Source organism: Somniosus microcephalus, chromosome 31, assembly GCF_052327205.1.
Source record: "Somniosus microcephalus isolate GS21.2 chromosome 31, FLI_Smic_1.0, whole genome shotgun sequence".
Lineage (NCBI taxonomy): Eukaryota > Metazoa > Chordata > Chondrichthyes > Squaliformes > Somniosidae > Somniosus > Somniosus microcephalus.
In genome coordinates, this window is record NC_141017.1 from 9,937,856 (window position 1) to 10,080,644 (window position 142,789).

The following is a 142,789-nucleotide window of genomic DNA, read 5'->3' on the forward strand; positions in this document are numbered from 1 at the left end:
CGAAAAGAGGGAGAGAGAGACGCGCAGAAACCCGCAAGGCACCGCCATTGCCACAAGGACCGCCGAGAGCGGTGTTGGCAGCAGCGCAGGAGAAGCGCGCGAAACCTACAGGGCGCCGCCATTGCCATGAGAACTGCCGGGAGCAGTGTTGGCAGCAGCGGGGGAGGAAGGAAAGACCGGGAGATGCCATTTTAAGCCATTGGGAGATGCCATTTTAAACCACACCCAAAATGCCGAAGAGTGGCAGTATCACCGCATTTGACAATGAAGTCGAAGATTGGACTACATATGTCGAATGAATAGAGGTATACTGCCAGGCAAATGAGGTGTCAGATGACAAGAAAGCGTCGGTATTGTTAAATTTAATGGGTGCAAAGACGTATGGGTTTTTACAAAATCTAGTAACCCCAACGAAGGCAATGGAAAAGAGTTTTGAAGACATAGCAATGATACTACAGGAACATTTAAACCCCACACCGCTGCTGATAGCAGAAAGATTCAAGTTTCACAAACGGAACCAGCATAAGGATGAAAGCAATGCTGATTATTTAACAGAACTGCGCAAACTATCGAAACACTGTCAGTTTGGAGCGGGACTGGCAGAAACCTTAAGGGACAAGTTTGTATGTGGGCTTCAAAGTGAAGGAACCCAGAAACGGCTTTTATCTGAAAAGGACCTTACGCTGGAAAAGGCTTTCAGCATTGCGGTATCATATGAAGCAGCAGCACGGGGCGCTGCAGAGATACAACAGAGACCGCAAGAATATGGCACAAACGAAATGTCATATAGAACAGAGCAGTGCTATCGCTGTGGTAGAACAACACATGACCAGAATGATTGCTGGTTCAAAGACAAAGTGTGCAGACAGTGTGGAAAATTAGGACACATAGCACGATTCTGCAGGTCGGGAAAGAAAACCAGCAATAAGAAACCTACTAAAGGAAAGTACAAGAAGGTACATAAGATGACGGAGAATAGTTCAGATGAACAAAAAGGTGATAATGACTCCGAAAGCAGGGAACTGAGTTGTCTGAAACTACATAATGTGATCACAACGGAGGATCACCGAACCATTTGGGTCACTCTCAAGATAGCAGGACTCCAGGTAAAGATGGAATTGGACACAGGATCAGCCCTAACAGTCATAAACCGATGGGACGACGAGTGGCTATTCTCACACATACCCTTGAGAGACACAAAAATTATTTTGAAGACGTACACGGGGCAAAAAGTCTACCCCAAAGGAAAAATAAGGGTGACCGTTATATATAACGGTAAGGAAACACCAAAACTAGACCTGTATGTATTGCAAGATGGAGGACCACCATTACTGGGACGTGAATGGATCCGGAAAATACAACTGGATTGGCATTCCATACAGGCACTGACTGTGGCTGACAAAAAGGATGACGACGTCACACCTGGGCGACTGTCAAAGATCCTAACTGACACGAAAGAAGTGTTCCAGCAAGGACTCGGAACACTAAAAGGCATGACAGCGATGATTAAAATTGAAGAAAACGCAAGCCCAAAATTTTTTAAGGCCAGACCGGTACCTTTTGCGATACGCCCAGCCATCGAAGCAGAGCTGGAGAGTCTGGAACGTTCAGGTGTACTGTCCAAGGTAGACTGGAGCGAGTGGGCTACACCCATCGTCCCTGTGATGAAAAAGTCGTTGAGCAGCACGCCTGGGGAACCAAGGAAGGTTCGCATCTGTGGGGACTTTAAGGTAATAGTCAACCCGGTCCTTCACACCGTACAATATCCACTTCCGCGGATTGAAGATATTTTCGCCTCGCTATCTGGAGGGAAACGCTTCACGAAGATTGATCTGGCCCAGGCGTATCTGCAAATGGAAGTAGAAGAAGCATCAAAAAAATACCTCACAATCAACACCCATAAAGGTCTCTACCAATACAAGCGGCTGGTATTCGGGGTAGCATCAGCTCCAGGTATTTGGCAGAGGGCAATGGAACAAGTCCTGCAAGGGATCCCAGGGACCCAGTGTTATTTGGACGACATCCTTGTCATGGGCGAAAATGACAGTGATCACCTTGCCAACCTGGAGCAGGTGCTCACTAGGTTGCAGGAATATGGGCTCCGAGCTAACCGCCCCAATTGCGAGTTTTTTAGAAAACAGATCTCGTATTGTGGCCACGTTATCGATAAAGAGGGGTTACATAAGTCCCCAGAGAAGATTGAGGCAGTAGTCAAGGCTCCAGCACTGGGAAATTTGTCACAACTGAGGTCGTTCCTCGGGCTGGTAAACTACTACCATAAGTTGTTGCCAAATTTGTCTACAATACTACACCCACTGAACACCCTACTGCAAACTGGGGTTCCATGGAAGTGGAGTGGCAAATGTAGACGAGCTTTCCAGAAGAGCAAAACACTAATCACATCGAAAGAGGTATTGGCCCATTACAACCCAGCATTACCAATTCGGTTGGCATGTGATGCGTCACCCTACGGCATTGGAGCGGTGCTGTCGCACAAATTCTCAGACAGCTCAGAGAGGCCAATAGCCTTTGCGTCACGATCACTAACCTCAGCCGAGCGTAACTACGCCCAGATTGACAGGGAGGCCCTCAGCCTAGTGTGGGGATTGAAAAAGTTCAATCACTATCTGCACGGGCAGAAATTCACCTTGCTGACTGATCACCAGCCTCTTGTCTTCATTTTTAATCCGAAGAAGGGCGTTCCGGTGATGACTGCGCAACGACTACAAAGATGGTCACTCTTTCTAGGGGTGCACCACTATGAGATTGAATATAAGGGCACAAAACAGCATGGAAATGCTGATGGGCTATCACGCCTGCCACTGCCTACAGCGGAGGAAGCACCAGCAGTGGATCCTGTCGAAATATTCCATTCGACTACTAAGTGTCACAAAACATATTTGAAAGTTCTTTATCTGAATGCACGTAGCATTCGTAACAAAATGAATGAGTTAACGGCACAAATAACTACATATGGGTATGATCTTGTGGCCATTACAGAAACATGGCTGCAGGGTGACCATGACTGGGAATTAAACATACCAGGTTATTTAACAATCAGGAAGGACAGGCAGGAAGGGAGGGGAGGTGGGGTGGCTATGTTAATAAAGGAAGGAATCACTATAATACAGAGAAATGATATTGGGTCAAAGGAGCAGGATAGTGAAACATTTTGGGTAGAGATAAGGAATAATAAGGGGAAAAAAACACTAGTGGGCGTAGTCTATAGGCCTCCGAACAGTTGCAACTCTGTTGGACGGTGTATTAATCAGGATATAGTTGAGGCTTGTAATAAGGGAACAGCTATAATTATGGGGGATTTTAACTATCATATTAACTGGACAAATCAAACTGGGCAGAGCAGCCTTGAGGATGAGTTCATTGAGTGTATTAGGGATGGGTTTCTTGAGCAGTATGTAACTGAACCGACCAGGGGGCAAGCAACCTTAGATTTGGTCCTGTGTAATGAGACAGGATTAATTAAAAATGTCCTAGTAAAGGATCCCCTTGGAATGAGTGACCATACATGGTTGAATTCCATATTCAAGTAAAGGGTGAGAAGGTTGGATCTCAAACAAGCGTGCTGAGCTTGAATAAAGGAGATTGTGAAGGTATGAGAGCGGAATTGATTAGAGTGGACTGGGAAAATAGATTAAAGGGTAAGACGGTACATGATCAGTGGTGTACATTTAAGGAGTTATTTTACAACTTCCAAAAAAAATATATTCCACTGAGGAAAAAAGGGTGTAAAAGAAAAGATAGCCATCCGTGGCTAAGTAAAGTAATTAAGGATAGTATCCGACTAAAAACAAGGGCATATAAGGTAGCCAAATCTAGTGAGAAGATAGAAGATTGGGAAGTCTTTAAAAGACAGCAAAAAATAACTAAAAGATTGATTAAGAAAGAGAAGATAGATTATGAAAGTAAATTAGCAAAAAATATAAAAACGGATAGCAAAAGTTTCTATAGTTATATAAAAAGAAAAAGGGGGGCTACAGTAAATGTTGGTCCCTTAGAGGATGAGACTGGGAAATTAATGGTGGGAAACATGGAGATGGCAATAATGCTGAACAAATATTTTGTATCAGTCGTTACGGTAGAGGACACTAAGAATATCCCAACACTGGACAAACAGGGGGCTCCAGGGGGAGAGGAGCTAAATATGATTGAAATCACTAAGGAAGTGGTACTTGGTAAAATAATGGGATTTAAGCCGGATAAATCCCCTGGACCTGATGGCTTACACCCTAGGGTCTTGAGGGAAGTGGCGGTAGGGATTGTGGATGCATTGGTAATAATTTTCCAAAACTCCCTGGACTCAGCAAAGGTCCCGGCAGATTGGAAAACTGCTAATGTAACACCCTTATTTAAAAAGGGTAGTAGGCAGAAGGCTGGAAACTATAGACCTGTTAGCCTAACATCTGTGGTTGGTAAAATGTTAGAGTCCATTATTAAGGAGACAGTAACGGGACATTTGGATAAACATAATTTAATAGGACAAACTCAGCATGGTTTCATGAAGGGGAAGTCATGTTTGACAAATTTGCTTGAGTTCTTTGAGGAAGTAACATACAGGATGGATAAAGGAGAACCAGTGGACGTAGTGTATTTAGACTTCCAAAAGGCATTTGACAAGGTGCCACACAAAAGGTTATTGCTCAAGATAAAAAATCACAGGATTGGGGGTAATATTCTGGCGTGGGTGGAGAATTGGCTCTCTAACAGAAAGCAGAGAGTTGGGATAAATGGTTCATTCTCAGACTGGCAATCAGTAACTAGTGGTGTTCCACAGGGGTCAGTGCTGGGTCCCCAACTCTTTACAATCTATATTAACGATTTGGAGGAGGGGACCGAGTGTAACATATCAAAGTTTGCAGATGATACAAAGATGGGAGGGAAAGTAGTGAGTGAGGAGGACATAAAAAACCTGCAAAGTGACACAGACAGGCTAAGTAAGTGGGCAGAGATTTGGCAGATGGAATACAATACTGGAAAGTGTGAGGTTATGCACTTTGGCAGGAAAAATCATAGAGCAAGTTATTATCTTAATGGCAAGAAACTGGAAAGTACTGTAGTACAAAGGGATCTGGGGGTCCTGGTGCACGAAACTCAAAAAGTTAGTATGTAGGTGCAGCAAATGATCAAGAAGGGCAATGGAATGTTGGCTTTTATTGCTAGGGGTATAGAATATAAAAACAGGGAGGTATTGGTGAGACCACACCTGGAATACTGCATACAGTTTTGGTGTCCATACTTAAGAAAAGACATATTTGCTCTCGAGTCAGTACAAAGAAGGTTCACTCGGTTAATCCCGGGGATGAGGGGGTGGTCATATGAGGAGAGGTTGAGTAGATTGGGACTCTACTCATTGGAGTTCAGAAGAATGAGAGGCGATCGTATTGAAACATATAAGATTGTGAAGGGGCTTGATCGGGTGGATGCGGTGAGGATGTTCCCAATGATGGGTGAAACTAGAACTAGGGGGCATAATCTTAAAATAAGGGGCTGCTCTTTCAAAACTGAGATGAGGAGAAACTTCTTCACTCAGAGGGTGGTAGGTTTGTGGAATTTGCTGCCCCAGAAAGCTGTGGAAGCTGCATCATTAAATAAATTTAAAACAGAAATAGGTAGTTTCCTAGAAGTAAAGGGAATTAAGGGTTACGGGGAGCGGGCAGGAAATTGGACATGAGTCTAGGTTCGGAATGGTCATGGCCCTGTGGGTAGTGGAGCGGGCCCAGGGGCCGTGTAGCCTGGTTCTGTTCCTACTTCTTGTGTTCTAATTCTGTGTTAGATTTCAGGAGATGGTTTTATTCCTGTTCCTGGCTGGGGTGGAGATCGCCTTTACAGAAGGTAAGTACTGTAGAAAATATAGGGACAGAGTGATCTCCTGGAAGAGTTTCGATCGCCTGGATGGGTCAGAGAGGAATTTCCCAGATTTTTTCTCCCAAATTGGCCATTGGGTTTTTTATCTGGTTTTTTGCCTCTCCCGGGAGATCACTTGGGTTCGGGTGGGATGGAGAGTGATAGAAGATTTGAGGTTAGGATCAGGTCAGCCATGATCTTATTGAATGGTGGAGCAGGCTCGAGGGGCCGATTGGCCTACTCCTGCTCCTATTTCTTATGTTCTTATGTTCTTATCCTCCCTCTCCTCTCCTTTCCTCCCATCCCTTCCCCTCTCCTCCCTCCCCTCCCCTCTACTCCCCTCTCCGCCCCTCTCCTCTCCTCTCCTCTCCACCCTTCCGCTCTCCTGCCTCCCCTCCCTAACGTCTCTTCCCTCCGCTCCCCTCCACTCTCCTCCCCTCCCCTCTCCACTCCTCCCTTCCCCTCTCCACCCTCCCTTCTCCACCCCTCATCTCCCCTCTCCGCTCCGCCTTTCCACTCTCCTCCCCTTTCCTCTCCTCCACTCCTCTCTCCTCCCCTCCCTCCCCTCTCCACCCCCTCCACCCCTCATCTCCCCTCTCTGCTACTCCCTTCCCCTCTCCTCCCCTCCCTCCCCCTCGCTTCCCTTCCCCTCTGCTGCCCTCGCTCTGCCTTCCTCCCTTCCCCTCTCCTCCCCTCCCTCGCTTTCCCTCCCCACCCCCTCTCCTCCCCTCCCTTCATCTCCCTCTCCTCCCCCCTCCTCCCTCCTCTCCTGCCCTCCCCTCTCCTCCCCTCCCCTATCCTTCCTCTCCTCTCCTCCTCTCCCTTCCCCCCTCCTCTCCTCCCTTCCACTCTCCTCCCTACCCTCTCTTCCCTCCTCTCCTGTCCTCCCCTCCCCTATCCTCCCTCTCCTCTCCGCCCCTCCCTTCCTCTCTCCTCTCCTCCCTTCTGCTCTCCTCCCTCCCCTCCCTACCCTCTCCTCCCTCCCTTCCCCTCTACTCCCCTCTCCGCCCCTCACCTCCCCTCCCCCTCCTCCCCTGCCCTCTCCACTCCCCCCTTCCCCTCTCCTCCCTCTCCTCTCCTCTCCTCCCTTCCCCTCTCCTCCCCTCCCCTCCCCTCTTTTTGGTGCCTCTATCTCATTTCCCTTCCCATGAGATCAATGGTTGACTGACTGCCGACCATATCAGAATCTACTGCCGGTTCCTGACAAACTCTCCTGGTGTTAAATTGCCATGGACGGCCCAAAGCAGCTGAGATAAGGCCGACCAAGCAGCCAGTTCTCCGTTGCTCTTTGGTGGCTCTTGGGCCAGCTGCCTCTCTCCGGTAGGAATTCTCTGCCATCCCATGAACATGGTGACAGTCTGTGGTTCCTCCAACTCCACTTATTGCCGAGAGGCTTCCTGGGAAACCGTCCAGGCAGAAGGACCCTGTTCTTGCTTGACTCTCCTCCTTTGCCTGCCTGCTTCAAGGCTTCTTCCCATTGTCTCCTTACTGTGGACCTCTTCTCTTACGGGGTGTGTCCCGCGGTACGTTGGCCTCCCTGGGACCGACTCGAGTGGTCAAAGACCCGGTGCTGACAACTACCAAACTTGGGCTTTAGACATTGTGGAACCAATTAGGATTCCGCACCAGCAGTATTCAACATGCACAGAGTACCGTAACCCCTGCAGAACTGTTACTTGAACTTTTAGACTCGATCCTCATTCTGTAGATATATCGTCAAACCCTCAGTGAACGGAAAACTCTGCAAATCTTCTGCAAGACAGAGTCTGTTGGCAAACTATCTGGAAATCATTGTCCCGGGCATGTTATCTGTTTAGTGGGCATTTAGACCCCCTGGGTGTAAGGTCAGGACCCCCCTGGCTGAGGTCAGGACCTGCTGGGTGTGAGGTCAGGACCCCCCTGTGTGTGAAGTCAGGACCCACCGGGTGTGAGGTCAGGGCCCCCCCCGGGTGTGAGGTCAGGACCCCTGGGTGTAAGGTCAGGACACCCTATCTGTATCACTGCCTGTCCCTCTATCTCTGTCTGTCTCTCTCTCTTTGCCTGTCTCTCTATCTCTGCCTATCTCTCTCACTCTGCCTGTCTCTCTCGTTGCCTGTCTCTCTCTCTCTGCCTATCTCTCTCACTCTGCCTGTCATGCACTCTCACTCTGCCTGTCTCTCCCTGTCTCACTCTGCCTGTCTCACCCTGTCTCACTCTGCCTGTCTCTCTATCTCTGTCTGTCTCTATCTCTGTCTCTCTGGCCTAGAAATTCGCTATCGCCGCGCCAGGTCTTTAGCGCCCGAAAGTTAGCGCACGCCCGGATTCCCGTAGCGCCTGCCTGAAATTCAGTTGCAGCGCCCCAAGACGGAGGCGTGCGCTATTGCAGGGTTTGGCCGCCTCCGCTTGGGCCGCTGAAAGTCAATTTCAGGCGTCCAGCTGCCGCAGCGCCACCCGATGCGGTGCGGCAGGCTGGGGTACTGCAGGCCTCCTCCTTCTCTTAAGGAGGAGCTGCCTGCAGCCGTGAGATCGCCGCTGGATTCCCCCGGCAAATGAGCCCGGCACCACGGAGAAGTGCCGGGCTCGCGGGGGTCAGAGACCAATGCCGCGGGGGGGGTGGTGTGGGAGTCCGGGGAGGAAGGAGCGGCCAAGCGGCCGCCGGGAAAGCGGCCGGCCGCACCTCCACCTTTACGCCCCGGCCTCTCGGAGCTGCAAGGCCCCGTTTTACAAACGCTCTTTGCGCCCGCTACGGGTGAGGCGGCGGCAACTGAATTTGGGCGTCAGGCCGGCATCGCGTTGGAACCGGGGCGCTGCGCACACCGATGACGTCATCGGTGCCGGCGCAGCGCTACCGGCTAACGCCACCATTTGCGCTACACTGAATTCCAGGCTACCAACAGCGCCGGCGCAAAAGACCTCTTTAGGCGCTAAGTGGGCGCTAACACCACTGAATTTCTAGGCCTCTATCTCTGCCTGTCTATCTATCTCTGCCAGTCTCTCTATCTCTGTGTGTCACTCTATCTCTGCCTGCCTTTTTATCTCTGCCTGTCTCCATCTCTGTCCATCTATCTCTGCCTGTCCGTCTATCTCTGTCTGTCCCTCTATCTGTCCTGTCCCTCTATCTCTGCCTGTCTGTCTTTGCCTATCTCTTTCACTTTGCCTGTCTCTCTCTCTTTGACTGTCCCTCTCTCTCTGCCTGTCCGTCACACTTTGTCTGTCTCTCGCTGCCTCACTCTGCCTGCCCCTCTCTCTCTCTGCCTCTCTCTCTCACTTTGCCTGTCTCTCACTGTCTCACTCTGCCTGTCCCTCTCTCTATGCCTGTCCCTCACCCTGTGCCTGTCTATCTATCTCTGACTGTCTCTATCTCTGTCTGTCGCTCTATTTCTCTCTCTTTCTCTATTTCTGTCTGTCCCACTATCTCTGCCTGTCTCTCTGTCTCTGCATGTCCCTCTATCTCTGCCTGTTCCTCTATCTCTGTCTGTCCCACTATCTCTGCCTGTCTCTCTGTCTCTGCATGTCCCTCTATCTCTGCCTGTCTCTCTATCTCTGCCTGTCTCTCTGTCTCTGCATGCCCCTCTATCTCTGTCTGTCCCTCTATCTCTGCCTGTCCCTCTATCTCTGCCGATCCGTCTATCTCTGCCTGTTTCTCTTTGCCAGTCTCTCTCTCTTTGCCTGTCCCTCTTTCTCTGTCTGTCCCTCTCACTCTGCCTTTCACATGCTGTCTCACTCTGCCTGTCTATCTATCTCTGCCTTACTGTCTATCACTATCTGTCCCTTTATCTCTACCTGTCCCTCTATCTCTGCATGTCTCTCTATCCCTGGCGCTCTCTCTCTATCTCTGCCTTTCCCTCTATCTCTGCCTGACCCTCTATCTCTGCTCACCCCCCTATCTCTGCCTGTCTCTCTCTCCTTGCCTTTCTCTCTCTCTTTGCCTGTCCCTCATTTGTTGCCTGTTCCTCTCTCTCTCTGCCTGTCCCTCTCACTCTGACTGTCTCTCGCTGTCTCTCTCTGCCTGTCCCTCTATCTCTGCCTGTCACTCTATCTCTGCCTGTCTCCCTCTCTCTCTGTGTCTCTCTATCTCTGTCTCTCTATTTCTGCCTATCCTATCTCTGTCTGTCTCTCTATTTCTGCCTGTCTCACTATATCTGCCTGTCCCTCAATCTCTGTCCTCTCCCTCTTTGCCTGTCTCTCTCTTTGCCTGTCCCTGTCTCTCAGCCTGTCCCTCTCACTCTGCCTGTCTCTCGCTGTCTCAATCTACCCATCTATCTAACTCTGCCTGTCTCTCTATCTATGCCTGTCTCTCTCTCTCTCTCTGCCTATCCCTCTCACTCTGCTGGTCTCTCGCAGTCTCACTCAGCCTGTCTCTCTATCACTGCTAGTCTCTCTATCTTGCCTGTCTATCTATCTCTGCCTGTCTGTCTATCTCTACCTGTCCATTTGTGATATCTGAGTGGTAAGGTCAAGAACTGTGATAAGCCAGACTTCAGGAACCAAAACTTTAACTGTTTAATTATACATATGTAGCAGAGAACATAGCTTTACAGGCTGCCAGCAAGATACTCTATTTCTTACTGCACGAGCCAAGATGGAGGATCAACCTCTGAGTCATACCCAGAATGCAATGCCACTACCTTAATAAGTGGTGTGCCAGGACATTACCTTAAAACACTGGTAATTGTGATCCCTTAATATTTGTCTCCATCTGGTGGATAAATTAAGCATTACATCCCAGATTACGATATCCCCCCCAACTTATGTTTACAATAATTTCTTAACAACATTCTTGAAAAGTCCATGAGGAAACTCCTTTAATGATAGTCCATACTGAACCAATCTAGCAGGTCATGATCAATCTCTCTGGTGGCTTGTGAGTCCTTGGTGAATGTCTTACAGTCAAGTCCCTGATTGCTTGTGGTAGAGCCACCTGCTGCTCCTGAGCAGTACTCAGAGTATCTGACTGCTACGATGGTTTCCTCCTGACGAAGGGGTCCAGGTATAACTGGCTCTGTTCGTGGTGCTGGTACCACCGATGCATTTGGATAAATGGGGACCAACTTGTCCTCCAACATTTCCCCTGGAACCTCCAGTTCGATTTCCCTTTGTCTGGTCAGTATCTGATCCATATGTCTGCGCACTACCTGACCAGTTCCCACCATGACTGTATATGAGACTGGACTGGTCATTGAGTCTATGATGCCAGGAATCCATTTTGGACCATAACTGAAATTCCGGGTAAGGACCGCATCTCCTTCTCCAAAACTGCGGCTCTTTGTCCTTCTGTCATGGTTCTCCTTTTGTTTGATTTGTCGGTTTTCCACCTTCCTTTTTAGATCTGGGTGATCCAGGTCAAGAGTGGAGCGTAGTCGACGTCCTAACAACAACTCCACAGGAGAGAGTCCTGTGGTAGATTGAGGTGTTATTCTGTAGCTGAACAGAACTCGTGACACCTTTGCTGCCAAACTCCCTTCCACACATTTTTACATCATCTCCTTAAATGTTTGTACGGCTCTCTCCGCATGTCCATTTGAAGACGGATGATATGGAGCTGAAGTCACGTGCACTATGCCATTGTTTCTCATGAACTCTTTTGTTTCTGTACTCACAAAACACGTGGCATTGTCACTTACTACGATCTCCGGTATCCCTTGATTACTAAAACTCCTACGCAGGCAGTCTATAGTAACAGTAGATGAAGCAGAATTTACAGGATACACATCCATCCATTTGGAATGTGCATCAATGATTATGAGGAACATCTTTCGCATGAATGGACCCGCATAATCTACATGTAATCTTCTCCATGGTTTATCCGGCCACTCCCCGGGGTGGAGTGGAGCTGCTGCTGGTGCCTTCCTGTGTACCTGACAAGTGCTGCATGTCTTGACAAGATTTTCTATCTCCTCATCTAGCTTTGGCCACCACAAGTAACTCCTTGCCAATGCTATCATACGCAAAACTCCAGGATGACACTGATGTAGTTGCACGAGGATAGACTGTCGTGCTGGCTGTGAAATAATCACTCGAGCTCCCGACAACACACAACCATCCTGCACACTCAGCTCTGTTTTCCTGACAGTGTAAGGTGCGAAATCAGTCCCTTCCGGATGTTGTGGCCAACCCCTCATTACATATTCTCGGACTCTAGACAGTACTGGATCTTTACCTGTCCATGTCCTTACGTGTTCCGCGGTCACAATTGCCATGTCCGTGTCCTCCAACATCAAATCTCTGTCCTCTGGAGGTTCACGGATAGGTGTACCTGGTAGTGGAAGACAGCTCAAGGCTTCTGCGTTCCCATGGTACTTGCCCGCCTTGTAAATGATGACATACTCATATGCCCTCAACACCACTGCCCACCTCTGGATCCGGGGTGATACCATCTGTGGTACTGCTTTCATCTCATTAAAAAGAGATAGAAGAGGTTTATGATCGGTGCATATGGTGAATTTCCTGCCATGTATGTACTTGTAAAACCTCTGTAACCCAAACATTACTGCTAATCCCTCTTTATCTAACTGGGAATAGTTTTTTTCCACTGGGGTCAGAGTTCGAGACATAAACCCTATCGGTCTTTCTGTTCCATCTTCCAAGCTGTGTGAAAGAACTGCCCCCACCCCATAAGGTGAAGCATCACAAGAGAGAATTATGTCTTTTTCTGCATTGTAGTGAACCAGCACATCCGAGGACAGCATCAGTTTCTTAGACTGTTCAAATGAAGCCCTCTGTTCCTCTTCCCACTGCCACAGTGTCTCCTTGTGCAGAAGTTTGTGAAGAGGTGCTAACACTGTTGCCAAGTTTGGTAAAAACCTGTTATAATAGTTTAGCAGTCCCAGGTAAGCTTTTAACTCAGTCACATTGGTAGGAGCTGGGGCCTCCTGCAGTGCTTGTACCTTCTCCTTGATTGGATGGAGCCCTGTGGCGTCCACTCTGTGTCCCAGGAACACAGTCTCATTCCCGAAGAAAGTGCACTTACTCCTCTTGAGCCGTAACCCAGCCTTATCCAATCTTTGTAGTACCTCTCTCAGAGTGCTCAGATGCTCCTGGTCGGTTCTTCCCATCACCAGAATATCATCCAGATAAATAGATACATGTGGGATCCCTTGCAGTACACCCTCGATAGTCCTCTGGAAAATAGCTGGACTAGATGAGACACCGAACGGCAAGCGGTTATAGGTAAACAAACCCTTGTGTGTATTTATGGTTACATACTTCTTGGATTCCTCATCTAGTGTAATCTGCAAGTACGCATGACTCATATCCAGCTTCGTGAATTTCTTCCCTCCAGCCAGGTTTGCAAAAAGATCCTCAGTTTTAGGAATTGGATACTGTTCAAGTTTAGACACCCTATTTACAGTCAATTTATAATCTCCACAGATTCTTACCGAATTGTTTGGTTTTAAAACAGGTACAATGGAAGCTGCCCATTCTGAACATTTTACGGGTTCCAGAATGTTCTCTCTCAAAAGACGGTCAAGCTCAGCCTCTACCTTTGGTTTAATGGCATACGGCACAGGTCGTTGTTTAAAAAACCTTGGCAGTGCCTCCTTGTTGACATAAATCTTAGCTGGGGGGCCATTAAATGTTCCAAGTTCTTCCTTGAACACGTTCTCATGTTCAATCAACACGTCTGGCAAAGACAATTGTTTGCCTCCCTCTAGTTGATTTATTGCTCCCCAATCTAATTTAAGTTCTCGTATCCAGCCCCGACCTAACAAGTTTGGTCCAGAACCTGATACTACAACTACAGGTAGCTGCTCCACGGTCTCCCTGTGTTTCACAGTTACAGTAGCTGTACCCAATGTCGCCACTCGTTCACCAGTATACATTTTAAGCTGCATAGAGCAAGACTTTAACTCTGGAACTTTTGCACGGTTCCACAATTTTGAGTACTCCTACCTATTCATTATGCTAACACCGCATCCGGTATCCACCTCAAAGTTCACGTTAGAGTCATTTACTATCAGTTGCAAAGCGATAGGATCCACTTTTGGAATGTCCTCTACCTGGACAGACTAGATGCAGGAAGGATGTTTATGATAGCCGGGGAATCCAGAACCAGGGGTCATAGTCTAAGGATAAGGGGTAAGCCATTTAGGACTGAAATGAGGAGCAATTTCTTCACCCAGAGAGTGGTGAACCTGTGGAATTCTCTGCCACAGAGGGCGGTGGAGGCCAGTTTATTAAATATATTCAAAAAGGAGTTGGATATATTTCTTAAGGCTAAAGGGATCAAGGGATATGGGGAGAAGGCAGGGACAGGGTACTGAATTTGGATGATCAGCCATGATCTCATTGAATGGCGGAGCAGGCTCGAAGGGCCGAATGGCCTACTCCTGCTCCTATCTTCTATGTTTCTATGTTTCTATACTATGCAATATGAACACGTTGTCTTCTTTCTCAGCTTCTCCACTGTTGTGATGTGCTCCCTGTTTTTTCACTTCTCTTACTAGGTTTTGCTTTCCTTCCCCTTTAGGTTTGTATACCTCCAGGGTAGCTTTTGCTCGGCATGCACGTGTTATATGTCCTTTTTTCCCACACCTGTGGCACTTTTCCTCCAGAAACCTGCATTCCCTCGCCAGGTGATCTTCATTGCATCTATAACATGCCTTTACATGCTCACGTTGTGGTTTCCGACTCATATTTAACTTGTGCACCAGCGGACCTCCAACTTGCTTTGTCGCAGCCCAGTCTGAACCTTGTATCTCTTTTACATCACGGTTAGCTGTCTCTATTAATTGAGCAAGTTCCAACGCTTTTTTGTACGTAAGCCCAGTCTCGGACAATAATCTCCTCTGCATTCGAGCATCCATTATCCCGCAAACAAGCCTATCTCTCAGCATGTCTTTCAAACTGTTCCCGTAATTGCAATCGTGTGCCAGTTTTCTCAACACTGCTAGATAATCCAATACAGTCTCTCCCGGTTTCCTGTTCCGTGAATTAAATTTGAAATGCTGTACAATCTCACTCGGTCTGGGATTGAAATGTTCCTTTAGCAAGTCCACTAAGTTAGCAAATGGTACGTCTCCAGGCTTTTCAGGACTGCATAAGTTTCTCATTAAACTATACGTCTGACTTCCCACGGAAGTGAGCAAAATAGCTCTCTTTTTCCCGACATCAACTAAATCATTTGCTACAAAGAAATGCTCCAGCAACTCACAGTAATCGTTCCATGTCTGCGTCTAAACATCAAAAGCAGAGAGCTGTCCTACTATAGCAGCCATGATTCCTTGATTCAGTGCTTTTCTTTTTTTCTCCTTCTTCAAGTTGATATCTATCCCATCCTCGTCGCCAAATGTGATATCCGAGTGGTAAGGTCAAGAACTGTGATAAGCCAGATTTCAGGAACCAAAACTTTAACTGTTTAATTATACATATGTAGCAGAGAACATAGCTTTACAGGCTGCCAGCAAGATACTCTATTTCTTACTGCATGAGCCAAGATGGAGGATCAACCTCTGAGTCATACCCAGAATGCAATGCCACTACCTTAATAAGTGGTGTGCCAGGACATTACCTTAAAACACTGGCAATTGTGATCCCTTAATATTTGTCTCCATCTGGTGGATAACTTAAGCATTACATCCCAGATTACTATACCGTCTATCTCTGCCTGCCTCTCTATCTCTGCCTGTCTCTTTCTCTTTGCCTGTCTCTCTCTCTTTGCCTGTCCCTCTCTCTCTGCCTGTCCATCTCACTTTGTCTGTCTCTCATTGTCTCAGTCTGCCTGTCCCTCTCTCTCTCTGCCTGTCTCTCTCAATCTGCCTGTCTCTCACTGTCTCACTCTGCCTGTCCCTCTCTCTCTGCCGGTTCCTCTATCTTTGCCTGTCCCCCTATCCCTGCCTGTCTCTCTGTCTCTGCATGTCCCTCTATCTCGGCCTGTCTCTCTCTCTTTGCCTTTCTCTCGCTCTGCCTGTCACTCTTTCTCTGCCTGTCATGCACTCTCACTCTGCCTTTCTCTCTCTCTTTGCCTGTCCCTCTATCTCTACCTGTCTCTCTCTCTCGGCTCTCTATCTCTGTCTCTTTCTCTATTTCTGCCTATCCTTCTGTCTTTGTCTGTCTCTCTATTTCTGCCTCTCTCACTATATCTGCATTTCCCTCTATCTCTGCCTCTCCCTCTTTGCCTATCTCTCTCTTTGCCTGTCCCTCTCTCTCTGCCTGTCCATCTCACTTTGTCTGTCTCTCACTGTCGCACTCTACCCATCTCTCTATCTCTGCCTGTCTCTCTCTCTTTGCCTGACCCTCTCTTTGCCTGTCCCTCTCTCTCTCTGCCTGTCCCTCTCACTCTTCATGTCTCTCACTGTCTCACTCTGCCTGTCTCTCTCTCTCTGCCTGTCCCTCTCACTCTGCCTGTCTCTCACTGTCTCACTCTGCCTGTCTCTCACTGTCTCACTCTGCCTTTCTCTCTCTCTTTGCCTGTCCCTCTATCTCTGCCTATCCCTCTCTCTTTGCCTGCCCCTCTATCTCTACCTCTCTCTCTCTCTCTCTGTCTCTCTATCTCTGTTTTTTCTCTATTTCTGCCTATCCTTCTGTCTTTGTCTCTCTATTTCTGCCTCTCTCACTATATCTGCCTGTCCCTCTATCTCTGCCTCTCACTCTTTCTCTGTCTCTCTCTTTGCCTTTCCCTCTTTCTCTCTGCCTGTCCCTCTCACTCTTCCTGTCTCTCACTGTCTCACTCTGCCTGTCCCTCTATCTCTGCCTGTCCCTCTATCTCTGCCTGTCTCTCTCTCTTTGCCTGTCTCTCTCTTTGCATGCCCCTCTCTCTCTGCCTGTCCCTCTCACTCTGCCTGTCACGTGCTGTCTTACTCTGCCTGCCCCTCACTGTCTCACTCTGCCTGTCCCTCTTTCTATGCCTGTCACTCGCTCTCTGCCTGTCTATCTATCTCTGACTGTCTCTATCTCTGTCTGTCTCTCTATTTCTCTCTCTTTATTTCTGCCTGTCCCTCTATCTCTGTCTGTCTCTCAATTTCTGCCTGTCTCACACTACCTCTGTCTGTTTCTCTATCTCTGTCTGTTGCTCTATCTCTGCCTGTCCCTCTATCTCTGCCTGTCTCTATCTCTGTCTGTCTCTCTATCTCTGCCTGTCGCTCTATCTCTGCCTGTCCCTCTATCTCTGCCTCTCTCTATCTCTGTCTATCTCTCTATCTCTGCCTGTCTATCTATATCTGCCTGTCCATCTATCTCTGCCAGTCACTCTATCTCTGCATGTCCCTCTATCTCTACCTGTCTGTCTATCTCTGCCTGTCCATCTATCTCTGCCTGTCCCGCTATCTCTGTCTGTCTCTCTTTGCCTATCTCTATCACTTTGCCTGTCTCTCTCTCTTTGACTGTCCCTCTCTCTCTGCCTGTCCATCACACTTTGTCTGTCTCTTGCTGCCTCACTCTGCCTGTCCCTCTCTCTCTCTGCCTGTCTCTCACTTTGCCTGTCTCTCACTGTCTCACTCTGCCTGTCCCTCTCTCTATGCCTGTCCCTCGCTCTCTGCCTGTCTATCTATCTCTGTCTGTCGCTCTATTTCTCTCTCTTTCTCTATTTCTGCCTGTCCCTCTATCTCTGTCTGTCTCTCAATTTCTGCCTGTCTCACACTACCTCTGTCTGTTTCTCTATATCTGTCTGTTGCACTATCTCTGCCTGTCCCTCGATCTCTGCCTGTCTCTATCTCTGTCTGTCTCTCTATCTCTGCCTGTCTATCTATCTCTGCCTGTCCCTCTCTCTCTGCCTGTCTGTCTATCTCTGCCTGTCCATCTATCTCTGCCTGTCCCTCTATCTCTGTCTGTCTCTCTTTGCCTATCTCTATCACTTTGCCTGTCTCTCTCTCTTTGACTGTCCCTCTCTCTCTGCCTGTCCATCACACTTTGTCTGTCTCTTGCTGCCTCACTCTGCCTGTCCCTCTCTCTCTCTGCCTGTCTCTCACTTTGCCTGTCTCTCACTGTCTCACTCTGCCTGTCCCTCTCTCTATGCCTGTCCCTCGCTCTCTGCCTGTCTATCTATCTCTGTCTGTCGCTCTATTTCTCTTTCTCTATTTCTGCCTGTCCCTCTATCTCTGTCTGTCTCTCAATTTCTGCCTGTCTCACACTACCTCTGTCTGTTTCTCTATATCTGTCTGTTGCTCTATCTCTGCCTGTCCCTCTATCTCTGCCTGTCTCTATCTCTGTCTGTCTCTCTATCTCTGCCTGTCTATCTATCTCTGCCTGTCCCTCTCTCTCTGCCTGTTGCTCTATCTCTGCCTGTCCCTCTATCTCTGCCTGTCTCTATCTCTGTCTATCTCTCTATCTCTGCCTGTCTATCTATATCTGCCTGTCCATCTATCTCTGCCAGTCTCTCTATCTCTGCATGTCCCTCTATCTCTGCCTGCCTTTTTATGTCTGTTTGTCTCTATCTCTGTCTCTCTATCTCTGCCTGTCTATCTATCTCTGCCTGTCCATCTATCTCTGTCTGTCCCTCTATCTCTGCCTGTCGCTCTATCTCTGTCTGTCTCTCTTTGCCTATCTCTTTCACTTTGCCTGTCTCTCTCTCTTTGACTGTCCCTCTCTCTCTGCCTGTCCATCTCACTTTGTCTGTCTCTCGCTGCCTCACTCTACCTGTCCCTCTCTCTCTCTGCCTGTCTCTCTCACTTTGCCTGTCTCTCACTCTGCCTGTCCCTCTCTCTCTGCCTGTCTGTCTATCTCTGCCTGTTCCTCTATCTCTGTCTGTCCCTCTATCTCTGCCTGTCTCTCTGTCTCTGCATGTCCCTCTATCTCTGCCTGTCCCTCTATCTCTGCCTGACCCTCTATCTCTGCTCATCCCCCTATCTCTGCCTGTCTCTCTCTCCTTGCCTTTCTCTCTCTCTTTGCCTGTCCTTCATTTGTTGCCTGTTCCTCTCTCTCTGCCTGTCCCTCTTACTCTGCCTGTCTCTCGCTGTCTCTCTCTGCCTGTCCCTCTTACTCTGCCTGTCTCTCGCTGTCTCTCTCTGCCTGTCCCTCTATCTCTGCCTGTCACTCTATCTCTGCCTGTCTCTCTCTCTCTCTCTGTCTCTCTATTTCTGTCTCTTTCTCTATTTCTGCCTATCCTATCTCTGTCTCTCTATTTCTGCCTGTCTCACTATATCTGCCTCTCCCTCTTTACCTGTCTCTCTCTTTGCCTCTCCCTCTCTCTCAGCCTGTCCCTCTCACTCTGCCTGTCTCTCGCTGTCTCACTCTACCCATCTCTCTATCTCTGCCTGTCTCTCTATCTATGCCTGTCTCTCTCTCTCTCTGCCTATCCCTCTCACTCTGCTGGTCTCTCGCAGTCTCACTCAGCCTGTCTCTCTATCACTGCCAGTCCCTCTATCTTGCCTGTCCATCTATCTCTGCCTGTCTGTCTATCTCTACCTGTCCGTCTATCTCTGTCTGTCCCTCTATCTCTGCCTGTCTCTCTTTGTCTCTCTCTCTTTGCCTGTCCCTCTCTCTCTGCCTGTCCATCTCACTTTGTCTGTCTCTGACTGTCTCAGTGTGCCTGTCCCTCTCTCTGCCTGGCTCTCTCACTCTGCCTGTCTCTCACTGTCTCACTCTGCCTGTCCCTCTCTCTCTGCCTGTTCCTCTATCTTTGCCTGTCCCTCTCTCTCTGCCTGCCCCTCTATCTCTACCTGTCTCTCTCTCTCTGTGTCTCTCTATCTCTGTCTCTTTCTCTATTTCTGCCTGTCCTTCTGTCTTTGTCTGTCTCTCTTTTCTGCCTCTCTCACTATCTCTGCCTCTCCCTCTTTGCCTGTCTCTCTCTTTGCCTGTCCCTCTCTCTCAGCCAGTCCCTCTCACTCTGCCTGTCTCTCACTGTCTCGCTCTACCCGTCTCTCTATCTCTGCCTGTCTCTCTCTCTTTGCCTGACTCTCTCTTTGCCGGTCCCTCTCTCTCTCTGCCTGTCCCTCTCACTCTTCCTGTCTCTCTCTGCCTGTCTATCGCTGTCTCACTCTGCATGTCTTTCAGTCTCGCTCTGCCTGTCTCTCTATCTCTGCCTGTCTCTCTATCTCTGACTGCCTATCTATCTCTGCCTCTGCCTCTCTCTCTCTGTCTCTCACTGCCTGTTCTTCTCTTTGCCTGTCCCTCTCTCTCTGCCTGTCCCCCTCACTCTGCCTGTCTTTCGCTTTCTCACTCTGCCTGTCCCTCTCTCTCTGCCTGTCTCTTTCTCTGCCTGTCTCTTTCTCTGTCTGTCTCTCTATCTCTGTTTTTTTCTCTATTTCTGCCTGTCCCTCTCACTCTGCCTGTCTCTCACTGTCTCATTCTGCCTGTCTCTCTCTCTGGCTGTCTCTCTCTCTGCCCGTCCTTCTCTCTCTGCCTGTCCCTCTCACTCTGCCTGTCTTTCGCTTTCTCCCTCTGCCTGTCCCTCTCTCTCTGCCTGTCTCTCGCTTTCTCACTCTGCCTGTCCCTCTCTGTCTGCTTGTCTCTCTATCTCTGCCTGTCTCTTTCTCTGTCTGTCTCTCTATCTTGGTTTGTTTCTCTATTTCGGCCTGTCCCTACCTCTCTGCCTGTCCCTCTCACTCTGCCTGTCTCTTGCTGTCTCACTCTGCCCGTCCCTCTCTCTCTGCCTGTCCCAATCTGCCTGTCTCTCTCTCTTACTCTCTCCCTCGCTCTCTCTCTCTTTCTGTAGCTCACTCTCTCTCCCGCTTTCTGTAATGTTATCTTATATCTTAGTATTAAGAGGCTTACGAGTAGATATCGTTAAGTACTCTTTATTAGGTCTTGAGTCAGTGCCAGCTCATGCAGTACTGCCGCATGGCCAAGATGGCTTCCTATTTATACGACTGCTGTCAAGCAGCTGTCTTTACTACAGCTACCGTAAAGCAGCTGTCTTTACTACAGCTACAGTTATCTCTCTTCCCGCTCTCTCTCTAGCTACTTGAGCTTTCTCTCACTCTCTCTCTCTCTTTCTCCCTCACTGACTCTCTTTCCCTCATTCATTTTCTCTCTCACTCACTCTCTCCCTCACACTCTCTCTACCTCACTCTTTCCCTCCTACACTCTCTCCCTCCCTCACACTCTCCCTCACTCACTCCCTCCCACATCCTCTCATGCCTCCCTTATCCTCTCCCTCCCTCACTCAATCTTCCTCACTCTCTCTCCCTCTCCTGCTCTCTCTTCCTCTCTCTAGATCTCTCTCTCACTCTCTCCCTCTCTCTTCCTCTCTCTCTCCCATTCATTCTCTCTCCCTCACTCTCTCTCTCACACACTCTTTCCCTGCATCTCCCTTCCTCACTTCCTCTCTCTCTCTCTCTGTCTCTCTCTGTCTGTGTCTCATTCTTTCTCACATTCTTTCTCCCTCTCATTCTCTCTCCCTCTTCCTCACACTCTCTCTCCTTCACACTCTCCCTCCCTCATTCGCTTGCTCTCTCCTTCTCTTTCCCTCACTCACCTTCTCTTTCCCTCACTTGCTCTCTCTTTCCCTCACTCGCTCTCTTTCCCTCAATCGCTCTCTCTCTCCCTCACTCCCTCCCTCACACTCCATCTCCCCCTCACTCTCTCCCTCCTTCACTCTCTCCCTCCTTCACACTCTCCCTCCCTCATAATCTCCCTCACTCACTCTCCCTCACTCACTCTCTCTCCCTCACTCTCCTCTCTCTAGCAATCCCTCCATCTCCCTCCCTCGCTTTCTCTCTCCCTCTCTCTGTATCTCTCTCTCTCACTCCCCCTCTCTCTCCCTCTCTTTCTCTGTCCATCTCTCTGTCTCTCTCAATTCAATTCAATTCAATTCAAATCGCTTTATTGGCATGACAAAGTACATCTTATGTTGCCAAAGCATCTAAAAACATTCATGGTTGAACACATAAATACAGATCTATCCATACAGCGTATAAACAGATATATCCCTGAGTGTATAAATATACATTCGTATAATTTGTATATACTCTTTTCTTATATTTAGTGGTTGTCCCTCTGTTTATGGCAAGCTGTAACATAGTGTGCCGCTAAGGTTAGACAATTTCTCTCTTCCCCTAGTAGGTATGGGAGTTTTTGGTCGTCATTCAAATTTCTGAATTCCGGGCATATTTTTGTGAATTTTGGGTAGAAATTCTCCCTTATGCCCTGATATTTTCTACAAGCTGTGAGGAAGTGCATCTCTGTCTCCACCACTCCCTGACTGCAGTGAGAGCATATCCTGTCCTCTCTTGGTAGCCGGGTCTGCCTGTGTCTACCTTTTTCGATCGCCAAGCTATGTTCACTAAGTCTATACATTGTCAAGGTTTTTCTCAGTTTGCTATCCTTTACCATGTTCAGGTAATCAGCCATGTTGTATTGTCTGTTTAGGGCCAAGTAGCAATTGAGTTTGTTTTGGGTTTTTGTTGTTTCTGCCCAATATGACAGATATTTTTCCTTTTGCTTAGTGACGATTGTGTTGGCTCGAATTCTTTGTGTTACGCTGTCACTGTCCTGGGGCTGGTTATTGTTATTAGTGTTAGTAGTTACTTCACTGAGTCCCAGGACTAGTTGACTGAGGGTATTCTTCTTTATGGTCCTCTCTTGGCATTTCAGGGCTTCGTAATGATAGCAGTGGGGGTTGCTCATTTTTAGGTGTTTCCAAAATTTGGTGGCTCTTTTTTGGATAGTGATTATTAATGGTTCTGCCCTGCATGCATTGTTTATGGTATTCCTTTGAGTCCGGAGGATACTTTTACAGAATTCTGCATGTAGGATCTCAATTGGGTATTTGTCCCATTTTGCAAATTCTTGTTCTGTTAGCGATCCCCACACCTCACTGCCATAGAGTGCAATTGGTTCAATTACTGATTTAAACATTTTGAGCCAAATGCTAATTGGGATTTCTATTTGGATTGATTTTTTAATGGCATAGAAAGCCCTTCTTGCTTTCTCTTTCAGTTCATTCACAGCCAGATGAAAATTTCCCATAGAACTGCTTTTTAAGCCCAAGTATGTGTAGTTAGTGGTTTGTTCAATTTTGGTTGTTCCTAGTGTGAAATTTATTTTGGGTCCCTGATGTCTGGATCTTTGCTGGAACACAAGGACTTTGGTTTTTTGGGGATTTATTGTCAGGGCCCAGGTCTGGCAGAATGACTCCAGCAGATCCAGGTTCTGCTGTAGACCCTCCTTAGTTGGTGACAGCAGAACCAGGTCATCTGCATAGAGGAGGAATTTAACCTTGGATTCATATAGGGCGAGGCCGGGTGCTGTAGATTGTTCAAGTAGTTTTGCCAATTCATTTATGTAAATATTAAAGGGTGTCGGTGAGATGGGCGAGCCCTGCATCACCCCCCACCCCTGTGGGAAGTATTTTGTTTGTTTGTCTCCAATTTTAACTGCACATTTATTGTTTGTATACATTGATTTAATTACATCATATGTTTTTCCCCCTACCCCGCTTTCGATAAGTTTCAGGAATAGACCGTCGTGCCAGATGGAATCGAAAGCCTTCTGGAAATCTATAAAGCTTGTGTAGATTTTGCTTTTCTTTTGATGAACATGTTTGTCAATTAGGGTCTGTAGGGTGAAGATATGATCTGATGTTCTATAGTTTGGTAGGAATCCAATTTGGCTTTTACTCAAGACATTGTGCTGCTCAAGGAAGTTTATAAGTCTTTTGTTTATGATACTACAGAATACCTTCCCCAGGTTACTGTTTACACAGATGCCTCAATAGTTATTTGGGTTGACTTTGTCCCCACTTTTGTATATGGGCGTTATGAGTCCTTTGTTCCAGATATCAGGGAAGTAACCGACACTCAGAACCAAGTTGAAGAGTTTTAGGATAGCCAGTTTCATTTTATCGTCTGTGTGTTTAATCATCTCGCTTAGTATGCCGTCTGCACCGCAAGCTTTTCCTGGTCGCAGGTCCTTGAGTTTTTCAAATAGTTCTTTTTCTGTTATTATGGAGTCTAGCGGGTTTTGGTTATCTTTTATGGCCATTTTGAGCTTTTCCAGTTTTTTGCATATTTGGTGTTGCTCTGGCCTTAGTGAGTTTTTCTGGTATAATTTTTCAAAGTGGTTTTCCCATGTGTCTCCATTTTGAATGGCCAATTCGTCGTGTTGTTTTTTGTGTAATGTATTCCAGTTGTCCCAGAAACAATTGGAATCAATGGATTCCTCAATGGAGCTGAGTGTATTCTTAATATACTGCTCTTTTTTGGTTCTGAGTGTGTTTCTGTATTGTGTTAGTGTCTGACAATAAGTAAGTCATAATTCCTCGTTTTCTGGCTGTCTGTGTTTTTGGTTTGATATTTTTCTAAGTTTTTTCCTCATGTTATGGCAATCTGGGTCAAACCATTTTTCATAGTTTTTTGTTTTGGGTTTGTTCTTGCTAGCTTTCAAGTTTGGCCTTGTTGCCAAATAATCAAAAATATTATTTAGGTTATTCACTGCCCGGCTTACGCCTTCTTTATTGTGAGTGTATATGTTTTCCAGAAAGGTGTCCAAGAGAGCTTGAGTTGATTGATTGCTAATTGCTTTCTGGTATTTTTCCATGCTGTTTTTGGCCCATCTGTACGACTTTTTGGTGTTGTACAGCTTACTGGGTTGTGTTTCTGTGTTGGTTGTTTCTGTCTTTTTAAGATACATAGTAATTTGACTGTGGTCTGACAGTGTTGTTTGTTGTTTGACTGCGAATGCTCTGAAAGAGGATGGGTCCAAATCCGTAATCATATAGTCTATGGTGCTACACCCAAGAGGTGAGCAATAGGTCGATCTTCCTAGGAGGTCACCCATGAACCTACCATTGACAATGTACAGACCCAGGCTTCGACAGAGCTGCAGGAGCTGTTTTCCGTTAGTATTTGTTTGTTTGTCACAGTTATGCCTGTATGGATGGGAAGGGATATCGAAGTGGTTATTCCCGAATATGTAATTGTTTCCCTGATTATTGGTGAAGTCTGGTTCTTCACCAGTTCTTGAATTGAGGTCACCACAGATCAACACGTTCCCCTGGGCCTGGAATTGGATAATCTCCCTCTCAATGTTGGAGAAGGTGTCCTCTTTAAAGTACAGGGATTCCATTGTCTCTCTCACAAGGTTACTATGAGACCAAAAGAAAGCACATCACAGAGTACTAGGACGGTGAGCTGTGTTTTCCCAGTAATAATTTATCCAGAATTGACAACAGCCCCGGTACTTTGCTGTCTAATAAACTGTCACACTTTGTTCCGATGATGTGGTCATTTCTCGCTTTGCTTGTGTCAGCCAGTGTTCAAACTGAAGATCAGCCATGATCTCCTGGAATAGCAGACAGGCTCGAGGGACTGAATGGCCTGCTCTGTTCCTAATGTTCCTGTAACTCTCCTCCCAGTGACTCGGGTAGTCCTTTGTGGCTGTAATTCTCTGCTGGGTATCTGTGCCAGCTCTCCTGCTCCTCTACGTTGCTTGTTGTGGCTCTGGGTTCTTGGCTTGGGCGAGAGGTGAGGCTCACACAAGAGTTCAGTCCACAAACACTGGGTGGTGAAAAAACAAACTACTCGCTAACTTCTGACCAAAGGTCACCCTCCTGAAACCTTCACTCTGTTTCTCTCTCCACAGATGCTGCCTGGCCTGCTGAGTATTTCCAGCATTTTCTCTTTTTAGTTCTCGCTAACTTGTTGGTGTCTTGTTTTTCTATGTAAATAACCTGAGAGAGCGGGTCCAGAACACAAATCTCATGGGTGTAAGTGGTGGTAAACTGCTCCACTGTTGCAGATTAGCGTCATTAATAAATGTATTTTGGGGAAAGCTGCGATAAGCCCATGAGGGTGAAAGGAATAGAAGGATTGGCTGATGGGGTGAGATGGAGAGGGGTGGGAGGAGACTCGTGTGGAGCAGAAACACCGGCATGGACCAGTCGGGCCGAATGGCCTGTTTCTGGGCTGTAGATTCTGTGTCATTCTTAAAAGTCCTGTAACGCTCGGCAGGGTATCTGGTCTAGTGCGCATTAAATTGGCAGCTTGTCCCTGTGTGTTCACGGCCCAGCTCTGTGTTGGAGCTGCTTTCGAAGCCCCATGGGAGGGGGAGAGCTGTCTGGATTATTGATTCATTCCCTTCACTCAACCCCATCGGACTAACAAGGCTCGAGGCTTCTGCCTCCTCCTGGTTCCTTTTCCAAAGTGAAGTGGGCCAGTTTGTAAGTGTATCAGAGGAGGGTTGGGGTCGATGGGTGGCATGTGTTGGCACAGTGCCCTCCCGTCTCTGGGCCTGGTGGGGTAAGGGTCTCCTTACCCTGCTGGCTGTGCGGGGAGCCTTAGCCTGGGTCCTGATCAATAGAGGTTCATAGAATCAGACAGCACAGAAGGAGGCCATTCAGCCTGTGCCGGCTCTTTGAAAGAACTCTCCAATGAGTCCACTCCCCTGCCCGTGCCCCATGGCCCTGCGACTTTCTCCACTCCAAGTATATATCCAATTCCCTTTTGAAAGTTACTATTGAATCTGCTTCCACCGTGACGGTCAACCCCGCCCCCCCCAGCTGTGGGGCAACAGCTTTAGAAGCTGGCCTGAGCTGTGTATAATCCTCAGTCCCCTCCGGCCATTCTGTACTGGGCTGCTGAGCCACACGGTGCCAATACAGGAGCCGGGTCTGTCTCCCTCCCTCCCTCCCTCTCGCTCGCTCGCTCGGCGCCGGGCAATGTTACAGAAACACCGGCTCAGGATTGTGTGTCAAATCACAAAAACTATTGGTTGTTGACAAACTGCTGTGTGTAGACCAGGAGAGCCTGGGTCAGCTGCTGCTGAGTGTGGGCAGTGACAGAGCGCTGACATATCGCTTCTCAAAGGCTGCCAGTCTTTCAATCTGAAACCTGGCAACTTTATCTCTGGAATATGTCTGACTGTGCAGACAATACTCGCCCACAACACCTTTCATTGCTTGTTGCATCTTCCCGTCTCCAGCAGCCGGCTGTATTTACCGGGCTCTGATTCGATGGAGTTTACACTTTAAATACAGGGAACAGAGCCGAGACTTGGGAGACATTGAGGCCCAGAACACAGTGTAGGACCAAAGAATAAAATTTATATTCTTGGATTTCCCCCGCATTTTATTAGACGGCATTTTAACAAATGATCTGTTTGGAGTTCCGGTTAGTTTCTTCTTAAGTTTCCAGGTCTGATTTGCATATTTCAGCTTTTCTATTTTCTAAAAAGGTTTTACATCCATATGTTCCACCTCCTTGCCCTCCTCCCCTCTTCCCCACTCCCATCTCCCCTCTTTCCCCTCTTTCCCCACCCTCCATCTCCCCTCTTTCCCCACCCTCCTTCTCCCCTCTTTCCCCACCCTCCTTCTCCCCTCTTTCCCCACCCTCCATCTCCCCTCTTTCCCCACCCTCCTTCTCCCCTCTTTCCCCACCCTCCTTCTCCCCTCTTTCCCCACCCTCCTTCTCCCCTCTTTCCCCACCCTCCATCTCCCCTCTTTCCCCACCCTCCTTCTCCCCTCTTTCCCCACCCTCCTTCTCCCCTCTTTCCCCACCCTCCATCTCCCCTGTTTATCCACCCTCCATCTCCCCATCCCCCATCTCCCCTCTTGCCCCCCCCCCTTCTATCCTCTCTCCCCTGCCCCGTCTCTCCTCGTCTCTTGAGTGTGAGTCCAGACGGTGAAGGGCAGCAGGCTATTCCACAGCGAGCTGGCTGGTGAGTGCGGGTCCCAGCAGGGTGTGGCTGGGCAGTGGGTGGGAGTGCAGACCCTGCCTGTCTTTCCTTGGCCCGTCCTGTCTCCAGCTGAGGTGTGCTGGTGGTGACTGTAACAGAGTCTGGTTACTGATGGTTCCCATCCTGCAGAATCGAGGTTAATATCACCCAGCTTTCAAAAGGAGGCCTGTAATCAACACCTTTCTATTCTGGCACTGCCCATTGGATTTTCCGGTCAGATCAGCTGATTTGCCCCCTTCTCCTCCCCCTGCCCCCCTGTGCTGTGCCTCACACTAGGGTATGGCTGGCTCCACAGGCACTGGGCTGTTCTCCAGTATCTTGCCTGGGGCGAACATTCCCGTGTGAACCTCGACACTGAGTGACCACTGGCTGTTTAACCATGGGGGGCATTACAGCCCAGACTCTTGGGAGGAATTAAAAACATTGGCCAAAAAACATCCTGTACCCACTGTGACCCTCCCTTCCCCCGGGTCACCAAGTTTTGATGGAATGAAAGATCCCTTTGTTGTATATGAGAGAAATGTTTATTCAGACTAGAATAGAGAGAGTTCATCTCGGATTGTGGCACAGGGCAGCATTACACATTCTTGGGCCTGCTCTGCCCGTGTGGCTGTACATTCATTTATTAGTTGAATTATATGCTTCTGCTTCATATACAGTACGTCGCACACTCATGTATGTCAGATACAGATTGGCTCCTTTCCGCACTCCACACTGGAACCAACACATTCTGTTAATACAAGGCACAACATTAAAGTCACAAATAGAGAGACTTGCATTTATATAGCGCCTTTCACAACCTCAGGATGTCCCAAAGCGCTTTTCAGCTTGCTATGGGAGCTTGCTGTGCACAGATTGGCTGCCGTGTTTGCTACATTACACCAGTGCCTACACTTCACGCTTTCGGATGGCCTGAGGTTGTGAAAGGTGCTATAGAAATGCAAGTTCTTTCTTTCCTCTCGGCCCCAAACCCAGCCCCGCTCAGCCTCATTTAAACATTGCGACTGGGGGCAGAAGCTGTGGGCACCCCCATGAGGAGCAGCGTCAAGCGAGGGAAATTCTGAAGCCCACCAGCACTTATGAAGCAAAGAGAAATGATTCACTTGTAGCGGCTCATAAAGCAAAAGGAGATATTTCAAACACTTTAAAAATAAAAACCATTGCTCATCAAGGTGAGGGATGTGAACGGAAACCCTTTCCATTTCAGGCTCTTATCAATCACTCCCTCCACTCCACCCAGTCTCAGAAGATTCCCCTCTCCCATTCTGTTAGTTCCCCATCTCTCACACCAGCCCCCCTGTTGCCTCTCTGAGTGAGGCTTTCAGTTTGCTCCCATTGCCAATAACAATGGGCTGAGGCTGAATTTGAGGAGGACACTCCATAATCCTTCACGGTTGACAGTGTCGAAGGCCTTTGTGAGATCAAAGAAGGCCATATGCAGTGGCTGGTGCTGTTCCCTGCATTTCTCTTGTAATTAACGTGTGGTGAAGATCATGTCCATTGTGCCCCTTAGTGGGTGGAATCCGCATTGTGACTCTGGGAGGAGCTCTTCAGCCACTGGGAGAAGGCAATTGAGGAGGATTCTTGCGATGACTTTCCCTGTGGCAGATAGCAGGGAAACTCCTCTGTCATTACCGCAATCGGACTTGTCAGCTTTCTTGAAGATGGTCGGCGGGAAACTCGAGCGGCAGAGCGGGGCTATAAAAGGCCCCAGAGACCAGGTAAGGCCTCACAGCGTTGGCGGGAAACTCGAGCGGCAGAGCGGGACTATAAAAGGCCCCAGAGACCAGGTAAGGCCTCACAGCGTCGGCGGGAATCTCGAGCGGCAGAGCGGGACTATAAAAGGCCCCAGAGACCAGGTAAGGCCTCAAGCGTCGGCGGGAATCTCGAGCGGCAGAGCGGGGCTATAAAAGGCCCCAGAGACCAGGTAAGGCTTCACAGCGTCGGCGGGAATCTCGAGCGGCAGAGCGGGGCTATAAAAGGCCCCAGAGACCAGGTAAGGCCTCACAGCGTCGGCGGGAATCTCGAGCGGCAGAGCGGGGCTATAAAAGGCCCCAGAGACCAGGTAAGGCCTCACAGCATCGGCAGGAATCTCGAGCGGCAGAGCGGGGCTATAAAAGGCCCCAGAGACCAGGTAAGGCCTCACAGCGTCGGCGGGAATCTCGAGCGGCAGAGCGGTGCTATAAAAGGCCCCAGAGACCAGGTAAGGCCTCACAGCGTCGGCGGGAATCTTGAGCGGCAGAGCGGGGCTATAAAAGGCCCCAGAGACCAGGTAAGGCCTCACAGTCTCCGAACTCGGAGGGAAGGAGAGAGGTAAAAAGTAATCCAAGTGCGACATCACCAGAAAGCGGGTAAGTGATTAGTTGGTAAGTATTTCTCTCTTTTTTAAGCTTAAACTCTGTGGTTTATAGTTTCCAAGGTGCGATATTCATCATCTAGAATCGGGGCAGAGGGTATTTAGAAATAATATTAATAAATTTAATTAATTACATAGAATGGGAGATCAGGTGATGTGTTGCTGCTGCAATATGTGGAAGCTGGTGGACACCATTGATGCTCACGGTGATCACATTTGCAGTAAGTGTTGGCTGCTCGAGGAATTCCGGCTCTGTGTTGAAGAGCTGGAGTCCGAGCTTCAAACACTGAGACACATCAGGGAGGGGGAGAGTTACCTGGACTCTGTGTATCAGGAGGTAGTCACACCAATTAGATTAATTAATTCAGATGTAGTCCGTGGCCAGGGTCAGGATGGTGTGACTAGAAGTGAGGCAGGTACGGGGATCCAGGAGGTAGTGTTGGAGGAGCCGCAGCCCTTGCTCTTGTCCAACAGGTTTGAGGCTCTTACTCCCTGTGAGGATGGGAACAGGGACTGCGGGGAGGATGAGCAACCTGGCCACAGCCCCGTGGAGTGGGGGGCCATTCAAGTGGGGGGAGTTAAAAGAAATGTTGTAGTGGTAGGGGATAGTATCATTAGGGGGATAGATAGAGTTCTTTGCAGCCAAGAGCGAGAGTCCCGAAGGCTGTGTTGCCTGCCCGGTGCCAGGGTTAAGGACATCTCCTCTGGGCTGGAGAGAAACTTGGAGTGGGAGGGGGAGGATCCAGTTGTCGTGGTCCATGTTGGTACCAACGACATAGATAGGACAAGGAAGGAGGTTCTGCTGAGGGAGTTTGAGCAGCTAGGGGCCAAATTAAAAAGCAGAACCACAAGGGTAATAATCTCTGGATTACTACCTGAGCCACGTGCAAATTTGGCTAGGGTAAATAAAATTAGAGAGTTAAATGCGTGGCTCAAAGATTGGTGTGGGAGAAATGGGTTTTGCTTCCTAGGACACTGGCATCAGTACTGGGACAGGAGAGAGCTGTTCCATTGGGATGGACTTCACTTGGTCAGTGCTGGGACTAGAATCCTGGCGAATCGAGTAACTAGGGCTGTAGAGAGGGCTTTAAACTAATTAGTGGGGGGGAGGTTTTAAGAGAGCAAAAAATAAAAATGACAGCGGAGAAGGCAATAGAGCAAGGTAGCAGTGGGGAAATTAAAAACCAGAGCGTGTCAGGAAGGGACAAGGGACAGAATGTATAATGATAGAGGTAAAGTAGTAAAAGGGGTAAAAGCAGGAAAAAATTGTCAGAAAACATATTTGAAAGTTCTTTATCTGAATGCACGCTGCATTCGTAACAAAATTGATGAGTTGACGGTGCAAATAACTACACATGGGTATGATCTGGTGGCCATTACGGAAACATGGCTGCAAGATAATCATGACTGGGAACTAAACATACAAGGGTATTTGACAATTAGGAATGACAGACAGGAAGGAAAGGGAGGTGGGGTTGCTATGTTAATCAAGGATGGATTCACTGCAATAGTCAGAAATGATATTGGGTCAAAGGATCAGGATAGTGAAACAGTTTGGGTGGAGATAAGGAATAATAAGGGGAAAAAGTCACTAGTCGGCGTAGTCTATAGGCCTCCTAACAGTTGCAACTCTGTTGGTCGGAGTATAAATCAGGAAATAGTTGGGGCCTGTAATAAGGGAACAGCTATAATTATGGGGGATTTTAACTTTCATATTGACTGGACTAATCAAATTGGGCATGGCAGCATTGAGGAAGTGTTCATAGAGTGTATTAGGGATGGGTTCCTTGAGCAGTATGTAACTGAACCAACCAGGGGGCAGGTAATCTTAGATCTGGTCCTGTGTAATGAGACAGGATTAATAAAAAATGTGCTAGTAAAGGATCCCCTTGGAATGAGTGACCATAATATGGTTGAATTCCAAATTCAGTTTGAGGGTGAGAGAGTTGGATCTCAAACCAGCGTACTAAGCTTAAATAAAGGAGACTATGAAGGTATGAGAGTAGAATTGACTAAAGTGGACTGGGAAAACAGATTAAAGTGTAAGACGGTACAAGAGCAGTGGTCTACATTCAAGGAGATATTTCACATCTTTCAAGATAAGTATATTCCGCTGAGGAAAAAGGGGAGTAAAAGAAAAGACAGCCATCCGTGGCTTAGTAAAGTAATAAAGGATAGTATTTGACTGAAAACAAGGGCATATAAATTAGCCAAATCTCGTGGGAGGATAGAAGATTGGGAAGCATTTAAAAGCCAGCAAACAATAACTAAAAGATTAATTAAGAAAGGGAAGATAAATTATGAAAGTAAACTAGCAAAAAATATAAAAACAGATAGCAAGAGTTTCTACAGCTATATAAAAAGAAAAAGGGTGGCTAAAGTGAACGTTGGTCCCTTAGAGGATGGGACTGGGAAACTAGTGGTGGGGAACATGAAGATGGCAAAGACGCTGAACAAATATTTTGTATCAGTCTTTACAGTAGAGGACACTAAAAATATCCCAACACTGGACAAACAGGGGGCAATGGGGGGGGGGGGGGCGGCGGTGGAGCTAAACATGATTAAAATCACTAAGGAGATGGTACTCAGTAAAATAATGGGACTTAAGGTGGATAAATCCCCCGGACCTGATGGCCTACATCCTAGGGTCTTGAGAGAAGTGGCGGTAGGGATTGTGGATGCATTGGTGATCATTTTCCAGAACTCCCTGGACTCAGGAAAGGTCCCGGCAGATTGGAAAACTGCTAATGTAACACCCTTATTTAAGAAGGGAAGTAGACAAAAAGCTGGAAACTATAGACCAGTTAGCCTAACATCTGTGGTTGGCAAAATGTTGGAGTCCATTATTAAGGAAACAGTAACAGAGCATTTGGATAAACATAATTTAATAGGACAGAGTCAGCATGGTTTTACGAAGGGGAAGTCATGTTTGACAAATTTGCTCGAATTCTTTGAGGATGTAACATACAGGGTGGATAAAGGGGAACCAGTGGATGTAGTGTATTTGGACTTCCAAAAGGCATTTGACAAGGTTCCACACAAAAGATTACTTATCAAGATAAAAAATCACGGGATTGGGGGTAATATACTGGCATGGGTGGAAGATTGGCTATCTAACAGAAAACAAAGAGTTGGGATAAATGGTTCGTTCTCGGGCTGGCAATCAGTAACTAGTGGTGTTCCGCAGGGGTCAGTGCTGGGACCCCAACTCTTTACAATCTATATTAACGATTTGGAGGAAGGAACCGAGTGCAACATATCCAAGTTTGCCGACGATACAAAGATGGGAGGGAAAGCAGTGAGTGAGGAGGACATAAAAAACCTGCAAAAGGACATAGACAGGCTAAGTGAGTGGGCAGAGATTTGGCAGATGCAACATAATGTTGGAAAGTGTGAGGTTATCCACTTTGGCAGAAAAAATCAAAGAGCAAGTTATTATCTAAATGGAGAGAAACTGCAAAGTTCTACAGGACAAAGGGATCTGGGGGTCCTGGTGCATGAAACACAAAAAGTTAGTATGCAGGTGCAGCAGGTGATCAGGAAGGCCAATGGAATCTTGGCTTTTATTGCAAGGGGGATGGAGTATAAAAACAGGGAAGTCTTGCTGAAGTTATACAGGGTATTGGTGAGGCCACACCTGGAATACTGCGTGCAGTTTTGGTTTCCATATTTAAGAAAAGATATACTTGCTCTCGAGGCGGTTCAGAGAAGGTTCACTCGGTTGATTCCAGAGATGAGGGGGTTGACGTATGAAGAAAGGTTGAGTAGGTTGGGACTCTACTCATTGGAGTTCAGAAGAATGAGAGGCGATCTTATCGAAACATATAAGATTGTGAGGGGGCTTGATCGGGTGGATGCGGTGAGGATGTTTCCACTGATGGGTGAGACTAGAACTAGGGGGCATAATCTTAGAATAAGGGGCAGCCATTTCAAAACTGAGATGAGGAGAAACTTCTTCACTCAGAGGGTAGTAAATCTATGGAATTTGCTACCCCAGAGAGCTGTGGAAGCTGCAACATTAAATACATTTAAAATGGAGATAGACATTTTCCTAGCAGATAAGGGAATTAGGGGTTACGGGGGGAGGGCAGGGAAATGGACGTGAGTCTAGATTCAGATCAGCTATGATCCTATTGAATGGCGGAGCAGGCCCGAGTGGCCGTATGGCCTACTCCTGCTCCTATTTCTTATGTTCTTATGGTCACAATTACGGCATCTCTGAGATCCCCTGGCATGCTCTCCTCCTTCCAGATAAGAGAAATGAGTTCATGAATTCGCGCCAGTAGTGCTTCTCCGCCATGCTTCAGTGCCTCGGCGGGGATTCCATCTGCTCCTGAGGCCTTGATGTTCTTCAGTTGTCGGATGGCCTTTTCAACCTCATGCCGGGCTGGGGTTGTGCCGAGATGGTGGCGGGTAGCATGCTGTGGGATGGAGTTGAGGACACTCGTGTCGAAGACAGAGTCGTGGTTAAGGAGATCTTCAAAGTGCTCCTTCCAGCGGGCACTGACTGCTTCCCTGACCTTGATGAGTACCTCTCCGTTCTTGGCTCGCAGTGGGGAAGGGCCTTCGGTACTTGGGCCGTAGATGGTCTTGGCTGCGCTAAAGAATCCTCAAATTCGGCTGCCCTCAAAAGTTTGTCACTATCCTCCGCCTGCTTCGCAACGACATGCAAGCCGTGATCCTGACCAACGGTTCCACCACAGACCCAATTCACGTACGAAAGGGGTCAAGCAAGGCTGTGTCATCGCACCAACGCTCTTCTCGATCTTCCTTGCTGCAATGCTCCATCTCACCCTCAGTAAGCTCCCCACTGGAGTGGAGCTAATTTACAGAACAAACGGGAAACTGTTCAACCTCCGTCGCCTCCAGTCCCGATCCAAGGTCGTCCCATCCTCTGTCGTCGAATTACAGTATGCAGACGATGCTTGCGTCTGCGCTCACTCGGAGGTCAAACTCCAAACCATCGTAAACACCTTCACCGAAGCATAGGAGAGCATGGGCCTTACACGAAACATCCGTAAGACAAAGGTCCTCTACCAACCTGCCCCCGCCACACAGTGCAGCCCCCCGATTATCAAAATCCACGACAAGGCCTTGGACAATGTGGACCACCTTCCATACCTCAGGAGCCTACTGTCAACAAGGGCAGACGTCGACGACAAAGTCCAACACCGTTTTCAGTGTGCCAGTGCAGCCTTCGGTCGCCTGAGGAAGAGAATGTTTGAATACCAGGACCTCAAGCCCGGCACTAAGCTCATGGTCTACAGGGCAGCAGTGATACCTGCCCTGCTGTATGCCTCAGAGACATGGACCATGTACAGCAGGCACCTCAAAGCACTGGAGAGGTACCACCAACGCTGCCTCCGCAAGATCCTGCAAATCCATTGGAAGGATAGGCGCACCAATGTCAGTGTTCTTGCTCAGGCCAACATCCCCAGCATCGAAGCTCTGACCACGCTCAATCAGCTCCGATGGACGGGTCACATTGTCCGCATGCCCGATACGAGACTCCCAAAACAAGCGCTCTACTCGGAGCTCTGGCACGGCAAGAGAGCCCCAGGTGGGCAGAGGAAACGCTTCAAGGACACCCTCAAAGCCTCCTTGAAAAAGTGCAACATCCCCACCGACACCTGGGAATCCCTGGCCCAAGACCGCACAAAGTGGAGGAGAAGCATCTGGGAAGGCGCCGAACACCTCGAGTCTATTCGCCGGGAGCAAGCAGAAGCCAAGCGCAAGCAGCGCAAGGAGCGCATGTCAACCCAAGCACCCCACCCACCCAACCCTTCAACCACTGTCTGTCCCACCTGTGACAGAGACTGTAGGTCCCGCATTGGACTAATCAGCCACCTGCGAGCTCATTTGTAATGTGGAAGCAAGTCATCCTCAGTTCCGAGGGACTGCCTAAGAAGAAGAAGCTGTGGCTGACCAAACTCATTTCACACAGTCAGTGGGGACCTCCATCTCTCGAGAGGTGGGCTTGAACCCAGGCCCCCCACAGAGGTGAAAGGCCCAGAGTCCAACCCACTTCAACACCTCATTCTCCTCAACGCATTCTTCAACAGAAATTACCCTTCGTTCACATTAATCCCGGGAAAGGGAGGGGGTGAGGGGGAGGAGAAGGAGGGGTGAGGAGGAGGGAAGGAGGAGGAGGATGGAATGAGGGGGGAGGGGGAGAGGAGGAGGAGGGGATGGGAGTTGGAGAGGAGGAGTGGGATGAGGATCGGGGATTGTGCGGCTGCACCTCAACAAGTTTTAATCTCTTTTCCCACTTGCCCCTTCGCTCGGGCTGAGGCATCTCCATTGTCAGGAACCCTCTAGTGTCATTCTTCATGTGTTGCGCCATTGAGTGTCTTCTGGCTATTCGATTGTGTGGGGCATCGCAGCCGAGCCTGCTCCTGGTTCTGGTCCTTACCCACTTCCCTGGGTTTAGGGGATGGTGATGGATCGCAAGAACGCTGCTCGATTTACCTCCACTCACCAGCCAGAGGTACTGAGGCCAACCGTAGCACCCAGGGCGACAGAGATTCCCAGCACTGACCTCCCTCGCCTTGATACGCTTCCCCCTCCCCCTCCCCACAAATCCCCACCCCACAAATCCCCACTCCACAAATCCCCACCCAACCCCTTCCCCTCCCCACAAATCCCCTCCCCACAAATGCCCCCCCTCCCCCTCCCCACAAATCCCCTCCCCACAAATCCCCCCTTCCCCCTCCCACTCCCCATCTTTCCCACTTTGAGCTTTGTTTGTTACTACCATTTCCTGCAGCACCTTCAGCAGAGCCAGTGTCGGCACATTGTCACTTCTGGTTAATTCATGAAATATGAAAACGAGGGTCGTTCACAGATCCATTTATAGGTGTTCGCGCATCTGTCATCATTCCACTGTCCGTTGTTGAATGTGTGAGCGCAGTGTTCGTCTTTATTTTTATTATTGGGCTCCCCGGGTGCCCAGAACCTGCAATGCAGAGAATGGCAGGAGAATCAACCAGAGAGCAAGGAGACGTGGCTCAGCCCAGGATTGTCGGCCTCGGTAGAATTGACCGAGTATTAACAAATGTTAAACAACCCATTTGTACGGGATCTAAGCTTTTGAAAGATGACAGATGCAATTTAATAATATTCAAGCTGCGTTGCATTGTGCTTTAACCGAAGGAATGTATCTGACAATTATCTGCCTCTCCATTTTCTGTGAAATAAGGAAAACATTCCCAGATCCTCAGTGGATAAATACTTAAAGGGGGAAAATGTTCAGGGCTGTGGAGAAAGAGCAGGAAGGTGGGACTAATGGAATTGCTCTTTCAAAGAGGAACAGGCTCGAGGGGCCGAATCCCCTCTTGGTGATCAATGGCCCCACTCCGGTCTTAGTTCCTTTATTCCCCTCTGACTCTCTCAATGCTTCTCCTGCAGGAACTGACTCATGCCCGGGTACAGTTCCATGGGCACCATTGCCGCCCATTGCCACACTCAAGTGACCATGTGCGAACCTAAACAGCGAGTGCTGGCAGGCTGTACAGCCAAGCCAGGTGTCCACGCGTGCACACACATTCCAGCAGGAATCACCGCTAAGTGATTAGGGGCAGGAATGCGGGCGGGTTTTCTTTGCTCCCGCCTAGCCCAGAGTCACAGCGATGAATCGTGCCTATACCTCCACCTCGAATAGGAATAGTGAATCTGACTCGGAGCAAGGATTGGAACCTGGGATTTTCCTGGTTCAGTGCCACACCAGCCTTGCAATGGAGGGCGTTCGGTCTGCTTTTTTGTAATTTTATCATGGAAAGCGGGCATCGCTGGCAAGGCCAGCATTTATTGCCCATCCCTAATTGCTAATTGTGGTGGTGAGCCACCTTCTTGAACCGCTGCAGTCCGTGCTTACGTAAAACCCTTCTCTGCTGTGAGTTGGGAGAAAGTGCGACCATATAGCAGCAACGTTTCAAACTTACGTTCCGGTAGTTTTACTGTCAGTCTCATCGACCCAGTGCCATTGCCCTTCCACAGTAAGGTCACTGAGCCCTATCCAGTGGCGCTGATTCTGTATGTTGGTGATCATAAAATTCTACAATAAAAAAAAATCAGCACATATTAACGTAAAAAGTGATCACCATCACAATATTTTAAAATGAACTAATTGTGTGGCGTTGCACACAGAAAGTCTTCGGGTGAAGTAGTGCTGGAGGGGTTTTGGACAGTGATTTGGTTCCTATTTTAGAATCTTATATTCTCTCCTTATTTTTATATATTTTCCATTTTAAATTCCTCTGTTCACATTTATAATGGAAAATGGCTATGTCAACTTTTCACGCTGTAATTACACCCTCCTGCCACTGGTCATGCTGCAGCGCCACCATTGCCAGCTGAGTGCAATTACAGCGTGATCTTGTAATTTTGTCTGATTATGCTGCTGCGAGGCATCTTGTGACATTTCACTATGTTAAAGGCGCTATATAAATGGAAGTTGTTGTTCGGCTAGGCAGGAAGGAACAAAATTGACAAGAATTCCTGTTCCAGATCATTAAACAGTGATCCCTGCTGGAATGTGTGCATGTGGACATCTGGCGGTGCTGCCGAGTAACAATATAAGAAATAGGAGCAGGATTAGGCCATACGGCCCCTTGAGCCTGCTCCGTCATTCAATAAGTTCATGGCTGATCTTCCAGCTCAGCTGCACTTTGCCGCCCTATCCCTTGATTCCCTTAGTATCCAAAAATCAATCTCAGTCTTGAATATACTCAATGACTGAGCCTCCACAGCCCTCTGGGGTAGAGAATTCCAAAGATTCACTACCCTCTGAGTGAAGAAATTTCTCCTCATCTCAGTTCTAAATAGCCGACCCCTTATTCTGAGACTGTGACCCTTAGTTCTATACTCTCAAGCCAGGGGCAACATCCAGAATCCTCTAAGGATTTTACACATTTCAATGAGATCACCTCACATTCTTCTAAACCCCAGAGAGTATAGGCCCATTTTACTCAATCTCTCCTCATAGGACAGCCCTCTCATCCCAGGAATCAGTCTAGTGAACCTTCGTTGCACTCCCTCTATGGCAAGTATATCCTTCCTTAGGTAAGGAAACAAAAACTGTACACATTACCCCAGGTGTGGTCTCACCAAAGCCCTATACAATTGCAGCAAGACTTCCTTACTCTTATACTCCAACCCCCTTGCAATAAAAGCTAACATACTATTTGCCTTCCTAATTGCTTGCTGTACCTGCATGTTAAATTTCTGTGATTCACGTACAAGGACACCCAGGTCCCTCTGCATACCAACATTTACTAATCGCTCCTCTTTTAAAAATAGCCTGTTTTTCTACTCTTCCTACCAAAGTGGATAATTTCAAATCCCCGCACATTATACTCCATCTGCCACCGTATGCCCAATCACTTAACCTGTCTATATCTCATTGCAGCCTCTTTGCGTCCTCCTCACAGCTTACTTTCCCACCTAACTTTGTATCATCAGCAAACTTGGATACAGTACACTCGGTCCCCTCATCTAAGGCATTGATATATATTGTAAATAGCTGAGGCCAAAGCACTGATCCTTGCGGCACCCCACTAGTTACAACCTGCCAACCCAAAAATGACCCGTTTATTCCTACTCTCTGTTTTCTGTCCATTAACCAATCATCAATCCAAGCGAATATACTACCCGCAATCTCATGAGCTCTAATCTTGTGTAACAACCTCTTGTGTGGCACCTTAAGAAATGCCTTTTGAAAATCCAAATGTCCCACATGCACTGGTTCCACCATGGCTACCCTACTAGCTACACCCTGAAAAAACTAATAGATTTGTCCTAACACAATTTCCCTTTCATAAAACCTTGTTGACTCTGTCCAATAATATTACAATTTTCTAAGTGCCCTGTTTCCATGCCCCTAATAAATAGATTCTAGCATTTTCACTACTACTGACGTCAGACTAGCTGGCCTATGGTTCCCTGTTCCCTCTTTCCCTCCTTTCTTGAATAGTGGGGTTACATGTGTTGCCTTTCAATCCATGGGGACTGTTCTAAAATTTAGGGGAATTCTGGAAGATCACAACTAATGCACCCACTATCTCTGCAGCCACCTCTTTCAAAACCCTAGGATGTAGGCCATCAGGCCCAGTGGATTTGTCAGCTTTTAGTCCCATTAATTTCTTCAGTACTTTTTCTTTACTAATATTAATCACTTTAAGTTCCTCACTGCCATTAAACCTTTGGTTCCTCACTATTTCCAATATGTTTTTGTGTCTCCTACTGTGAAGAGAGATTCAAAATATTTGTTTAACCTCTCTGCCATTTCCTTATTCCCCATTATAATTTCTCCTGTCTCTGCCTCTAAGGGACCCATGTTTGCTTTTGCTAATCTCTTTTTACATACTTGTAGAAACTCTTACAATCTTTTTCCATATTTCTTGTTAGTTTACTCTCATAGTCTATTTTCTCCCTCTATATCAATTTCATGGTAACGTTTGCTAATTTTTATAAGCCTCCCAATCCTCAGGCTTACTACTCTTTTTGGAAACTTTGTAAGCCTGTGCTTTTAATCTAATACTATCCTTAACTTCTCTAGTTAGCCAAGTTGGACCACTTTTCCAGTGGAGTTTTTATTCCTCAAGGGCATGTATGTTTGTGAGAATTATGTATTGTGCCTTTAAGTATTTGCTATTGCTTATCTACCTTCATATCTTTTAATCTAATATCCCAATCTACCTTAGTCAACTCACCGCTCATAACTATGTAATTGCCTTTGTTTAAATTTAAGACCCAAGTTTTGAGCTTAATCACATCACTCTCAAACTCCATTTGAAATTCTATCATATTATGATCACTCTTCCTTAGAGGATCATTCACTACAAGATTATTAATTAACCCTGTCTCATTTCACAATACTAGATCTAAAATAGCCTGTTCCCTGTGGTTCTCTTATGGTTGAATAGCTTGCCAACACTCACTGTTTAAGTTCACACATGGTCACTTGCATGAGGTAATGGGCCCATGGAACTGTATCCGAGAATCTACTGGAATTTTTTGAGGATGTAACTGGTAAAATAGATAAGGGAGAACCAGTGGATGTGGTGTATTTGGACTTTCAGAAGGCTTTCGATAAGGTCCCACATAAGGGGTTAGCGTGCAAAATTAAGGCACATGGGATTGGGGGCAAGGTATTGACTTGGATAGAGAACTGGTTGGCGGACAGAAAGCAAAGAGTTGGAATAAACGGGTCGTTTTCCGAGTGGCAGGCAGTGACTAGTGGGGTACCGCAAGGATCGGTCCTAGGACCCCAGCTGTTCACAGTATATATTAATGATCTGGACGAGGGAATTAGATGTAATATCTCCAAAGTTGCAGACGACACAAAGCTGGGTGGGAGGGTAAGCTGTGAGGAGGATGTCGTGAAACTCCAGTACGATTTGGACGTTCTTGCCATGGCAAATGCACTATAATGTGGATAAATGTGAGGTTATCCACTTTGGTGGCAAAAACAGGAAGGCAGATTATTATTTGAATGGCAATAGATTGGGAGAAGGGGAAGTGCAAAGAGACCTGGGTGTTATTGTGCACCAGTCGCTGAAGGTAAGCATGCAGGTGCAGCAGGCGGTTAAGAAGGCAAATGGTATGTTGGCCTTCGTAGCAAGAGGGTTTGAGTACAGGAACAAGGATGTCTTGCTACAGTTGTACAGGGCCTTGGTGAGACCGCACCTTGAGTATTGTGTGCAGTTTTGGTCACCTTACCTGAGGAAGGACGTTCTTGCCATGGAAGGAGTGCAGCGAAGATTCACCAGGCTGATACCTGGGATGGCAGGAATGACGTACGAGGAGGGATTGTGTCGATTGGGCTTATACTCACTGGAGTTTAGAAGATTGAGAGGGGATCGCATCGAAACCTATAAAATTCTGTCAGGTCTGGACAGACTAGATGCAGAAAGGATGTTTCTGATGGCCGGGGAGTCCAGAACCAGGGGTCATAGTCTAAGGATAAGGGGTAAGCCATTTAGGACTGAAATGAGGAGGAATTTCTTCACCCAGAGAGTGGTGAACCTGTGGAATTCTCTGCCACAGATGGTGGTGGAGGCCAGTTCATTAAATATATTCAAGAAAGAGTTGGATATATTTCTTGAGGCTAAAGGGATCAAGGGATATGGGGAGAAGGCAGGGACAGGGTACTGAATTTGGATGATCAGCCATGATCTCATTGAATGGCGGAGCAGGCTCGAAGGGCCGAATGGCCTACTCCTGCTCCTATCTTCTATGTTTCTTTGAAAACCAACGTCAACAGTGGTGGGGCACTGATAACAACAACAATAACAACTTGAATTTATACATTTTCAGATCATAACCTCTGCCCCGATTCTTTTGGATGGCAGCTATTGATGATTCTGCTATTCCCATTTACACCTCTTCTAGACCCATCTTTTATTTCTTTACTTATCCCACTACCATCTCCTTTTGCCTTGCACCATCATCCCTTTTGTCATTTAATCTCTCCTGTCTTCCACTCTATCACAGACCTTCCTTTTTGCTTTTCCCTCCCCTGCTCCCTTTCGCTGCCTCTGTACTTGCTTAAAACCTGTTACATCTAGAACTTTTTCTAGTTCTGATGAAAGGTCATCGACCTGAAATGTTAATTCTGTTTCTCTCTCCACGGGTGCTGCCTGACCTGCTGAGTATTTCTAACATTGTCTGCGTTTAGTTCAGATTTCCAGCATCCGCAGTATTTTGCTTTTGTATTGCATTTATACAACGCCTTTAAAGTAGTAAAATGTCCCAAAGTGCTTCACATGAGCGTAAGCAGAAAAATTGGACGCATTAGGGCAGGTGACCAAAAGCTTGGTCAAAGAGGTCGGTTTTAAGGAGGGTCTTATAGGTGGAGAGAGAGTTGGAGAAGGTTATAGAAGGAATTCTGGAGCTTAGAACCTAGACAGCTGAAGGCACGACCGCCAATGATGGGGCAATGGAAATCAGGGGTGTGCAAGAGACCAGAATTGAATCGCACAGAGATCTCAGAGGGTTGTGAGGCTGGAGGGGGTTACAGAGATAAGGAGGGGTGAGGCCATGGAGGGATTTCAATTTAAGGGTGACAATTTCTGCAAACTTCTGCATCCCTTCATTTGCACCTGACTTTATGGCTACAGGGTGGGCTGTGTCCCATTGGCCACCTGCCAGCAAGCACCCATGGCCCTTTCTGGGTACACACATGCATATTTGACTCAAGGCATCATGTAAGGGCTCTTCCACCATGGGGGGCATGAGATGATCACTCAGGACATCATGTAACATCACTTCCCCTCCTTTCCCCTGCAGTGCAAGCTGGCGAGGATTCTCAAAGACCAGCTTCGCACCGGTGGAGGTCCTCCTCAAGTGGTCACTCTCACGGATCTCGAGGAGAGAGTCCACCAGATCCTTGGAGGACGTCTGAGTGGTCCTGTAACCACTGCAGCTGCCGACCCCATTGTCGACAGCGATGGTAAGGTCCTCACCTTTTACAGCTGTCTCCTTCCACTTGTTCCCCCTGCCGGCATGCTTTCTCACTGTGTAACCATGTCATAAACTTGCCGCAATCTTGCATCCCTTGCTGCCAAGCTGTCCTTTTGCTAAAGCCACTCTTCCACCTCCCTGCTTTCAGATGCTGCATCACCAGCTCGGGAGCCGGGCCCTCAAGCTGCCAGTGCCAGTGACTCCGGAGGCGATGGTCAGGAGGAAGCCGGACCATCCGTTCCAGCCTCAGGGGAGCCTACACATCTGGAGACTGGCACTGTCCGAAGCAATGGAAAGAACTGGCCAGGGCTTCTCCGAAGCACTGGCACCTGCCGCACAGGTCCTCACTGCTGCCACGCAGTCACTTGCGGGCCTCGTCCACACCCAAATTGAGGCAACGCGAACTCTCACTGCTGCCACCCTATCTGCATCAGGCAGGATCACCCCGGGCCCTTCCAGCACCACAGGAGGCCATGAATCTGTGGAGCAGTCGATTGTGGCGGATGGTCCGAAGCGGCCCCGTCAGAGAGCCAGTGTGTCGCCCGACGATGGTGCAGGTGTCCTCTCTCGGCATGTGAGCATTGCTCATGCCACCACTGGAACGTCTGCAGTGCAGCTGCCACCACCTGCAGGGTACACTGCTTCCAGCCATGCCCAGCTGAAGCAGCCAGCTTCCACGCCCTCCAAGCCCAGAGGTCGTCCAGGCCGTCCCCCAGGGGCTTCTGTGCTTCCAGACACTCAGCAGGCGTCCCCCAGCCTTGACGCAGCCACTGGGGTGCAATTACGGAGGAGCTGCAGGGAGGGAAGGGGCCGACCTCAAAAGAGAAGTCGGTCTCCATCAAGGGGTCAACAGTAGGGGGAGGTGCTGAGACATCTCTTTTTTCGAATTCAAGGACCTCCACACCTGCTGTGATTGTTTGTCATGTTTTGGTTAGTCTCGCGGCTTTGCCAGAGAGTTATCTGTTAGTTAGTTAGTTATGGTTTCTGTTGACATGACGTTGTTATGCTGGAAGGAAGCACTTTTTGGAAAATAAAGATTTTTTTTTATTTACAAGGGAGCTCCTGACTCTTTACAATCATGGTGGTCTTCATAGGCTTTGTGCGAACCGAAGGGCGCGGATCCAATGACACCCAGCATTCCGTCAGAGGGGCCTAGAACCGAGTCCATATGAGCCTCTGACGGACGGCCCTTCCAGTTTCAGGAGCCCTCCCATCTTCCTCCTCCTCCCCCTCGTCTGCATGCTCCTCCTCCTCCTCCTCCTCCTCATCCGCCTGCTCTTCCTCCTCCTCCTCCTCGTCCGCCTGCTCTGCTGGACCTTGAGGGTGGGCTGGGTACGTCGAATGGCCAGGTTGTGGAGCATGCAGCAGACAACGACGATGTGCACCACTTGCTCCGGCGAGTACTGTAGGGCTCCCCCCGAATGGTCTAGACAACGGAAACGCTGCTTGAGCACACCAATTGTGTGCTCCACAATGTTCCTGGTCACCTGATGGCTGCTGTTGTAATGCTCTTCTGCCAGGGTGCTGGGCAAACGGAGTGGGGTCATGAGCCATGGGCAGAGAGGATAGCCCTTGTTGCCAAGAAGCCAGCCTCGTGGGTGAGCCGGGGCCTCAAAAAGGTCAGCCACTGAGGTCTGCCGCAGGATGAACGCGTCGTGGATGCTGCCAGGGAATTGTGCATTGTGCATTGGCATAGTGGTTAGCACTGTTGCCTCACAGCGCCAGGGACCCGGGTTCGAATCTGGCCTCGGGCGACTGTCTGTGTGGAGTTTGCACATTCTCCCCATGTTTGCGTGGGTTTCCTCCGGGTGCTCCGGTTTCCTCCCACAGTCCAAAGATGTGCAGGTTAGGTTGATTGGCTATGATAAATTGACCCTTAGTGTTAGGGGGATTAAATACAGGGGGTTACGGGGATGGGGTGGGATATGTGTTGGTGTAGGGGTTACGGGGATCGGGTGGGATATGTGTCGGTGCAGGCTCAATGGGCCGAAATGGCCTCTATCTGCACTGTGGGGTTTCTGTGATTTCTGTGATTTCTGTGATCATCTGCCGGTGGTCACAGACCAGTTGGACGTTGAGGGAGTGGAAGCCCTTGCGGTTGCGGAACTCCTCGGGATTCTGTACTGGTGCCCGCAAAGCCACGTGTGTGCAATCAATGGCCCCCTGCACCATGGGGAAGTCCGCAATAGCAGCGAAGCCCTGCGCGCGCTCCCCATGCTTCTCCAGGGTCACAGGGAAGGTGATTAATTCACGCCTCCTTCTATAGAGGGCAGCTGTCACTTGCCGGATGCAGCAATGCACCGCAAATTGTGATATATTAGCTATGTCCCCAGTGGCTGCCTGAAAGGATCCGCTGGCGAAAAAGTTGAGGGCAACAGTGACTTTGACGGCCACCGACAGAGAGGCCCTGCACCGTATACGTGGCTGCAGATCTTCAGCAAGCAGGTGGCACAGCTCAGTCACAACATCCTTACCGAATCTGAGCCTTCGCAGACACTGCTCTTCCGACATGGTAAGGTATGACACCTGCTGCCTGAAAACCCTCTCAGCGTATCGTCGGATTGGGCGACGTCCATTGCCCCTCCTCCTTCTGGCCAATCTCGGCCCTCTCTCCCGCCATTTCTGTGCCCATGCCAAATGTTCAGCCATGAGGATGTTCCCCTCCAAAGCAGCTCCCATTGTTATGCCAGACGAGCAAGACGCAGTAATCTGTAACATTCCAACTCTTCCGGACAGGGCTGAAGGTCCCAAGTCTCCGAAGGTTCAATGAGAAGATTACTGTCCCACTGAAGGTCAGCAACTCTCTCCAGCAATGATCAGAATGGCCAGGCCAAATGGCTGCAGCTTTTATACTAGTGCTGTCCCCTTTAAATAGCGCCCCCCGAGTGCGAGAAGGACCTGGAAACGTTCCATCCAACTGTCACTAATAGCGCCAGGCGGAAAGGTTGCGGGCGCAACCGAATATCCGGTCCAGGGCGCCAAAAAGGCGTTGCACACTGAAATGACGTCATGATCTGCCTGCACTCGCGGGCGCGTGCTGGCACTAAAAGGCTACTCGATATGGCAGGTGGCGCTAGATTTACTGCGCCCGTCCGGAAATTGGGTAATGCCCCAATTCTCGGGCTCTTTAGGCGCTAATCGCTGGCGCAACCAACCGAATTTCTAGGCCATAGAGTTATACAGCACAGAAAGAGGCCCTTCGGCCCATCGCGTCCGCGCCGGCCATCAAGCCCTATCTAATCTAATCCCATTTTCCAGCATTTGGTCCGTAGCCTTGTATGCTATGGCATTTCAAGTGCTCATCCAAATGCTTCTTGAATGTTGTGAGGGTTCCTGCCTCTACCACCCTTTCAGGCAGTGAGTTCCAGATTCCAACCACCCTCTGGGTGAAAAAGTTTTTCCTCAAATCCCCTCTAAACCTCCTGCCCCTTACCTTGAATCTATGCCCCCTTGTTATTGACCCCTCTACTAAGGGGAAAAGTTCCTTTCTATCCACCCTATCTATGCCCCTCATAATTTTGTACACCTCAATCAGGTCCCCCCTCAGCCTTCTCTGCTCCAAGGAAAACAACCCCAGCCTGTCCAGTCTTTCTTCATAGCTGAAGCGCTCCAGCCCAGGTAACATCCTGGTAAATCTCCTCTGCACCCGCTCCAAAGCAATCACATCCTTCCTATAGTGTGGCGACCAGAACTGCACACAGCACTCCAGCTGTGGCCTTACCAGCGTTTTGTACAGCTCCATCATGACCTCCCTGCTCTTATATTCTATGCCTCGGCTAATGAAGGCAAGTATCCCATATGCCTTTTTAACCACCTTATCCACCTGTTCTGCTGCCTTCAGGGATCTATGTACATGCACACCAAGGTCCCTCTGATCCTCTGTCTTTCCTAGGGTCTTACCATTCATTGTGTATTCCCTTGCCTTGTTAGTCCGTCCAAAATGCATCACCTCACACTTTTCAGGGTTAAATTCCATTTGCCACTGTTCCGCCCATCTGACCAACCCATCTATATCGTCCTGTAGCCTGAGGCTTCCCGCCTCGCTATTTACCACCCCACCAATTTTTGTGTCATCTGCGAACTTACTGATCGTACCTTTTTCATTCACATCCAAATCATTAATGTAGACCACAAACAGCAAGGGACCCAGCACCAATCCCTGCGGTACCCCACTGGACACAGGCTTCCAGTCACAAAAATAACCTTCCACCATCACCCTCTGCCTTCTGCCAGTTTTGGATCCAATGTGCCAAGGCACCCTGGTTCCCATGGGCTCTTACCTTCCTGACCAGTCTCCTATGTGGGACTTTATCAAAACCCTTACTGAAATCCATGTAAACCACATCCACTGCACTACCTTCATCCACACACCTAGTCACGCTCTCGAAAAATTCAATCAAATTGGTCAGACATGATCTTCCCTTGACAAAGCCATGCTGGCTATCCCTAATTAATCCCTGCCTCTCCAAGTGGAGACCAATTCTGTCCCTCAGAATTTTTTCCAATAATTTCCCTACCACTGATGTTAGGCTCACTGGCCTGTAATTCCCTGGTTTATCCCTACTACCCTTCTTGAATAATGATACTACGTTAGCTGTTCTCCAGTCCTCTGGCACATCCCCTGTGGCCAGAGAGGTTTTGAAAATTTGTGTCAGAGCCCCTGCAATCTCCTCCTTTGCCTCACATAGTAGCCTGGGATACATGTCCAGGGTGAGAGAGAACAATGGTGCCCTTGTGCCCATTAAAACCAAAGGTGAGGGTGGGATTAGAAATGTGGTGAATGGAGGGGCAATGGCTGGACAGTTGGGAGTTTGATAGTGCCGTTGTAAATGACTTGGGGCAGAGATTTTTCCAGGGGCGGACACAGAAGTAAATGGGGTTGGAAGGGGGAAAGGGGATGTGAGTGGAGAGCGATACAAGGAAGTGATCAGAGATAGCCTCCTACGGGGTGGGTCACTGACGACCAACAGGGTTGGGGGTAGAAGTTAGACGGGGGAAGGCCGTTGGTGGTGCCCCAGCGTGCGACTGCAAATCCTTACCTGCTCCTCTTTAGTGTCAATGACTATGAGGTGGGACCGGGTGGAGAAGCAATGCATGTTAGCTGCATGCCAGTCCCTCACAGATGATGAAAAGTAGTAACATTTGCCTCTGAAGTACTTCCAGCCAGTGGCACAAGGTGTACATTGGGAATCTGTAAAACAGTACAAATAGTTACTCTGTGGAACATTATTTCCACGGCTTGTTCATTTCATTTCCCTTTATTACACGGGAGAAAGCAGTGCGCTGTGCAAGCTCGGTGGTGTAGCTGGTGTCCTAAACTCACTCAGGTTTCTCAATACAAAACTATCCCCTCTAACCAGCCACTGAGGGGGTGAATTGGGTATCGCCTCATTTGGGGCGCTAGCTTATGAAATTTTGAAAATTTAGCGCCAGGCACTAAGGATTCTGAACTTCTACTAGATTGGGTGTTAGCACCCCAGGAAGGAAGTGAGGCGCTAAATCAAGCGCTAATGACCTCAGTGGGGCGCGACAGGGGCGCTACCAGCAGAACGCTGCTGAATTTCAGGTGCAATGAATTCAGCAATGATCCTTCACACTGGTTCCTTCCAGCTCTTCAAGGGGAGGTTGCATCACTGTGTAGATGCTTGTTGCTGGCTTCGAGGTGACCTACGAGCGAGTGAATCCATCGATGGATACGGCTGTTCCCACTCCCAGGGAGAAAGCTTGTCGGTTCACAGATGTGGCATTGGAGGCTGGAGTGGAGCGAAGGAGGTTGATGCTGTTCCTGGCCACTGGAAGGAGGCCATCGCTTCAGGTGTTCAGGGCAATGTGGAGGGAAGTGGCCCAGGAGGTCTCGGCCAGTAGTGTGGTGGAACGCAGCCTGACAGTGCCACAAGAAATCAACAGCCTCACTCGGGTGGTCAGGGTGAGTACATGCTTCAACACCTCCTACATACCAGCATCTGAACCTCAGTCTGTGCACACTGCACAAACAACCACACCCCCACCACTCATCCACCAAACATCTTCACCGACTCAAACTCACATCCACATCTCACGCCTTGCCCACAATCACAGCTATTCAATGACAGCAGGCATATCGCCCAAACACATAGCTGGACTCTGACTCAAACACATTTGTTCCTCTTGCAGGCCAAGGTGGCCCACAATAGGAGGGAGCAGCAGAGAACAGGCAGGGGTGATGCGCAGCTCCAGCAGCTCTCAGACCTGGAGGAGCGAGTGCTGCGACTCATTGGGCAGCAGGTGGTAGGCGGTGTGGCCGTCGGCGATGTCGATCCTGATGGGGCCAAAAACGGTATCTTCAGCCCCTCTCATCTCATCCCACTTCCCCCTCACACCACAAACCTTTCTCACTTTCCACCTCCTGAGAATGTCTGCGTTCCTTGCTCCCTTCCTGCCCCCACTGCCTTCACCTTAATGCGAGTGTTGTGCCTTTATGCTTTCAGTGAATCAGCAACCAGATGATCAGCCTGTCCCTGAGACCCCACTGAGAGTGAGGAAGGAGAAGAGGAGGAGGAGCAAAGCAGCGCGTCACTGCATCTCTCACCCGCAGGCACCACCTCAGATACTGGCACTACGCGATCTTTAGAGGCAAGTTTAGTAGAGGGGTCTGCACTGGGTGATGCACCAGGGACGAGTGGGCTGCAGCAAGGCCAGGGGGAAAGGGTAGCTCCGGAGTCAGCTCCCCAGAGGGTGAGTTCGCACACAAGTTCTACTGCACAGGACTCAGATGAGGAGCTTGATGGGGAGGCGTTCACAAGAAGGGTGATGGGCATACAGACGGAGATGAGAGGTGCAATGGCAAGGGTGCCCAAGAGCCTCTCAGCAATGGTAAGGAGCATGGAGGAGTCCACCTCCAACATTGCAGGGCTCTGCGCACACCATGGAGACCATCATTTCCACTGTGCAGAGGATAGTGGACTTCCAGAGAGACCGTGGGGACCCAGACCTCATGCCGCGTGTCATGGGTGATGTGGCAGCTTCCATTGCAGCACAGGCAGAAGCGATGCAACGTCTTAGTGCTGTAATGCAGTCACTGGTTGCTGCCATCGAGTCTCAGACTGCTCTCATACAGTCTCGGCTTGATGCCACGCAAGCTCTGACTGCTGCCATCGTCACTGGGTTCACCACAGTCCACCAGGGATCTCACGGTGTCGCAGCAGGCCAGCAATCTGTGCTCCAGCAGATTGGTAGGGATGCTGTGGTGCTGCCCCGGGGGACTGGAAGTGGGTTAGTAGAGCAGGAACCTATTGTATCACTCAGGATGACAGCATTCCTGATCCCATCACTGCCACTCCGCCATTGCCCTTGTCGCTGCCTGTTATCCAGCCAGCCCAGACTGCTGCCGCCCAGCCTGAGATGGTGCAGTCTACAGCCAGGCTTTCCAGGCCCAGAGCTGGTTGAGGGCGTCCTGCAAGACCATCTGTAGTCTCTGGCACTGACACTCAGCAGCCTTCCACCAGCCCTGCTGCAACCACTGGGGAGACACAACGTAGGAGGACTAGATTAGGAAAGGGGGCTGTAAAGAGGGGGGGCAAGGGTTTGCACAAGGGTGATTAGTCAATATTGTTGTTGTATATATTTGGGTAATGGTTTTTGATAAATTTATTACTGGAATGTTGCAGATTTGGTGCTGTGTCTCATTTCAGTTCTGGGGTGTGGGACAGAATCACAAAGTGAGGGAATGATGGAGACGTGCTCAGCAACCGGAAAGAGGCCTCGAAGCCACTGGAAACAAAGTCTGATGAGGCGGTCAGGGACCGAGCTTGTAAAATGCTGAATGAGTGGCTGCCTCCTCCGTCGCTGCTGTTCGTCCTCCTCCTCCTCCTCCTCCTCCTCCTCCTCCTCCACTTCCTCCTCCTCATCCTCCTGCTCCTCCTCCTGCTCCTCCTCCTGCTCTTGCTCATCCTCCTCCTCCTCCTCCTGCTCATCCTCCTCCTCATCCTCCTCCTCCTCCTCCTCCTCCTGCTCATCCTCCTCCTCATCCTCCTCCTCCTCGTCCTCGTCCTCCTGCTCGTCCTCCTGTTCGTCCTCCTTGTCCTGCTCCTCCTCCTGAGGTGGTGGAGCTATGCTTGGTAGCTATGGCTGCGCTCTCATGATGGTCAAGTTGCGCAGCATGCAGCAGACGATGATGAAGTGACAACTGATCAGCCGAGTACTGGAGGGCTCCTCCTGAGTGGTCAAGGCAGCGGAAGCGTTGCTTGAGCTCCAATGTGTCCTGGTCAATATTTATCCCACAACCAACATCACTTAAAAATAGATTATCTGCTCATTATCACATTGCTGTTTGTGGAAGCTTGCTGTGTGCAATTTGTTGCTGCGTTTTCTACATTACAACAGTGGCTACTCTTCAAAAGTACTTCATTGACTGTGAAGCACTTTGGGACATCCTGAAAGGCACTATAGAAATGCGAAGCTTTTTTAATTTCTCTCTCTATAACCTTTAAATTCTTGTAGCAGATCTGGTCAGTCAGTTTCTGAGACCAATCCTGCGAGGTTTTACTGAGCAGTTTAACTGCTGGGCGGGACTCCCGTCTCGCACATTTAAAGCAGTAATGATGTCCGTGGACCCCAATTTTCAGATATGATCACCTGCCCCTGTTTCCGGTGGGTGTCTTCCTCACACATTCCAGTTCAGCGCTATAAATGGTGGTCATCGCGCCCAGAGTGGGAGCGACGCGGTTAGTCGGTTTTCGCGATGTTAACCACTCACTTGCCCGGTTCCCGCTGGGCAGGCAGGGTTAAAATCAGGGCCACTGACTCCAACCAACAGCAGCAAGAGCAGATTAACTTCTCCCTCATTTGTAGTTAGTTGGAGCTTGCTGTGCACAAACCAGCTGCTATGTTCAACCGCGGAACATAATAAGCCCCATTACAAAGTGATTCATTGGCTGAGAGACACTTTGGGATGTCCCGAGTGCCTGATAATGCACTCTAACTCCAGCCTCATTGTTTCATTCTCTTCAAACCCAAACTTGGGGGTCATCACTCGATTGGCCTCGTCTTCTCAGCAGCTCTTGACAAAGGTGATGGTGTTGGGTGCTCAGGGCCTTGGCCCTTCACACAGGTTTCTCAATAATGAAATGGCAGCTTTCCAGCAATGACCCGGATTATTTCATTGATCCGACTCTCTGGAGTCTCACGCTGGCTCTTACCTGATGGGTTCAGGCACAACTTCTTGCGGAGATTGTCACCGTCTTCCTGCAGCAACGACACATTCCTCGATATTTCAGCATCTGATCAAGAGCAATGGGAGTCAATGAGCCATTCTGGTAATGTAGTGACCGAGGGATCAGACGGACACAGTGGGGAATGTGTGGGGGGGGATTTGGGAGGGGTGAGTGGGTCAAGGGAGATCAGAAAAGTATATTAAAAGAATATGGAAACATTTGAATTGTGATAAATCTCAGACTGACCATTTCTCTGGAGGCGAGAGATGTCTTGTTTGAATGTATTCTCAATCGCTGCCAGGTTTGTTGAACACTCAGTGCCTAAAAATAGGAAATGTGATGAATTATACGGACAAGTTAAAGATTCTACAGAATCAGGGCACTGTCTCCATGGGAACAGAATAAATAATAACTCACTGAGTGTACAATGTTGTTATAACTTCTGCTGAAGCCTGAATTAACCTGGTGGCATCGAATTTAGAGCCACGGTCACATTGACAGCCACAGGCAAGGCGGGCCTTGCCCTGCTTTGACCCTGCAGTTGTGGCGACAGCAGTTGGCCATTTTCAGTTACTATCTCCGTGGTGAAGCAAAGACGACTCATACACGGGTGCTCACTGAAGCTGAGGTAAGAGAATTCTTCCCTGAAGACCCTGGGTGGATATGGCCACCTGCTGAGAGCCCTGCTCCCCCTCCTCCTCCTCCCTCTTCGAGCAGCTCATCCTGCTCTGTGTAGCCTCTCTTCATTCTCCCTGTCATGTCCTATATCGAGAGGAAGCACGACCAGGCCACCCATGCTTGGAGACAGCTACTTTGTGCAATATATTATAAGAAGCACAGAGAGGACTGCAAGAGTAGCCAGACCACTCCCTGTAGATTAATGAAAGTTTCAACAACTCTAGAAATCTTCCAAAAAGAAGTCAACCAGCAGTCAGAAGAAATAATCCAGCAACTAAACTGTAAGTACTGCATGATCCCTTTAAATAGCACTGGTGGGGAATTCTTCATGCCATTTAACATCATGCTCAGCTGAGCGAGGTTAAGGGCGTTGGCTGGAGTGTGGAGTTGTAAAACGGCTTCAAAACAGCGTTGCACACTGATTCCTGTCATGACCTGCCTGCTTTGCATGCTGCCGGAAGTTGTTAGGCGCGTGCAAACCCCTTTACCAAGATGGTGGCCTGTGCACTTCCTATTGGATATGTGTGCACCTCTTGGACCACATTTTGGAAGCTTAGCTGCCCATGCACCACCTAAAAAAAAAGCACAACACAGCCCACTTTAACCTAAATTGCATTTAAAATCACTTACTCGATATCTCCAACTCAGAGAGATTCTTCTGTAACTCGCGGTCCCGTCGTTCTAATTCAGCAACAGCTTCTGAAACTGCAACAGACACAGATTAGAAACATTGCTGGGGAATGGGGATGGTGATTCGTGCTGGGGAAGAGATGGAGTTAGTGATGGGGAATGGATAGAGTTAGTGATGGGGAAGGGATGGAGTTAGTGATGGGGAAGGAATGGAGTTATTGATGGGGAAAGGATGGAGTTAGTGATGGGGAAGAGATGGAGCTAGTGATGGGGAAGGGATGGAGTTAGTGATGGGGAAGGGATGGAGTTAGTGATGGGGAAAGGATGGAGTTAGTGATGGGGAAAGGATGGAGTTAGTGATGGGGAAGGGATGGAGCTAGTGATGGGGAAGGGATGGAGCGAGTGATGGGGAAGGGATGGAGTTAGTGATGGGGAATGGATAGAGTTAGTGATGGGGAATGGATGGAGCTAGTGATGGGGAAGGGATAGAGTTATTGATGGGGAAAGGATGGAGTTAGTGATGGGGAAGAGATGGAGCTAGTGATGGGGAAGGGATGGAGTTAGTGATGGGGAAGGGATGGAGTTAGTGATGGGGAAAGGATGGAGTTAGTGATGGGGAAAGGATGGAGTTAGTGATGGGGAAGGGATGGAGCTAGTGATGGGGAAGGGATGGAGCGAGTGATGGGGAAGGGATGGAGTTAGTGATGGGGAAGGGATGGAGCTAGTGATGGGGAAGGGATGGAGTTAGTGATGGGGAAGTTTTGGTGATTCGTGCTGGGGAAGGGATGGAGTTAGTGATGGGGAAGGGATGGAGCTAGTGATGGGGAAGGGATGGAGTTAGTGATGGGGAAGGGATGGAGTTAGTGATGGGGAAGGGATGGAGTTAGTGATGGGGAAGGGATGGAGTTAGTGATGGGGAAGGGATGGAGTTAGTGATGGGGAAGGGATGGAGTTAGTGATGGGGAAAGGATGGAATTATTGATGGGAAGGGATGGAGTTAGTGATGGGGAAGGGATGGAGCTAGTGTTGTGGAAGGGATGGAGTTAGTGATGGGGAAGGGATGGAGTTAGTGATGCGGAAGGGATGGAGTTAGTGATGGGGAAAGGATGGAGTTAGTGGTGGGGAAGGGATGGAGTTAGTGACGGGGAAGGGATGGAGTTAGTGATGGGGAAATATTGGAATTAGTGATGGGGAAGGGATGCAGTTAGCGATGGAGAAGGGATGGAGTTAGTGATGGGGAAGGGATGGAGTTAGTGATGGGGAAGGAATGGAGTTAGTGATGGGGAAGGGATGGAGTTCATGATGCAGAAGGGATGGAGTTAGTGATGCGGAAGGGATGGAGTTAGTGATTGGGAAGGGATGGAGTTAGTGATGGGGAAGGGATGAAGTTCATGATGGGGAAAGGATGGTGTTAGTGATGGGGAAGAGATGGAGTTAGTGATGGTGAAGGGATGGTTTTAGTGATGGGGAAGGGATGGAGTTAGTGCTGGGGAAGGGCTGGAGTTCGTGATGGGGAAGGAATGGATTTAGTGATGGGGAAGGGATGGAATTAGTGATGGGGAAGGGATGGAGTTAGTGCTGGGGAAGGGATGGATTTAGTGATGGGGAAGGGATGGAGTTAGTGCTGGGGAAGGGATGGATTTAGTGATGGGGAAGGGATGGAATTAGTGATGGGAAGGAATGGAGTTAGTGATGGGGAAGGAATGGCGTTAGTGATGGGGAAGCGATGGATTTTGTGATGGGGAAGGGATGGAGTTAGTGATGGGGAAGGGATGGAGTTAGGGATGGGGAAGGGATGGAGTTAGTGAAGGGGATGGGATGGATTTAGTGATGGGGAAGGAATGGAGTTCGTGAATGGGGAAGGGATGGAGGTAGTGATGGGAAGGGATGGAGTTAGTGATGGGGAAGGGATAGAGTTCATGATGGAGAAGGGATGGAGTTAGTGATGCGGAAGGGATGGAGTTAGTGATGGGGAAGGGATGGAGTTAGTGATGGGGAAGGGATGGAGTTAGTCATGGGGAGGGCATGGAGTTAGTGATGGTGAAGGGATGGAGTTAGTGATGGGGAAGGGATGGAGTTAGTGATGGTGTAAGGCCAGATTTAATGATGGGGAAGGGTTGGTTTTAGTGATGGGGAAGGGTTGGAGTTAGTGATTGGGAAGGGATTTAGTGAGTGATGGGAAGGAATGGCGTTACTGATGGGGAAGGGATGGAGTTAGTGATGGGGAAGGGATGGAGTTATTGATGGGAAGGGATGGAGTTAATGATGGGAAGGGATGGAGTTAGTGATGGGGAAGAGATGGAGTTAGTGATGGGGAAGGGATGGAGTTAGTGATGGGAAGGGATGAAGTTAGTGATGGGGAAGGGATGGAGTTAGTGATGGGGAATGCACGCAGTTAGTGATGGGGAAGGGATGGAGTTAGTGATGGGGAAGAGATGGAGTTAGTGATGGGGAAGGGATGGAGTTAGTGATGGGAAGGGATGGAGTTAGTGATGGGGAAGGGATGGAGTTAGTGATGGGGAATGCACGCAGTTAGTGATGGGGAAGGGATGGAGTTAATGATGGTGAAGGGATGGAGTTAATGATGGGGATGGGATGGATTTAGTGATGGGGAAGGGATGGCGTTAGTGATGTGGAAGGGGTGGAGTTAGTGATCGGGAAGGGATGGAGTTTATGATGGGGAAGGGATGGAGTCAGTGATGGGGAAGGGATGTAGATAGTGATGGGGAATGCACGCAGTTAGTGATGGGGAAGGGATGGAGTTAGTGATGGGGAAGGGATGGAGTTAGTGATGGGGAAGAGATGGAGTTAGTGATGGGGAAGGGATGGAGTTAGTGATGGGGAAGGGATGGAGTTAGTGATGGGGAAGAGATGGAGTTAGTGATGGGGAAGGGATGGAGTTAGTGATGGGAAGGGATGGAGTTAGTGATGGGGAAGGGATGGAGTTAGTGATGGGGAAGGGATGGAGTTAGTGATGGGGAATGCACGCAGTTAGTGATGGGGAAGGGATGGAGTTAATGATGGGGAAGGGATGGAGTTAATGTTGGGGATGGGATGGATTTAGTGATGGGGAAGGGATGGAGTTAGTGATGTGGAAGGGGTGGAGTTAGTGATCGGGAAGCGATGGAGTTTATGATGGGGAAGGGATGGAGTCAGTGATGGGGAAGGGATGTAGATAGTGATGGGGAAGGGATGGAGTTAGTGATGTGGAAGGGACATGGTTAGTGATGGGGAAGGGATGGAGTTAGTGATGCGGACGGATGGAGTTAGTGTTGGGGATGGGATGGATTTAGTGATGGGGAAGGAATGGAGTTCGTGAATGGGGAACGGATGGAGTTAGTGATGGGAAGGGATGGAGTTAGTGATGGGGAATGGATAGAGTTCATGATGGTGAAGGAATGGAATTAGTGATGGGGAAGGGATGGAGTTAGTCATGGGGAAGGCATGGAGTTAGTGATGGTGTAAGGACAGATTTAATGATGGGGAAGGGTTGGTTTTAGTGATGGGGAAGTGTTGGAGTTAGTGATTGGGAAGGGATTTAGTTCGTGATGGGAAGGGATGGAGTTAGTGATGGGGAAGGGATGGAGTTAGTGATGGGGAAGGGATGGAGTTAGTGATGGGGAAGGGATGGAGTTAGTGATGGTGTAAGGACAGATTTATTGATGGGGAAGGGTTGGTTTTAGTGATGGGTAAGGGATGGAGTTAGTGATGCGGAAGGGATGGAGTTAGTGATGGGGAAGGGATGGAGTTAGTGATGGGGAAGGGATGGAGTTAGTCATGGGGAGGGCATGGAGTTAGTCATGGGGAGGGCATGGAGTTAGTGATGGTGAAGGGATGGAGTTAGTGATGGGGAAGGGATGGAGTTAGTGATGGTGTAAGGCCAGATTTAATGATGGGGAAGGGTTGGTTTTAGTGATGGGGAAGGGTTGGAGTTAGTGATTGGGAAGGGATTTAGTGAGTGATGGGAAGGAATGGCGTTACTGATGGGGAAGGGATGGAGTTAGTGATGGGGAAGGGATGGAGTTATTGATGGGAAGGGATGGAGTTAATGATGGGAAGGGATGGAGTTAGTGATGGGGAAGAGATGGAGTTAGTGATGGGGAAGGGATGGAGTTAGTGATGGGAAGGGATGAAGTTAGTGATGGGGAAGGGATGGAGTTAGTGATGGGGAATGCACGCAGTTAGTGATGGGGAAGGGATGGAGTTAGTGATGGGGAAGAGATGGAGTTAGTGATGGGGAAGGGATGGAGTTAGTGATGGGAAGGGATGGAGTTAGTGATGGGGAAGGGATGGAGTTAGTGATGGGGAATGCACGCAGTTAGTGATGGGGAAGGGATGGAGTTAATGATGGTGAAGGGATGGAGTTAATGATGGGGATGGGATGGATTTAGTGATGGGGAAGGGATGGCGTTAGTGATGTGGAAGGGGTGGAGTTAGTGATCGGGAAGGGATGGAGTTTATGATGGGGAAGGGATGGAGTCAGTGATGGGGAAGGGATGTAGATAGTGATGGGGAATGCACGCAGTTAGTGATGGGGAAGGGATGGAGTTAGTGATGGGGAAGGGATGGAGTTAGTGATGGGGAAGAGATGGAGTTAGTGATGGGGAAGGGATGGAGTTAGTGATGGGGAAGGGATGGAGTTAGTGATGGGGAAGAGATGGAGTTAGTGATGGGGAAGGGATGGAGTTAGTGATGGGAAGGGATGGAGTTAGTGATGGGGAAGGGATGGAGTTAGTGATGGGGAAGGGATGGAGTTAGTGATGGGGAATGCACGCAGTTAGTGATGGGGAAGGGATGGAGTTAATGATGGGGAAGGGATGGAGTTAATGTTGGGGATGGGATGGATTTAGTGATGGGGAAGGGATGGAGTTAGTGATGTGGAAGGGGTGGAGTTAGTGATCGGGAAGCGATGGAGTTTATGATGGGGAAGGGATGGAGTCAGTGATGGGGAAGGGATGTAGATAGTGATGGGGAAGGGATGGAGTTAGTGATGTGGAAGGGACATGGTTAGTGATGGGGAAGGGATGGAGTTAGTGATGCGGACGGATGGAGTTAGTGTTGGGGATGGGATGGATTTAGTGATGGGGAAGGAATGGAGTTCGTGAATGGGGAACGGATGGAGTTAGTGATGGGAAGGGATGGAGTTAGTGATGGGGAATGGATAGAGTTCATGATGGTGAAGGAATGGAATTAGTGATGGGGAAGGGATGGAGTTAGTCATGGGGAAGGCATGGAGTTAGTGATGGTGTAAGGACAGATTTAATGATGGGGAAGGGTTGGTTTTAGTGATGGGGAAGTGTTGGAGTTAGTGATTGGGAAGGGATTTAGTTCGTGATGGGAAGGGATGGAGTTAGTGATGGGGAAGGGATGGAGTTAGTGATGGGGAAGGGATGGAGTTAGTGATGGGGAAGGGATGGAGTTAGTGATGGTGTAAGGACAGATTTATTGATGGGGAAGGGTTGGTTTTAGTGATGGGTAAGGGATGGAGTTAGTGATGGGGAAGGGATGGAGTTAGTGATGGGGAAGGGATGGAGTTAGTGATGGGGAAGGGATGGAGTTAGTGATGGGGAAGGGATGGAGTTAGTCATGGGGAAGGCATGGAGTTAGTGATGGTGAAGGGATGGAGTTAGTGATGGGGAAGGGATGGAGTTAGTGATGGTGTAAGGACAGATTTAGTGATGGGGAAGGGTTGGTTTTAGTGATGGGGAAGGGTTGGAGTTAGTGATTGGGAAGGGATTTAGTTAGTGATGGGAAGGGATGGATTTAGTGATGGGGAAGTGATGCAGTTCGTGATGGGGAAGGGATGGAGTTAGTGATGGGGAAGGGATGGAGTTAGTGATGGGAAGGGATGGAGTTAATGATGGGGATGGGATGGATTTAGTGATGGGGAAGGGATGGAGTTAGTGCTGGGAAAGTGATACAGTTAGTGATGTGGAAGGGATAGATTAGTGATGTGGAAGGGATGGAGTTTATGATGGGGAAGGGATGGAGATAGAGATGGGGAAGGGATGGAGTTCGTGATGGGAAGGAATGGAGTTAGTGATGGGGAAGGAATGGAGTCAATGATAGGGAAGGGATGGAGTCAGTGATGGGGAAGGGATGTAGTTCGTGATGGGGAAGGGATGGAGTTAGTGATGTGGAAGGGACATGGTTAGTGATGGTGAAGGGATGGAGTTAGTGATGGGGATTGGATGGAGTTAGTGATGGGGAAGGGATGGAGTTAGTGATGGGGAAGGGACAGAGTTAGTGATAGGGAAGGGATGGAGTGGGTGATGGGGAAGGGAAGGAGTTAGTGATGGGGAAGGGATCGAGCTGGTGATGGGAAGGGATGGCGTTAGTGATGGGAAACGGATGGAGCTGGTGATGGGGAAGTGATGGAGTAACTAATGAGGAAGGGATGGAGCTAGTGATGAGAAAGGGGTGAATTTACTGATGGGGAAGGGATGGAGTTAGTGATGGGGAAGGAATGGAGTTAGTGTTGGGGAAGGGATGGAGTTAGTGATTGGGAAGGGATGGAGTTAGTGATGGAGAAGGGATGGAGTTAGTGATGGGGAAGCGATGGATTTAGTGATGGGGAAGGGATGGAGTTAGTGATTGGGAAGGGATGGAGTTAGTGATGGAGAAGGGATGGAGTTAGTGATGGGGAAGGGGTGGAGTTAGTGATGGGGAAGGGATGGATTTAGTGATGGTGTAAGGACAGATTTAGTGATGGGGAAGGGTTGGTTTTAGTGATGGGGAAGGGATGGAGTAAGTGATGGGGAAGGGATGGAGTTAGTGATGGGAAGGGATGGAGTTAGTGATGGGGAAGGGATGGAGTTAGTGATGGGGAAGGGATGGAGTTAGTGATGGGGAAGGGATGGAGTTAGTGATGGGGAAGGGATGGAGTTAGTGATGGTGTAATGACAGATTTAGTGATGGGGAAGGGTTGGTTTTAGTGATGGGGAATGAATGGAGTTAGTGATGGGGAAGGGATGGATTTAGTGATGGGGAAGGGATGGAGTTAGTGATGGGGAAGGGATGGAGTTAGTGTTGGGGAAGGGATGGAGTTAGTGATGGGAAAGGGATGGAGTTAGTGATGGGGAAGGGATGGAGTTAGTGATGGGAAGGAATGGAGTTAGAGATAGGGATCGGATGGAGTTAGTGATGGGGAAGGGATGGATTTAGTGATGGGGAAGGAATGGAGTTAGTGATGGGAAGGAATGGAGTTAGAGATAGGGATCGGATGGAGTTAGTGATGGGGAAGGGATGGATTTAGTGATGGGGAAGGGATTGATTTAGTGATGGGGAAGGGATGGAGTTAGTGATGGGGAAGCGATGGAGTTAGTGATGGGGAAGGGATGGAGTTAGTGATGGGGAAGGAATGTAGTTAGCGATGGGGAAGGGATGGAGTTAGTGATGGGGAAGGGATGGAGTTAGTGATGCGGAAGGGATGGAGTTAATGATGGGGAAGTGTTGGAGTTAATGATGGGGATGGGATGGATTTAGTGATGGGGAAGGGATGGAGTTAGTGTTGGGAATAGGATGCAGTTAGTGATGTGGAAGGGATGGAGTTCGTGATGGGACAGGGATGGAGTTAGTGATGGGAAGGGATGGACTAAGTGATGGGGAAGGGATGGAGTTAGTGATGGGGAAGTGATGGATTTAGTGATGGGGAAGGGATGGAATTAGTGATTGGACCGTAATGGAGTTAATGATGGGGAAGTGATGGAGTTAGTGATCGGGAAGTGATGGAGTTAGTGATGGGGCAGGGATGCAGTCAGTAATGGGGAAGGGATGGAGTTAGTGATGGGGAAATGATTGTGTTCAGGATGGGGAAGGGATGGAATTCGTGATGGGGAAGGGATGGAGTTAGTGATGGGGAATGGATGGAATTAGTGATGGGGAAGTGATGGTGAAGGGATAGAGTTATTGATGGGGAAATGATGGAGATAGTGATGGGGAAAGGATGGAGTTAGTGATGGGCAAACGATGGAGTTCATGATGGCGAAGGGGTGGAGTTAGTGATGGGGAAGGGATGGAGTTCGTGATGGGGAAGGGATTGATTTAGTGATGGGGAAGGGATGGAGTTAGTGATGGGAAGGAATGGAGTTAGTGATGGGGAAGGGATGGAGTTAGTGATGGGGAAGGAATGTAGTTAGCGATGGGGAAGGGATGGAGTTAGTGATGGGGAAGGGATGGAGTTAGTGATGCGGAAGGGATGGAGTTAATGATGGGGAAGTGTTGGAGTTAATGATGGGGATGGGATGGATTTAGTGATGGGGAAGGGATGGAGTTAGTGATGGGAATAGGATGCAGTTAGTGATGTGGAAGGGATGGAGTTAGTGATGGGACAGGGATGGAGTTAGTGATGGGAAGGGATGGACTAAGTGATGGGGAAGGGATGGAGTTAGTGATGGGGAAGTGATGGATTTAGTGATCGGGAAGTGATGGAGTTAGTGATGGGGCAGGGATGCATTCAGTAATGGGTAAGGGATGGAGTTAGTGATGGGGAAATGATTGTGTTCAGGATGGGGAAGGGATGGAGTTCGTGATGGGGAAGGGATGGAGTTAGTGATGGGGAATGGATGGAATTAGTGATGGGGAAGTGATGGTGAAGGGATAGAGTTACTGATGGGGAAATGATGGAGATAGTGATGGGGAAAGGATGGAGTTAGTGATGGGCAAACGATGGAGTTCATGATGGCGAAGGGGTGGAGTTAATGATGGGAAGGGATGGAGTTAGTGATGGGATGGTTCGGAGTTAGTGATGGGGAAGGGATGGAGTCAGTGATGGGGAAGGAATGGATTTAGTGATGGGGAAGGGATGGAGGTACTGATGCGGCAGGAATGGAGTTAGTGATGGAGAAGGGATGGAGTCAGTGATGGGGAAGGGTTGGAGTTAGTGATGGGGCAGGAATGGAGTTAGTGATGGGGACGGGATGGAGTCAGTGATGGGGAAGGAATGGATTTAGTGATGGGGAAGGGATGGAATCAGTGATGGGGAAGGGATGGAGTAAGTAATGGGAAAGGGATGGAGAAAATGATGGGGTAGGGATGGAGTTACTGATGGAGAAGTGATGGAGATAGTGATGGGGAAGGGATGGAGTTAATGATGGGAAAGGGATGGAATTAATGACCAGGGAAGGGATGGAGTTAATGATGGGGAAGGGATGGAGTTAATGATGGGGAAGGGATGGAGTTAATGATGGGAAAGGGATGGAGTTAGTGATGGGGAAGGGATGGAGTGAGTGATGGGACAGGGATGGAGTAAGTGATGGGAAGGGATGGAGTTGGTGTTGGGACAGGGATGGAGTAAGTGATGGGGAAGGGATGGAGTTAGTGATGGGAAAGGGATGGAGTTAGTGATGGGGATGGGATGGAGTTAGTGATGGGTAAGCGAAGGAGTTAGTGATGGGGAAGGGATGGATTTAGTGATGGGCAAGGAATGGAGTTATTGATGGGGAAGGGATGGAGTTAGTGATGGGATGGTTTGGAGTTAGTAATGGGGAAGTGATGGAGTTAGTGATGGGGATGGGATGGCGTTACTGATGGGGCAGGAATGGCGTTAGTGATGGGGAAAGGATGGAGTCAGTGATGGGGAAAAAATGGAGTTAGTGATGGGCAAACGATGGAGTTCATGATGGCGAAGGGATGGAGTTAGTGATGGGGAATGGATGGAGTTAGTGATGGGATGGTTCGGAGTTAGTAATGGGGAAGTGATGGAGTTAGTGATGGGGATGGGATGGCGTTACTGATGGGGCAGGAATGGAGTTAGTGATGGGGAAAGGATGGAGTCAGTGATGGGGAAAGAATGGAGTTAGTGATGGGCAAACGATGGAGTTCATGATGGCGAAGGGATGGAGTTAGTGATGGGGATGGGATGGAGTTAGTGATGGATAAGCGAAGGAGTTAGTGATGGGGAAGGGATGGATTTAGTGATGGGGAAGGAATGTAGTTATTGATGGGGAAGGGATGGAGTTAGTGATGGGATGGTTTGGAGTTAGTGATGGGGAAGGGATGGAATTAGTGATTGGACCGTAATGGAGTTAATGATGGGGAAGTGATGGAGTTAGCGATCGGGAAGTGATGGTGAAGGGATAGAGTTACTGATGGGGAAATGATGGAGATAGTGATGGGGAAAGGATGGAGTTAGTGATGGGCAAATGATGGAGTTCGTGATGGGGAAGGGATGGAGTTAGTGATGGAGAATGGATGGAGTTAGTGATGGGATGGTTTGGAGTTAGTGATGGGGAAGGGATGGAGTTAGTGATGGGATGGTTTGGAGTTAGTGATGGGGAAGGGATGGAGTCAGTGATGGGGAAGGAATGGATTTAGTGATGAGGAAGGGATGGAGTTACTGATGGGGCAGGAATGGAGTTAGTGATGGGGAAGGGATGGAGTTAGTGATGGGGCAGGAATGGATTTAGTGATGGGGACGGGATGGAGTCAGTGATGGGGAAGGAATGGATTTAGTGATGGGGAAGGGATGGAATCAGTGATGGGGAAGGGATGGAGTAAGTAATGGGGAAGGGATGGAGAAAATGATGGGGAAGGGATGGATTTAGTGCTCGGGAAGGGATGGATTTAGTCATGGGGAAGGGATGGAGTTAGTGATGGGGAAGGGATGGAGTTACTGATGGAGAAGTGATGGAGATAGTGATGGGGAAGGGTTGGAGTTAATGATGGGGAAGGGATGGAGTTAATGATGGGGAAGGGATGGAGTTAGTGATGGGGAAGAGATGGAGTTAGTGATGGGCAAACGATGGAGTTCATGATGGCGAAGGGATGGAGTTAGTGATGGGGAATGGATGGAGTTAGTGATGGGATGGTTCGGAGTTAGTAATGGGGAAGTGATGGAGTTAGTGATGGGGATGGGATGGCGTTACTGATGGGGCAGGAATGGAGTTAGTGATGGGGAAAGGATGGAGTCAGTGATGGGGAAAGAATGGAGTTAGTGATGGGCAAACGATGGAGTTCATGATGGCGAAGGGATGGAGTTAGTGATGGGGATGGGATGGAGTTAGTGATGGATAAGCGAAGGAGTTAGTGATGGGGAAGGGATGGATTTAGTGATGGGGAAGGAATGTAGTTATTGATGGGGAAGGGATGGAGTTAGTGATGGGATGGTTTGGAGTTAGTGATGGGGAAGGGATGGAATTAGTGATTGGACCGTAATGGAGTTAATGATGGGGAAGTGATGGAGTTAGCGATCGGGAAGTGATGGTGAAGGGATAGAGTTACTGATGGGGAAATGATGGAGATAGTGATGGGGAAAGGATGGAGTTAGTGATGGGCAAATGATGGAGTTCGTGATGGGGAAGGGATGGAGTTAGTGATGGAGAATGGATGGAGTTAGTGATGGGATGGTTTGGAGTTAGTGATGGGGAAGGGATGGAGTTAGTGATGGGATGGTTTGGAGTTAGTGATGGGGAAGGGATGGAGTCAGTGATGGGGAAGGAATGGATTTAGTGATGAGGAAGGGATGGAGTTACTGATGGGGCAGGAATGGAGTTAGTGATGGGGAAGGGATGGAGTTAGTGATGGGGCAGGAATGGATTTAGTGATGGGGACGGGATGGAGTCAGTGATGGGGAAGGAATGGATTTAGTGATGGGGAAGGGATGGAATCAGTGATGGGGAAGGGATGGAGTAAGTAATGGGGAAGGGATGGAGAAAATGATGGGGAAGGGATGGATTTAGTGCTCGGGAAGGGATGGATTTAGTCATGGGGAAGGGATGGAGTTAGTGATGGGGAAGGGATGGAGTTACTGATGGAGAAGTGATGGAGATAGTGATGGGGAAGGGTTGGAGTTAATGATGGGGAAGGGATGGAGTTAATGATGGGGAAGGGATGGAGTTAGTGATGGGGAAGAGATGGAGTTAGTGATGGGCAAACGATGGAGTTCATGATGGCGAAGGGATGGAGTTAGTGATGGGGAATGGATGGAGTTAGTGATGGGATGGTTCGGAGTTAGTAATGGGGAAGTGATGGAGTTAGTGATGGGGATGGGATGGCGTTACTGATGGGGCAGGAATGGAGTTAGTGATGGGGAAAGGATGGAGTCAGTGATGGGGAAAGAATGGAGTTAGTGATGGGCAAACGATGGAGTTCATGATGGCGAAGGGATGGAGTTAGTGATGGGGATGGGATGGAGTTAGTGATGGATAAGCGAAGGAGTTAGTGATGGGGAAGGGATGGATTTAGTGATGGGGAAGGAATGTAGTTATTGATGGGGAAGGGATGGAGTTAGTGATGGGATGGTTTGGAGTTAGTGATGGGGAAGGGATGGAATTAGTGATTGGACCGTAATGGAGTTAATGATGGGGAAGTGATGGAGTTAGCGATCGGGAAGTGATGGTGAAGGGATAGAGTTACTGATGGGGAAATGATGGAGATAGTGATGGGGAAAGGATGGAGTTAGTGATGGGCAAATGATGGAGTTCGTGATGGGGAAGGGATGGAGTTAGTGATGGAGAATGGATGGAGTTAGTGATGGGATGGTTTGGAGTTAGTGATGGGGAAGGGATGGAGTTAGTGATGGGATGGTTTGGAGTTAGTGATGGGGAAGGGATGGAGTCAGTGATGGGGAAGGAATGGATTTAGTGATGAGGAAGGGATGGAGTTACTGATGGGGCAGGAATGGAGTTAGTGATGGGGAAGGGATGGAGTTAGTGATGGGGCAGGAATGGATTTAGTGATGGGGACGGGATGGAGTCAGTGATGGGGAAGGAATGGATTTAGTGATGGGGAAGGGATGGAATCAGTGATGGGGAAGGGATGGAGTAAGTAATGGGGAAGGGATGGAGAAAATGATGGGGAAGGGATGGATTTAGTTCTCGGGAAGGGATGGATTTAGTCATGGGGAAGGGATGGAGTTAGTGATGGGGAAGGGATGGAGTTACTGATGGAGAAGTGATGGAGATAGTGATGGGGAAGGGTTGGAGTTAATGATGGGGAAGGGATGGAGTTAATGATGGGGAAGGGATGGAGTTAGTGATGGGGAAGAGATGGAGTGAGTGATGGGACAGGGATGGAGTAAGTGATGGGGATGGGATGGAGTTAGTGATGGGGAAGCGAAGGAGTTAGTGATGGGGAAGGGATGGAGTTAGTGATGGGGAAGGGATGGAGTTAGTGATGGGGAAGGGATGGAGTTAGTGATGGGGAAGGGATGGAGTTAGTGATGGGGAAGGGCTGGAGTTAGTGATGGGGAAGGGATGGAGTTAGTGATGGGGAAGGGGCGGAGTTAGTGATGGGGAAGAGACGGAGTTAGTGATGGGGAAGGGATTGAGTTCGTGATGGGGAAGGGATGGAGTTAGTGATGGGGAAGGGATGGAGTTAGTGATGGGGAAGGGAGGGAGTTAGTGATGGGGAAGGGGCGGAGTTAGTGATGGGGAAGAGACGGAGTTAGTGATGGGGAAGGGAGTCAGTTAGTGATGGGGAAGGGATGGAGTTAGTTGTGGGGAAGGGATGGATTTAGTGATGGGGAAGGCATGGATTCAGTCATGGGGAAGGGATGGTGTTATTGATGGGGATGTGATGGTGTTAGTGGTGGGGAAGGGATGGGTTTAGTGATGGGACTGGGATGGAGTTCGTGATGGGGAAGAAATGGAGATGGTGATGGGGAAGTGATGGAGGTAGTGGTGGGGAAGGGATGGATCTCATGTTGGAAAAGGGATGATGTTAGTGATGGGGAAGGAATGGATTTAGTAATGGTGAAGGGATGGAGTTGTTGACGGCGAAGCGATGGAGTTAGTGATGGGGCCGGGATGGAGTTAGTGATGAGGAAGAGATGCAGTTAATGATGAGGACGAGATGGAGTTAGTGATGGGGAAGGGATGGAGTTAGTGATGGGGAAGGGAAGGATTTAGTGATGGGGAAGGGAAGGAGTTACTAATGGGGAAGGGATGGAGTTAGTGATGGGGAAGGGATGGAGATAGTGATGGGGACGGGATGGATTTACTGATGGGGCAGGAATGGAATTAGTGATGGGGAAAGGATGGAGTAAGTGATGGTGAAGGGATGGAGTTAGTGATGGGGAAGGGAAGGATTTAGTGATGGGGAAGGGAAGGAGTTACTGATGGGGAAGGGATGGAGTTAGTGATGGGGAAGGGATGGAGATAGTGATGGGGATGGGATGGAGTTACTGATGGGGAAGGGAAGGAGTTAGTGATGGGGAAAGGATGGAGTCAGTGATGGGGAAGGGATGGAGTTAGTGATGGGGAAGGGATGGAGTTAGTGATGGGGAAGGGATTGATTTAGTGATGGGGAAGGGATGGAGTTAGTGATGGGGAAGGGATGGAGTGAGTGATGGGACAGGGATGGATGAAGTGATGGGAAGGGATGGAGTTGGTGATGGGTATGGGAAGGAGTTAGTGATGGGGAAGTGATGGAGTTAGTGATGGTAACTTCGATGGAGTTAGTGATGTGGTAGGGATGGATTTAGTGATGGGGAACGGATGGAGTTATAGATAGGGAAAGGGTGGAGTTAGTGATGGGGAAGGGATGGAGTTAGTGATGGTAACTGCGATGGAGTTTGTGATGTGGTAGGGATGGATTTAGTGATGGGGAAGGGATGGAGTCAGTGATGGGGAAGGGAAGGAGTTAGTGATGGGGAAGGGATGCAGTTAGTGATGGGGATGGGATGGAGTTAGTGATGGGGAAGGAATGGAGTTAGTGATGGGAAGAAATGGAATTTGTGATGGGGAAGGGATGGAGTTAGTGTTGCGGAAGCGATGGAGTTAGTGATGGGGAAGGGATGGATTTAGTGATGGGGAAGGGATGGAGTTAGGGATGGGGAAGGGATGGATTTAGTGATGGGGAAGGGATGGAGTTAGTGATGGGGAAAGGATGGATTTAGTGATGGGGAAGGGATGGAGTTAGTGCTGGGGAAGGGATGGATTTAGTGATGGGGAAGGGATGGAGTTCGTGATGGGGAAGGGATGAGTTAGTGATGGGGAAGGGATGGAGTTAGTAATGGGGAAGGGAAGGAGTAAGTGATGGGGAAGGGATGGAGTTAATGATGGGGAAGGGATGGAGTTAGTGATGGGGAAGGGATGGAGTTAGTGATGGGGAAGTGATGGAGTTAGTGATGGGGAAGGGATGGAGTTAGTGATGGGACATGGATGGATTAAGTGATGGGAAGGGATGGAGGTATTGATGGGGAAAGGGTGGAGTTAGTGATGGGGAAGGGATGGAGTTAGTGATGGTAACAGCGATGGGATTTGTGATGTGGTAGGGATGGATTTAGTGATGGGGAAGGGATGGAGTCAGTGATGGGGAAGGGATGGAGTTAGTGATGGGGAAGGGATGGAGTTAGTGATGGGGAAGGGATGGAGTTAGTGATGGGGAAGGGATGGAGTTAGTGATGGGGAAGTGATGGAGTTAGTGATGGGGAACCGAAGGAGTTAGTGATGGGAAGGAATGGCGTTAATGATGGGGAAGGGATGGAGTTGGTGATGGGACATGGATGGACTAAGTGATGGGGAAGGGATGGAGTTAGTGATGGGGAAGTAATGGATTTAGTGATGGGGAAGGGATGGAATTAGTGATTGGACCGTAATGGAGTTAATGATGGGGAAGTGATGGAGTTAGCGATCGGGAAGTGATGGTGAAGGGATAGAGTTACTGATGGGGAAATGATGGAGATAGTGATGGGGAAAGGATGGAGTTAGTGATGGGCAAATGATGGAGTTCGTGATGGGGAAGGGATGGATTTAGTGATGGGGAAGGGATGGAGTTAGTGATGGGGAAGGGATGGAGTGAGTGATGGGACAGGGATGGATGAAGTGATGGGAAGGGATGGAGTTGGTGATGGGTATGGGAAGGAGTTAGTGATGGGGAAGTGATGGAGTTAGTGATGGTAACTTCGATGGAGTTAGTGATGTGGTAGGGATGGATTTAGTGATGGGGAACGGATGGAGTTATAGATGGGGAAAGGGTGGAGTTAGTGATGGGGAAGGGATGGAGTTAGTGATGGTAACTGCGATGGAGTTTGTGATGTGGTAGGGATGGATTTAGTGATGGGGAAGGGATGGAGTCAGTGATGGGGAAGGGAAGGAGTTAGTGATGGGGAAGGGATGCAGTTAGTGATGGGGATGGGATGGAGTTAGTGATGGGGAAGGAATGGAGTTAGTGATGGGAAGAAATGGAATTTGTGATGGGGAAGGGATGGAGTTAGTGTTGCGGAAGCGATGGAGTTAGTGATGGGGAAGGGATGGATTTAGTGATGGGGAAGGGATGGAGTTAGGGATGGGGAAGGGATGGATTTAGTGATGGGGAAGGGATGGAGTTAGTGATGGGGAAAGGATGGATTTAGTGATGGGGAAGGGATGGAGTTAGTGCTGGGGAAGGGATGGATTTAGTGATGGGGAAGGGATGGAGTTCGTGATGGGGAAGGGATGAGTTAGTGATGGGGAAGGGATGGAGTTAGTAATGGGGAAGGGAAGGAGTAAGTGATGGGGAAGGGATGGAGTTAATGATGGGGAAGGGATGGAGTTAGTGATGGGGAAGGGATGGAGTTAGTGATGGGGAAGTGATGGAGTTAGTGATGGGGAAGGGATGGAGTTAGTGATGGGACATGGATGGATTAAGTGATGGGAAGGGATGGAGGTATTGATGGGGAAAGGGTGGAGTTAGTGATGGGGAAGGGATGGAGTTAGTGATGGTAACAGCGATGGGATTTGTGATGTGGTAGGGATGGATTTAGTGATGGGGAAGGGATGGAGTCAGTGATGGGGAAGGGATGGAGTTAGTGATGGGGAAGGGATGGAGTTAGTGATGGGGAAGGGATGGAGTTAGTGATGGGGAAGGGATGGAGTTAGTGATGGGGAAGTGATGGAGTTAGTGATGGGGAACCGAAGGAGTTAGTGATGGGAAGGAATGGCGTTAATGATGGGGAAGGGATGGAGTTGGTGATGGGACATGGATGGACTAAGTGATGGGGAAGGGATGGAGTTAGTGATGGGGAAGTGATGGATTTAGTGATGGGGAAGGGATGGAATTAGTGATTGGACCGTAATGGAGTTAATGATGGGGAAGTGATGGAGTTAGCGATCGGGAAGTGATGGTGAAGGGATAGAGTTACTGATGGGGAAATGATGGAGATAGTGATGGGGAAAGGATGGAGTTAGTGATGGGCAAATGATGGAGTTCGTGATGGGGAAGGGATGGAGTTAGTGATGGAGAATGGATGGAGTTAGTGATGGGATGGTTTGGAGTTAGTGATGGGGAAGGGATGGAGTTAGTGATGGGATGGTTTGGAGTTAGTGATGGGGAAGGGATGGAGTCAGTGATGGGGAAGGAATGGATTTAGTGATGAGGAAGGGATGGAGTTACTGATGGGGCAGGAATGGAGTTAGTGATGGGGAAGGGATGGAGTTAGTGATGGGGCAGGAATGGATTTAGTGATGGGGACGGGATGGAGTCAGTGATGGGGAAGGAATGGATTTAGTGATGGGGAAGGGATGGAATCAGTGATGGGGAAGGGATGGGGTAAGTAATGGGGAAGGGATGGAGAAAATGTTGGGGAAGGGATGGATTTAGTGCTCGGGAAGGGATGGATTTAGTCATGGGGAAGGGATGGAGTTAGTGATGGGGAAGGGATGGAGTTACTGATGGAGAAGTGATGGAGATAGTGATGGGGAAGGGTTGGAGTTAATGATGGGGAAGGGATGGAGTTAATGATGGGGAAGGGATGGAGTTAGTGATGGGGAAGAGATGGAGTGAGTGATGGGACAGGGATGGAGTAAGTGATGGGAAGTGATGGATTTGGTGATGGGACAGGGATGGAGTATGTGATGGGAAGGGATGGAGTTAGTGATGGGAAAGGGATGGAGTTAGTGATGGGGATGGGATGGAGTTAGTGATGGGGAAGCGAAGGAGTTAGTGATGGGGAAGGGATGGAGTTAGTGATGGGGAAGGGATGGAGTTAGTGATGTGGAAGGGATGGAGTTAGTGATGGGGAAGGGATGGAGTTAGTGATGGGGAAGGGCTGGAGTTAGTGATGGGGAAGGGATGGAGTTAGTGATGGGGAAGGGGCGGAGTTAGTGATGGGGAAGAGACGGAGTTAGTGATGGGGAAGGGATTGAGTTCGTGATGGGGAAGGGATGGAGTTAGTGATGGGGAAGGGATGGAGTTAGTGATGGGGAAGGGAGGGAGTTAGTGATGGGGAAGGGGCGGAGTTAGTGATGGGGAAGAGACGGAGTTAGTGATGGGGAAGGGAGTCAGTTAGTGATGGGGAAGGGATGGAGTTAGTGGTGGGGAAGGGATGGATTTAGTGATGGGGAAGGCATGGATTCAGTCATGGGGAAGGGATGGTGTTAGTGATGGGGATGTGATGGTGTTAGTGGTGGGGAAGGGATGGGTTTAGTGATGGGACTGGGATGGAGTTCGTGATGGGGAAGAAATGGAGATGGTGATGGGGAAGGGATGGAGGTAGTGGTGGGGAAGGGATGGATCTCATGTTGGAAAAGGGATGATGTTAGTGATGGGGAAGGAATGGATTTAGTAATGGTGAAGGGATGGAGTTGTTGACGGCGAAGCGATGGATTTAGTGATGGGGCCGGGATGGAGTTAGTGATGAGGAAGAGATGCAGTTAATGATGAGGACGAGATGGAGTTAGTGATGGGGAAGGGATGGAGTTAGTGATGGGGAAGGGAAGGATTTAGTGATGGGGAAGGGAAGGAGTTACTAATGGGGAAGGGATGGAGTTAGTGATGGGGAAGGGATGGAGATAGTGATGGGGAAGGGATGGAGTTAGTGATGGGGAAGGGATGGAGATAGTGATGGGGAAGGGATGGAGTTACTGATGGAGATAGTGATGGGGAAGGGATGGAGTTAATGATGGGGAAGGGATGGAATTAATGACCAGGGAAGGATGGAGTTAATGATGGGGAAGGGATGGAGTTAATGATGGGGAAGGGATGGAGTTAGTGATGGGGAAGGGATGGAGTGAGTGATGGGACAGGGATGGAGTAAGTGATGGGAAAGGATGGATTTGGTGATGGGACAGGGATGGAGTAAGTGATGGGGAAGGGATGGAATTAGTGATGGGAAAGGGATGGAATTAGTGATGGGGATGGGATGGAGTTAGTGATGGGGAAGCGAAGGAGTTAGTGATGGGGAAGGGATGGAGTTAATGATGGGGAAGGGATGGATTTCGTGATGGGGAAGGGATGGAGTTAATGATGGGAAGGAATGGAGTTAGTGATGGGGAAGGGATGGAGTTAGTGATGGGGAAGTGAAAGAGTTAGTTATGGGGAAGAGCAGGAGTTAGTGATGGGATGGTTTGGAGTTAGTGATGGGGAAGTGATAGACTCAGTGTTGGGGAAGGGACGGATTTAGTGATGGGGAAGGGATGTGGTCAGTGATGGGGAAGGGATGGAGTTAGTTATGGGGAAAGGATGGAGTTAATGATGGGGAAGGGATGGCGTTAATAATGGGGAAGGCATGGAGTTAGTGATGGGGAATGGATGGAGTTAGTGATGGGGAAGGAATGGAGTTAGTGATGGGGAAGGGACGGAGTTCGTGATGGGTAAGGGAAGGAGTTAGTGATGGGGAAGTGATGCTGTTAGTGATGGGGAAGTGTTGGATTTATTGGTGGGGAAGGGATGGAGATAGTGAAGGGGAAGGGATGGAGTTAGTGATCAGGAAGGGATGGAGTTCGTGATGGGGAAAGCATGGAATCAGTCATGGGGAAGGGATGGTGTTGGTGATGGGGATGTGATGGTGTTATTGTTGGGGAAATGATGGATTTAGTGATGGGGAAGGCATGGAGTCAGTCATGGGGAAGGGATGGTGTTGGTGATGGGGATGTGATGGTGTTAGTGTTGGGGAAGGGATGGGTTTAGTGATGGGACTGGGATGGAGTTAGTGATGGGGAAGAAATGGAGATGGTGATGCGGAAGGGATGGATGTAGTTGTGGGGAAGGGATGGATCTCATGTTGGAAAAGGGATGATGTTAGTGATGGGGAAGGAATGGATTTAGTAATGGCGAAGGGATGGAGTTAGTGATGGGGCAGGGATGGAGTTAGTGATGAGGAAGAGATGGAGTTAATGATGAGGATGAGATGGAGTTAGTGATGGGGAAGGGATGGAGTTAGTGATGGGGAAGGGATGGAGTTAGTGATGGGGAAGGGATGGAGTTAGTGATGGGGAAGGGACCAAGTTAGTGATGGGGAAGGGATGGATTTAGTGATGGGGAAGGAATGGAGTTAGTGATGGGGAAGGGATGGAGTTAGTGATGGAATGGTTTGGAGTTAGTAATGGGGAAGTGATGGAATTAGTGATGGGGATGGGATGGAGTTACTGATGGGGCAGGAATGGAGTTAGTGATGGGGAAAGGATGGAGTCAGTGATGGGGAAGGGATGGAGTTAGTGATGGGGAAGGGAAGGATTTAGTGATGGGGAAGGGAAGGAGTTACTGATGGGGAAGGGATGGAATTAGTGATGGGGAAGGGATGGAGATAGTGATGGGGACGGGATGGAGTTACTGATGGGGAAGGGAAGGAGTTAGTGATGGGGAAGGGATGGAGTTAGTGATGGGGAAGGGATGGAGATAGTGATTGGGAAGGGATGGAGTTAGTGATGGGGAAGGGATGGAGTGAGTGATGGGACAGGGATGGATTAAGTGATGGGAAGGGATGGAGTTGGTGATGGGTATGGGAAGGGGTTAGTGATGGGGAAGTGATGGAGTTAGTGATGGTAACTTCGATGGAGTTAGTGATGTGGTAGGGATGGATTTAGTGATGGGGAAGGGATGGAGTTATAGATGGGGAAAGGGTGGAGTTAGTGATGGGGAAGGGATGGAGATTGTGATGGGGAAGGGATGCAGTTTGTGATGGGAATGGGATGGAGTTAGTGATGGGGAAGGAATGGAGTTAGTGATGGGGAAGAAATGGAGTTCGTGCTGGGGAAGGGATGGATTTAGTGATGGGGAAGGGATGGAGTTAGTGATGGGGAAGGGATGAGTTAGTGATGGGGAAGGGATGGATTTAGTGATGGGGAAGGGATGGAGTTTGTGATGGGGAAGGGATGAGTTAGTGATGGGGAAGGAATGGAGTTAGTGATGGGGAAGGGATGGATTTAGTGATGGGGAAGGGAAGGAGTTAGTGATGGGGAAGGGATGAGTTAGTGATGGGGAAGGGATGGAGTTAGTAATGGGGAAGGGATGGAGTTAGTGGTGGGGAAGGGATGGAGTTAGTGATGGGGAAGGGATGGAGTTAGTGATGGGGAAGGAATGGAGTTAGTGATGGGAAGAAATGGAGTTTGTGATGGGGAAGGGATGGAGTTAGTGTTGCGGAAGGGATGGAGTTAGTGATGGGGAAGGGATGGAGATAGTGATGGGGAAGGGATGGAGTTAGTGATGGGGAAGGGATGGAGTTAGTGATGGGGAAGGGATGGAGTTAGTGATGGGGAAGGGATGGAGTTAGTGATGGGGAAGGGATGGATTTACTGATGGGTAAGGGATGGAGATAGTGATGGGGAAGTGATGGAGTTAGTGATGGGAAGGAATGGCGTTAATGATGGGGAAGGGATGGAGTTAGTGATGGGACATGGATGGACTAAGTGATGGGGAAGGGATGGAGTTAGTGATGGGGAAGTGATGGATTTAGTGATGGGGAAGGGATGGAGTTAGTGATGGGGAAGGGATGGAGTTAGTGATGGGGAAGGAATGGAGTTAGTGATGGGAAGAAATGGAGTTTGTGATGGGGAAGGGATGGAGTTAGTGATGGGGAAGGGATGGATTTAGTGATGGGGAATGGATGGAGTTTGTGATGGGGAAGGGATGGAGTTAGTGATGGGGAAGGAATGGAGTTAGTGATGGGGAAGGGATGGAGTTAGTGCTGGTGAAGGGATGGAGTTAGTGATGGGGAAGGGATGGATTTAGTGATGGGGAAGGGATGGAGTAAGTGATGGGGAAGGGATGGAGTTAGTGATGGGGAAGGGATGGAGTTAGTGATGGGGAAGGGATGGAGTTAGTGATGGGGAAGGGATGGAGTTAGTGATGGGGAAGGGATGGAGTTAGTGATGGGGAAGTGATGGATTTAGTGATGGGGAAGGGATGGAGTTAGTGATGGGACATGGCTGGACTAAGTGATGGGGAAGGGATGGAGTTAGTGATGGGGAAGTGATGGATTTAGTGATGGGGAAGGGATGGAATTAGTGATTGGACTGTAATGGAGTTAATGATGGGGAATGATGGAGTTAGTGATCGGGAAGTGATGTAGTTAGTGATGGGGCAGGGATGCAGTCAGTTATGGGGAAGGGATGGAGTTAATGATGGGGAAATGATTGTGTTCGGGATGGGGAAGGGATGGATTTAATGATGTGGAAGCAATGGAGTTAGTGATGGGGAAGTGATGAATTTAGTGATGGGGAAGGGATGGATTTAGTGATGGGGAAGGGATGGAGTTAGTGATGGGGAAGGAATGGATTTAGTGATGGGGAACGGGTGGAGTTAGTGAAGGGAATGGGATGGTTTTAGAAATGGGGAAGGGATGGTGTTAGTGATGGGGAAGTGATGAAGTTAGCGATATGGATCGGATGGAGTTAGTGATGGGGAAGGGAACATAGGAATGGAGGAGGCCTTTTAACCCCTCGAGCCTTTTCCGCCATTCAATGTGATTCTGGCTGATCTCTGACCTAACTCCATGTACCTGCCTTTACCCCAATCCCTTAATATCTTTGGTTAGATTTAAAATTAACAGTTGACCCAGCATAAACTGCCATTTGTGGAAGATTGTTCCAAACATCTATTGTTAGTTACTTTTATATCATATTGTTTAGATTTCCTACATAAATCTGTAAAAGTCTTGGGCCTAGAAACTCAGTGGTTAGCGCCAGCCGCTAGCGCCTTAAGAGGCCGAGAAGCGGGGCGCGAGGCGGCTGGCGCCCGGGCGCGGCGCGATCTGCACCTCTCGCGAACTTCAGTCAAGAATTAGCGGCGGTGCAAAACAGTTGTGCCCACTCAGCTGCGCGCGCTGATCCTGACGTCATTTCATGGTGCAACGCCCTTTGTGCGCCCCGAACCGGAACTTCAGTGCCATAGCATTAATTCGATACATCTAATGGGGACTGTAATGGGTGCAAAGGTTGGCTTACTGCATTGCATTCAGAGGGCTCAGAGACGCCGTGAGAGAGTGCCAGTCATGGCCAGACGGAGAAGGGCCAACAGGCGTCGGCACAGGAGGCCTTACCCACCCAGGTCAGCTTGCTCATCCATCCTGCAGGCTTTTCCCTCATCCACACAGGGAGCAAGAACCTCATAGTTGTTGGACAAGGGCAAAGGCTGAGGCTCCTCCAGCACTGTACCTGGAGTTCCCTTACCTGCCTGAGTTGCAATCACACCCTCCTGTCCCTGACCACTAACCAGACCTGTACCACTATCTAACCTAAGGGGTGTGACTGCCTCTTGGATCAAAGTGCCCAGGTAACTCTCCCCATCCCTGATGCCCCGCAATGTCTGTACCTCAGACTCCAGCTCAAAAACTCTGAGCTGAAGTTCCTCAAGATGCAGGCACTTACTGCAAACGTGGTTGTCCGGGATCACAAAGCTCTCCACTAACTCCCACATGCTGCAGTTGCGGCACACCACCTGCACTGCAATCCCAATATGACCTTGTTTTATTTAATTAAATTTGTATTTAGGTAACTTAGTTTACAGTGTAGTTTCTTGACTACTTACTTGATCTAGATTAGGTTAAGGGTACTGAAATTAAATATCTGCCTGTAACACAAAGCACTACAAGTAGCGTAGGCAACAAGCAGCAACTCCTTCCCCCTCTTATCCAAATTTCCACTCTTTCCAAACTCCCAAATAAAGCACTCTGTTCAATCCACTCCGTTTAATCCCACTCTGTGCACCAATATAAATGTCTGTAGTAACCAGAGCCGGTGATCAGTATCTGTGCAGTATTATCAATCCACCCGATCCCAGTGTCACCATTCTGATAGTTTCCAGTATGAATAATTGGAGATCAAAGGTCTCACTGATGGTTATTAAACTTACTCTCCTTCAGCTGTGAAATGTCAGTCCTAAGTTCAGCGACTGAGCTTCTTGTCTCCTCAGACGTTCCTGTAACTGAAAGAGGAACAACACTTGAGATCGTGTGGCACTGTTTGTAGAACAAGATCAATTTTGCTTTCGAACACGAGAGATTTTCACAGGAGAAAACAGACAAAACTGTTTCCACTGGTTGGCGAGTTGGTAACTGGAGGGCATCAACTGAAGATTTGAAGGTGATCAGCAACACAATGAAGGGAGAGGTTAGGAATTGTTTTATGCAAATGGTTTTTAAGACCTGGAATGGCCAACCAGAAATAGTGGCGGAAAAAAAGAAAGAAAGACTATTATTTATACAGCGTCTTTCACGACCACCAGACGTCTCAAAGTGCTTTACAGCCAATGAAGTACTTTTGAAGTGTAGTCACTGTTGTAATCCCGGAGAGCCAGCACACATGATGGTCTGAATGACCTCCTTCCGTGCTGTAAGATTCTATTGATTTTAATTGTACAGTACATGGACACTCATTTATTATCTATTTAATTTTCTTCTCTGGGAATTCCCCCAATGTGTTCACAGCATAAAAATCTGTAGTGCTTTTATAATGGGCCGATGGGAAGTGTGAACCAATCAAATCCACTTATACTTGATTGGTTCAAAATTTGAACCAAGCAAAACACTCCAGTGTGAAATGCACTGGAGATCAATCCTCGAAGAATGAGCAGACCATCTGAAAAACTAGAGAGCCCTTTGAACTGGAGATCCTGACTGGCATTTAACACTTACTGTTACTCTTTATCTGGGAAAGTTCCATCTTGAAATCGGCCAATGACGCTTTCATTTCACTGAACACCTGTGGAACTGAAATAGAAAGACAGCTTTAGCTCCCAACCCAGAAACACACTGTGGCACAGGTTAGAATAGTTTGTACACAAATGGCAGCCAAGAGACTGTTCTGATACCAGATTGGAGTTTAATGATATCGTGAATAGACTAATGGTCCTGTCACCATCATTATTCTTGCTTGTTGTTGACTTTGATGTTCCTCGCACGAGGTGAGGATGTGTATTCCTTTGAGAGTTCTGAACACACAACACAATTGTAGGGAGGACAAGGAGAAAGCTCAGGTTTTAGGGCTGAAGTAGGTTACAGAGATAGGGAAAGGCTGGGCCATGAATGGATTGGGGGACCTGGAGCCAATGTAGTTCAGTAAGGACAGGGGTGATGAGTGAGTGAGACTTGGGATGTGGGACACGATATGGGCAGTAGAGATTTGGATGAGCTGAAGGTTATGGAGAGTGCAACATTGGAGGCCGGGCAGGAGAACAGCCGAGTCTGGAGGGGACAGAGGCATGGATGAGGGTTTCAGCAGCACATGGTGGGTGATGTTACGGAAGTGGAAGTAGGCAGTCTTCGCGATGGAAAGGATATGGGGTTGGAAGCTGAAGTCGGGGTCCAATAGAATGCTGAGGTTTGGAACATTTTGGATCAGCCTGAGACAATGGCCCCAATAATAACTCCGCGGTGTGTTTGGAGCGGGATGTGCAATGTCGGGTGGGAAATCAGGAAGGAATTTTAGCACCTCTGTCTGTGGCATTTTAGTGTAGCTACTTTATTATCATTTGCCTCCACGTTTGACATCGAATGCGGGGCACCGGGCGTGGTGCGGACCTGCCTGACATAATCTCAACTCCAGTATTTAAAGGTCCATTTCAAAGATGGAATTTGGAGGAGTTGGGAGTTTTTGCCCAGAGACAGCCATTGTACAAATGGACTCAGGACGCTCAAAGGCTGCGTCCAACTTTAATAATGCATCGCTCGATGTACTGCTGAATGCTGTCAGGAGCCGGAGAGAGATCCTCTTCGCCAGCAATGGGAAGAAGAAACCTGCTGCTGGCACAAAGGAGGCCTGGCTGGAGGTGGCCCAGGAAGTGAGCAGCAGGAGCATTGTGCCACGTTCCTGGATTCAGTGCAGGAAGCGCTATAATGACCTAACCAGGTCAGGAAGGGTGAGTACAATTCCTCATGGCACATCAATCACGGCAATCAAATGAGACCATGCAGCCCTTGATCACAACGTCTCTGGATACCTTAAATAGGATGACAGATCAATGGATGTGTAATAGGTGATCGGTTGTCTATAGAACTGCTTTGTTTTAGTGGGATTGAGGAGAGGAGCGAGGAGAGTGGCTGTTGGGTGTGATTGCTACATCGGTCCAGTGCTGGCATCTAACTGAACCTTACAGCCATAAGGGAATCCCTGGCACCCGGACAGCAATGTGAGTGGCTGGTGCTGCATTGGGGTTGCCATATTCCTCTTGCTCCTGCTCCTCTTCCTCCTCGGATCCACCTGTAGATGGTGTGCGCTCAGAGCCTTGTTCCTCCTGTGGAGCCTATCCTGCGCAATGATGTGCAGAGCGCAGCACACCACAATCATTCTGGACACCCTGGCTGGTGCGTAATGAAGGGCGCCTCCAGGTCTGTTGAGGCACCTGAAGCGCATCTTGAGCATGCCGATTGTGACACATCTGGTTGTCATATGGCTTTTGTTGTACTGCTCTTGGGCTTCATTGGTGGGTTTTCACGGGTGTCATCGGCCAAGTTTGAAGTGGGTAACCTTTGTCTCCTAGCAGCCATGCCTTAAGTCTGCTTGCAGCTCCAAAGACATCAGAGAGCTTGGACTACCGCAGGATGAAAGCACCGTGGCAGCTCCCCGGGAATCTTGCGGTTGCACAGCAGCTGCACATTGATGGATTGGAAGCCCTTGCGGTTGACGAATACTCCTGGTTGATCTGGGGTGCACGGATTGCCACGTGTGTGCAGTCGATGATGCGCTGCACCTGTGGGAAGCCAGCCAGAGGTACAAACCCGAGTGTCCGCTCATTCTGACTAGCCTCACCTCAGGTGATGTTGACACAATTGCCAGCCTTGGCAAACAGGCCATCACTCACCTCTCTTATATATTGTTGGGCCGCCGACTGGGAGATCCTGGATATGTCTCCGGTCGTGTCCTGGAAGGATCCGGAGGCAAAAAGGTTGAGGGTTGTGGTCACTTTTACAGCCACTGGTGGCCAACCAGGTCCAGAAGGGAGCAGGTCTTCTTCTTGGAGGCTGCAGATGTCTGCCACCACCTGACATGACAACCTGAGCCTCCTGAAACACTGCTGTTCGGACATGTCAAGGAAACTCAGCCTCGGCCTGTACGTCCTGTGTCGAGGGTAGCGCCCCCTGTGATCTGCCCCCTCTCTGTGCAGCACCTCCTCTGCTGCCCCCTCTCTGTGCAGCACCCCCTCTGCTGCCCCCTCTCTGTGCAGCGCCCCCTCTGCTGCCCCCTCTCTGTGCAGCGCCCCCTCTGCTGCCCCCTCTCTGTGCAGCGCCCCCTCTGCTGCCCCCTCTCTGTGCAGCGCCCCCTCTGCTGCCCCCTCTCTGTGCAGCGCCCCCTCTGCTGCCCCCTCTCTGTGCAGCGCCCCCTCTGCTGCCCCCTCTCTGTGCAGCACCTCCTTTACTGCCCCCTCTCTGTGCAGTGCCCCCTCTGCTGCCCCCTCTCTGTGCAGCGCCCCCTCTGCTGCCGCCACTCTGTGCAGCGCCCCCTCTGCTGCCCCCTCTCTGTGCAGCGCCCCCTCTACTGCCCCTCTCTGTGCAGCGCCCCCTCTACTGCCCCCTCTCTGTGCAGCACCCCATCTGCTGCCCCCTCTCTGTGCAGCATCCCCAGTGCCAGTCATGGCCAGATGGAGAAGGGCCAACAGGCGTCGGCACAGGAGGCCTTACCCACCCAGGTCAGCTTGCTCATCCATCCTGCAGGCTTTTCCCTCATCCACACAGGGAGCAAGAACCTCATAGTTGTTGGACAACGGCAAAGGCCGAGGCTCCTCCAGCACTGTACCTGGAGTTCCCTTACCTGCCTGAGTTGCAATCACACCCTCCTGTCCCTGACCACTAACCAGACCTGTACCACTATCTAACCTAAGGGGTGTGACTGCCTCTTGGATCAAAGTACCCAGGTAACTCTCCGCATCCCTGATGCCCCGCAATGTCTGTACCTCAGACTCCAGCTCAAAAACTCTGAGCTGATGTTCCTCAAGATGCAGGCACTTACTGCAAATGTGGTTGTCCGGGATCACAAAGCTCTCCACAAACTCCCACATGCTGCAGTTGCGGCACACCACCTACACTGTCATCCCAATATGACCTTGTTTTATTTAATAAATTTGTCTTTAGGTAACTTAGTTTACAGTGTAGTTTCTTGACTACTTTCTTGATCTAGATTAAGTTAAGGGTACTGAAATTAAATATCTGCCTGTAACACAAAGCACTACAAGTAGCGTAGGCAACAAGCAGCAACTCCTTCCCCCTCTTCTCCAAATTTCCACTCCTTCCAAACTCCCAAATAAAGCACTCTGTTCATTCCATTCCATTTAATCCCACTCTGTGCATCAATATAAATGTCTGTTGTAACCAGAGCCGGTGATCAGTATCTGTGCAGTATTTACAATCCACCTGATCCCAGTGTCACCATTCTGATAGTTTCCAGTATGAATAATTGGAGATCAAAGGTCTCCCTGATGGTTATTAAACTTACTCTCCTTCAGCTGTGAAATGTCAGTCCTAAGTTCAGCGACTGAGCTTCTTGTCTCCTCAGACGTTCCTGTAACTGAAAGAGGAACAACACTTGAGATCGTGTGGCACTGTTTGTAGAACAAGATCAATTTTGCTTTCGAACACGAGAGATTTTCACAGGACAAAACAGACAAAACTGCTTCCATTGTTTGGTGGGTTGCTAACCGGAGGGCATCAACTGAAGATTTGAAGATGATCAGCAACACAATGAAGGGAGAGGTTAGGAATTGTTTTATACAAACGGTTTTTAAGACCTGGAATGGCCAACCAGAAATAATGTCGGAAAAAAAGAAAGACTTTTATTTATACAGTGCCTTTCACGACCACCGGATGTCTCAAAGTGCTTTACAGCCAATGAAGTACTTTTGAAGTGTAGTCACTGTTGTAATCCCAGAGAGCCAGCACACGTGATGGGCTGAATGACCTCCTACCGTGCTGTAAGATTCTATTGATTTTAACTGTACAGTACATGGACACTCATTTATTATCTATTTAATTTTCTTCTCTGGGAATTCCACCAATGTGTTCACAACATAAAAATCTGTAGTGCTTTTATAATGGGCCCATGGGAAATGTGAACCAATCAAATCCACTTATACTTGATTGGTTCAAAATTCGAACCAAGCCAAACACTCCAGTGTGAAATGCACTGGAGATCAATCCTCGAAGAATGAGCAGACCATCTGAAAAACTAGAGAGCCCTTTGAACTGGAGATCCTGACTGGCATTTAACACTTACTGTTACTCTTTATCTGGGAAAGTTCCATCTTGAAATTGGCCAATGACGCTTTCATTTCACTGAACATCTGTGGAACTGAAATGGAAAGACAGCTTTAGCTCTCAACCCAGAAACACACCGTGGCACAGGTTAGAATAGTTTGTACACAAATGGCAGCTAAGAGGCTGTTCTGATACCAGTTTGGAGTTTAATGATACCGTGAATAGACTAATGGTCGCATCACCATCATTATTCTTGCTTGCTGTTGACTTTGATGTTTCCTCACAGGAGGTGAGGATGTGTATTCCTTTGAGAGTTCTGAACACACAACACAATTGTAGGGAGGACAAGGAGAAAGCTCAGGTTTTAGGGCTGAAGTAGGTTACAGAGATAGGGAAAGGCTGGGCCATGAATGGATTGGGGGACCTGGAGCCAATGTAGTTCAGTAAGGACAGGGGTGATGAGTGAGTGAGACTTGGGATGTGGGACACGATATGGGCAGTAGAGATTTGGATGAGCTGAAGGTTATGGAGAGTGCAACATTGGAGGCCGGGCAGGAGAACAGCCGAGTCTGGAGGGGACAGAGGCATGGATGAGGGTTTCAGCAGCACATGGTGGGTGATGTTACGGAAGTGGAAGTAGGCAGTCTTCGCGATGGAAAGGATATGGGGTTGGAAGCTGAAGTCGGGGTCCAATAGAATGCTGAGGTTTGGAACGTTTTGGATCAGCCTGAGACAATGGCCCCAATAATAACTCCGCTGTGTGTTTGGAGCGGGATGTGCAATATCGGGTGGGAAATCAGGAAGGAATTTCAGCATCTCTGTCTGTGGAATTTTAACATGGCTACCTCATTATCATTTTACTTCCGGGTTTGACATCGAATGCGCGGCACCGGGCGTGGTGCGGACCTGCCTGACATAATCTCAACTCGATTATTTAAAGGTCCATTTCAAAGATGGAATTTGGAGGAGTTGGGAGTTTTTGCCTCGAGACAGCCATTGTACAAATGGACTCAGGACGCTCAAAGGCTGCGTCCCACTTTAATAATGCATCGCTCGATGTACTGCTGAATGCTGTCAGGAGCCGGAGAGAGATCCTCTTCGCCAGCAACGGGAAGAAGAAACCTGCTGCTGGCACAAAGGAGGCCTGGCTGGAGGTGGCCCAGGAAGTGAGCAGCAGGAGCATTGTGCCACGTTCCTGGATTCAGTGCAGGAAGCGCTATAATGACCTAACCAGGTCAGGAAGGGTGAGTACAATTCCTCATGGCACATCAATCACGGCAATCAAATGAGACCATGCAGCCCTTGATCACAACGTCTCTGGATACCTTAAACAGGATGACAGATCAATGGATGTGTAATAGGTGATTGGTTGTTTTTGAACTGCTTTGTTTTAGTGGGATTGAGGAGAGGAGCGAGGAGAGTGGCTGTTGGGTGTGATTGCTACATCGGTCCAGTGCTGGCATCTAACTGAACCTTACAGCCATAAGGGAATCCCTGGCACCCGGACAGCAATGTGAGTGGCTGGTGCTGCATTGGGGTTGCCATATTCCTCTTGCTCCTGCTCCTCTTCCTCCTCGGATCCACCTGTAGATGGTGTGCGCTCAGCGCCTTGTTCCTCCTGTGGAGCCTATCCTGCGCAATGATGTGCAGAGCGCAGCACACCACGATCATTCTGGACACCCTGGCTGGTGCGTAATGAAGGGCGCCTCCAGGTCTGTTCAGGCACCTGAAGCGCATCTTGAGCATGCCGATTGTGACACATCTGGTTGTCATATGGCTTTTGTTGTACTGCTCTTGGGCTTCATTGGTGGGTTTTCACGGGTGTCATCGGCCAAGTTTGAAGTGGGTAACCTTTGTCTCCTAGCAGCCATGCCTTAAGTCTGCTTGCAGCTCCAAAGACATCAGAGAGCTTGGACTACCGCAGGATGAAAGCACCGTGGCAGCTCCCCGGGAACCTTGCGGTTGCACAGCAGCTGCACATTGATGGATTGGAAGCCCTTGCGGTTGACGAATACTCCTGGTTGATCTGGGGTGCACGGATTGCCACGTGTGTGCAGTCGATGATGCGCTGCACCTGTGGGAAGCCAGCCAGAGATACAAACCCGAGTGTCCGCTCATTCTGACTAGCCTCACCTCAGGTGATGTTGACACAATTGCCAGCCTTGGCAAACAGGCCATCACTCACCTCTCTTATATATTGTTGGGCCGCCGACTGGGAGATCCTGGATATGTCTCCGGTCGTGTCCTGGAAGGATCCGGAGGCAAAAAGGTTGAGGGTTGTGGTCACTTTTACAGCCACTGGTGGCCAACCAGGTCCAGAAGGGAGCAGGTCTTCTTCTAGGAGGCTGCAGATGTCTGCCACCACCTGACATGACAACCTGAGCCTCCTGAAACACTGCTGTTCGGACATGTCAAGGAAACTCAGCCTCGGCCTGTACGTCCTGTGTCGAGGGTAGCGCCCCCTGTGAGCTGCCCCCTCTCTGTGCAGCACCTCCTCTGCTGCCCCCTCTCTGTGCAGCACCCCCTCTGCTGCCCCCTCTCTGTGCAGCGCCCCCTCTGCTGCCCCCTCTCTGTGCAGCGCCCCCTCTGCTGCCCCCTCTCTGTGCAGCGCCCCCTCTGCTGCCCCCTCTCTGTGCAGCGCCCCCTCTGCTGCCCCCTCTCTGTGCAGCGCCCCCTCTGCTGCCCCCTCTCTGTGCAGCGCCCACTCTGCTGCCCCCTCTCTGTGCAGCACCTCCTTTACTGCCCCCTCTCTGTGCAGTGCCCCCTCTGCTGCCCCCTCTCTGTGCAGCGCCCCCTCTGCTGCCGCCTCTCTGTGCAGCGCCCCCTCTGCTGCCCCCTCTCTGTGCAGCGCCCCCTCTACTGCCCCTCTCTGTGCAGCGCCCCCTCTACTGCCCCCTCTCTGTGCAGCGCCCCATCTGCTGCCCCCTCTCTGTGCAGCATCCCCAGTGCCAGTCATGGCCAGATGGAGAAGGGCCAACAGGCGTCGGCACAGGAGGCCTTACCCACCCAGGTCAGCTTGCTCATCCATCCTGCAGGCTTTTCCCTCATCCACACAGGGAGCAAGAACCTCATAGTTGTTGGACAACGGCAAAGGCCGAGGCTCCTCCAGCACTGTACCTGGAGTTCCCTTACCTGCCTGAGTTGCAATCACACCCTCCTGTCCCTGACCACTAACCAGACCTGTACCACTATCTAACCTAAGGGGTGTGACTGCCTCTTGGATCAAAGTACCCAGGTAACTCTCCGCATCCCTGATGCCCCGCAATGTCTGTACCTCAGACTCCAGCTCAAAAACTCTGAGCTGAAGTTCCTCAAGATGCAGGCACTTCCTGCAAATGTGGTTGTCCGGGATCACAAAGCTCTCCACAAACTCCCACATGCTGCAGTTGCGGCACACCACCTACACTGTCATCCCAATATGACCTTGTTTTATTTAATAAATTTGTATTTAGGTAACTTAGTTTACAGTGTAGTTTCTTGACTACTTTCTTGATCTAGATTAAGTTAAGGGTACTGAAATTAAATATCTGCCTGTAACACAAAGCACTACAAGTAGCGTAGGCAACAAGCAGCAACTCCTTCCCCCTCTTCTCCAAATTTCCACTCCTTCCAAACTCCCAAATAAAGCACTCTGTTCATTCCATTCCATTTAATCCCACTCTGTGCATCAATATAAATGTCTGTAGTAACCAGAGCCGGTGATCAGTATCTGTGCAGTATTTACAATCCACCTGATCCCAGTGTCACCATTCTGATAGTTTCCAGTATGAATAATTGGAGATCAAAGGTCTCCCTGATGGTTATTAAACTTACTCTCCTTCAGCTGTGAAATGTCAGTCCTAAGTTCAGCGACTGAGCTTCTTGTCTCCTCAGACGTTCCTGTAACTGAAAGAGGAACAACACTTGAGATCGTGTGGCACTGTTTGTAGAACAAGATCAATTTTGCTTTCGAACACGAGAGATTTTCACAGGACAAAACAGACAAAACTGCTTCCATTGTTTGGTGGGTTGCTAACCGGAGGGCATCAACTGAAGATTTGAAGATGATCAGCAACACAATGAAGGGAGAGGTTAGGAATTGTTTTATACAAACGGTTTTTAAGACCTGGAATGGCCAACCAGAAATAATGTCGGAAAAAAAGAAAGACTTTTATTTATACAGTGCCTTTCACGACCACCGGATGTCTCAAAGTGCTTTACAGCCAATGAAGTACTTTTGAAGTGCAGTCACTGTTGTAATCCCAGAGAGCCAGCACACGTGATGGGCTGAATGACCTCCTACCGTGCTGTAAGATTCTATTGATTTTAATTGTACAGTACATGGACACTCATTTATTATCTATTTAATTTTCTTCTCTGGGAATTCCCCCAATGTGTTCACAACATAAAAATCTGTAGTGCTTTTATAATGGGCCCATGGGAAATGTGAACCAATCAAATCCACTTATACTTGATTGGTTCAAAATTCGAACCAAGCCAAACACTCCAGTGTGAAATGCACTGGAGATCAATCCTCGAAGAATGAGCAGACCATCTGAAAAACTAGAGAGCCCTTTGAACTGGAGATCCTGACTGGCATTTAACACTTACTGTTACTCTTTATCTGGGAAAGTTCCATCTTGAAATTGGCCAATGACGCTTTCATTTCACTGAACATCTGTGGAACTGAAATGGAAAGACAGCTTTAGCTCTCAACCCAGAAACACACCGTGGCACAGGTTAGAATAGTTTGTACACAAATGGCAGCTAAGAGGCTGTTCTGATACCAGTTTGGAGTTTAATGATACCGTGAATAGACTAATGGTCGCGTCACCATCATTATTCTTGCTTGCTGTTGACTTTGATGTTTCCTCACACGAGGTGAGGATGTGTATTCCTTTGAGAGTTCTGAACACACAACACAATTGTAGGGAGGACAAGGAGAAAGCTCAGGTTTTAGGGCTGAAGTAGGTTACAGAGATAGGGAAAGGCTGGGCCATGAATGGATTGGGGGACCTGGAGCCAATGTAGTTCAGTAAGGACAGGGGTGATGAGTGAGTGAGACTTGGGATGTGGGACACGATATGGGCAGTAGAGATTTGGATGAGCTGAAGGTTATGGAGAGTGCAACATTGGAGGCCGGGCAGGAGAACAGCCGAGTCTGGAGGGGACAGAGGCATGGATGAGGGTTTCAGCAGCACATGGTGGGTGATGTTACGGAAGTGGAAGTAGGCAGTCTTCGCGATGGAAAGGATATGGGGTTGGAAGCTAAAGTCGGGGTCCAATAGAATGCTGAGGTTTGGAACATTTTGGATCAGCCTGAGACAATGGCCCCAATAATAACTCCGCGGTGTGTTTGGAGCGGGATGTGCAATGTCGGGTGGGAAATCAGGAAGGAATTTCAGCATCTCTGTCTGTGGAATTTTAACATGGCTACCTCATTATCATTTTACTTCCGGGTTTGACATCGAATGCGCGGCACCGGGCGTGGTGCGGACCTGCCTGACATAATCTCAACTCGAGTATTTAAAGGTCCATTTCAAAGATGGAATTTGGAGGAGTTGGGAGTTTTTGCCCAGAGACAGCCATTGTACAAATGGACTCAGGACGCTCAAAGGCTGCGTCCCACTTTAATAATGCATCGCTCGATGTACTGCTGAATGCTGTCAGGAGCCGGAGAGAGATCCTCTTCGCCAGCAATGGGAAGAAGAAACCTGCTGCTGGCACAAAGGAGGCCTGGCTGGAGGTGGCCCAGGAAGTGAGCAGCAGGAGCATTGTGCCACGTTCCTGGATTCAGTGCAGGAAGCGCTATAATGACCTAACCAGGTCAGGAAGGGTGAGTACAATTCCTCATGGAACATCAATCACAGCAATCAAATGAGACCATGCAGCCCTTGATCACAACGTCTCTGGATACCTTAAATAGGATGACAGATCAATGGATGTGTAATAGGTGATTGGTTGTCTATAGAACTGCTTTGTTTTAGTGGGATTGAGGAGAGGAGCGAGGAGAGTGGCTGTTGGGTGTGATTGCTACATCGGTCCAGTGCTGGCATCTAACTGAACCTTACAGCCATAAGGGAATCCCTGGCACCCGGACAGCAATGTGAGTGGCTGGTGCTGCATTGGGGTTGCCATATTCCTCTTGCTCCTGCTCCTCTTCCTCCTCGGATCCACCTGTAGATGGTGTGCACTCAGCGCCTTGTTCCTCCTGTGGAGCCTATCCTGCGCAATGATGTGCAGAGCGCAGCACACCACGATCATTCTGGACACCCTGGCTGGTGCATAATGAAGGGCGCCTCCAGATGTGTCCAGGCACCTGAAGCGCATCTAGAGCATGCCGATTGCTTGCTAAGTGACACATCTGGTTGTCATATGGCTTTTGTTGTACTGCTCTTGGGCTTCATTGGTGGGTTTTCACGGGTGTCATCGGCCAAGTTTGAAGTGGGTAACCTTTGTCTCCTAGCAGCCATGCCTTAAGTCTGCTTGCAGCTCCAAAGACATCAGAGAGCTTGGACTACCGCAGGATGAAAGCACCATGGCAGCTCCCCGGGAACCTTGCGGTTGCACAGCAGCTGCACATTGATGGATTGGAAGCCCTTGTGGTTGACGAATACTCCCGGTTGATCTGGGGTGCACGGATTGCAACGTGCGTGCAGTCGATGATGCCCTGCACCTGTGGGAAGCCAGCCAGAGATACAAACCCGAGTGTCCGCTCATTCTGACTAGCCTCACCTCAGGTGATGTCGACACAATTGCCAGCCTTGGCAAACAGGCCATCACTCACCTCTCTTATATATTGTTGGGCTGCCGACTGGGAGATCCTGGATATGTCTCCGGTCGTGTCCTGGAAGGATCCGGAGGCAAAAAGGTTGAGGGTTGTGGTCACTTTTACAGCCACTGGTGGCCAACCAGGTCCAGAAGGGAGCAGGTCTTCTTCTAGGAGGCTGCAGATGTCTGCCACCACCTGACATGACAACCTGAGCCTCCTGAAACACTGCTGTTCGGACATGTCAAGGAAACTCAGCCTCGGCCTGTATGCCCTGTGTCGTGGGTAGTGCCCCCTGTGAGCTGCCCCCTCTCTGTGCAGCGCCCCTGTGAGCTGCCCTCTCTCTGTGCAGCACCCCCTCTGCTGCCCCCTCTCTGTGCTGCGCCCCCTCTGCTGCCCCCTCTCTGTGCAGCGCCCCCTGTGCTGCCCCCTCTCTGTGCAGCACCCTCTCTGCTGCCCTCTCTGTGCAGCGCCCCCTCTGCCGCCCTCTCTGTGCAGCACCCCCTCTGCTGCCCTCTCTCTGTGCAGCGCCCCCTCTGCTGCCCCCTCTCTGTGCAGCGCCCCTTCTGCTGCCCCCTCTCTGTGCAGCGCCCCCTCTGCTGCCCTCTCTCTGTGCAGCGCCCCTCTGCTGCCCCCTTTCTGTGCAGCGCCCCCTCTGCTGCCCCCTCTCTGTGCAGCGCCCCCTCTGCTGCCCTCTCTCTGTGCAGCGCCCGCTCTGCTGCCCCCTATGTGTGCAGCGCCCCCTCTGCTGCCCCCTCTCTGTGCAGTGCCCCCTTTGCTGCCCCCTCTCTGTGCAGCGCCCCCTTTACTGCCCCCTCTCTGTGCAGCGCCCCCTCTGCTGCCCCTCTCTGTGCAGCGCCCCCTCTGCTGCACCCTCTCTGTGCAGTGCCCCCTTAACTGCCCCCTCTCTGTGCAGCGCCCCCTCTGCTGCCCCCTCTCTGTGCAGCTCCCCCTCTGCTGCCCCGCACCCCCTTTGCTGCCCCCTCTCTGTGCAGCATCCCCTCTGCTGCCCCCTCTCTGTGCTGCCCCCTCTCTGTGCAGCGTCCCCTCTGCTGCCCCCTCTCTGTGCAGCGCCCCCTTTACTGCCCCCTCTCTGTGCAGCGCCCCATCTGCTGCACCCTCTCTGTGCAGCGCCCCCTTTGCTGCCCCCTCTCTGTGCAGCGCCCCATCTGCTGCCCCCTCTCTGTGCAGCGCCCCCTCTGCTGCCCCCTCTCTGTGCAGCGCCCCCTCTGCTGCCCCCTCTCTGTGCAGCGCCCCCTCTGCTGCCCCCTCTCTGTGTAGCGCCCCCTCTGCTGCCCCCTCTCTGTGCAGCACCCCCTTTGCTGCCCCCTCTCTGTGCAGCACCCCCCTTACTGCCCCCTCTCTGTGCAGCGCCCCATCTGCTGCCCCGTCTCTGTGCAGCGCCCCCTCTGCTGCTCCCTCTCTGTGCAGCGCCCCCTCTGCTGCCCCCTCTCTGTGCAGTGCCCCCTCTGCTGCCCCCTCTCTGTGCAGCGCCCCATCTGCTGCCCCTCTCTGTGCAGCGCCCCCTCTGCTGCCCCCTCTCTGTGCAGCGCCCCCTCTGCTGCCCCCTCTCTGTGCAGCGCCCCCTCTGCTGCCCCCTCTCTGTGCAGCGCACCCTCTGCTGCCCCCTATCTGTGCAGCGCCCCCTCTGCTGCTCACCCCTTTGCTTCTCCCTCTCTTTTGCTCCCCTCTCTGCTGTCCAGCTGCAGGTCTCTCAAGAGCAGTTTTGATAGATGGTCAGTACATGCAGAGAGGGAATAATTTATGTCAATTAGCATGGCGGCAGGAAGGGAAGTTGGGTGGTCCGCAGTTTGGTGGGAAGGGTGTCAAGAGAGCAGGGGATGGGTCTCATAGACAAGCTGAGATGAGAGAGTGCAGCAGGGGAGATAGGAGAGAAACTAGACAAAGACACAGGATTAGCACTCAGTAAGGGAAGAGCCTGGGGGCAGGTTTGGCCCGGTGTGCTAGGGGAGGTGCGGAAGCAGCAGAGGCAGCTGAACAGATGGTCTCAATCTTAATGACAAAGAAATCCATGAGCTCTTCGTACTGGTTGTTGCATGTGAGGATGGAGCGGGCATGGGAGAGGGGTTTCAGGAGATGGTTGATAGTGGAGAAAAGAAGCCGGGTTGTCTATGCCATTCAGGGTGATCCTGGATTATTGGGCGGCTTTGGCAGCGGAGAGTGAGGTCCGATAGCACTTGATGCAGGCCCGCCAGATCTGGTGATGGATGGCTAAACTAGTTGTGGGCCAGATATGCTCAATTTGTGTCCCTTGCACTTGAAGGAGCTAAGATGGTTCCTCTAAAGTTCCCCACTGCCCTAGCCCTGAACTAGTATCTTTTTCCCATTTCTCTCAGATCTCCCCTCTTGACCTCTCCATGTGCATCTTGTCCATGCGACCCACTTGCTGCTTCCCCAACCTTATTCCCACCAAACTGCTGACCACCCAACTTCCTTTATTAGCTCCCATGTTAGCTGATATTGTTAACGGTTCTCTCTCCTCAGGTACTGTCCCCCTCTCCCTCAAATCTGGCGTTATCACCCCTCTCCTCAAAAAAACCTTGACCCCTTTGTCCTTGCAAACTACCGTCCCATCGCCAACCTCCTTTTCCTCTCCAAAGTCCTTGAACCTATTGTCGCCTCCTAAATCCGTGACCATCTTTCCCAGCACTCCACGTTTGAATCCCTCCAATCAGGTTTCCGCCCCTGCCACAGTACCGAAATAGCTCTCATCAAAGTGACAAATGAAATCCTATGACTGTGACAAAGGTAAACTATCCCTCCTCATCCTTCTTGACTTGTCTGCAGCCTTTGACACAGTTGACCACTCCATCCTTCTCCAAAGCCTCTCCACCGTCATCCAGCTGGGTGGGACTGCACTTGCCTGGTTCCATTCTTATCTATCTAATCGTAGCCAGAGAATCACCTGCAATGGCTTCTCTTCCCACTCCCGCATCGTTACCTCTGGAGTCCCCCAAGCATCTATCCTTGCCTCCTCCTATTTCTCATCTACATGCTGCCCCTTAGTGACATCATCTAAAAACACAGCGTCAATTTCCACATGTACGCTGACGACACCCACCTCTACCTCACCACCACTTCTCTCGACCTTTCCAGCTCATCCATGCCTTTGTTACCTCTAGACTTGATTATTCCAATACACTCCTGGCTGGCCTCCCACATTCTACCCTATGTAAACTTGAGGTCATCCAAAACTCGGCTGCCCATGTCCTAACTCGCACCAAGTCCCGTTCACCCATCAGCCCTGCGCTCGCTGACCTACATTGGCTCCCGGTTAAGCAATGCCTTGATTTCAAAATTTTCATCCTGGTTTTCAATCCCTCCAGGGCCTCGCTCCTCGCTATCCCTGTAATCTCCTCAAGCCCCACAACCCCCCGAGATATCTGCGCTCCTCTAACGCCCTCTTGAGCATCCCTGATTATAACCGCTCAACCATCGGTGGCCGTGCCTTCTGTTGCCTGGGCCCTAAGCTCTGAAATTCCCTCTCTAAACCTTTCTGCCTCTCTACCTCTCTTTCCTCCTTTAAGACGCTCCTTAAAACCTAGCTCTTAGACCAAGCTTTTGGTCACCTGCCCTAATTTCTCCTTATGTGGTTGGTGTCACATTTTTTGTCTTATAATACTTCTGTGAAGCACCTTGGGACATTTTACTACATTAAAGGCACTATATAAATACAAGTTGTGGTTTTTGTTGTTATTAGATCAGTGAGCCTGTATTTTCTATAAGGTGTTATTATGTGTCCTGCCCACGCTGTCCAGTTTTAATAATACTGATCCCCAGTCCCACTACTGAATTAATATTGGGCCAAATCTTGCTGGAGTGGGGCATCTTGCGATGTTAGCCTTTAGTTAGACTTTTTCCTGCCCCCTTCAGCTCAAAGGTTTTTTGCGCTGTAATTTGCTGGACGTTCGAGCTGAGAGCGGTGCGGCGAAGGGCCATCATGGGCCTTAGTGAATGACAGGACCAACAGTCTAACTCCTTAATCAATGAAATGTAGGGACTGAGAAATGAACTAGGAATGACTGAGAAGAGGGTGAATTCAATGCCAACAAAAGATTGAATTAAGAGAGAGAGAAGAAAGAGGCAGGAAGGAAAAGTGGGAAAAAATGTTTTTAAATTTTACATTTTTAAAATCTCCAACAGCAATTCAGTACCTGAAGGAATGAGATTCCACACATTTAATTGTTCACTTTCTGGGCCAGGGAGGTTGACTGGCACTCATTAACAAATATTGCATTGTTTAAAGGGTACCTATGCTGTTAATTACTAGACTTAATTTTCTGAGCAGAGTTTAATGGACAATTAATGTGCAAATGCAGCAACTTCAGGAAACTCACGGGGAGGTTAAGGGCGAGATACCGTTTTCGCGAGGCTAATGGCGGAGCGGCACAAATCGTCCAGCAACTTGTGGTGATTCGCAATTCACAGGGTATCTCTTCCTTGCCACAAGATGTCGGACAATTTGTACGTTAATAATGGCGTGCTTTTTTCACACAGTTATAGTTTCAGCAAGTTCTGGCCCGATACCTACATTATTAATGCATGCTAATTGATGCACAGCTCTGAATTAGCTTTGTTAACTATCATTGCAGAATTCACAACAGTAAATTCCATAGTTTCAAATATCACAAAACTTACACAGTATAACTGCAGTGCCAAGAACCACTACAGACAGCAGGATGGAGAGACCCAGGAGAATGTAGATGACCAGAGGTGACCGTTTTCCTCCGACAGGCTCTGCTGATCGGACACCAGTTTCTGCAAAGTGTAAGAGAAAGTCATCACTGAAAGGATTAGAGGGAACCGTCTTGTGAAAAAGGCTCCAAACCTTTTCTCATTTGGACCTGGAGAGGAGGCAGAGGAGCCGAGTGTTGTTGTCAACACTGGAATGTTTGAAACTTTGCACTATTGGGCCTCTCGAACACACATTTCTTCAATTTAAGAACATTCATCAACAGCAGGTTAGAGATCTAAACTGGGCCGGAAACTGAAGTGATGCAAGTTATGGACAGTTACAAACAACAGGCACAAAATATCATTTACTCAGGTAATCTGCAGGGTACAAGGAATAAATACCATTCGTTCATCTCACCCCTCTGTCCTCACCATTTCTTCAACATTTCACCATCCTTCATCCAGCATCTTTACATCATCACCTTCTTCACAGATTTCAGTGTGAGCCAACAACACCATCAGTTAAAGGGATGGTCACGGGGGGTTTCTGACCCCACTGCTTTATTTCGCTGTGTGCTAACAACACCATCAGTTAAAGGGATGGTCACGGGGGGTTTCTGGCCCCACTGCTTTATTTCACTGTTCAGATCTAAATCCATCAGTTTTTCTGAAGAAGTGGAATTTCCTAACAACACGCTCCCCAACCAATGAGAAATGACCTTTTCACTGTTGTTAATTGATCTGAAGGTGTTAATGAATTCGAACTAATTAACTCAAACTGAATAAACTCTACAATAATGATCAGATCACTGATGTGTACCTGGCTTCAACTCCTGTTTTCCTCTGCCTCCTATTAGTTGATCAGAATAAAAATCACTGAGATTTTGACAATTGTCTAGCTCCATGTCACCAGCTGGATGAACTTCTTGTCTTTGAAGAACGTGTGAGAGGCTGTTAGAGAAATGGGACTTTTTGCCTCACTCAGTTCCTCTTGCTGCGCTTGCAGTGTTTCTCTGATAAACCACAACTATAAATATTTTCTGTACGATAGCAAAATACTGCAGATGTTGGAAATCTGAAATTACAACAGAAAATGCTGGAAAAACTCAGCAGGTCAGGCAACATCCGTGGAGAGAAATTTGAGTTGATGTTTCGGGTTGGACCTGACCTGCTGAGTTTTTCCAGCATTTTCTGTTGTTATTTCAGATTTCCAACATCTGCAGTATTTTGCTATCGTACTAGTGTTTGGTTCACTGCCACACCTCTTCTAGGAATGCCTAACTTGAAGAAGTTCTGCTCTTCTCTTCGACGGGATCTCCGTTTGGCTCTTCAACCTTGTTCATCTTCATTACTTTCTTTTATTCTTTTGTCCGATCGCAGCCCTGCCTTCGATCTAGTTTCTTTTCTTTCCAGTTTTGAAGAAGGGTCCAACCCGAAACGTCAACTCAAATTTCTCTCCACGGATGTTGCCTGACCTGCTGAGTTTTTCCAGCATTTTCTGTTGTTATTTCAGATTTCCAACATCTGCAGTATTTTGCTATCGTACTAGTGTTTGGTTCACTGCCACACCTCTTCTAGGAATGCCTACCTTGAAGAAGTTCTTCTCTTCGACGGGATCTCCGTTTGGCTCTTCAACCTTGTTCATCTTCATTACTTTCTTTTATTCTTTTGTCCGATCGCAGCCCTGCCTTCGATCTAGTTTCTTTTCTTTCCAGTTTTGAAGAAGGGTCCAACCCGAAACATCAACTCAAATTTCTCTCCACGGATGTTGCCTGACCTGCTGAGTTTTTCCAGCATTTTCTGTTGTTATTTTATAAATATTTTCTGATGGACACACACTTCTGTTTTTAGATGATGGGTTTAAATGGCAATGCCCTGAACTGAGGACCTTGAGGGGTCCATCAGGCATTCCTGCCCTAAACCTGCTCTCAGACTGAGGGCTTTTATACAGATCTCTTTGGGTTTGTAGATATTCACTGTCGTAGGTTCTTTCTTCCACTGCACACTATTCCAGAATATTATGTTGCCTCCCTGGTGCCAGGGTCAAGGATGTCACTGAGCGGCAGCAGGACATTCTGAGGGGGGGAGGGTGAACAGCCAGATGTTGTGGTCCATCTCAGTACCAATGACATACGTAGAAAGAGGGATGAGGTCCTGCAAGCAGATTTTAGGGAGCTAGGAAAGAGATTAATAAGCAGGACCTCAAAGGTAGCAATCTCCGGATTACTCCCGGTGCCATGTGCTAGTGAGTACAGAAATACGAGGATAGAGCAGATGAATGTGTGGTTGGAGAGATGGTGCAGGAGGGAGGGCTTTAGATTCCTGAGGCATTGGGACCAGTTCTGGGGGACGTGGGCCTTGTAAAAACCAAATGGGTTGCACCTCAACAGGGCCTGGAACAATATCCTCATGGGGCGGTTTGCCAGTGCTGTTGGGGAGGGTTTAAATTAGCTTGGCAGAGGAATGTCAACCTGAGAGTGTTTTCAGAAAGGAGGGAAGCAAAGTTGGAATTTAAGGCAGAAAATTAGAAAGTTAACTTGGAAGGCAGAGGAAAGAAAGGCTAGGAAATAGACAAGAAAAGGGTTTGGCAGTGCTTAATGTTATATACTTCAATGCATGGAGTATAGGGAATAAGGTAGATGAGCTGAGGGCACAGATAGACACTTGGAAGTATGATATCATAGCTATTACTGAGACATGGCTGAAAGAAGGGCAGGAATGGCAGCTCAACATTCCTGGTTACAGGATTTTCAAATGAGATAGAGAGGGGGATAAAAAAAAGGAGGGGTGTCATAATATTGGTTAAAGAAACAATTACAGCTGTGAGGAGGGATGATATGTTAGAAGGATCATCAAATGAGGCTGTATGGGTTGAACTGAAATACAAAAAAGGGCCAATCACACTGCTGGGACTGTACTATAGACCCCAAATAGTCAGAGATAGATAGAAGAGCAAATATGTAGGCATACAGTACGATAGCAAAATACTGCAGATGCTGGAAATCCGAAATAACAACAGAAAATGCTGGAAAACTCAGCAGGTCAGGCAACATCTGTGGAGTGAAATTTGAGTTGACGTTTCGGGTTGAACCCTTCTTCAAAACTGGAAAGAAAAGAAACTAGATCGAAGGCAGGGCTGCGATCGGACAAAAGAAGTGAAAGAAACAAAAGAGCTAGACGAGATGGTAATAGGCTGAGATTAGGTGTAAAGTGTACTGGCAGGGCAAGAGATAGCTGCCAGGTGTGAGACAGAAACAAAAGGAAAGGCGGGGGGGGAAAAGGAGTGGAAAAATTACAAGAAAAAATGAAATAGGGGCCGAGGTTATGATCTGAAATTGTTGAACTCGATATTGAGTCCGGAAGCCTGCAAAGTGCCTAATCGGAAGATGAGGTGCTGTTCCTCGAGTTTACGTTGAGCTTCCGTGGAACAATACAAGAGGCCAAGGACGGTGAGGTCTGAGTGGGAATGGAGCGGTGAATTAAAATGACAGGCGACTGGAAGCTCGACACTAGTTCGGCCACAGCTAGAATAATGTGTACAGTTCTGGTCACCACATTACAGGAAGGATGTGATTGCACTAGAGAGCATACGGAGGAAATTTACCAGGATGTTGCCGGGACTGGAGAATTTTAGCTATGAGGAAAGATTGGACAGGCTGGGGTTGTTTTCTTTGGGACAGAGGAGGCTGAGGGGAGACGTGACTGAGGTGTATAAAATTATGAGGGGCCCCGATAAAGTGAATAGGAAGGACCTATTTCCCTTAGAAGAGAGGTCAATAACCAGGGGGCATAGATTTAAAGTAATTGGTAGAAGTATTAGAGGGGAGTTGAGAATCTTTTTCACCCAAGAGTGGTGGGGGTCTGGAATGCAATGCCTGAAAGGGTTATAGAGGCAGAAAGCCTCATTACATTAAAAAAGTGCTTGGATATGCAGTTGAAGTGTCGTAACCTACAGGGCTACGGACCAAGAGCTGGAAAGTGGGATTAGGCTCGATAGCTCTATTTCAGCTGGGACAGAAACGATGGGCCGAATGGCTTCCTTCTGTGTCATAAGTTTCTATGATTCTATGAACACGTCATTCCCACTGGATGGTTTTAGAATTCCCAATAAAGCATTGACGGCAGGTGGCAATGGGATGTTATCGGATGAGGAAGAGCTGCGTGTGCTTGGGGTGGAAGGGGCGAAGCAGTGGAACTGGCTGGATGGGTCAAAGAGACTGTGATTTGAGGTAATGGGTGGTATGTGTGAACCGAGGGTGATCGTGCTGTTGAAATGGGTGTGTTAGACATGTCCATTTTGTGATATCACAAAGACCATGATGGCCAAGGGAGGCCATTCAGCCCATCTACCTCTTCCAATGAAACCTATGACCTCGCCCCTATCGCACTATTTAACTGCAGAGTTCCTGCCTCCTCTTCCCTACCCAGAGGCCACTGTGTGTTGTTCACTCTGTGTGTGAAGGGCTTTCTGTTGTCAGTCCTGAACCTGCCATTTCCCAGTTTGTACCCGTGTCTCCTTGTCCTGCTCTCATGGGTTAATGTGAAATAATGCTCCAGATTAACCCTTTCTATTCCACGTGGCATCATATACACCTGGTGCCCTCCGCCATTTCCCCCCTAAAGTGTGGGGCCCAGAATTGAACACGATACTCCAGTTGGGGTCTAACCAGTGATTTATAAAGGTTCACCATAACATCCTTGCTTTTGTACTCTATGCCTCGATGCTCCCGGGCACACGTCTCCCTGTAAGACAGCATGCTCACTGCCGCAGACTGAAGTCGATGCACAGGAGGCTGTGGAGAAAGTGCACAGAGGTTCCTTTATACAGGGTGATTCAAGGTGCTTTAGAGAATGCACACTGAAAAAATCTCCTTAAAAACTGTATTATGCAAAATATTCTGCTCTGATTTAGATTGCTAAACATGTGAAGAGATTTTAGTTTCTGTTTTACTATTTTGCAATGTTTCAGTAAATCACAGCTCAATCCATCAGTGGCATTACTGTGACAATGATATAGTCTTCGGGACAACCTCCCTGAAACCCCTCCCTTTTAATCCTTCTTTCTTCCCTCCATCTTTAAATGTCTCCTTGTAGGAATTGTCAGATTCCTAATCAAAAGACTGAGATTGAGTCAGTCTGTCAACCAAACGAATTTAATACTGTTTTGCAGAAGTAACAATCAAACGCAGGAGAACTAACAAACAGGTCTATGCTCAATGCTGGCTCCACGAGGACTGAGAGAGAGAGCTCCTCCCTCTGACGTCATGACATCATGACGTTTCCCGCCGTTGGGAACGTCACGTGACCCACGTGGTGACGTCATCGCGTTTGGTCTTAACCCTCTAGGGACCGCGCTATTTACATGTAGTAAAACGAATTCAGGTACAGATTCATTCTGCTACAGATAATTATGTACATTGATGTAAGAGTCCCTTGGTGGCTCTGCCACATGCGCCCCCCCAGAATTATCTTTAATAGTGAAAGTCAATTGAAGAGGAGGTCGGACAAGTCTGTTCGAACGACTCCTATATTCCCGGAGAGGAATTTGTGGAGCGGTAGATGGGCTGACAGGTGGAACGATCCGTTCGGACGTAGTAGCAGCGGGCGGTCGACCACGGTGTGGTGGCTGTGCAGTTTCAACCGGCCGGTTGAGGTCCAGGTGCGCGGGCTTGAGGCGGTCAATCGAAATGTAGTCGGGTTTGTCCCCGATGTCGACCAAAAAACTCTTGTCGCCAGCCTCCCGCACCCGGAAGGGGCCCGTATAAGGAGGCTGGAGTGGACCGCGATGGGCATCATGGCGAACGAAGACAAACTCGGCCTGCCTTAACTCCGTTGGAATATGAGAGGAAGGAAGGCCGTGGTGCGACATCGGAATCGGCTTAAAGGAGTTGGCCGTTTCTCGGTGGGTGCTGAGTTGATCAGCCGCGGACCACGGCTTAGTTGGCGATGGCAAGAAATCACCCGGCACCCGGAGTGGCTGGCCGTACACCAGTTCCGCGGAAGATGACTGCAGGTCTTCTTTAGGCGCCGTGCGCAAACCAAGCAGAACCCACGGGAGTCGATCTACCCATGCAGTGCCCTGAAGGGTGGCCCTTAGCGACGCTTTTAGCGACCGATGGAAACGCTCACACAACCCGTTCGCCTGCGGGCGGTAGGCCGTGGTGTGATGGAGCTTGGTGCCCAAACCTGAGGCTACAGCTTTCCAAAGTTCAGACGAAAACTGTGGACCGCGGTCGGACGAAATATCTGATGGGACACCGAAACGGGCGACCCACGAGGAGATAAAAGCCCTGGCGACATCAGCGGAGGTAGTAGACGCCAAAGGAACCGCCTCTGGCCATCTTGTAGTGCGGTCAACCATGGTCAGGAGGTGTGTGAACCCTTGTGACGGCGGAAGCGGCCCAACGAGGTCTACGTGGACATGGTCGAAACGGCGTTCTGGCACTTCGAAAGTGGCCAAGGGGGCTTTTACATGTCGTTGAACCTTAGATTTTTGACACACGGCGCAGGTGTTAGCCCAGTCACAAACATCTTTACGCATCCCTCTCCAGACGAATTTAGATGCCAGTAATCTTTGAGATGCCTTCGCACCAGGATGCAAAAGTCCGTGTATGGCATTGAAAACTTTGCGACGCCAGGAGGTCGGAACGATCGGGCGGGGATCCCCCAAGGAGACGTCACAGAGCACGGAGGTGTATGCTGAGTGGAACTGCACATCTGCTGGCTGGAGGCAGGTTGAGTCGGAACGGAACGCCTGTGTTTCTGGATTGGTGGCTTGGTCGGCAGCCAGTTCGGAATAGTCGATCCCCAGCTGAACGGCTTGGACGGTCGCACGCGAAAGACAATCAGCCACCACGTTGTCCTTTCCGGCCACGTGCTGGATGTCGGTAGTAAACTCCGAAATAAAGGTAAGTTGTCGCTGCTGTCGAGCCGACCACGGTTCGGCGGTCTTGGCCATAGCAAACGTCAGTGGCTTGTGATCCACGAACGCGGTGAAGTGACACCCCTCTAATAAAAATGGAAAATGGCGGATAGCCAGAAACAGCGCCAACAACTCCCTGTCAAACGTGCTGTATTTGCGCTCATTACGTCGTAGTTGGCGACTAAAAAACGCCAGTGGCTGCCACATGCCGCCGACCCACTGTTCTTGCACGGCGCCTATGGCGTAGTCCGAAGCGTCGGTCGTGAGAGCGAAAGTGGCACCCGGCAGTGGGTGTGCCAACATAGTTGCGTTTGCAAGAGCGGTCTTCATGTCGCTGAAGGCGCAGTCCATCTCGGGCGTCCAAACCACGGGCCCTTTACCCGGCTTTCCCCTGAGAGCCTCGTAGAGTGGTTGCATAAGTTGAGCAGCCCTGGGAACGAAACGGTGGTAAAAATTTACCATACCCAGGAACTCCTGGAGGTCCTTGGTGGACTGCGGCCATGGGAAAACTGTAATCACCTCTACATTCGACTGAAGCGGCATCGCACCCTCCGAAGTGATGCGGTGGCCCGAGAAGTCGATATGTGGTTGGCCGAACTGACATTTGGCTGGGTTGATTATGAAACGATGCTGATGGAGGCGGCGAAACAGGGTGCACAACTGGCAGATGTGTTCCTCTTTGGTGGAGCTGGCGATCAGAATATCGTCAAGGTAGACGAATAAAAAGGGAAGGTCCCGGAGCACTGAATCCATCAGACGCTGAAACGCCTGCGCCGCATTCTTAAGCCCAAACGGCATCCGGAGGAACTGGAAGAGGCCAAAAGAAGTAATGACCGCCGTCTTTTGGATGTCTTGGGGGTGTACCGGCACTTGATGGTACCCCCGTACGAGGTCGACCTTCGAGAATATTGACTTTCCCGCCAAATGCGCGGAGAAATCCTGTATATGCGGTATTGGGCACCGATTGGGAGTTGTAACGTCATTAAGGGGTCGGTAGTCACCGCATGGCCGCCATCCGCCACCGGGTTTCGGGACGATATGGAGTGGCAAGGACCAGGGACTATTCGACTGGCGAATAATCCCCAACTGCTCCATTGCGGCGGATTCTGCCTTAGCGGCCACGAGTTTGAGGAGTTCCAGGCGGCGAGCTCATGCGTAAACCGGAAAGCCGGTCATTGCGATGTGGTGCTCCACGCCGTGTTTGCCGGTGGATGAGGAGAAAGTAGGCTTGGTTAGCTCCGGAAATTCCCCGAGCAGGCGAGTGAATTCATTAGGTGCGGGCGTAGCACAGGAGACTGTGTGCAACACAACTGTGCTGCGGAAACAAGGGATGGAGTTGAAAGTGGCCGCGTCGAATCTGCGCCGAGGATGGCTTGCGAGGTTTTGGCGGTGATGAAGTCCCATTGAAAATGCTGTCCGCCGAAACACACCTTGGCTCGCCGTTTACCGAAAGTACGGATAGCACCGCCGTTGGTGGCCTGGAGGGGAAAACCACGCCTCCCAGTCTGGATGTCGAGGACGGAGGCGGGCATGATGCTACACTGCGCCCCTGTGTCGGATAAAAATCGTCGGCCGGAGATGGAATCAGTAATATAAAGGAGCTTCCCGGAATCGCCACTCGCCATCGCGGCCGTGGGACATCCCTCAGGCTCGGGCTTCCTTTCCCGGACTTGGCGCTGGTGTTTTTTCTTCGGTTGAGGCGTGAAACTGCAGGGAGGCCGGCAGCATCTGGCTCTCGCGCCGAAATGGGCGTGGTAAAAGCACAAGCCGGGCGATGGAGGCGTCGGGGCGGGATCCACGAGGGGGGGTTGCCTCGTGGCGGCGCAGTGACCGCATAAATGGTGTCTGCCTCAGCGGCAAGTGCGACGCAATCCGTAGCATCCGATCTTGCGAGGGCTGCCTGTACCTGCTCGGGCAATTGGCTCAAAAACAACTCTCGAAAGAGGAAGCATTGCGGTTCGGAGTGAAGGAGTGTGAGCATCTGGCACATTAACTCCGATGGCTTGGAGTCGCCTAACCCGGGCAGCGTAAGTAAACGGTGTGCGCGTTCCGCCTTCGTGAGGCCGAAAACCTGAATTAACCGCGCTTTTAGCATTTTGTACTTGCTGTCGACCGGGGGGTTTTCAAGCAGGTTGATGATCCTTGAAGCCGTGGAGCCGTCGAGTGCGGAGACCACGTAGAGGTAACGGGTCTGATCCGCCATGATGTTTCGCAGTTCAAACTGAGCTTCCGCTTGCACGAACCAGGAGGCCGCCTGTTGTTCCCAGAACTGAGGGAGCTTCAAAGCCACCACGTACGCTTCCATCATCTCGTTGCACGTCGCTTCCTCCGCAAAGATCGTTCGCGAAAGTTCGGGGTCATCACTGTAGGAATTGTCAGATTCCTAATCAAAAGACTGAGATCGAGTCAGTCTGTTAACCAAACGAAGTTTAATACTGTTTTGCAGAAGTAACAATCAAACGCAGGAGAACTAACAAACAGGTCTATGCTCAATGCTGGCTCCACGAGGACTGAGAGAGGGAGCTCCTGCATCACGTTTCCCGCCGTTGGGAACGTCACGTGACCCACGTGGTGACATCATCGTGTTTGGTCTTAACCCTCTAGGGACCGCGCTATTTACATGTAGTAAAACGAATACAGGTACAGATTCATTCTGTTACAGATAATTATGTACATTGATATAAGAGTCCCTTGGTGGCTCTGCCACATCCTCACTATTTCTCGTTTTGCCTGTACATTCGGTCCCCTCCGCTCCCTCTCCTGCCCCTGCTCCGTGTTGCTACTCTCCTTTGTGAAGTGCTTTGCCATGTTTTGTTATGTCAAAACGCTGTATAAATGTCAATGTAAAATCTGTAACCTCGCCCGACTCTGCCCCTGCCTCAGCTCATCCATGCCTTTGTTACCTCTAGACTTGGCCACCCAACGCTCTCCTGGCCGGCCTTCCATCTTCCACCCTCCATAAACTTGAACTCATCCGGAGCTCTGCTGCCCGTACCTGAAATCGCACCAAGTCCCGCTCACTCATCACCCCTGTGCTCGCTGACCTACATTGGCGCCCTTGACGGCAACGCCTCCATTTTAAAATTCTCATCCTTGTTTGAAATCCCTCCCTGGCTTCGCCCCTCCCTATCTCTGTAACCTTCTCCAGCCCCACAACCCCCCGAGAACTCTGCTCTCTTCCAATTCTGACCTCTTGCACACCCCCGATTTTAATCGCTCCCCCACTGGCGGCCGTGCCTTCAGCTGCCTAGGCCCTAAACTCTGGAATTCCCTCCCTAAACCTCTCCACCTCTCTCTCCTCCTTTAAGACGCTCCTTAATACCTAACATGTGTCCCAATATCTCCTTATGTTTCTCAGTGTCAATTTTGTTTGATAACGCTCCTGTAAAGTGCCTTGGGACATTTTACTATGTTGAACGCGCTATATAAATGCAACTTGTTGTAAATCGTTCCAGTTCGGAATTCTGTCGAAATAAAGAAGTTGCATTTATACAGCGCCTTTCACAGCCTCAGGGCATCCCAAAGCACTTGAAAACCAGTGAAGTACTTTTGGAGTGTAGCCACTGGTGTAATGTAGGAGGCGTGGGAGGCAATTTGTGCACAGCAAGCTGCCACAAACAGCAATGTGATAATGACCAGATAATCTGTTTCTAGTGATCTTGGTTGAGGGATAAATATTGGCCAGAACACCGGGGAGAACTCCCCTGCTCTTCTTTGAAATAGTGCAGTGGGATCCTGGGAGAGCAGACGGGGCCTCGGTTTAACGTCCCATCTGAAAGACGGCACCTCGGACAATGCAGCGCTCCCTCAGTACTGCACTGGGAGTCTCAGCCTGGAGTTTGTGCTGGAGTGGAGCTTGAACCCATAACCTTCTGACTCGGAGGTGAGAGCGCTGCCCTCTGAGCCATGGCTGACACTGAAGGAGTTTAAAATTATAAAGGATTCGATAGAGTAGATACAGAGAGACTATTTCCTCTGGTGTCAGAATTCAAAACAAGGAGGCAGAATCTTAAAATTAGAGTCAGGCTATTCAAGAGTGTTGAATCAGGAGGCACTTCTTCCACACAAAGAGTAGTGGAAATCTGGAACTCTCTCTCCCAAAAGGCTGTGGATGCTGGGGACTAATTAAAATTTCCAATACTGAGATTGACAGATTTTTATTAGGTAAGAGTGTCCAGTGATAAGGCAGGTAAATGGAGTTGAGCTACAGATAAGCCATGATCTCAGTACCTGGCAGAACAGGCTCGAGGGGCTGAATGACCTACTCCTGTTCCTATGTTCCTCTCCTTGGCAGCCATGTCTTTGATTGTGGCTCCTGTTCTCCACAGGGAATCGGTCTGTTTTCCACTGTGCAATGCTGGAGCAGACCTTTCCTTCATAGTCAGCCTTGGCTCAGTCATAGCACTCTCACATCAGAGTCAGAAGGTCGTGCGTTCAAACCCCACTCCAGGACTTATGTCAACCCAGACTAAGGATTCCAGTGTGGTACAGAGGGAGTGCAGCACTGTCAAAGGTGACATCCTTCAGATGTGACAATAAATTGAGGCCCCATCTGCCAGTTCTGCTTCGTCAGGTAGATGTTACGGATCCCATGGCACTAATTGAAGAAGAACAAGTAATTCTCCCACTATACCCAACAATTAACCTTCACCCAACACCACCAAAGACACATTAGTTATTCACCTCATTGCTCAATGTGGGATCTTACAGTGCACAAAATGGCTGCTGCAAAGTTATTCACTGTGTGCAAACTGATTTTAGGCATTGATAAAGCAGGAGGCGAGGAGGAGTTGCAGAGTTCTGTGCCCTGCGAAAGAATGGATTCGAGGCAGAGATGGTTTAGGAGGAGGAGAAACATGGAGGAGAATGCGTTTGTAGATTACATGGAGCCACGATGGAAAGTTTGGAGGATAAATGACTATAGTCTTATGGAAGTAGAAATGAGGAAGGTTGTGAAGGGTGAAGTAGAGATGAGGAAGGTTGTGAAGGGTGAAGTAGAGATGAGGAAAGTTGCGAAGGGTGAAGTAGAGATGAGGAAGGTTGTGAAGGGTGAAGTAGAGATGAGGAAGGTTCTGAAGGGTGAAGTAGAGATGAGGAAGGTTGTGAAGGGTGAAGTAGAGATGAGGAAGGTTGTGAAGGATGAAGTAGAGATGAGGAAGGTTGTGAAGGGTGAAGTAGAGATGAGGGAGGTTGTGAAGGGTGAGGTAGAGATGAGGAAAGTTGCGAAGGGTGAAGTAGAGATGAGGAAGGTTGTGAAGGGTGAGGTAGAGATGAGGAAGGTTGCGAAGGATGAAGTAGAGATGAGGAATGTTGCGAAGGATGAAGTAGAGATGAGGAAGGTTGTGAAGGGTGAAGTAGAGATGAGGGAGGTTGTGAAGGGTGAAGTAGAGATGAGGAAGGTTGTGAAGGGTGAATTAGAGATGAGGAAGTTTGTGAAGGGTGAAGTAGAGATGAGGAAGGTGGTAAAGGGTGAAGTAGAGATGAGGAAGTTTGAGAAGAGTGAAGTAGAGGTGAGGAAGGTTGTGAAGGGTGAAGTAGAGATGAGGAAGGTTGTGAAGGATGAAGTAGAGATGAGAAAGGTTGTGAAGGGTGAACTAGAGATGAGGAAGGTTGTGAAGGGTGAAGTAGAGATGAGGAAGGTTGTGAAGGGTGAAGTAGAGATGATGAAGGTTGTGAAGAGTGAAGTAGAAATGAGGAAGGTTGTGCAGGGTGAAGTACAAGAGTCCAACAAGATGACCTGTCAGAACCTTTAAGGGGGGGAACTATCTTTTACAGCTCATGTATACTGCAGTACCAGCAGTGACCACACCTGTATATAGCACTGAGTAGTAATCTGTACAGATCAGTTCCCGTGTGAGCCACGTTGAGTAAACACCTGTTGTACCGTTCTCCTGCAGTCTGTGTCTTATTATACACAGACACAGCATTGGCGACAAGGCAAGTTCGAACCTACCTGCAACTCTGCATCATCTCCCGGGGATTCATTCCTGGAGATCAGTGGATTGGAGGTCAAGGCCAGAGACTCGGGCGTTGACCACGGGCAACCACCCAGTCATCCAGCAGAGACTCGAGAATTGCGGGGGGAGGCTGTCGAGAGCCAGGATTGGCTTTCCAGTCGAGGTGGACCAGCGAAACGGGCTGGCAACAGATAGTACACAGACCCTTCCCGGACAACGGCGGGCTAGAGCCCGACCGAGCGGCACAGCAAAGGGCCGAGCAGCGTCGACGGGGGAGAGAGAGAGAGGGCAGAGCACACATGGCGCAGCCGGTGTTCAGGGGCCGAGCAGCGTCGAAAAGAGGGAGAGAGAGACGCGCAGAAACCCGCAAGGCGCCGCCATTGCCACAAGGACCGCCGAGAGCGGCGTTGGCAGCAGCGCAGGAGAAGCGCGCGAAACCTACAGGGCGCCGCCATTGCCATGAGAACTGCCGGGAGCGGTGTTGGCAGCAGCGGGGGAGGAAGGAAAGAGCGGGAGATGCCATTTTAAGCCATTGGGAGATGCCATTTTAAACCACACCCAAAATGCCGAAGAGTGGCAGTATCACCGCGTTTGACAATGAAGTCGAAGATTGGACTACATATGTCGAACGAATAGAGGTATACTGCCAGGCAAATGAGGTGTCAGATGACAAGAAAGCATCGGTATTGTTAAATTTAATGGGTGCAAAGACGTATGGGTTATTACGAAATCTAGTAACCCCAACGAAGGCAATGGAAAAGAGTTTTGAAGACATAGCAACGATACTACAGGAACATTTAAACCGCACACCGCTGCTGATAGCAGAAAGATTCAAGTTTCACAAACGGAAGCAGCATAAGGATGAAAGCAATGCTGATTATTTAACAGAACTGCGCAAACTATCGAAACACTGCCAGTTTGGAGCGGAACTGGCAGATACCTTAAGGGACAAGTTTGTGTGTGGGCTTCAAAGTGAAGGAACCCAGAAACGGCTTTTATCTGAAAAGGACCTTACGCTGGAAAAGGCTTTCAGCATTGCGGTATCATATGAAGCAGCAGCACGGGGCGCTGCAGAGATACAACAGAGACCGCAAGAATATGGCACAAACGAAATGTCATATAGAACAGAGCAGTGCTATCGCTGTGGTAGAACAACACATGACCAGAATGATTGCTGGTTCAAAGACAAAGTGTGCAGACAGTGTGGAAAATTAGGACACATAGCACGATTCTGCAGGTCGGGAAAGAAAACCAGCAATAAGAAACCTACCAAAGGAAAGTACAAGAAGGTACATAAGATGACGGAGAATAGTTCAGATGAACAAAAAAGTGATAACGACTCCGAAAGCAGGGAACTGAGTTGTCTGAAACTACATAATGTGATCACAATGGAGGATCACCGAACCATTTGGGTCACTCTCAAGATAGCAGGACTCCAGGTAAAGATGGAATTGGACACAGGATCAGCCCTAACAGTCATAAACCGACGGGACTACGAGCGGCTATTCTCACACATACCCTTGAGAGACACAAAAATTATTTTGAAGACGTACACGGGGCAAAAAGTCTACCCCAAAGGAAAAATAAGGGTGACCGTTATATATAACGGTAAGGAAACACCAAAACTAGACCTGTATGTATTGCAAGATGGAGGACCACCATTACTGGGACATGAATGGATCCGGAAAATACAACTGGATTGGCATTCCATACAGGCACTGACTGTGGCTGACAAAAAGGATGACGACGTCACACCTGGGCGACTGTCAAAGATCCTAACTGACATGAAAGAAGTGTTCCAGCAAGGACTCGGAACACTAAAAGGCATGACAGCGATGATTAAAATTGAAGAAAACGCAAGCCCAAAATTTTTTAAGGCCAGACCGGTACCTTATGCGATCCGCCCAGCCATCGAAGCAGAGCTGGAGAGTCTGGAATGTTCAGGTGTACTGTCCAAGGTAGACTGGAGCGAGTGGGCTACAGCCATCGTCCCTGTGATGAAAAAGTCGTTGAGCAGCACGCCTGGGGAACCAAGGAAGGTTCGCATCTGTGGGGACTTTAAGGTAATAGTGAACCCGGTCCTTCACACTGTACAATATCCACTTCCGCGGATTGAAGATATTTTCACCTCGCTATCTGGAGGGAAACGCTTCACGAAGATTGATCTGGCCCAGGCGTATCTGCAAATGGAAGTAGAAGAAACATCAAAAAAATACCTCACAATCAACACCCATAAAGGTCTCTACCAATACAACCGGCTGGTATTCGGGGTAGCATCAGCTCCAGCTATTTGGCAGAGGGCAATGGAACAAGTCCTGCAAGGGATCCCAGGGACCCAGTGTTATTTGGACGACATCCTTGTCATGGGCGAAAATGACAGTGATGACCTTGCCAACCTGGAGCAGGTGCTCACTAGATTGCAGGAATATGGGCTCCGAGCTAACCGCCCCAATTGCGAGTTTTTTAGAAAACAGATCTCGTATTGTGGCCACGTTATCGATAAAGAGGGGTTACATAAGTCCCCAGAGAAGATTGAGGCAGTAGTCAAGGCTCCAGCACTGGGAAATTTGTCACAACTGAGGTCGTTCCTCGGGCTGGTAAACTACTACCATAAGTTGTTGCCAAATTTGTCTACAATACTACACCCACTGAACACCCTACTGCAAACTGGGGTGCCATGGAAGTGGAGTGACGAATGTAGACGAGCTTTCCAGAAGAGCAAAACACTAATCACATCGAAAGAGGTATTGGCCCATTACAACCCAGCATTACCAATTCGGTTGGCATGTGATGCGTCACCCTACGGCATTGGAGCGGTGCTGTCGCACAAATTCTCAGACAGCTCAGAGAGGCCAATAGTCTTTGCGTCACGATCACTAACCTCAGCCGAGCGTAACTACGCCCAGATTGACAGGGAGGCCCTCAGCCTAGTGTGGGGATTGAAAAAGTTCAATCACTATCTGCACGGGCAGAAATTCACCTTGCTGACTGATCACCAGCCTCTTGTCTCCATTTTTAATCCGAAGAAGGGCGTTCCGGTGATGACTGCGCAACGACTATAAAGATGGTCACTCTTTCTAGGGGTGCACCACTATGAGATTGAATATAAGGGCACGAAACAGCATGGAAATGCTGATGGGCTATCACGCCTGCCACTGCCTACTGCGGAGGAAGCACCAGCAGTGGATCCTGTCGAAATATTCCATTCGACTACTAAGTGTCACAAAACATATTTGAAAGTTCTTTATCTGAATGCACGTAGCATTCGTAACAAAATGAATGAGTTAACGGCACAAATAACTACATATGGGTATGATCTTGTGGCCATTACAGAAACATGGCTGCAGGGTGACCATGACTGGGAATTAAACATACCAGGTTATTTAACAATCAGGAAGGACAGGCAGGAAGGGAGGAGAGGTGGGGTGGCTATGTTAATAAAGGAAGGAATCACTATAATACAGAGAAATGGTATTGGGTCAAAGGAGCAGGATAGTGAAACAGTTTGGGTAGAGATAAGGAATAATAAGGGGAAAAAAACACTAGTGGGCGTAGTCTATAGGCCTCCGAACATTTGCAACTCTGTTGGACGGAGTATTAATCAGGATATAGTTGAGGCTTGTAATAAGGGAACAGCTATAATTATGGGGGATTTTAACTATCATATTAACTGGACAAATCAAACTGGGCAGAGCAGCCTTGAGGATGAGTTCATTGAGTGTATTAGGGATGGATTTCTTGAGCAGTATCTAACTGAACCGACCAGGGGGCAAGCAACCTTAGATTTGGTCCTGTGTAATGAGACAGGATTAATTAAAAATGTCCTAGTAAAGGATCCCCTTGGAATGAGTGACCATACATGGTTGAATTCCATATTCAAGTAGAGGGTGAGAAGGTTGGATCTCAAACAAGCGTGCTGAGCTTGAATAAAGGAGACTATGAAGGTATGAGAGCGGAATTGATTAGAGTGGACTGGGAAAATAGATTAAAGGGTAAGACGGTACATGATCAGTGGTGTACATTTAAGGAGTTATTTTACAACTTCCAAAAAAAATATATTCCACTGAGGAAAAAAGGGTGTAAAAGAAAAGATAGCCATCCGTGGCTAAGTAAAGTAATTAAAGATAGTATCCGACTAAAAACAAGGGCATATAAGGTAGCCAAATCTAGTGGGAAGATAGAAGATTGGGAAGTCTTTAAAAGACAGCAAAAAATAACTAAAAGATTGATTAAGAAAGGGAAGATAGATTATGAAAGGAAATTAGCAAAAAATATAAAAACGGATAGCAAAAGTTTCTATAGTTATATAAAAAGAAAAAGGGTGGCTACAGTAAATGTTGGTCCCTTAGAGGATGAGACTGGGAAATTAATGGTGGGAAACATGGAGATGGCAATAACGCTGAACAAATATTTTGTATCAGTCGTTACGGTAGAGGACACTAAGAATATCCCAACACTGGACAAACAGGGGGCTCCAGGGGGAGAGGAGCTAAATATGATTGAAATCACTAAGGAAGTGGTACTTGGTAAAATAATGGGACTTAAGCCGGATAAATCCCCTGGACCTGATGGCTTACACCCTAGGGTCTTGAGGGAAGTGGCGGTAGGGATTGTGGATGCATTGGTAATAATTTTCCAAAACTCCCTGGACTCAGCAAAGGTCCTGGCAGATTGGAAAACTGCTAATGTAACACCCTTATTTAAAAAGGGTAGTAGGCAGAAGGCTGGAAACTATAGACCTGTTAGCCTAACATCTCCGGTTGGTAAAATGTTAGAGTCCATTATTAAGGAGACAGTAACGGGACATTTGGATAAACATAATTTAATAGGACAAACTCAGCATGGTTTCATGAAGGGGAAGTCATGTTTGACAAATTTGCTTGAGTTCTTTGAGGAAGTAACATACAGGATGGATGAAGGAGAACCAGTGGACGTAGTGTATTTAGACTTCCAAAAGGCATTTGACAAGGTGCCACACAAAAGATTATTGCTCAAGATAAAAAATCACAGGATTGGGGGTAATATTCTGGCGTGGGTGGAGAATTGGCTCTCTAACAGAAAGCAGAGAGTTGGGATAAATGGTTCATTCTCAGACTGGCAATCAGTAACTAGTGGTGTTCCGCAGGGGTCAGTGCTGGGTCCCCAACTCTTTACAATCTATATTAACGATTTGGAGGAGGGGACCGAGTATAACATATCAAAGTTTGCAGATGATACAAAGATGGGAGGGAAAGTAGTGAGTGAGGAGGACATAAAAAACCTGCAAAGTGACATAGACAGGCTAAGTAAGTGGGCAGAGATTTGGCAGATGGAATACAATACTGGAAAGTGTGAGGTTATGCACTTTGGCAGGAAAAATCATAGAGCAAGTTATTATCTTAATGGCAAGAAACTGGAAAGTACTGTAGTACAAAGGGATCTGGGGGTCCTGGTGCACGAAACTCAAAAAGTTAGTATGCAGGTGCAGCAAATGATCAAGAAGGGCAATGGAATGTTGGCTTTTATTGCTAGGGGTATAGAATATAAAAACAGGGAGGTATTGCTGCAGTTATACAAGGTATTGGTGAGACCGCACCTGGAATACTGCATACAGTTTTGGTGTCCATACTTAAGAAAAGACATATTTGCTCTCGAGTCAGTACAAAGAAGGTTCACTCGGTTAATCCCGGGGATGAGGGGGTGGTCATATGAGGAGAGGTTGAGTAGATTGGGACTCTACTCATTGGAGTTCAGAAGAATGAGAGGCGATCGTATTGAAACATATAAGATTGTGAAGGGGCTTGACCGGGTGGATGCGGTGAGGATGTTCCCAATGATGGGTGAAACTAGAACTAGGGGGCATAATCTTAAAATAAGGGGCTGCTCTTTCAAAACTGAGATGAGGAGAAACTTCTTCACTCAGAGGGTGGTAGGTTTGTGGAATTTGCTGCCCCAGAAAGCTGTGGAAGCTACATCATTAAATAAATTTAAAACAGAAATAGGTGGTTTCCTAGAAGTAAAGGGAATTAAGGGTTACGGGGAGCGGGCAGGAAATTGGACATGAGTCTCGGTTCGGAATGGTCATGGCCCTGTGGGTAGTGGAGCGGGCCCAGGGGCCGTGTAGCATGGTTCTGTTCCTACTTCTTGTGTTCTAATTGTGTGTTAGATTTCAGGAGATGGTTTTATTCCTGTTCCTGGCTGGGGTGAAGATCGCCTTTACAGAAGGTAAGTACTGTAGAAAATATAGGGACAGAGTGATCTCCTGGAAGAGTTTCGATCGCCTAGATGGGTCGGAGAAGAATTTCCCAGATTTTTTCTCCCAAATTGGCCATTGGGTTTTTTATCTGTTTTTTTGCCTCTCCCGGGAGATCACATGGGTTCGGGTGGGATGGAGAGTGATAGAAGATTTGAGGTTAGGATCAGATCAGCCATGGTCTTATTGAATGGTGGAGCAGGCTCGAGGGGCCGATTGGCCTACTCCTGCTCTTATTTCTTATGTTCTTATGTTCTTATCCTCCCTCTCCTCTCCTTTCCTCCCATCCCTTCCCCCCTCCTCCCTACCCTCCCCTCTACTCCCCTCTCCGCCCCTCTCCTCTCCTCTCCTCTCCACCCTTCCGCTCTCCTGCCTCCCCTCCCTAACGTCTCTTCCCTCCGCTCCCCTCCACTCTCCTCCCTTCCCCTCTCCACCCTCCCTTCTCCACCCCTCAACTCCCCTCTCCGCTCCGCCTTTCCACTCTCCTCCCCTTCCCTCTCCTCCACTCATCTCTCCTCCCCTCCCTCCCCTCTCCACCCCCTCCACCCCTCATCTCCCCTCTCTGCTACTCCCTTCCCCTCTCCTCCCCTCCCTCCCCCTCGCTTCCCTTCCCCTCTGCTGCCGTCGCTCCGCCTTCCTCCCTTCCCCTCTCCTCCCCTCCCTCGCTTTCCCTCCCCACCCCCTCTCCTCCCCTCCCTTCATCTCCCTCTCCTCCCCTCTCCTCCCTCCTCTCCTGCCATTTCCTGCCCTCCCCTCTCCTCCCCTCCCCTATCCTTCCTCTCCTCTCCTCCTCTCCTCCTCTCCCTTCCCCCTCCTCTCCTGCCCTCCCCTCCCCTCCCCTATCCTCCCTCTCCTCTCCGCCCCTCCCTTCCTCTCTCCTCTCCTCCCTTCTGCTCGCCTCCCTCCCCTCCCTACCCTCTCCTCCCTCCCTTCCCATCTACACCCCTCTCCGCCCCTCACCTCCCCTCCCCCTCCTCCCCTGCCCTCTCCACTCCCCCCTTCCCCTCTCCCCCCTCTCCTCTCCTCTCCTCCCTTCCCCTCTCCTCCCCTCTCCTCCCCTCTTTTTGGTGCCTCTATCTCATTTCCCTTCCCATGAGATCAATGGTTGACTGACTGCCGACCATATCAGAATCTACTGCCGGTTCCTGACAAACTCTCCTGGTGTTAAATTGCCATGGACGGCCCAAAGCAGCTGAGATAAGGCCGACCAAGCAGCCAGTTCTCCGTTGCTCTTTGGTGGTTCTTGGACCAGCTGCCTCTCTCCGGTAGGAATTCTATGCCATCCCATGAACATGGTGACAGTCTGTGGTTCCTCCAACTCCACTTATTGCCGAGAGGCTTCCTGGGAAACCGTCCAGGCAGAAGGACCCTGTTCTTGCTTGACTCTCCTCCTTTGCCTGCCTGCTTCAAGGCTTCTTCCCATTGTCTCCTTACTGTGGACCTCTTCTCTTATGGGGTGTGTCCCGCGGTACGTTGGCCTCCCTGGGACCGACTCGAGTGGTCAAAGACCCGGTGCTGACAACTACCAAACTTGGGCTTTAGACATTGTGGAATCAATTGGGATTCCGCACCAGCAGTATTCAACATGCACCGAGTACCGTAACCCCTGCAGAACTGTTGCTTGCACTTTTAGACTCGACCCTAGTTCTGTAGATATATCGTCAAACCCTCAGTGAACGGAAAACTCTGCAAATCTTCTGCAAGACAGAGTCTGTTGGCAAACTATCTGGAAATCATTGTCCCAGGCATGTTATCTGTTTAGTGGGCATTTAGACCCCCTGGGTGTAAGGTCAGGACCCCCCTGGCTGAGGTCAGGACACGCTGGGTGTGAGGTCAGGACCCCCCTGTGTGTGAAGTCAGGACCCACCGGGTGTGAGGTCAGGGCCCCCCCCCCGGGTGTGAGGTCAGGACCCCTGGGTGTAAGGTCAGGGCCCCCCCCCGGGTGTGAGGTCAGGACCCCTTGGTGTAAGGTCAGAACACCCTATCTGTATCACTGCCTGTCCCTCTATCTCTGTCTGTCTCTCTCTCTTTGCCTGTCTCTCTATCTCTGCCTATCTCTCTCACTCTGCCTGTCTCTCTCGTTGCCTGTCTCTCTCTCTCTGCCTATCTCTCTCACTCTGCCTGTCATGCACTCTCACTCTGCCTGTCTCTCCCTGTCTCACTCTGCCTGTCTCACCCTGTCTCACTCTGCCTGTCTCTCTATCTCTGTCTGTCTCTATCTCTGTCTCTCTGGCCTAGAAATTCGCTATCGCCGCGCCAGGTCTTTAGCGCCCGAAAGTTAGCGCACGCCCGGATTCCCGTAGCACCTGCCTGAAATTCAGTTGCAGCGCCCCAAGACGGAGGCGTGCGCTATTGCAGGGTTTGGCCGCTTCCGCTTGGGTCGCTGAAAGTCAATTTCAGGCGTCCAGCTGCCGCAGCGCCACCCGATGCGGTGCGGCAGTCTGGGGTACTGCAGGCCTCCTCCTTCTCTTAAGGAGGAGCTGCCTGCAACTGTGAGATCGCCGCTGGATTCCCCCGGCAAATGAGCCCGGCACCACGGAGAAGTGCCGGGCTCGCGGGGGCCAGAGACCAATGCCACGGGGAGGGGTGGTGTGGGAGTCCGGGGAGGAAGGAGCGGCCAAGCGGCCGGCCGCACCTCCACCTTTACGCCCCGGCCTCTCGGAGCTGCAAGGCCCCGTTTTACAAACGCTCTTTGCGCCCGCTACGGGTGAGGCGGCGGCAACTGAATTTGGGCGTCGGGCCGGCATCGCGTTGGAACCGGGGCGCTGCGCACACCGATGACGTCATCGGTGCCGGCGCAGCGCTACCGGCTAACACCACCATTTGCGCTGCACTGAATTCCAGGCTACCAACAGCGCCGGGGAAAAGGCCTCTTTAGGCGCTAAGTGGGCGCTAACACCACTGAATTTCTAGGCCTCTATCTCTGCCTGTCTATCTATCTCTGCCAGTCTCTCTATCTCTGTGTGTCCCTCTATCTCTGCCTGCCTTTTTATCTCTGCCTGTCTCTATCTCTGTCTCTCTATCTCTGCCTGTCCGTCTATCTCTGTCTGTCCCTCTATCTGTCCTGTCCCTCTATCTCTGCCTGTCTGTCTTTGCCTATCTCTTTCACTTTGCCTGTCTCTCTCTCTTTGACTGTCCCTCTCTCTCTGCCTGTCCGTCACACTTTGTCTGTCTCTCGCTGCCTCACTCTGCCTGTCCCTCTCTCTCTCTGCCTCTCTCTCTCACTTTGCCTGTCTCTCACTGTCTCACTCTGCCTGTCCCTCTCTCTATGCCTGTCCCTCACTCTGTGCCTGTCTATCTATCTCTGACTGTCTCTATCTCTGTCTGTCGCTCTATTTCTCTCTCTTTCTCTATTTCTGCCTGTCCCTCTATCTCTGTCTGTCTCTCAATTTCTGCCTGTCTCACACTACCTCTGTCTGTCTCTCTATCTCTGTCTGTCGCTCTATCTCTGCCTGTCCATCTATCTCTGCCTGTCTCTATCTCTGTCTGTCTCTCTATCTCTGCCTGTCTATCTATATCTGCCTGTCCATCTATCTCTGCCAGTCTCTCTATCTCTGCCTGTCTCTATCTCTGTCTCTCTATCTCTGCCTGTCCGTCTATCTCTGTTTGTCCCTCTATCTCTGCCTGTCTGTCTTTGCCTATCTCTTTCACTTTGCCTGTCTCTCTCTCTTTGACTGTCCCTCTCTCTCTGCCTCTCCATCACACGTTGTCTGTCTCTCGCTGCCTCACTCTGCCTGTCCCTCTCTCTCTCTGCCTGTCTCTCTCACTTTGCATGTCTCTCACTGTCTCACTCTGCCTGTCCCTCTCTCTCTGCCTGTCCCTCACTCTCTGCCTGTCCCTCTCTCTCTGCCTGTTCCTCTATCTCTGCATGTCCCTCTATCTCTGTCTGTCCCTCTATCTCAGCCTGTCCCTCTCACTCTGCCTGTCACTCACTGTCTCGCTCTACCCGTCTTTCTATCTCTGCCTGTCTCTCTATCTATGCCTGTCTCTCTCTCTTTGCCTGTCCCTCTCACTCTGCTGGTCTCTCGCAGTCTCACTCCACCTGTCTCCCTATCACTGCCAGTCTCTCTATCTTGCCTGTCTACCTATCTTTGCCTGTCTATCTCTACCAGTCCGTCTATCTCTGTCTGTCCCTCTATCTCTGCTGGTCTCTCTTTGTCTGTCTCTTTCTCTTTGCCTGTCTCTCTCTCTTTGCCTGCCCCTCTCTCACTGCCTGTCCATCTCACTTTGTCTGTCTCTCACTGTCTCACTCTGCCTGTCCCTCTCTCTCTCTGCCTGTCTCTCTCACTCTGCCTGTCTCTCACTATCTCACTCTGCCTGTCCCTCTCTCTCTGCCTGTTCCGCTATCTTTGCCTGTCCCTCTCTCTCTCTGCCTGGCTCTCTCACTTTGCATGTCTCTCACTGTCTCACTCTGCCTGTCACTCACTGTCTCGCTCTACCCGTCTTTCTATCTCTGCCTGTCTCTCTATCTATGCCTGTCTCTCTCTCTCTTTGCCTGTCCCTCTCACTATGCTGGTCTCTCGCAGTCTCACTCCACCTGTCTCTCTATCACTGCCAGTCTCTCTATCTTGCCTGTCTATCTATCTTTGCCTGTCTATCTCTAGCAGTCCGTCTATCTCTGTCTGTCCCTCTATCTCTGCTGGTCTCTCTTTGCCTGTCTCTTTCTCTTTGCCTGTCTCTCTCTCTTTGCCTGCCCCTCTCTCACTGCCTGTCCGTCTCACTTTGTCTGTCTCTCACTGTCTCACTCTGCCTGTCCCTCTCTCTCTCTGCCTGTCTCTCTCACTCTGCCTGTCTCTCACTATCTCACTCTGCCTGTCCCTCTCTCTCTGCCTGTTCCGCTATCTTTGCCTGTCCCTCTATCCCTGCCTGTCTCTCTCACTTTGCCTGTCTCTCTCTCTGCTTGTCCCTCTCACTCTGCCTGTCTCTCTATCTCTGTCTCTCCCTCTATCTTTGCCTGTCTCTCTCCCTTTTCCTGTCTCTCTCTATCCCTGTCCCTCTCTCTCTGTCTGTCCCTCTCAATCTGCCTATATCTCACTGTCTTACTCTGCCTGTCTCTCTCTGCCTGTCTCTCTCACTGCCTGTTGCTCTCTCTCTGCCTGTCCCTCTTACACTGCCTGCCTCTCACTGTCTCACTCTGCCTGTCTCTCTATCTTGGCCTGTCTCTCGATCTCTGCCTGTCTCTCTATCTCTGGTTCTCTCTCTCTCTCTCTTTGCCACTCTCTCTCTGCCTGTCCCTCTATCTCTGCCGGTCACTCTGTCCCTGCCTGTCCCTCTATCTCTGTCTGTCCCTCTCTCTCTGCCTGTCCCTCTCACTCTGTCTGTCATGTGCTGTCTCACTCTGCCTGTCCCTTGCTGTATCACTCTGCCTGTCCCTCTCTCTATGCCTGTCCCTCACTCTGTGCCTGTCTATCTATCTCTGACTGTCTCTATCTCTGTCTGTCACTCTATTTCTGTCTCTTTCTCTATTTCTGCCTGTCCCTCTAACTCTGTCTGTCTCTCAATTTCTGCCTGTCTCACACTACCTCTGTCTGTTTCTCTATCTCTGTCTGTCGCTCTATCTCTGCCTGTCTATCTATCTCTGCCTGTCCCTCTATCTGTGCCTGTCCCTCTATCTCTGCCTGTATATCTATATCTGTCTGTCCATCTATCTCTGCCAGTCTCTCTATCTCTGCGTGTCCCTCTATCTCTGCCTGCCTTTTTATCTCTGCCTGTCTCTATCCCTGTCTCTCTATCTCTGCCTGTCTATCTATCTCTGCCTGTCCCTCTATCTCTGCCTCTCTCTCTTTGCCTATCTCTTTCACTTTGCCTGTCTCCCTCTCTTTGACTGTCCCTCTCTCTCTGCCTGTCCATCTCACTTTGTCTGCCTCTCGCTGCCTCACTCTGCCTGTCCCTCTCTCTCTCTGCCTGTCTCTCTCACTTTGCTTGTCTCTCACTGTCTCACTCTGCCTGTCCCTCTCTCTCTGCCTGTCTGTCTATCTCTGCCTGTTCCTCTATCTCTGTCTGTCCCACTATCTCTGCCTGTCTCTCTGTCTCTGCATGTCCCTCTATCTCTGCCTGTTCCTCTATCTCTGTCTGTCCCACTATCTCTGCCTGTCTCTCTGTCTCTGCATGTCCCTCTATCTCTGCCTGTCTCTCTATCTCTGCCTGTCTCTCTGTCTCTGCATGTCCCTCTATCTCTGTCTGTCCCTCTATCTCTGCCTGTCCCTCTATCTCTGCCTGTCACTCTATCTCTGCCTGTCTCCCTCTCTCTCTGTGTCTCTCTATCTCTGTCTCTCTATTTCTGCCTATCCTATCTCTGTCTGTCTCTCTATTTCTGCCTGTCTCACTATATCTGCCTGTCCCTCAATCTCTGTCCTCTCCCTCTTTGCCTGTCTCTCTCTTTGCCTGTCCCTGTCTCTCAGCCTGTCCCTCTCACTCTGCCTGTCTCTCGCTGTCTCAATCTACCCATCTATCTAACTCTGCCTGTCTCTCTATCTATGCCTGTCTCTCTCTCTCTCTCTGCCTATCCCTCTCACTCTGCTGGTCTCTCGCAGTCTCACTCAGCCTGTCTCTCTATCACTGCTAGTCTCTCTATCTTGCCTGTCTATCTATCTCTGCCTGTCTGTCTATCTCTACCTGTCCATTTGTGATATCCGAGTGGTAAGGTCAAGAACTGTGATAAGCCAGACTTCAGGAACCAAAACTTTAAGGCCTAGGAATTGGGTTCTGGTCTTGCCAGGGCTGTAGCGCCAGAAAGTTTGCGCCAGCGGTAATGCGGCAGCGCCCGACGAAAATTCGGGTGCGCCGGGCCCAGACGGCGGCGGGCGCTAAAACCCTCCTTTAGCGCCTCAAAACGGGCGTGAACTTGGGTTTCCCGGCACTAATCCCCCGCTGCGGCACCCGATGCGGTGCGGCAGGTGGGGGAACTGCAGGCCTCCTCCTCCTGTTAAGGAGGAGCTGCCTGCAGCCGACAACTGTCCGGCGGATTGACCCGACATCTGAGCCCGGCACCTCGGGGAAGTGCCGGGCTCGCATGAGACACTGATCAGGGCCGCGGGGGGGGAATGCAGGAGCCCGGGAAGGGAGGTGCGGGCAGGCGGCCGCCGGGAACGCGGCCGGCCGCCGCTCCAACTTTATGCGCCGGCGCACACTGGGGGAAGACTCTGTTGCCAGAGTATTAGTTGCGCCTGCCACGGGCGAGGCGGGCGCAACTGAATTTTGGCTTGGGGCCGGGTTACCACGGCAACCGGGACGCTGCGCACACCGATGACGTCATCGGTGCCGGCGCAGCGCTACCGGTCTACCGCCGCGGAAGGGCCCCAGGCAATTTAGGAACCGGTGCCAATTGCAGCGCTAGGCCCTCTAGCGCCGCAAAATCGGTGCTAAGGGCACTGAATTTCTAGGCCTAACTGTTTAATTATACATATGTAGCAGAGAACATAGCTTTACAGGCTGCCAGCAAGATACTCTATTTCTTACTGCACGAGCCAAGATGGAGGATCAACCTCTGAGTCATACCCAGAATGCAATGCCACTACCTTAATAAGTGGTGTGCCAGGACATTACCTTAAAACACCGGTAATTGTGATCCCTTAATGTTTGTCTCCATCTGGTGGATAACTTAAGCATTACATCCCAGATTACGATATCCCCCCCCACTTATGTTTACAATAATTTCTTAACAACATTCTTAAAAAGTCCATAAGGAAACTCCTTTAATGATAGTCCATACTGAACCAATCTAGCAGGTCATGATCAATCTCTCTGGTGGCTTGTGAGTCCTTGGTGAATGTCTTACAGTCAAGTCCCTGATTGGTTGTGGTAGAGCCACCTGCTGCTCCTGAGCAGTACTCAGAGTATCTGACTGCTATGATGGTTTCCTCCTGACGAAGGGGTCCAGGTATAACTGGCTCTGTTCGTGGTGCTGGTACCACCGATGCATTTGGATAACTGGGGACCAACTTGTCGTCCAACATTTCCTCTGGAACCTCCAGTTCGATTTCCCTTTGTCTGGTCAGTATCTGATCCACATGTCTGCGCACTACCTGACCAGTTCCCACCATGACTGTATATGAGACTGGACCGGTCATTGAGTCTATGACGCCAGGAATCCATTTTGGACCATAACTGAAATTCCGGGTAAGGACCGCATCTCATTCTCCAAACTGCGGCTCTTTGTCCTTCTGTCATGGTTCTCCTTTTGTTTGATTTGTCGGTTTTCCACCTTCCTTTTTAGATCTGGGTGATCCAGGTCAAGAGTGGAGCGTAGTCGACGTCCTAACAACAACTCCACAGGAGAGAGTCCTGTGGTAGATTGAGGTGTTATTCTGTAGCTGAACAGAACTCGTGACACCTTTGCTGCCAAACTCCCTTCCACACTTTTTTACATCATCTCCTTAAATGTTTGTACGGCTCTCTCCGCATGTCCATTTGAAGACGGATGATATGGAGCTGATGTCACGTGCACTGTGCCATTGTTTCTCATGAACTCTTTTTTTTCTGTACTAACAAAACACGTGGCATTGTCACTTACTACGATCTCCGGTATCCCTTGATTACTAAAACTCCTACGCAGGCAGTCTATAGTAACAGTAGATGAAGCAGAATTTACAGGATACACATCCATCCATTTGGAATGTGCATCAATGATTATGAGGAACATCTTTCCCATGAATGGACCCGCATAATCTACATGTAATCTTCTCCATGGTTTATCTGGCCACTCCCAGGGGTGGAGTGGAGCCGCTGCTGGTGCCTTCCTGTGTACTTGACAAGTGCTGCATGTCTTGACCAGATTTTCTATCTCCTCATCTAACTTTGGCCACCACAAGTAACTCCTTGCCAATGCTATCATAAGCGAAACTCCAGGATGACACTGATGTAGTTGCACGAGGATAGACTGTCGTGCTGGCTGTGAAATAATCACTCGAGCTCCCCACAACACACAACCATCCTGCACACTCAGCTTTGTTTTCCTGACAGTGTAAGGTGCGAAATCAGTCCCTTCTGGATGTTGTGGCCAACCCCTCATTACATATTCTCGGACTCTAGACAGTACTGGATCTTTACCTGTCCATGTCCTTACGTGTTCCGCGGTCACAATTGCCATGTCCGTGCCCTCCAACATCAAAACTCTGTCCTCTGGAGCTGCATGGATAGGTGTACCTGGTAGTGGAAGACAGCTCAAGGCATCTGCGTTCCCATGGTACTTGCCCGCCTTGTAAATGATGACATACTCATATGCCCTCAACGCCACTGCCCACCTCTGGATCCGGGGTGATACCATCTGTGGTACTGCTTTCATCTCATTAAAAAAAGATAGAAGAGGTTTATGATCGGTGCATATGGTGAATTTCCTGCCATATATGTACTTGTAAAACCTCTGTAACCCAAACATTACTGCTAATCCCTCTTTATCTAACTGGGAATAGTTTAATAGTTTTTTTCCACTGGGGTCAGAGTTCGAGACATAAACCCTATCGGTCTTTCTGTTCCATCTTCCAAGCTGTGTGAAAGAACTGCCCCCACCCCGTAAGGTGAAGCATCACAAGAGAGAATGATGTCTTTTTCTGCATTGTAGTGAACCAGCACATCCGAGGACAGCATCAGTTTCTTAGACTGTTCAAATGAAGCCCTCTGTTCCTCTTCCCACTGCCACAGTGTCTCCTTGTGCAGAAGTTTGTGAAGAGGTGCTAACACTGTTGCCAATTTGGTAAAAACCTGTTATAATAGTTTAGCAGTCCCAGGTAAGCTTTTAACTAAGTCACATTGGTAGGAGCTGGGGCCTCCTGCAGTGCTTGTACCTTCTCCTTGATTGGATGGAGCCCTGTGGCGTCCACTCTGTGTCCCAGGAACACAGCCTCATTCCCAAAGAAAGTGCACTTACTCCTCTTGAGCCGTAACCCAGCCTTATCCAATCTTTGTAGTACCTCACTCAGAGTGCTCAGATGCTCCTGGTCGGTTCTTCCCGTCACCAGAATATCATCCAGATAAATAGAAACATGTGGGATCCCTTGCAGTACACCCTCGATAGTCCTCTGGAAAATAGCTGGACTAGATGAGACACCGAACGGCAAGCGGTTATAGGTAAACAAACCCTTGTGTGTATTTATGGTTACATACTTCTTGGATTCCTCATCTAGTGTAATCTGCAAGTAAGCATGACTCATATCCAGCTTCGTGAATTTCTTCCCTCCAGCCAGGTTTGCAAAAAGATCCTCAGTTTTAGGAATAGGATACTGTTCAAGTTTAGACACCCTATTTACAGTCAATTTATAATCTCCACAGATTCTTACCGAATTGTTTGGTATTAAAACAGGTACAATGGGAGCTGCCCATTCTGAACATTTTACGGGTTCCAGAATGTTCTCTCTCAAAAGACGGTCAAGCTCAGCCTCTACCTTTGGTTTAATGGCATACGGCACAGGTCGTTGTTTAAAAAACCTTGGCAGTGCCTCCTTGTTGACATAAATCTTAGCTGGGGGGCCACTAAATGTTCCAAGTTCGTCCTTGAACACGTTCTCATGTTCAATCAACACGTCTTGCAAAGACAATTGTTTGCCTCCCTCTAGTTGATTTATTGCTCCCCAATCTAATTTAAGTTCTCATATCCAGCCCCGACCTAACAAGTTTGGTCCAGAACCTGATACTACAACTACAGATAGCTGCTCCACGGTCTCCCTGTGTTTCACAGTTACAGTAGCTGTGCCCAATGTCGCCACTCGTTCACCGGTATACGTTTTAAGCTGCATAGAGCAAGGCTTTAACTCTGGAACTTTTGCACAGTTCCACAATTTTGAGTACTCCTACCTATTCATTATGGTAACACCGCATCCGGTATCCACCTCAAAGTTCACCTTAGAGTCATTTACTATCAGTTGCAAAGTGATAGGATCCACTTTTGGAATGTCCTCTACCTGGACAGACTAGATGCAGGAAGGATGTTTATGATAGCCGGGGAATCCAGAACCAGGGGTCATAGTCTAAGGATAAGGGGTAAGCCATTTAGGACTGAAATGAGGAGCAATTTCTTCACCCAGAGAGTGGTGAACCTGTGGAATTCTCTGCCACAGAGGGCGGTGGAGGCCAGTTTATTAAATATATTCAAAAAGGAGTTGGATATATTTCTTAAGGCTAAAGGGATCAAGGGATATGGGGAGAAGGCAGGGACAGGGTACTGAATTTGGATGATCAGCCATGATCTCATTGAATGGCGGAGCAGGCTCGAAGGGCCGAATGGCCTACTCCTGCTCCTATCTTCTATGTTTCTATGTTTCTATACTATGCAATATGAACACATCATCTTCTTTCTCAGCTTCTCCACTGATGTGATGTGCTCCCTGTTTTTTCACTTCTCTTACTAGGTTTTGCTTTCCTCCCCCTTTAGGTTTGTATACCTCCAGGGTAGCTTTTGCTCGGCATGCACGTGTTATATGTCCTTTTTTCCCACACTTGTGGCACTTTTCCTCCAGAAACCTGCATTCCCTCGCCAGGTGATCTTCATTGCATCTATAACATGCCTTTACATGCTCACGTTGTGGTTTCCGACTCATATTTAACTTGTGCACCAGCAGACCTCCAACTTGCTTTTTCGCAGCCCAGTCTGAACCTTGTATCTCTTTTACATCACGGTTAGCTGTCTCTATTAATTGAGCAAGTTCCAACGCTTTTTTGTACGTAAGCCCAGTCTCGGACAATAATCTCCTCTGCATTCGAGCATCCATTATCCCGCAAACAAGCCTATCTCTCAGCATGTCTTTCAAACTGTTCCCATAATTGTAATCGTGTGCCAGGTTTCTCAACACTGCTACATAATCCAATACAGTCTCTCCCGGCTTCCTGTTCCGTGAATTAAATTTGAAATGCTGTACAATCTTACTCGGTCTGGGATTGAAATGTTCCTTTAGCAAGTCCACTAAGTTTGCAAATGGTACGTCTCCAGGCTTTTCAGGATGCATAAGTTTCTCATTAAACTATACGTCTGACTTCCCATGGAAGTGAGCAAAATAGCTCTGCTTTTCCCGACATCAACTAAATCATTTGCTACAAAGAAATGCCCCAGCAACTCACAGTAATCATTCCATGTCTGCGTCTGAACATCAAAAGCTGTCCTACTATAGCAGCCATGATTCCTTGATTCAGTGCTTTTCTTTTATTTCTCCTTCTTCAAGTTGAGATCTATCCCATCCTCATCGCCAAATGTGATATCCGAGTGGTAAGGTCAAGAACTGTGATAAGCCAGATTTCATGAACCAAAACATTAACTGTTTAATTATACACATGTAGCAGAGAACATAGCTTTACAGGCTGCCAGCAAGATACTCTATTTCTTACTGCACGAGCCAAGATGGAGGATCAACCTCTGAGTCATACCCAGAGTGCAATGCCACTACCTTAATAAGTGGTGTGCCAGGACATTACCTTAAAACAATGGCAATTGTGATCCCTTAATATTTATCTCCATCTGGGGGATTACTTAAGCATTACATCCCAGATTTCTATACCGTCTATCTCTGCCTGCCTTTCTATCTCTGCCTGTCTCTCTTTGTCTCTTTCTCTTTGCCTGTCTCTCTCTCTTTGCCTGTCCCTCTCTCTCTGCCTGTCCATCTCACTTTGTCTGTCTCTAATTGTCTCAGTCTGCCTGTCCCTCTCTCTTTCTGCCTGTCTCTCTCAATCTGCCTGTCTCTCACTGTCTCACTCTGCCTGTCCCTCTCTCTCTGCCTGTTCCTCTATCTTTGCCTGTCCCCCTATCCCTGTCTGTCTCTCTGTCTCTGCATGTCCCTCTATCTCTGCCTGTCTCTCTCTCTTTGCCTTTCTCTCTCTCTGCCTGTCACTCTTTCTCTGCCTGTCATGCACTCTCACTCTGCCTGTCTCTCACTGTCTCACTCTGCCTGCCTCTCACTGTCTCACTCTGCCTTCCTCTCTCTCTTTGCCTGTCCCTCTATCTCTACCTGTCTCTCTCTCTCTCTGGCTCTCTATCTCTGTCTCTTTCTCTATTTCTGCCTATCCTTCTGTCTTTGTCTGTCTCTCTATTACTGCCTCTCTCACTATATCTGCATTTCCCTCTTTCTCTGCCTCTCCCTCTTTGCCTGTCTCTCTCTTTGCCTGTCCCTCTCTCTCTGCCTGTCCATCTCACTTTGTCTGTCTCTCACTGTCTCGCTCTACCCATCTCTCTATCTCTGCCTGTCTCTCTCTCTTTGCCTGGCCCTCTCTTTGCCTGTCCCTCTCTCTCTCTGCCTGTCCCTCTCACTCTTCCTGTCTCTCACTGTCTCACTCTGCCTGTCTCTCTCTCTGCCTGTCCCTCTCACTCTGCCTGTCTCTCACTGTCTCACTCTGCCTGTCCCTCACTGTCTCACTCTGCCTTTCTCTCTCTCTTTGCCTGTCCCTCTATTTCTGCCTATCCCTCTCTCTCTGCCTGCCCCTCTATCTCCACCTGTCTCTCTCTCTCTGTCTCTTTCTCTTTCTCTATTTCTGCCTATCCTTCTGTCTTTGTCTCTCTATTCCTGCCTCTCTCACTATATCTGCCTGTCCCTCTATCTCTGCCTCTCCATCTTTCCCTGTCTCTCTCTTTGCCTTTCCCTCTTTCTCTCTGCCTGTCCCTCTCACTCTTCCTGTCTCTCACTGTCTCACTCTGCCTGTCCCTCTATCTCTGCCTGTCCCTCTATCTCTGCCTGTCCCTCTCTCTCTGCCTGTCCCTCGCTCTCTGCCTGTCTATCTATCTCTGACTGTCTCTATCTCTGTCTGTCTCTCTATTTCTCTCTCTTTCTCTATTTCTGCCTGTCCCTCTATCTCTGTCTGTCTCTCAATTTCTGCCTGTCTCACACTACCTCTGTCTGTTTCTCTATCTCTGTCTGTTGCTCTATCTCTGCCTGTCCCTCTATCTCTGCCTGTCTCTATCTCTGTCTGTCTCTCTATCTCTGCCTGTCTATCTATCTCTGCCTGTCCCTCCCTCTCTGCCTGTCGCTCTATCTCTGCCTGTCCCTCTATCTCTGCCTGTCTCTATCTCTGTCTATCTCTCTATCTCTGCCTGTCTATCTATATCTGCCTGTCCATCTATCTCTGCCAGTCTCTCTATCTCTGCATGTCCCTCTATCTCTACCTGTCTGTCTATCTCTGCCTGTCCATCTATCTCTGCCTGTCCCTCTATCTCTGTCTGTCTCTCTTTGCCTATCTCTTTCACTTTGCCTGTCTCTCTCTCTTTGACTGTCCCTCTCTCTCTGCCTGTCCATCACACTTTGTCTGTCTCTTGCTGCCTCACTCTGCCTGTCCCTCGCTCTCTCTGTCTGTCTCTCTCACTTTGTCTGTCTCTCACTGTCTCACTCTGCCTGTCCCTCTCTCTATGCTTGTCCCTCGCTCTCTGCCAAGCTATCTATCTCTGCCTGTCGCTCTATTTCTCTCTCTTTCTCTATTTCTGCCTGTCCCTCTATCTCTGTCTGTCTCTCAATTTCTGCCTGTCTCACACTACCTCTGTCTGTTTCTCTATATCTGTCTGTTGCTCTATCTCTGCCTGTCCCTCTCTCTCTGCCTGTCGCTCTATCTCTGCCTGTCCCTCTATCTCTGCCTGTCTCTATCTCTGTCTATCTCTCTATCTCTGCCTGTCTATCTATATCTGCCTGTCCATCTATCTCTGCCAGTCTCACTATCTCTGCATGTCCCTCTATCTCTGCCTGCCTTTTTATGTCTGTCTGTCTCTATCTCTGTCTCTCTATCTCTGCCTGTCTATCTATCTCTGCCTGTCCATCTATCTCTGTCTGTCCCTCTATCTCTGCCTGTCGCTCTATCTCTGTCTGTCTCTCTTTGCCTATCTCTTTCACTTTGCCTGTCTCTCTCTCTTTGACTGTCCCTCTCTCTCTGCCTGTCCATCTCACTTTGTCTGTCTCTTGCTGCCTCACTCTGCCTGTCCCTCTCTCTCTCTGCCTGTCTCTCTCACTTTGCCTGTCTCTCACTGTCTCACTCTGCCTGTCCCTCTCTCTCTGCCTGTCTGTCTATCTCTGCCTGTCCCTCTATCTCTGTCTGTCCCTCTATCTCTGCCTGACCCTCTATCTCTGCCGATCCCTCTATCTCTGCCAGTCTCTCTTTGCCAGTCTCTCTCTCTTTGCCTGTCTCACTCTCTTTGCCTGTCCCTCTTTCTCTGTCTGTCCCTTTCACTCTGCCTGTCACATGCTGTCTCACTCTGCCTGTCCATCTATCTCTGCCTTACCATCTATCACTGTCTGTCCCTCTATCTCTACCTGTCCCTCTATCTCTGCATGTCTCTCTATCCCTGGCTCTCTCTCTCTATCTCTGCCTGTCCCTCTATCTCTGCCTGACCCTCTATCTCTGCTCATCCCCCTATCTCTGCCTGTCTCTCCCTCCTTGCCTTTCTCTCTCTCTTTGCCTGTCTCTCATTTGTTGCCTGTTCCTCTCTCTCTGCCTGTCCCTCTTACTCTGCCTGTCACTCTATCTCTGCCTGTCTCTCTCTCTCTCTGTGTCTCTCTATTTCTGTCTCTTTCTCTATTTCTGCCTATCCTATCTCTGTCACACTATTTCTGCCTGTCTCACTATATCTGCCTGTCCCTCTATCTCTGCCTCTCCCTCTTTGCCTGTCTCTCTCTTTGCCTGTTCCTCTCTCTCAGCCTGTCCCTCTCACTCTGCCTGTCTCTCGCTATCTCACTCTACCCATCTCTCTATCTCTGCCTGTCTTTCTATCTATGCCTGTCTCTCTCTCTCTCTGCCTATCCCTCTCACTCTGCTGGTCTCTCGCAGTCTCACTCAGCCTGTCTCTCTATCACTGCCAGTCTCTCTATCTTGCCTGTCCATCTATCTCTGCCTGTCTGTCTATCTCTACCTGTCCGTCTATCTCTGTCTGTCCATCTATCTCTGCCTGTCTCTCTTTGTCTCTCTCTCTTTGCCTGTCCCTCTCTCTCTGCCTGCCCATCTCACTTTGTCTGTCTCTGACTGTCTCAGTGTGCCTGCCCCTCTCTCTCTGCCTGTCTCTCTCACTCTGCCTGTCTCTCACTGTCTCACTCTGCCTGTCCCTCTCTCTCTGCCTGTTCCTCTATCTTTGCCTGTCCCTCTCTCTCTGCCTGCCCCTCTATCTCTACCTGTCTCTCTCTCTCTCTGTGTCTCTCTATCTCCGTCTCTTTCTCTATTTCTGCCTGTCCATCTGTCTTTGTCTGTCTCTCTTTTTCTGCCTCTCTCACTATATCTGCCTGTCCCTCTATCTCTGCCTCTCCCTCTTTGCCTGTCTCTCTCTTTGCCTGTCCCTCTCTCTCAGCCAGTCCCTCTCTCTCTCTGCCTGTCCCTCTCACTCTTCCTGTCTCTCACTGTCTTGCTCTGCCTGTCTATCGCTGTCTCACTCTGCATGTCTTTCAGTCTCGCTCTGCCTGTCTCTCTATCTCTGCCTGTCTCTCTATCTCTGACTGCCTATCTATCTCTGCCTCTGCCTCTCTCTCTCTGTCTCTCACTGCCTGTTCTTCTCTTTGCCTGTCCCTCTCTCTCTGCATGTCCCTCTCACTCTGCCTGTCTCTCACTGTCTCACTCTGCCTGCCTCTCTCTCTGGCTGTCTCTCTCTCTGCCTTTCCTTCTCTCTCTGCCTGTCACCCTCATTCTGCCTGTCTTTCGCTTTCTCACTCTGCCTGTCCCTCTCTCTCTGCCTGTCTCTTTCTCTGCCTGTCTCTTTCTCTGTCTGTCTCACTATCTCTGTTTGTTTCTCTATTTCTGCCTGTCCCTCTCACTCTGCCTGTCTCTCACTGCCTCACTCTGCCTTTCTCTCTCTCTGGCTGTCTCTCTCTCTGCCCGTCCTTCTCTCTCTGCCTGTCTCTCTCATTCTGCCTGGCTTTCGCTTTCTCCCTCTGCCTGTCCCTCTCTCTCTACCTGTCTCTCGCTTTCTCACTCTGCCTGTCCCTCTCTCTCTGCCTGTCTCTATATCTCTGCCTGTCTCCTTCTCTGTCTGTCTCTCTATCTCGGTTTGTTTCTCTATTTCGGCCTGTCCCTACCTCTCTGACTGTCCCTCTCACTCTGCCTGTCTCTTGCTGTCTCACTCTGCCCATCCCTCTCTCTCTGCCTGTCCCGATCTGCCTGTCTCTCTCTCTCACTCTCTCCCTCGCTCTCTCTCTCTTTCTGTAGCTCACTCTCTCTCCCGCTTTCTGTAATGTTATCTTATATCTTAGTATTAAGAGCCTTACGAGTAGATATCGTTGCGTACTCTTTATTAGGTCTTGAGTCAGTGCCAGCTCATGCAGTACTGCCACATGGCCAAGATGGCTTCCTATTTATACAACTGCCGTCAAGCAGCTGTCTTTACTACAGCTATCGTAAAGCAGCTGTCTTTACTACAGCTACAGTTATCTGTACATCTTTCCCCCTCAACGATTACATAAACAGTAAACACCATAAAATAACATAACACATAGAACACATATTAACAACATATAAAAACAGTCAGTGTAACTACTATTAATTACTATTAACAACATGTAAAAACTGTCAGTGTAACTATACCTTGCAATAACTGCCGGTACATATAAACACTACCCACACCCAGAAGTCCATTAGCTGTTTACATTCTTTCCCTTGTCTACAGGTCGAGTCTAACGACAGGCTTTCTGGTGCGCTGTGACCCGCGTAGCTGAGCGGGTATTTGCTAGGCCAACCCAGTTGTGTCCATTAAGTTCATGTCTGTACCACACGGATCCCTTGTCTCATTGTCACCCCTGTGTACTTCATCACTTTGTGGCATTGCCCTCATCTCCTCGTCACTCTGTCGGATTTCCATCATCAGCTCATCCTCTCTGTCCTCCTGCAGCTGACAGGTCGCCATGGTTTTCAGTAGGTGCCTTCTGTTTCTGCGATACACATTGCCATTTTCTGTCATGACACTGTATGACCTGGGGGCGACCTGTTGTAGAATGGTGGCCCTTTGATTCCATGACCCAGGCCCTTCAATGCGAACTACATCCTTCTCCTGTAGAGGCACTAGTGCAGTGGCTGTGCGGTCATGGAGCATTTTTTGTTTCCGCCGAAGTTTCCGGGCCTTGTCTGCCCATACCTCATCTCTGTGATCAGGTGTGACATGCCTGGGAAGTCGAGTACGGATTTTGTGACGCAGTAAGAGCTCAGCTGGAGACTTGCCACTTTCCAGTGGGGCCGCCCTGTATGACATCATGGCCAGATATGGGTCAGTGTTGCTGTGTGCTGCTTTCTTTAATAGTCTTTTCACAATCTGTACCCCCTTCTCCGCTTTTCCATTGGCTTGAGGGTAGAGCGGGCTGGAGGTTATATGCTTATACTCATACTCTGTAGCAAACGACTGAAACTCATGACTGGCATAGGGAGAGCCATTATCAGGGACCAGAGTTCGAGGGATGCCCTGCCTGGAAAAGATTGACTTCAGGTGAGTTATCACAGCTCTTGACATGGTGCTGGGTAGGAGAGCAATCTCAGGATAATTAGAGTAATAATCAATAACTAACAAATAGTCTTTTCCTTCGTAGTGAAAAATATCAGTTCCTACCTTTTCCCATGGTTGTGATGGGAGCTCTGTGGTAATGAGAGGCTCTTTTGTTTGCTTGTAGTGATACTCCTGACATGTAGCACACTCACTGATCATCTGGTCAATATCAGAGTTCATGTTTGGCCAGTAGAGTGCCTCACGTGCTCTCCTTTTTGACTTTTCCACACCCAGGTGCCCGTCATGCATCCTGTGAAGCATTTCTCGTCGCATAGAAATGGGCACTACAATCCTGTCACACTTAAGCAGTAGTCCATTGACCACAGAAAGCTCAGACTGAATATGATGATATTGTTTACATGACCCTTTCTTCCAACCCTCTTGAAGATTTCTCATCACTTTCCTCAGAACAGGGTCCTTTGATGTCTCTGTGGCTATCTTTGATAGTTGTTCCTGTGAGGCAGGCAATGCTGCATAGACCATATCCACATGAAGGGCCACATCCTCTTCTGTTTCACTGTTTTGTGTGGCACGAGGCACAGCCCTGGATAATGTATCTGCTATGAACATTTGTGTCCCTGGCACATATGTGAGCTCAAAATCATAACATTGTAGTCTCATCATTAGACGCTGTATCCATGATGACATGTCACACAGATTCTTTTTTGCGATCCCTAGCAGTGGCTTATGGTCAGTTTCTATGATAACCTTGGGAAGTCCATAGATGTAGGTATGAAATTTTTCACACCCAAATGCCAAGCCCAGGCACTCCTTCTCTGTTTGCACATACCGGCACTCTGTAGCCGTCATGGAGCGTGACGCATATGCCACTGGTCGCCATTCTCCTTCATCTTCCTGTAGAAGGACAGCCCCTAATCCATCCTTAGAGGCATCTGTGGACACTTTTGTCCTCTTTTCAGGGCAGAAGAACTTCAGTAGGGGTTCACCTGCTAGAATGTGTAGCAGCCCCTTCCATTCATTCTCATGTTCATGTCCCCATTGGAACTCTGTCTCTTGGTGCAGCAGTTTTCTCAAGTGAGCGGTTTTCACTGCCAGATTTGGAATGAATTTCCCTAGGTAATTAACCATGCCAAGGGCCCGCTGAACCCCTTTCTTGTCCTTTGGTTTTTCCATGTCATGTATGGCCTTTACCTTTGACTTGTCTGGCTGAATCCCTTCTGCAGAAATCTTGTCCCTGAGGAATGCGATTTCATTGATGCTGAACTGACATTTGTCTTTATTTAGTTTGAGTCCATACTGCCATATCCTCTGAAGTGTTTTTTCCAGTCTGGTGTCGTGCTCTCCCTGAGGGGAGTCCCATACTACCGGATCATCCACGTCCAAAGATGTGCGGGTTAGGTTGATTGGTTATGATATAAAAAAAAATTGGCCCTTAGTGTTAGGGGGGATTAAATACGTGGGGTTACGAGGATAGGGCTTGGGTGGGATGGCTGTCGGTGTAGGGACCGGGTGCTAGGGTTTGCATGATCAGCCATGATCTCATTGAATGGCGGAGCAGGCTCGAAGGGCCGAATGGCCTACTCCTGCTCCTATCTTCTATATTTCTATGTTTCTATGTACACCCGCACACCATCCAGGCCCTCGATGATTTGCTCCATTGCTCTGTGGAAGATTTATGGGGCGGAGCTAATGCCAAAGGGCAGGCGCTGGTAAGAGTATCGGCCAAACGGGGTGTTAAAGGTACACAGCTTAGCACTCTCTTCATTAAGTTTCAGCTGCCAGAATCCATGCGAGGTGTCCATCTTGGAGAAGAATTTTGCTCCTGTCATTTCACTGACTATTTCCTCATTCTTAGGGATTTGATAGTGCTCTCTTTTTATATTAGCGTTAAGGTCCTTGAGATCCACGCAGACACACAATTTATCAGTCTTTTTTGAATTGACGCAAACCATGGAATTTACCCAGTCAGTCGGTTCCTCAGTCTTCTTTATGACACCTAGTCCCTCCATGCGGTCTAGCTCTTTCCGCAGTTTCTCACGAAGGGCCACTGGAACTCTCCTGGGTGTGTGAATCACAGGTTGTGCGTCATCTCTCAGTTTGATGGAGTATGTAAAGGGCAGTGCTCCGAAACCCTGAAATACATCTGCGTACTTGTGTGTTCTAGCATCATGCTTTATATTTGTACTGTCTTGTGGGGCACTCTGCACACAGTTCAGTTCATTAATAGTATAGACTCGTTTTACCAAGCCCAAATCCACACATGCCTTATCCCCCAACAGTGACTCATGTCCTTCAGGCACTATAACAAACGTCAATGGGTGAATGCGATTTTTTACCTTAACATTCAGCCTACACGTTCCTTTTGTTTCAATACTTTGTCCATTGTACGCCTTCAAAGCCACTGTCTTGTTCAGTATTTTTGGTCTCACTTTGAGATTCCATGCATCACTCCAGCTTATGAGGTTTGCCTTAGCACCTGTATCTAGCTTGAAGGGAACAATGGTGCCATTTACCAGCAAGGGGGCTATCCAAACTTCAGTCTTTAGTCCTACGGAATGTAGTTCCTTTTCCATATCTTTACCCTGTTTTAAGTCATTTTGCACAATTCCAACATACAAAGTCTCCGATTCCGTGTCTTCAGTCTCAATAGCATGCACTGTCTTTTTACCTTCAGTTTTCTCTTCCCAAAAGCACATTTTAGCAAAGTGATTCCTGCCTTTACATTTTGCGCAGTTCTTCCCATTAGCCGGACATTGTCTTGCCACGTGTCTATTGCCGCACCATCTGCAATAGTATGGCGTCATAGTCCTGAACTCTGTGTGCCCTCTTTTGTCCCTTCTGTGTACTACATCCACTGGTAGGTTGTCCAGTCCCAGCGCTCTCACGCCCGTTGCTGTAGTTCTCCTATCGAATGTTTGTGTGTGCATGGCTGAGAGTTCACTAGCATGACATATTTTTACTGCAGCATCCAAAGTTAAGTCATTGTCCCTAAGCATTCTCTCCCTCACCTTCTTGTCAAGTATTCTGAAGATGACCTGATCGCGTATCATCAATTCCTTCAAGTCTCCAAAGTTGCATGTTTGTGCTTTTGTTTTCAAGTCCGTCAGAAAAACATCAAAGGATTCTCCTTGCTTTTGCACGCGGGAGCGAAAAACAAATCTCTCGAACGTTTCATTATTTTTAGGTGTGCAGTCTTTATCGAACAAACCTATCACCTTGTCCAGATCATTTTTGTCACCTTCTGCTGCAAACGTAAATGTATTATACAGCTCAATTGCCTGCGAGCCAGCCACTGTTAGCAACAAAGCTACCTTACGTGTTCCAGAGCTAGTCATGGCGTCGATCGCTGTGAGGTACAGAAGAAAGCGTTGTTTGAATTCACGTCAATTTTCGTCCAGATTTCCTTCAAGTTGCAGGCTAGTCGGTGGTTTTATCCCTTCCATTGTAGTGGTATGCCCGTATCGTGCGTTCTATAAATCCTGGTACCATGTAATGTTATCTTATATCTTAGTATTAAGAGGCTTACAAGTAGATATCGTTGAGTACTCTTTATTAGGTCTTGAGTCAGTGCCAGCTTGTGCAGTACTGCCGCATGGCCAAGATGGCTTCCTATTTATATGACTGCTGTCAAGCAGCTGTCTTTACTACAGCTACCGTAAAGCAGCTGTCTTTACTACAGCTACAGTTATCTCTCTTCCCGCTCTCTCTCTAGCTACTTGAGCTTTCTCTCACTCTCTCTCTCTCTTTCTCCCTCACTGACTCTCTTTCCCTCATTCATTTTTTCTCTCACTCACTCTCTCCCTCACACTCTCTCTACCTTACTCTTTCCCTCCTACACTCTCTCCCTCCCTCACACTCTCCCTCACTCACTCCCTCCCACATCCTCTCATGCCTCCCTCATCCTCTCCCTCCCTCACTCAATCTTCCTCACTCTCTCTCCCTCTCCTGCTCTCTCTTCCTCTCTCTAGATCTCTCTCTCACTCTCTCCCTCTCTCTTCCTCTCTCACTCTCCCACTCATTCTCTCTCCTTCACTCTCTCTCTCACACACTCTCTCCCTGCATCTCCCTTCCTCACTTCCTCTCTCTCTCTCTCTGTCTCTCTCTCATTCTTTCTCACATTCTTTCTCCCTCTCATTCTCTCTCCCTCTCCCTCACACTCTCTCTCCCTCACACTCTCCCTCCCTCATTCGCTTGCTCTCTCCTTCTCTTTCCCTCACTCACCTTCTCTTTCCCTCAATCACCCTCTCTCTCCCTCACTCCCTCCCTCACACTCTCTCTCCCCCTCACTCTCTCCCTCCTTCACTCTCTCCCTCCTTCACACTCTCCCTCCCTCATAATCTCCCTCACTCACTCTCCCTCACTCACTCTCTCTCCCTCACTTTCCTCTCTCTAGCACTCCCTCCATCTCCCTCCCTCGCTTTCTCTCTCCCTCTCTCTGTATCTCTCTCTCTCACTCCCCCTCTCTCTCCCTCTCTTTCTCTGTCCATCTCTCTGTCTCTCTCAATTCAATTCAATTCAATTCAAATTGCTTTATTGGCATGACAAAGTACATCTTATGTTGCCAAAGCATCGAAAAACATTCATGGTTGAACACATAAATACAGATCTATCCATACAGTGTATAAACAGATATATCCCTGAGTGTATAAATATACATTCATATAATTTGTATATACTCTTTTCTTATATTTAGTGGTTGTCCCTCTGTTTATGGCAAGCTGTAACATAGTGTGCCGCTAAGGTTACACAATTTCTCTCTTCCCCTGGTAGGTATGAGAGTTTTTGGTCGTCATTCAAATTTCTGAATTCCGGGCATTTTTTTGTGAATTTTGGGTAGAAATTCTCCCTTATGCCCTGATATTTTCTACAAGCTGTGAGGAAGTGCATCTCTGTCTCCACCACTCCCTGACTGCAGTGAGAGCATATCCTGTCCTCTCTTGGTAGCCGGGTCTGCCTGTGTCTACCTTTTTCGATCGCCAGGCTATGTTCACTAAGTCTGTACATTGTCATGGTTTTTCTCAGTTTGCTATCCTTTACCATGGTCAGGTAATCAGCCATGTTGTATTGTCTGTTTAGGGCCAAGTAGCAATTGAGTTTGTTTTGGGTTTTTGTTGTTTCTGCCCAATATGAGAGATATTTTTCCTTTTGCTTAGTGACGATTGTGTTGGGTCGAATTCTGTGTGTTACGCTGTCACTGTCCTGGGGCTGGTTATTGTTAGTAGTGTTAGTAGTTACTTCACTGCGTCCCAGGACTAGTTGACTGAGGGTATTCTTCTTTATGGTCCTCTCTTGGCATTTCAGGGCTTCGTAATGATAGCAGTGGGAGTTGCTCATTTTTAGGTGTTTCCAAAATTTGGTGGCTCTTTTTTGGATAGTGATTATTAATGGTTCTGCCCTGCATGCATTGTTTACGGTTTTCCTTTGAGTCCAGAGGATACTTTTACAGAATTCTGCATGTAGGATCTCAATTGGGTATTTGTCCCATTTTGCAAATTCTTGTTGTGTTAGCGATCCCCATACCTCACTGCCATAGAGTGCAATTGGTTCAATTACTGATTTAAACATTTTGAGCCAAATGCTAATTGGGATTTCTATTTGGATTGATTTTTTAATGGCATAGAAAGCCCTTCTTGCTTTCTTTTTCAGTTCATTCACAGCCAGATGAAAATTTCCCGTAGAACTGCTTTTTAAGCCCAAGTATGTGTAGTTAGCGGTTTGTTCAATTTTGGTTGTTCCTAGTGTGAAATTTATTTTGGGTCCCTGATGTCTGGATCTTTGCTGGAACACAAGGACTTTGTATTTTGGGGGATTTATTGTCAGGGCCCAGGTCTGGCAGAACGACTCCAGCAGATCCAGGTTCTGCTGTCGACCTTCCTTAGTTGGTGACAGCAGAACCAGGTCATCTGCATAGAGGAGGAATTTAACCTTGGATTCATATAGGGCGAGGCCGGGTGCTGTAGATTGTTCAAGTAGTTTTGCCAATTCGTTTATGTAAATATTAAAGAGTGTCGGTGAGATGGGCGAGCCCTGCGTCACCCCCCGCCCCTGTGGGAAGTATTTTGTTTGTTTGTCTCCAATTTTAACTGCACATTTATTGTTTGTATACATTGATTTAATTACATCATATGTTTTTCCCCCTACCCCGCTTTCGATAAGTTTCAGGAATAGACTGTCATGCCAGATGGAATTGAAAGCCTTCAGGAAATCTATAAAGCATGCGTAGATTTTGCTTTTGTTTTGATGAACATGTTTGTCAATTAGGGTCTGTAGGGTGAAGATATGACCTGATGTTCCATGGTTTGGTAGGAATCCAATTTGGCTTTTACTCAAGACATTGTGCTCCTCAAGGAAGTTTATAAGTCTTTTGTTTATGATACTACAGAATACCTTCCCCAGGTTACTGTTTACACAGATGCCTCGATAGTTATTTGGGTCGACTTTGTCCCCACTTTTGGATATGGGCATTATGAGTCCTTTGTTCCAGATATCAGGGAAGTAACCGACACTCAGAACCAAGTTGAAGAGTTTTAGGATAGCCAGTTTCATTTTATCGTCTGTGTGTTTAATCATCTCGCTTAGTATGCCGTCTGCACCGCAAGCTTTTCCTGGTTGCAGGTCCTTGAGTTTTTCAAATAGTTCTTTTTCTGTTATTATGGAGTCTAGCGGGTTTTGGTTATCTTTCATGGCCATTTTGAGCTTTTCCAGTTTTTTGCATATTTGGTGTTGCTCTGGCCTTAGTGTGTTTTTCTGGTATAATTTTTCAAAGTGGTTTTCCCATGTGTCTCCATTTTGAATGGGCAATTCGTCGTGTTGTTTTTTGTGTAATGTATTCCAGTTGTCCCAGAAACAATTGGAATCAATGGATTCCTCAATGGAGCTGAGTGTATTCTTAATATACTGCTCTTTTTTGGTTCTGAGTGTGTTTCTGTATTGTGTTAGTGTCTGACAATAAGTAAGGCGTAATTCCTCGTTATCTGGCTGTCTGTGTTTTTGGTTTGATATTTTTCCAAGTTTTTTCCTCATGTTATGGCAATCTGGGTGAAACCATTTTTCATAGTTTTTTGTTTTGGGTTTGTTCTTGCTAGCTTTCAAGTTTGACCTTGTTGCCAAATTATCAAAAATATTATTTCGGTTATTCACTGCCCGGTTTACGCCTTCTTTATTGTGAGTGTATATGTTTTCCAGAAAGGTGTCCAAGAGAGCTTGAGTTGCTTGATTGGTAATTGCTTTCTGGTATTTTTCCATGCTGTTTTTGGCCCATCTGTATGATTTTTTGGTGCTGTACAGCTTACTGGGTTGTGTTTCTGTGTTGGTTGTTTCTGTCTTTTTAAGATACATAGTAATTTGACTGTGGTCTGACAGTATTGTTTGTGGTTTGACTGTGAATGCTCTGAAAGAGGATGGGTCCAAATCCGTAATCATATAGTCTACGGTGCTACACCCAAGAGGTGAGCAATAGGTCGATCTTCCTAGGAGGTCTCCCATGAACCTACCATTGACAAGGTACAGACCCAGGCTTCGACAGAGCTGCAGGAGCTGTTTTCCGTTAGTATTTGTCTGTTTGTCACAGTTATGCCTGTATGGATGGGAAGGGATATCGAAGTGGTTATTCCCGAATATGTAATTGTTTCCCTGATTATTGGTGAAGTCTGGTTCTTCGCCAGTTCTTGAATTGAGGTCACCACAGATCAACACGTTCCCCTGGGCCTGGAATTGGATAATCTCCCTCTCAATGTTGGAGAAGGTGTCCTCTTTAAAGTACGGGGATTCCATTGGTCTCTCTCACAAGGTTATTATGAGAACAAAAGAAAGCACAGTCACAGAGCACTAGGACGGTGAGCTGTGTTTTCCCAGTAATAATTTATCCAGAATTGACAACAGCCCCGGTACTTTGCTGTCTAATAAACTGTAACACTTTGTTCCGATGATGTGGTCATTTCTCGCTTTGCTTGTGTCAGCCAGTGTTCAAACTGAAGATCAGCCATGATCTCCTGGAATAGCAGAACAGGCTCGAGGGGCTGAATGGCCTGCTCCTGTTCCTAATGTTCCAATAACTCTCCTCCCAGTGACTCGGGTAGTCCTTTGTGGCTGTAATTCTCTGCTGGGTATCTGTGCCAGCTCTCCTGCTCCTCTACGTTGCCTGTTGTGGCTCTGGGCTCTTGGCTTGGGCGAGAGGTGAGGCTCACACAAGAGTTCAGTCCACAAACACTGGGCGGTGAAAAAACAAACTACTCGCTAACTTCTGACCAAAGGTCACCCTCCTGAAACCTTCACTCTGTTTCTCTCTCCACAGATGCTGCCTGGCCTGCTGAGTATTTCCAGCATTTTCTCTTTTTAGTTCTCGCTAACTTGTTGGTGTCTTGTTTTTCTATGTAAATAACCTGAGAGAGCGAGTCCAGGACACAAATCTCATGGGTGTAAGTGGTCGTAAACTGCTCCACTGTTGCAGATTAGCGTCATTAATAAATGTATTTCGGGGAAAGCTCGATAAGCCCATGAGGGTGAAAGGAATAGAAGGATAGGCTGATGGGGTGAGATGGAGAGGGGTGGGAGGAGACTCGTGTGGAGCAGAAACACCGGCATGGACCAGTCGGGCCGAATGGCCTGTTTCTGGGCTGTAGATTCTGTGTCATTCTTGAAAGTCCTGTAACGCTCGGCAGGGTATCTGGTCTAGTGCGCATTAAATTGGCAGCTTGTCCGTGTGTGTTCACTGCCCAGCTCTGTGTTGGAGCTGCTTTCGAAACCCCATGGGAGGGGGAGAGCTGTCTGGATTATTGATTCATTCCCTTCACTCAACCCCACCGGACTAACAAGACTCGAGGCTTCTGCCTCCTCCTGGTTCCTTTTCCAAAGTGAAGTGGGCCAGTTTGTAAGTGTATCAGAAGAGGGTTGGGGTCGATGGGTGGCATGTGTTGGCACAGTGCCCTCCCGACTCTGGGCCTGGTGGGGTAAGGGTCTCCTTACCCTGCTGGCTGTGAGGGGAGCCTTAGCCCGGGCCCTGATCAATATATGTTCATAGAATCAGACAGCACAGAAGGAGGCCATTCAGCCTGTGCCGGCTCTTTGAAAGAACTCTCCAATGAGTCCCACTCCCCTGCCCGTGCCCCATAGCCCTGCGACTTTCTCCCCTGCAAGTATATATCCAATTCCCTTTTGAAAGTTACTATTGAATCTGCTTCCACCATGACGGTCACCCCCGCGCCCCCCCCCCCCCCCCCCCGATGTGGGGCAACAGCTTTAGAAGCTGTCCTGAGCTGTGTATAATCCTCAGTCCCCTCCGGCCATTCTGTACTGGGCTGCTGAGCCACACGGTGCCAATACAGGAGCCGGGTCTGTCTCCCTCCCTCCCTCCCTCCCTCTCGCTCGCTCGGCGCCGGGCAATGTTACAGAAACACCGGCTCAGGATTGTGTGTCAAATCACAAAAACTATTGGTTGTTGACAAACTGCTGTGTGTAGACCAGGAGAGCCTGGGTCAGCAGCTGCTGAGTGTGGGCAGTGACAGAGCGCTGACATATCGCTTCTCAAAGGCTGCCAGTCTTTCAATCTGAAGCCTGGCACCTTTATCTCTGGAATATGTCTGACTGTGCGGACAATACTCGCCCACAACACCTTTCATTGCTTGTTGCATCTTCCCGTCTCCAGCAGCCGGCTGTATTTACCGGGCTCTGATTAGATGGAGTTTACACTTTAAATACAGGGAACACAGCCGAGACTTGGGAGACATTGAGGCCCAGAACACAGTGTAGGACCAAAGAATAAAGTTTATATTCTTGGATTTCCCCCGCATTTTATTACACGGCATTTTCACAAATGATCTGTTTGGAGTTCCGGTTAGTTTCTTCTTAAGTTTCCAGGTCTGATTTGCATATCTCAGTTTTTCTATTTTCTAAAAAGGTTTTACATCCAATGTTCCACCTCCTTTCCCTTCTCCCCTCTTCCCCATCTCCCATTTCCCCCTCTGCCCTCTTTCCCCACCCTCCATCTCCCCTCTTCCCCTCATCTCCTCTCTTTCCCCACCCTCCATCTCCCCTCTCTCCCCATCCCCCATTTCCCCTCTTGCCCCCGCCCCCCTTCTATCCTCTCTCCCCTGCCCCGTCTCTCCTCTTCTCTTGAGTGTGAGTCCAGACGGTGAAGGGCAGCAGGCTATTCCACAGCGAGCTGGCTGGTGAGTGCGGGTCCTAGCAGGGTGTGGCTGGGCAGTGGGTGGGAGTGCAGACCCTGCCTGTCTTTCCCTGGCCCGTCCTGTCTCCAGCTGAGGTGTGCTGGTGGTGACTGTAACAGAGTCTGGTTACTGATGGTTCCCATCCTGCAGAATCGAGGTTAATATCACCCAGCTTTCAAAAGGAGGCCTGTAATCAACACCTTTCTATTCTGGCACTGCCCATTGGATTTTCCGGTCAGATCAGCTGATTTGCCCCCTTCTCCTCCCCCTGCCCCCCTGTGCTGTGCCTCACACTGGGGTATGGCTGGCTCCACAGGCACTGGGCTGTTCTCCAGTATCTTGCCTGGGGCGAACATTCCCGTGTGAACCTCGACACTGAGTGACCACTGGCTGTTTAACCATGGGGGGCATTACAGCCCAGACTCTTGGGAGGAATTAAAAACATTGGCCAAAAAACATCCTGTACCCACTGTGACCGTCCCTTCCCCCGGGTCACCAAGTTTTGATGGAATGAAAGATCCCTTTGTTGTATATGAGAGAAATGTTTATTCAGAGTAGAATAGAGAGAGTTCATCTCGGATTGTGGCACAGGGCAGCATTACACATTCTTGGGCCTGCTCTGCCCGTGTGGCTGTACATTCATTTATTAGTTGAATTATATGCTTCTGCTTCATAT

At 49.0% G+C, this 142,789-nt stretch overlaps 2 protein-coding genes across 2 annotated transcripts; both read right to left on the minus strand.

Moving 5' to 3' along the window:
- Positions 1–36,470: 36,470 nt before the first annotated feature.
- Positions 36,471–52,825, minus strand: LOC147097570 (uncharacterized). The gene is made up of 5 exons (XM_085971518.1): positions 52,645–52,825; positions 52,384–52,464; positions 48,247–48,398; positions 37,687–37,799; positions 36,471–36,701 (listed from the first exon to the last, which is right to left on the minus strand). The coding sequence occupies exons 3-5, from the start codon at positions 48,301–48,303 to the stop codon at positions 36,554–36,556; spliced, it is 318 nt and encodes a 105-aa protein (XP_085827644.1). The 5' UTR covers positions 48,304–48,398; positions 52,384–52,464; positions 52,645–52,825; the 3' UTR covers positions 36,471–36,553.
- LOC147097571 (uncharacterized) lies at positions 52,301–95,488 on the minus strand. The gene is made up of 10 exons (XM_085971410.1): positions 95,290–95,488; positions 94,434–94,553; positions 87,617–87,691; positions 86,840–86,911; positions 83,046–83,120; positions 82,269–82,340; positions 78,476–78,550; positions 77,695–77,766; positions 53,707–53,781; positions 52,301–52,464 (listed from the first exon to the last, which is right to left on the minus strand). Exons 1-10 carry the CDS (start codon positions 95,372–95,374, stop codon positions 52,301–52,303), a joined length of 885 nt encoding a protein of 294 aa, XP_085827536.1. The 5' UTR covers positions 95,375–95,488.
- Between the last annotated feature and the right edge of the window lie 47,301 nt (positions 95,489–142,789).

What these genes read in the sequence shown, in the direction of transcription:
- LOC147097570 (XM_085971518.1), bottom strand. Translation starts at nt 48,303, where the DNA reads ATGCATTGCTTCTCCACCCGGTCCCACCTCATAGTCATTGACACTAAA. An exon ending in TTGACACTAAAGAGGAGCAG is followed by an intron (nt 37,800 to 48,246) that starts GTAAGGATTTGC and finishes TTTTTATTGTAG; the next exon opens with AATTTTATGATCACCAACAT. An exon ending in GACAGTAAAACTACCGGAAC is followed by an intron (nt 36,702 to 37,686) that starts GTAAGTTTGAAA and finishes TCTGCATTGCAG; the next exon opens with GTTCTGGGCACCCGGGGAGC.
- LOC147097571 (XM_085971410.1), bottom strand. Translation starts at nt 95,374, where the DNA reads ATGGAGCTAGACAATTGTCAAAATCTCAGTGATTTTTATTCTGATCAA. An exon ending in TTCCCAGATAAAGAGTAACA is followed by an intron (nt 86,912 to 87,616) that starts GTAAGTGTTAAA and finishes TTCCTCTTTCAG; the next exon opens with TTACAGGAACGTCTGAGGAG. An exon ending in CATTTCACAGCTGAAGGAGA is followed by an intron (nt 83,121 to 86,839) that starts GTAAGTTTAATA and finishes TTTCCATTTCAG; the next exon opens with TTCCACAGATGTTCAGTGAA.